This window comes from Elgaria multicarinata, chromosome 1 (assembly GCF_023053635.1).
Source record: "Elgaria multicarinata webbii isolate HBS135686 ecotype San Diego chromosome 1, rElgMul1.1.pri, whole genome shotgun sequence".
In the NCBI taxonomy this organism is placed as follows: Eukaryota; Metazoa; Chordata; class Lepidosauria; order Squamata; family Anguidae; genus Elgaria; species Elgaria multicarinata.
In genome coordinates, this window is record NC_086171.1 from 791,307 (window position 1) to 900,350 (window position 109,044).

At 57.1% G+C, this 109,044-nt stretch overlaps 4 protein-coding genes across 4 annotated transcripts; 3 read left to right on the forward strand and 1 right to left on the reverse strand.

Annotated features, from left to right (window-relative positions):
• Window positions 1-5,726: 5,726 nt before the first annotated feature.
• Window positions 5,727-40,329, forward strand: NOS3 (nitric oxide synthase 3). The gene is made up of 26 exons (XM_063147561.1): window positions 5,727-5,907; window positions 8,775-8,877; window positions 9,323-9,468; window positions 12,490-12,652; window positions 13,793-13,884; window positions 14,078-14,219; window positions 14,875-15,014; window positions 15,762-15,936; window positions 16,536-16,637; window positions 17,122-17,316; window positions 20,005-20,078; window positions 20,897-21,041; window positions 21,394-21,498; window positions 22,693-22,760; window positions 24,715-24,831; window positions 27,491-27,665; window positions 29,237-29,369; window positions 29,841-29,919; window positions 30,561-30,748; window positions 31,815-31,984; window positions 33,083-33,293; window positions 33,649-33,736; window positions 38,447-38,568; window positions 38,667-38,815; window positions 39,291-39,485; window positions 40,201-40,329. Exons 1-26 carry the CDS (start codon window positions 5,792-5,794, stop codon window positions 40,327-40,329), a joined length of 3,522 nt encoding a protein of 1,173 aa, XP_063003631.1. The 5' UTR covers window positions 5,727-5,791.
• Window positions 40,330-41,737: 1,408 nt separating this feature from the next.
• On the reverse strand, window positions 41,738-55,265 carry ATG9B (autophagy related 9B). Its single transcript, XM_063121680.1, has 15 exons — window positions 55,167-55,265; window positions 52,229-52,381; window positions 52,071-52,116; window positions 51,487-51,549; window positions 50,791-50,964; window positions 48,054-48,195; window positions 46,585-47,333; window positions 45,289-45,442; window positions 44,948-45,127; window positions 44,227-44,475; window positions 43,897-44,114; window positions 43,209-43,311; window positions 42,952-43,012; window positions 42,325-42,476; window positions 41,738-41,822 (listed from the first exon to the last, which is right to left on the reverse strand). Exons 2-14 carry the CDS (start codon window positions 52,341-52,343, stop codon window positions 42,355-42,357), a joined length of 2,376 nt encoding a protein of 791 aa, XP_062977750.1. The 5' UTR covers window positions 52,344-52,381; window positions 55,167-55,265; the 3' UTR covers window positions 41,738-41,822; window positions 42,325-42,354.
• A 1,450-nt stretch (window positions 55,266-56,715) lies between these two features.
• Window positions 56,716-72,828, forward strand: ABCB8 (ATP binding cassette subfamily B member 8). Its single transcript, XM_063121690.1, has 16 exons — window positions 56,716-56,945; window positions 59,207-59,519; window positions 59,808-59,957; window positions 60,138-60,232; window positions 60,842-60,947; window positions 61,096-61,257; window positions 61,963-62,048; window positions 62,523-62,620; window positions 63,605-63,710; window positions 63,820-63,853; window positions 64,090-64,226; window positions 64,735-64,829; window positions 65,595-65,728; window positions 66,440-66,587; window positions 70,095-70,345; window positions 72,483-72,828. The coding sequence occupies exons 1-16, from the start codon at window positions 56,830-56,832 to the stop codon at window positions 72,561-72,563; spliced, it is 2,112 nt and encodes a 703-aa protein (XP_062977760.1). The 5' UTR covers window positions 56,716-56,829; the 3' UTR covers window positions 72,564-72,828.
• A 3,134-nt stretch (window positions 72,829-75,962) lies between these two features.
• Window positions 75,963-104,011, forward strand: LOC134395502 (uncharacterized). The gene is made up of 10 exons (XM_063121668.1): window positions 75,963-76,043; window positions 77,812-77,958; window positions 91,317-91,508; window positions 92,634-92,803; window positions 93,734-93,854; window positions 94,830-94,961; window positions 96,169-96,285; window positions 97,775-98,213; window positions 100,177-101,045; window positions 102,464-104,011. Exons 2-10 carry the CDS (start codon window positions 77,859-77,861, stop codon window positions 103,672-103,674), a joined length of 3,351 nt encoding a protein of 1,116 aa, XP_062977738.1. The 5' UTR covers window positions 75,963-76,043; window positions 77,812-77,858; the 3' UTR covers window positions 103,675-104,011.
• Window positions 104,012-109,044: the final 5,033 nt, after the last annotated feature.

Here is a 109,044-nt window from a genome sequence, read left to right on the forward strand (position 1 = left end):
CCACTACTACAACATTCTGGTCCTCCATCTACTAGCCAATACATTGAGCCAGGATGTCACCGCCACAAGCTGTGCCCGCCCTAGAATCCTGCCTCACATCAGAATGTGGAAGAGAAGACTCTGCCATCCCCCATGATCTTGGATTCCCCTCGCCATGCTGGAGATCCCAGTGAATGCTGGGCCTGCCCTCTTCCAGCCAAGAGGGATGGCATCACTCCTGCCCCCAGGACAGGGCTGGCAAAGAGGGATTGTGTGTGTGTGTCCCATCAGGGGGGGGGGGTTCTTGCTGGCCCACAGCCACAGATGGTCAAGGCCCCTGAAACCTCGGGGTGTTCATTATGGGCGGGGTGTTCATTATGGGCGTCTCTCTCCTGCCTCGTTTCTCTTATGTGGATGGTGCCAGGAGGGCGAGGTACCAGGCTCCCCTGCTTGCGGTGGCATCTCCTGTGGTTCGGATTAAAGCCAGAGGCACAGGGAGGGGCCTCGGTCCCTGTGGGAGACCCTCTTGGGGAGCAGCAGCAGCAGCCTCACCACCAGCCTGCAAACACTCTTTCTTTTCTTCTTTTTAAATGCTCTTTTGTGCTGAAGAATTGCTGTCAGGGAATCACTGTCACCTCTCTAACTTCCGGCCCTTCACATCATAGCGGGATGCTCCTAAACACCAAGTCGTGGCCTGGGAGATGGGGCAGCGTCTTGACTTTTTTTTTAGCCTGGGTCTCAGTCCACCTTTCTCTAGGCCACTCAGGGAAGCAGGGGAGTGCGGGACTCTGCCTGTTGAACCTCTGCCTGATTACACCCTGGTACAAGCCACACCACTTTCAACAAGGTTTGTATTACTGTGGCATAATAATAATAATAACAAAAAAAATTATGAGACAAGATACTTCCAACAGCCCGAGAGATGGCAAAGGCTGGCTGTTGACTTTGTGCCTGACAGACAGAACAATGGAGGGAGAGGAAAGAAAGGAATCTAAAATCTCCCCCCCCGCCCCCCCCCCCATGATATACATTTTAAAAACGTTGTTTCCCCATACAATCATTCAAGGGGAAGCTAAAGTACTGGTGTAAACTTTGCTTAGAAGTAAGTTCTGTTCTGGAAAAAGGGGTGGGAAGTTGGGGCTGCAGCTGCTCTTGCCAGGGGTCCCCAATCTTTTTGGACATGTGGGCCCATTTAGGAATGTGAGGAACTGCTGTGGGCACCACCACAAAATGGCTCCCACACAGGATGTGACGAGTCACATAATGGCTGCCACGGGGGCCTGGCTAGTAAAAAAAAATGGTGGTGGGTGGGGTGGGAAATGGTGAGGCTAGAGAGCGGGGCTGAGTTCAGACGACACACTAATCAAAGGGATATGTGTGTGTGTGTGTGTATAATAAGGGGTGGCCATATGAAAAGGAGGACAGGGCTCCTGTATCTTTAACAGTTGCATGGAGAAGGGAATTTCAGCAGGTGTCATTTGTATATATGGAGAACCTGGTGAAATTCCCTTTTCATTACCACAGTTAAAGCTGCAGGAGCTATACTAGAGTGACCAGATTTAAAAGAGGGCAGGGCTCCTGCAGCTTTAAGTGTTGTGATGAAGAGGAAATTTCACCAGGTTCTCCATATATACAAGTGACACCTGCTGAAATTCCCTTTTCAACACACCTGTTAAAGATACAGGAGCCCTGTCCTCCTTTTCATAGGGTCGCCCTAGGAACAGAATGGGAAACAACCGTTGATTAGTGTCTGAACTCAGCCTGGAAGGAGAGAGACAGCAAAGGAGCAAGGGAAGATGGGTGGGGTGGCCTGCTGAGCTGAAGAACTGATCAGCAGCAGGCTCAGGCACCGGGAGGAGAACCCTTTTGCCCCCTAATGTTTTTCCAGGGCTTTTTTTATTGATTAAAAAATAATGTTTTGAAGGGGACAGGGAGTGGAGAACTTCATGGGCGCCGTTGAAGGTATCTGTGAATCCTGCTTTGGGGACCCCCTGCTCGGAACTATCATCCTAGGCAGGTTACTCAGAAGTAAGTCAGGGCTACTGACAGGGATGGACAAGTTTCTGGAGCTACCGCCCCATTTTTATTTTTTTTTACTCAAATATGGGTTGGTTTTTGTTGAATGGGACTTTCTGTCCACCAAGTCAGGATGGAATTACACAGCCTCCATTTGCAGCCCACACCCTTCATTACAAACTGCAGGAGGGGGTCCAATAAACAGCCCTACACACACACACACCCCCACACACCCCTTATTATAATTGAGGCCAAAGATGCTTTCTGGATATCTGAAAAGCTGACTTCCTAGATTGTGACTTTTGGCTATTGCAAATAACAGTATTTTCCCATTATGATGCTCTTGAATTGTTCTATTTACCTCCATTGCTTGTTTGTTTGTGATGTACACCTAAAGAAACAAGTGTGCACCCTGAAACGAAATCATGATTGTCGTTAGGGGGAAGGTAGGATTGCCAACACTGCAATAATACATTTCCTTTTCAAAAACTAGGACAATTCGGTGATTAAAAACAAAACCCTGCTGATTTAAGACCAGAGCTCAGGCCGTGTCGTTTTGGCGAACGCTCCACAAAGCCAGGAAACTGGAAGCTCAGGCTGATGCCTTAACAGGCGAAGCCCCGGGAGCAGCAACGCTGCGCGATGCCGTAAATCGTGCTTGCCGCCGCCTCGCCCTCCCCAGGCACCCCACGCCTTTCCTTGGCCTTTGAGGCCCCAATTCAGAGGGGGGGGGGACGGAGCGTCCGCTGGGCCCAGCGGAGATGCCCCACGTTGGCCTGGCTTTGGGGGCCTCCGAGCCTTGCTGCATCGCCAGAGGAATCCTCCTGCGCGCGTTGACCCAGGTTCGGGCATCAGCCTGAGCTTCCAGCTTCCTGGCTTGGTGGAGTTGAAGTCTTAACTGGGAGCGCGCGCTCGTGTGTTTATGATTGCATGCTTGCTGTGAAGGATTGGGGGGCTTGGGCAGAAGAGCGGGGGGGGCAGTTTCCAGGGCGGGGGGCGCCCGGCTGCTCGTCCGTGGCAGCGAAAGCCGCGCCAGTGCGCTCTCCAGGCGGTGCGCGCAGGAGGAGGCCCCCGGGGCCACGTCTTCTCCAGGCCCAGGAAGGCGGGCCGCGAGGGCCGCCCTCCGCTCTCCCTCCGGCTGCCTTCGCCCAGCCCGGGCCTCTGCCCCCAGGGCTCCATCCTGGCGCCCCCCGGGAGCCCCCTCTTTCCGCGGCCTTCCCCGCCACCATCTCCCTCCCGCCTCCACGGCCCCTCTTGCGCCCTCCAAAGGGCTCCGTTCCCCCGCCCCTGCCGCATGGCGCCGGTGGGCCCGGATCCGCCCACCACCACACGTGAAGAGCCAGGGCAGGGCAGGGCAGCCGGCGTCGCGGGGCCCGAAAGGCGGCGCGAGAGGGACCCCCAGGCGGGTAGCGGCCGTTGGGCGAGCGGCGGGCAGCGGCCCTCGGGTGCGTGGTCCAGCTGGCTGGCTGGCTGGCTGGCGGAGGGCGCTTCCCCCCACCCACTCCGCGCGCCCAGGACCCCTCGGTGAAGAGGCCCGAGGAGCGGCGCCAACTGCGAAGGCGGAATCCCAGGGCGGCGGCTGAGTGTCGTGAGCAGCCAGGCCCTGGTTCCCGTGAAAGGTCAGGGCCAGAGGGGCGGGTGGGCAGGCCGGCAGGCCTTCGCCCTCGTCCTCGTCCTCAGGCTGGGGGAGACAGAGGACAGGACCACGACGACGACGAGGCCGCACGGGTGTAATCCACAGGGTGCCCCCCTCCTAAAAACCGGCCCATGGAAGCCTCACCGGCGCAGTGCTGCTTGCTGACAGCCGCCCCAGAGGTTTCAGGGCTTCGGTCACACCCAAAACGTGCTCAGGCTGAGCGCCGAGGGGCCCCTGCCAGCCACGGGGGCCCAGTAGGCTCCAGCCGTTGGCACAAGCCGTCATTCATGCTAGTAGCCACAGCAGCTGGGGCGTGCAGCCAGAAAACCGCCCCTGCTCCATGTTTCCAGTGGGCAGGAAGCACGGCGCAGGTGGCAAAGCCGCCAGCACCCAGGGCGACGGTTCGGGATGCGGAAAACGGTCCAGAGGGTAGAGGGGGGGCACCTTCCGTTGCCACTCAGGCCAGGCTGCCCGCAGAGGTGGCGATGCCGGGGCAGAGGAGTCAATCGCTCCCCCCCCTGCCCCCCGCCCGGCATCTCCAACCGGCTTGGCTTTCCTGCCCCTCCCTAAAGTTCCGCTTATATCTCAGCCAGCAATGCACCGCCCCCCCCCCCCCGCTGTCCCACCCCACACAGTGCCTGCCCCCCTTCCGTCCCTGTGCGTTGCCTTCAGCACTTCATGTGGCTCCTCCCAAGGCTGAGGAAGGAAACGAGAGCCGAAAGCAAAGGTGTGGTTTCCCGTCTCCGACACTCTCCCTGGGAAAAACAGGCGGCCGGCCCAAGGCGAGTGGGACTGGAGAGGGGGCTTCCAAGGCGCAGACCCTCCCCGTGTCCTGCAGATGCCACGTATGCGCTACCCTGGCTTCCCGTGTCCTGCACACCTCAGGCTCTCTCTTCTCCCAGATGCACACGTGAAATGGCCTGGGGATCCCCCCTGCTCCCCTTTCGCCAGGCTGTTTTCGTTGTATTTTATTTTGGACGTAAAATCAAACATAAACAAGATATGCCACAAACACATTCCCTAAAAACGCAAAACATAAAGCAGGGCCAAAGCCTTATTTGAGATTTGAAGTTTTTAAAATGTAGCTTAAAAATTTCGTATTACTTGTAGCAAGAGACAGCAAACCCCATACGGTGATATATTTTCCTGATACTTTTTAGTTAAAAGAAATTAACCGAGAACTGCTATTCTTACATAAAGGTACTGTTCTGTTGATTGAGTTGGCCTCTCATCCCCACGTCCTGGTGGAACCCACTGATTGATAATGACCCACACGGATGGGAGCAGGAGGCAATGGGCCCGTGAGCTCCCAAAGCGAAGGCCAGCCTGGGTGGGAGGCGGCCCCCCTCAGCCTGCTGCTCTTTCGGAGCAGGGTCCTGTGCCTTTGTTGGGGGTCCCACGGGGCCCAGGAGCTGGTCTGAAGGGCTGCAACACGCCTCATCAGTGCAATCATTGGGGGCTGCCCTGAGTCTCGAAAGGAAGAGCAGGACGGCAGGGTAGGAATGAATGTCAGGATGGGCTTAGGCCAGGCCAGGCCAGGAGGAGGAGGAGGAGGCAATTTCAGCACAGACCGGGCTGGGGAGCAGAAGGGTGCCTCACTCGGCCCACTTCTGGTGGAAAAACCTGGAAGCCTTTGGGCTGGGTTCCCCTCATCCCTCCCAAGTCTGATAGGGGAAAAACAGACGCGTGAGGCCAGGATTCAAAACCAAGCCATCGTTTCTTCCCCCACTGCCCCCGTCGCCACCCCCTGCCCCCATTTTGCCTTTACCTTCTCAAAAAAGACACCTCCCCCTTCCTTCGCCATGCCTGGAAATTCTGTGTCTCCTCTGGCATCCTAGCTTTGGACAGGATCTGATGCACCTCTCCCCGCCGCCCCCATCCCACGGAAAAGGCCGCCTCGCTCTGTTCTGGCTTTGGTGCGAGCCCGGCCCCTGCGCCTGCCACCACCCACAGGGCCCTGCTGCCACCGATCCCAATGGTGGCTCCATCTCCCGATGGTGCACTGAACGGACGGACGGGGCAGGCAAAGTCATCATTCCAGCCCCCCGCCCGCCCCCCTTCCTTTTCTGATTTCTTTTCTCGGCAGGCAGGAAGAAAGGCTAATTCCTGGCACGGCATAGCTCCAGAGCCACACACGGCCAGGACGCGCGGCGCTGAGCCATGGGGAACTTGCAGGGGGGCCTTTCCGCACCCCACATTCGTGTGCGTGGCGGCAACCTGTGCTCTCGGCAGCGGGCGTCGACATCAGAAGAAGGTGACTCCACCAACAAGAGCAGGTGAGAGCAAGAAGTGTGTGTGTGTGTGTGTGTGTGTGTGTGTGTACGGAGCTGCATTCCAGAGCCCAGGAGTATTGGCAGCCAATGGAAACCAAACCCAGGCAAGGAAACACACACAGAGAGACAGGACTTTTTCTCTCTGAATAGTGGACAGCCCACCCAGTCCCCAGCTGCTGCTGAACATCATGGTTTCAAAAGCAGCTTCTGGCGCGGCTTGGGCTGTTCTTTGAGACACGTCAGGTGAGAGGCCGGCTGGGCAACTCCGCGGAGCTCCCTCCGGGGTTTCTGGATGGCGTCTTGCGTTGGCCTCGGCACAGGCGCTCCGGATGGCCCAGGTGGCCGTCTGTGGTCTCGAAATTAGCCAGGGGCAAATTTGGGGAAAGGTTTTAAAACGGCAGAAGTGCCCAGTTCAATTCTAAAATAGTTTTCCTGAAAGTATTCCCTGGAATAGTTGGGCTTCACCGGGATCCTTTCAGCGGTGGATACATCTGGCAGAGGGACCTTAGCGGAGGGCGTCCTTTGCCCGTATCAGGGCCCAAGTTCAATACCTGGCATCTTCAATGAGAAGGATCCGGTAGCAGGTGAGGGAGACAGACCCCTCCGTGCCTGAGACCCTGGAGAGTCCTGGGCACGATGGACAGAGTCCGGCCTGGGAGAAGGCAGCATGCTGGGCCTTGTCGGGCAGGGAGTTCAACAGCAGAGGAACCGTTCAAGGTTGGCTCTTTTCTGCCCACTTCTTGGCACACCCAAGGGGCTGCAAGTGCTGCCTAGCTGGGCTTTGCTACCCGCAGCCTGACCGGATCCCTCTTATTTTGGGTAGGTAAGGAATTTCCTCTCACATCAGCATGACCGGAGACACCTGGCTTGTTTCCGGGTGGCTTGGCTCACTTGCTGGACCCATCTGGAGCTGCTCGCTCCATGAGCTCTTCATGCAGCACTCTGGCTTGCTATTTAGCTAATAACAACAACAACAACAACAACCAATAATAATATATATATATATTTATTATCCACCTCTCCCTCTGGATCAAGGCGGGGAACAACATTATATACAATATGATACACAGAACTAGTTAAAAGAGCATACAAAACCAATACAATATTAAAATAACTATCACAACATATTAAAATTCTTAGATTTAAAATTACACTTGGATCTGCTCTTCAAAATCATTCCAAAATCATTCAAAATCATTCCAAAATCCATGCAGTATAACACCGCTATTAGGGCCAACTCAAAGATCACCCAAATTGGGCAGCTATACCTAATAGTTAGAGAAGATGAGTCCTCTGAGAATGAAGGCCCAGTTCCAGGAGACGTGTACGACCCTCTTCCTACAGTGCAGACTCCTGCCGTTGAAGAGCTGAATCTGCTATTCTCCCAGTCAGGCAAAACCCAAAGGCAGCCATGTTGGCCATCAGGACAATTCCAAGGAAGGAGTTACACAAGGTTATCCTCACGATAAGTGATAGAGCTAAGTGGTAGTCTGAGTGGTAGTCCTTCTTTTCTTCATGGGCATGCACCGTGGTCTGGATTGTGCATGTTGTGCTGTGAGGGATGTGCAGTCTTGCCTAGGGAAGGGGCTAGACTAGATGGCCTTTGGGAGCCTTCTAACACTGTACTTCGTTGACAGCCAGGGGGTGGCAAAGCACCCAGGAAAGCCCAGGTGCTGGTGGTGGTGGGTCAGACCTTGCAGTGCCACCAGTATGCATACCCTACCCATCAAAGCTGTGTGGGTAGGGGTGGGTAGGGGTGCAGAGGAAGGGAGGGGGCCTTGTGACGGGAGTCAGGTTTGCAATTCCTTTATCTGCCATCCTGTCGCTGCCTTTTTCTGTCCTGTGAAAGGCCTGCGCAGTCCCCCCCCCCCCCCCCGCACAAAAGACCCGCATTTACGAGTTTGGGCCCCGCTTTCTTCCTGGGCTGGAGGTATCTATGTTCATTTTCAGCTTACCATTTTAAACTCTTCCTTCCATATAGGCTTTATTATTTCTAAATGGTAGAATTAACTTTCTATTTAATTGTTTTGTTTTCGTTCATGTTGTTTTACTCATGTTGTTTTGCTGTTTACAAAACTTGGGACTTTGGATTGAAAGAAGAACAAGACTTTCCGCTTCACACACGGTTAGGCGTCAGTCCCCCCCTCCCCTTTTGGCCTCCCCCTTTGGGAATGGTGGCGCTGCGGCTCTCCTGGGCCTTAAGTCCAGGCTGCCCCCCCCATTCGCCCAGTTCTTGCCCTTTGGTGGCCTCTGGGAAGCCAGGAGGAAATCCCCCCCCCCCCGTCCTGGCTCTCCACCCGGCCCCCCTGTTTCCTCCTCATGCTCCACCACCATCACCCGTTTCTGAAATGTGTAGTGTTGTAGCTCCTCCGCTTCCTTACTGGATCCTTTTTCTAGCGCCCCCCACCCCCTGCAGGGATTCTGAGCCCCAGGCAGGGCCCTAGAAGCCCCCCACCCCCTGCAGGGATTCTGAGCCCCAGGCAGGGCCCTAGAAGCCCCCCCTCCCAGCAGCTGTCTCTCAGCCCCTCCCTCTCCCCCTTTTCCTAGCCTCCAGGAAGGACTCGCTGGAGCTCAACCTGTTTGTAGTTACAGAGTGTCATCTGATGTAATAATAATAAAAAAGGAGAAGGCCTCTGAGCGTGTGTAGAGTGCTTTTACTCCCCCAGGTTGTCATCGGAGCCATGCCCAGCCCCCTGGAAATCGGAGGCAGCAGGGGCCTCCATGCGGGCTTGAGCCTCCTTGGCCTTGCCATGGTGCCCCTTGCTTTGGGACATGGGGGGCTGGAAGGCCGCTGCCCGGGGGCAGGGCAGGGGCAGGCAGGGGCCCGTTTCTGGCTTCCTGGGCTGAACTGCCTTTGACGTTTTCTCCAGCTGCCCAGCTGACCTCCCCATCGAGGCCCCCAAATACTCTCGGATCAAGAACTGGCAGACGGGCAGCATCCTGTACGACACCCTCAGTGCTCAAGCTGTGCAGGTGAGGGAGGGGCTGGGTTGGGGCAGGGCCACGCGTGGGCCGTGGCGGCGGTCACCCCTTGGCCTCGTCCCTGTTCACTCCGTGGGCGGAAGGCTGGCCGGGGCGGCCGGGGCTGCTCCCCTGGGCCAGCGGTTGAAGTCCCTCAGCGGGCGATTTAGGCCTCAGCCCATTACAAGCCCAGGATTCAGGGCTGAGCCGCTGCAGCCACGCACGCGCGCGCCCTTGCAGGCCGGGAGACCTCCGGAGCTCTGCCTTCTGTTCCCGGGTCTGGCGCTAGACGCCCCTTTGGCCCAGCTGCTCCGGGCTCGCAGGGCATGTCGGAAGGCCGCCTTTGTGACTGGGCAGGGGAGTCAGCGGGGCGGCTCGGGAGGCAAGAGCCCTGGCGACGGGGAGGCTGTGAGATTCGCCTGCAGCCCCGTGCCCCCTCCCCTCTCTCCGCTTGCAGGACGTGCCGTGCAGCGTGAAGCGCTGCATGGGCTCCATCATGTTCCCCAAGCAGCTGTGTGCAGCTTCTGAAGGCCCCCGCCCCAAGGAGGTGCTGCTCCCCTTGGCCCAGGACTTCATCAACCTGTACTACAGCTCCATGAAGCGGTGAGTATCGGAGGAGGAGGAGGAGGAGGAGGAGGAGGAGGAGGAGGAGGAGGAGGAGGCTCTTCAGGCTGGCAGTCAGGACTCCGGCATTCCTCCCCCGCCCCCCCGAGAACAGCAGCTGAGTGAGTGGGGGACAATTGAGAGGCTGTTCAGCAGTGGGGGGCGCTCAGTTACGCGGCCGCCTCCACCGCCAGGAAGAAGCTCCTGCTTCATGCTGGAGAAGAGTTTTTCTGAACCATGCTCTCTTCTGATTAAGCAGCGCAGAAGGGTCTTGGCCATGGGGAGGGGCGCTACTGAGCTCTCGCTTCTGGCCAGGCCTCCCCAGCACTGGCAGGCCCACTTGGCGTGGGAGGGCAGCCCCCCGCCTCTGCCCGGAGGAGGAACCGGGGACCCAGCCGGGCTGCAGCCCGCTGCCTGGTCACTGTGGCCTCCGCCCAACTCCGGGCTCCTTAGAGAACCACCCTGCTCGTTCGCATGCCTGCTTATCCAGTCGAGAGCTCCTTGTCCCGGATGAAGGGAGTCCGAGGGCGATTATCTCTGGGATTAGTCACTGGGCAAACAGTGCCGCCCAGACCCTGCTTGCTCACCGACTCGCGTTGCAAGTGTGTGGATCCACCCTCCCCACGGCTGTGTTTTGCCAGCAGGACCAGGCCGCATCTTTGGACAGCTTACTCCCAAGTTGCCCCTTGCCTGAGACGGAAAGTGTAAATGAAGCCCCTCTTGTTAATTAATATGGGGGCCGTTAATTAATATGGGGTCGACCAGGAAGAGAGGTAGCCAGCGGTGAAATCCTGTGCAAGACTCCGTTGAATCAAAGGCACCCTTTTGGCAATGCTTCTCCACTTGTTGGCCCTTGTGCAGGAGAAGTGCCCGGTATGGACTGGGCGCTACGGTGGCTCTCTCTGCCTCTCACGTGGCCACCCTGAAATCTGCCAGCTGAGGAAGCCACCTCATCCCAGCTCCTGGCAGGGCGGCCTCTGGCCCGGAGCAAAGGCTTTGGGTAGCGTGAACCTTTTACCCCGCCCCCTCCTGATCTGTTTTTACTCATATAAGCTCTTTTGTTCTCTGCAGGGTTGGTAACTTAGCGCATGTTATCAGAGGGCTTTTCCTCTCTGAGCCGTTTCTTCCTGTCCCTTTAGAAGTCTCTGATGTCATGAACGATCTTTCTCTGCCCCCTCCTCCCCTTGCAAAAACATTCTGAGCACTCCTAAAAACTTTTATCTCCCACAGAATGGAAACTTGTGTGCGTTGTTCACAGTAGGGAGTATTGCGATGGTCACCCAGCCCGGATTGCGTGAACCTGGCAGCAAAATCCACCTCTTTTAAGGCCATGTGTGTTGCTTTCAGTGAAGGGTAGGGAGACCAGCCTCTTGAACTTTCAAAGAAGAAGAAGAAGAAGAAGAAGAAGAAGAAGAAGAAGAAGAAGAAGAAGAAGAAGAAGAAGATTCACGGTGACTTACAAAGGAATTAAAACAGGCAAAATGTCGTCAGCTACAACAATTATCCATTAAAACACAACCAGTCCATAAAGCAACAAACAACCCAACTTCCACAATTATTATTATAAAGTCTAGCTTTTCAATGATAAAAAGCGGACATCAGAAAAGCCCCGTGCAGCTGACTCAGACCCAAAGCCTCCCTCGCCCTGCTTCCTAGGGTTCGTAGGGGCCAGTCAGACACCTTTGGGAAGACCACAAGCATCAGCCGTTGCCCACGGCCTGTTTCCCAGCAAGGGCCATTGAGAGCCAAGCTGCCTTTGATCCGGGAGGTGGCAGGAAAGAACACGAGATCATAAGAAGAGCCCTGAGGCTGGATCACACTGAGGGTCCATCTAGTCAGCATTCTGTTCACACGGTGGCCAGGCAGCTGTAGACCAGGAACCCACAAGCAGGGACCCTCCTCCTCCTCCTGGAGTTTATCCAACCCCTTTTTCAAGCCATCCAAATTGGTGGCCATCACTACATCTTGTGGTAGTGAGTTCCATAATTTGACTATGCGCTGTGTGAAGAACTACTTCCTTTTATCTGTCCTGAATCGCCCACCCATCAGCTGCATGGGATTGACCCCACTGGGTTCTAGTATTATGGGAGAGGGAGAAAAATGTCTTCCTCCCTACTTTATCCAGACCACACATAATTTGTATGCCACTATCCTGTCTCCCCTCACTCACCTTTCTGCAGATGTTTTAACCTTCCCTCATAGAGGAGTTGCTCCAGCCCCTAGATCGATTCAGTTTCCCCTTTCTGCACTTTTTCCAACTCTACAACATTCTTTTTTTTATGTGTATTGACCAGAACTGTACCCAGTATTCTAAGTGTGGTTGCACCATAGGTTTGTAGAAGGGGACTATGACCTTGGCAGTTTGATGATCGATTCTTTTCATAATTATGCAGCATAACATGAAATTTTCCTTTTTCACAACAGCCATGAGCGGGGTTGGCGTTTTCATTGATCTGTCCACCACGACCCCAAGATCTCTTTCTCGGCCAGTCACTGCTAGCTCACATCCCTTCAGCTTATATATGACGCTGGGATTTTTTTGCCCCAACATGCTGCCTCACCTTCCACTTGCTGACATTGAACCGCATCTGCCATTTGGACGCCCTCTCTCCCAGCTTGGAGAGATGCCTTTGGAGCTCTTCACAATCCCCTTGTGTTTTAACCACCTTAAATAATTTGGTGTCATCGGCCAACTTGGCCGCTTCACTGCTCAGTCCTAATTCCAGATTGTTTATGAAAAAGGTTGAGCAGCCTTAGTCCCCAATGCCGATCCCACTATTAACTTCCCTCCATCGGGAGAATTGACCGTTCGTTCCTCCTCTCGGCTTTCTGTTCTTTTACTAGTTACTGATCCATAAGAGGACCTCTCCTCTGCTTCCATGACTGCTCAGTTTGTTCAGGAGTCTTTGGTGAGGGACTTTGTCAAAAGCCTTTTGGAAGTCCAAGTGACCCATGTCCACCGGACCACGCCTGTCTGGATCATGTTTGTCTGTTGCATCTGACCAAGCCGTTTCTCCCCAGCTTGGACTCCCAGGCCCATGTGCAACGCCTTCAGGAAGTGGAGCGCCGGATTGCAGAGACTGGGACCTACCAGCTGCTGGAGGCTGAGCTGATCTTTGGAGCCAAGCACGCCTGGCGCAATGCGGCACGCTGCCTGGGCCGAATCCAGTGGAACAAGCTGCAGGTGCATAAGTGGAACTGAGGCAGGCCCTATGTCTCGTGCACTGGCCTAGGGCTCAGAGAGCCCCACATCATGACTGTGGGTTGCTAGTGGGACTTGTTCAGCCTTTCTTCCCTCTCGGCATCCCTTCCTGCCCCTCCGCCCATAGGTCCTGAAAGCAGCTGGTTCCCCATTGCTGTCTAGTCTCCCTGGTCCCTGTGCCTTTCGTGTCCCCTTATGGTGTTTGCATTTGTGTTGTACCCCGCCTCGATCCAGAGGGAGAGGCAGGTAACAATTTTTTATTTAGCTCCCTACCTTTACTTCAGCTACTTAAAGAATCAAATCCAGTGTGAAAACAGAAATAACTTTTATTTAACAAGGAGCAAGTTCACGGATGTTATTAAGCTTGTCATTTGGTTTAGCACTTGGTTGTTACAATAACTATATCATGTATCCTTGCCTACTCCACCCTCTACAGTCAACTCTAACTCCTCCTTCTCCCTCTTATTCCCAAAACAATAAAATGATCTAACCTCTTCAGCAGACGAACCCTGACTCTCTCTCACTCCCAACTGTCAACTAATAACTCACTGCCATTCCCCTTCACACACTTGAACCCAACAACCAATCAGCATTCACTCCCAACGTTCCATCCACTCCCTCCCCCTCCCAACAGAATTAACCACTTACAGTCTTACCATATGAAGTCCAAACAGCATTTACATCACAGATAAATAGCATAAAGCAGTGAAACATCACAACTACCAAGCCTGCTGCCCCATGACCATGATTTTAAAAATAAGTTAAAATGAATAAGGAACTAGTGCTGTGTTTTGGGGTACCCAAATCATTCACCCACATGTCCAGTAGAGTGTCTTCTACAAGATGGCACTGAATAAAGAAAACTGAGTACAGAAAGCTTTGGGTTGGACTGGACTCGCTTGGTCGGGCAGGACTGTCAAAGTTTCGCAGAAATAAGAAATTGGGAACAAGTAACCAACTTCCCCATTGTGAGGGACGAGGCTTTCGCCACGGAGGGGGTGTGCGTAGCAGAAGACACGGGTGGAGCTGGGAGAAGGAGGCGGCAAAGAGACCCAGCAGGGAGCAGTCCCTGGCAGCCGCATTTGGCCTTTGACCTTGTGGCCCTTCCCTCTCCCCTTTTAGGTGTTCGATGCGCGAGACTGCACAAGCACCCAGGAAATGTTCACGTCTGTGTGCACCCACATCAATTATGCAACCAACCGCGGCAACCTCCGGTGAGTGCTGCCCTGCCCTGCCTCCCAGCACCCCTCCGTCCTTACGGCAGGCAGCTGGGATGTCCTGAGCAGGCGGGTCTCCGGGGGGGCTGCTGCAGCGGCATGCTGGTGGGAGAGCTCCTCCCCCCCCCCACGCTCGCCAGTCCTGCACTGGTTTTTCAGGCCCAGGCTCTGGCCTTTTTCCTTCTGGCAGGTCAGCCATCACCATCTTCCCGAACCGGATTGCAGGCCGCGGCGACTTCCGCATCTGGAACCAACAGCTGATCCGCTATGCTGGCTACAAGCAGGCGGACGGCACCATCCTGGGTGACCCGGCCAACGTAGATATCACAGAGGTGAGAAGCAGCCTGCGTGCCGGGGCCACGCGAGCCTTGGAGCGAAGCCTGTGGTTTGTGGCTTAAGGACAAGCACAGCCCTGTGGCCCTTTCTGCCTGGCATGACCTGGTGGCTCATACATTGACACTAGCTTTTTCAGACCTCCATTCCCAGGCCGGCTCCAAGCCCCAAGCTGTGGGGAAAGGGAAGGGACGCTGAAGGCTCCTCTCTACCCCACCCCAAGCTGCCCGCCCCCCCTCCCTCCCACTCTAAAGAGAAGTGTTCAGCCACCTCAAAGCAGCGTGGCGTAGCCAGAGGCACCCAGGAGGCCTTTCTTCCGAGAAAGGACAGCCCTCTGTGGGGGTCCGCAGGTCACCCTTAGGCTGCACCAGCCCCCCTGCAAGGCCCTCTTGTCTTAGGCCACGCGGCCCCATGAAGGATCCACCCACAATTGGGGGGGGGCGCTTTAAGGGCTCTTCGCTGGTGATTCTGCAAGAGCAGGTTAAGACACACACACACACACACACACACACACACCCCGGTGGATGCCTCTCTGGGCAGAATAAGGCTTGCTAGGGGATGTCCCACCTGCAAGGTGATCTCCTGCCCAATTTTCACCCCCTAGTTGGGGTCTCTCCCCCACTCATCTGTTTCTCCCCCCCCTCCCTTGCCCAGGTCTGTATTCAGTACGGCTGGCAGCCCCCTTATGGGCGCTTCGACGTGCTCCCCCTGCTGCTGCAGGCCCCTGATGAGGACCCCGAAGTTTTCCCCCTGCCCCCGGAACTGGTCCTGGAGGTGCCCATCAGCCACCCCACGTGAGTGCACAGCGCCGGGTGAAGCTGGGGTGCGGGGCTGGGCTGGATGCGACCCTGCCCTGCTCTGCTGGGGGCCCTCGCCGGGCTTGCCGAGCGCCGGCTGCCCTGCACGCTGCGTCCTCCTGCCTGGTCCCTTCTGCAGGGCAGCAGAAACCCCGAGGCCGAGACTACGCGGCTGGCAGGCCCTGCGAGCAGCGGAGAGGAAGGGGGCAGGCGGGCAGGCAGGCAGGCAGGCAGGCAGGCAGGCAGGCAGGAAGGCAGGCAGGCGGTCCTCCTGGACCCCGCAGAAGCGCCCAGACGCTCCCAGGGAGGCGAGGCGATGGGGACGGCCCCCTGCCCTGCCTGGCGTTTGTGGCATTTCTCGGTGGGGGAGAGGATTAACAGGGTCGGCACGGGGCGGGGGCGGTCCTCATGGGATAGGCCTGACCCATGGGCAGCCCGTTCCAGAAGCAGGGCTCCGTGGGAAGCAGGGTTTGAAAGCAGGGAGGAAATCCGGGCTCCTGTTAGTCGTGGGAGGAAGCCTGGTGTGGTGAGAGGCCTGGTCCGTCTGCCCAGTCGGCCCACGGGCCCATCGAGGCCGCCTGGCCGGAGCTCCCCCGCCAGGGGTCTCTGGACGCGGAAGAGGCTTCCAGGGCCTGAGCCAGGGACTCTGGCCTGCCAGGCAGGTGCTCAGCCACCAGGCTTTGGACCCGGCCTGCTCTGTCCTCGCCCTCTCGTTCACCACTTGCATTCCCGTTGCTGCTGCAGGCTGAAATGCTTTGAGGAGTTGAAGCTGCGCTGGTATGCACTGCCCGCAGTTTCTGGCTTGATGCTGGAGATTGGGGGGCTGGAGTTCCCAGCGGCCCCCTTTAGTGGCTGGTACGTGGGCTGTGAGATCGGCATGAGGAACTTCTGCGACACCCACCGCTACAACTTGCTGCAGGTAGAGATCTGCCCCAATGGGCCCTTCCCCGCTGTGGGGGCCCTGATGCCAAGGGACGCCACGCCACACTGGGGGCCCCCTTCTCTCAGGGCTGCCGGAGTCCCCGGCCCCCCTCCCGCCAGTCCAGCCCCCCCAGGACTTCTGTGGGGTGCCTTGGCCCAGTCCCCAAACTGCTCTGCCTTCAGCTGTGTGCAATGGAAAACAGGCACCCGACAGATTGAATGACTGAACAGGTGCCAACGAGCCCTTTTCTCTTGCCTCTGAAGGCTGCATGAACGGATGCATGGCAGAAGCTCAGGCCTGAACCTTTTCCCGGTGCTGTGCTCCTCCCTGAAGTCGCAGTGCTGGAGAGCCAGCCCTTGTCCATGTGCAGAAGGCCTTCTCTCCAAGCAGACCCCACCAGTGGAGGAAGCCTTGCGCCAGGCTGAGCCTCAATGCAGCCTCCCAGCCTCCCCAGCCCCACTGCAGGGTGGGCCCCGGGGCCTTCTGCGTGGGAGCGTGGCCCCTCCTGATCTTCTTCAGTTTCCTCCACCCCTCACCCCCCAGGACTTACTGTGCAGTCAGAATAGGGGGGTTTCTGCCACTTGCATGTCTCGCAGGAGGTGGCCGAGCGCATGGGCCTGGATACCAAGACTACCTTGTCCCTCTGGAAGGACAAGGCGGCGGTGGAGATCAACCTGGCTGTCCTGCACAGTTTCCAGGTGGGGATACGGTGGTGGTGGGGGGCAGCGGAGTGCGACAGTGATGGTGACCACAGGAGGAGGAGGAGGAGGAGTGCATGCTGGGAGTTCCGTCAGCCCCCTGGAGTCCCCTGCTAGGATGGGGGGCACCTCAAGCAGACCCTGTGGGGCCATGGGGGCTGTCCTCTCCAGAGCTGCCGCTTCCTCCTTGCCGCATGCGCACTCACAAGGCATCTCTTGCAGGGTGGGGGTGGGGGAGGAGTTGATTTGGCCCACCTCTTTAGCCTCCCCCCCCCCACCCGTGGTGGTCTTGAACAGGCTCACTCAACCAGAGAGGTTTCCAAAACTTGGCAGAAGGGTGGTGGGCCCTCCTCCTCCTCCTCCCCCGGCTCACCCCCAGGCTTACGGGTGAGTTGGGAGCTCACTCCCGTGGGCCTGGGAGAAGCATCTCTGCCTCCTCCTCCTCTCCTCTGCCTCCTCCTCCTCCTCCTCACCCCCTTCCCAGCTTGCCAAAGTGACCATTGTGGACCACCACGCTGTGTCGGAGTCCTTCATAAAGCACCTGGAGAACGAGCAGCGGATGCGAGGAGGCTGCCCGGCCGACTGGGTCTGGCTCGTGCCCCCCATCTCCGGCAGCCTCTCGCCCACCTTCCACCAGGAGTTAGTGAACTACCAGCTCTCCCCTTGCTTCCGGTACCAGGTACGTCCCCCGCCGGCCAAAGGCGCCGATGGCAGGGGCTGGTGGGCGAGTCGGGAGTGGCGGCGCCCTGCCTCGGCCCCCTCCTGCTCCTGGGCTGCTCCTCCCTCCGCGCTGCGGGTGCCGTTGCCACGCTTCCTTCACTCACGCTTTGCAGGCCACCCACCCAGCGCTGCCGCCCTCCGGTCGTGGCCATCCCTGGTGTCACCCCTGTGGTTCTCCTGCCTTTTCTCGGGCCCCGGAAAGTCCGGCTTCTTCAGGAGAACCGAAGCGTGGCGCCATCTCCAGGCATCTAGATACCCTGAGCGCGGCTCTCCTGCCCTTTTAAAAGGGAGGGGGCGGGGGGGGGGGGCTTTGACATGGGAAGGGAGAAGAAGATGATGATGATGATGATGATTTATTGCATTTTTATACCGCCCAACAGCCAAAGCTCCGTGGGTGGTTCACATCGCATCTCAGCATACATTCATGCTCACCTTTGCGATGAGTGCTGTTTTATTTCCCTATTTTTTTTAAAAAAAAATGTTTTAATTCGTGCTGGAATGCTTTTATGGCTATATTTTCCTTGGAATATTACACACACACACACCCAAAAGATGAAGGAAAGCCATTTCTTGTTGCTGCCATTTTAGCAAGATAGTTAATGGCAGTGAGAAGTTCTTTAAGGAAAAAGATCAATTAAAAATAGTATTATAACGTTATAGTACTACAACATCCTTTTCTTTACGTGGTATATCACACACACACACACACACACACATATGTATACATACATACACATATTAAAATACGTTAGAGCCAGGAAAGCATTTTAGTGCCAACTTAAAATCATCGTGGATCTTTTAAACAGGGTGATAAAGTGATGTCCGCTGCAAAGGTTATTGTGAATAGGTGCAACTTGCACAACATCTTGATATAGGCGGCTTTACAGTATCGTGCAAAGTATTCCCCCCCCCCTTCCCACTCAGTGTTTCCACAAACTGGCCGCCGTTATCCAAAGTGGAGTGGAGTGATAATTTCATTTCTTCAGGAATTGTTGTTGCTATCGGTCTCTGGGATTCTGCCACTCCCTGTAGCTGGTCTGTACCTTGTGGGGCAGTTCAGGGGTCCCTTTGCGGGGCTCCCCCGAGTCTAATCGCCCCCCTCCCCCAGCTGCTTAATCAGATTCACATTCTTCAAGCATGCACGCACACACACACACACACGTCCAGCCGTCTTGGGCAATGGTTAGAAATAGTCCAAATCCCATGGGAAGGTAGGACCTTTATTAGGCCAACTGAAAGATCACAAAATAGCGAGCAAGCTTTTGAGTTCTCCAGATCTCTTCATCAGGTTAGAATGGCAAACAAATAAAAAAAGCCAGGGCAGGGTGTGTGTGTCTGCGAGCGAAGCTGAGTGGTGTTGAGCCCATCAGGGTGGTGCTTAGTCACTGTCTCAAAGGTGGAGAGGGCGGGGGCGGGGGCAGGCGTTGCCCTGAGGCTGCCCCGGGTGCTGCGAGGGTCTCAGGGTGCAACTACTGGGGGTGGTGGTGGGGCAGAAGCCAGCAGGCGCCCAGCTGTTACACAGCACGGCCTCCATCCACCGGCAAAGCTGCCACGTCCCCCGGTCGGTGGGAAAGGGACACAGAGAGAAACCAGGCAGGTTTTATAGGAACAGAGCTGGAGATTCAGGCCAGATGGTATATCAAGTTAAAAAAGAAAAGAGAAGTCAGTATTAGCCAAATACAGTAGCTGTCCCTAGCAGCTGGAAGGGACATTTCCTCAGAGAACGAAGTCCCAGCTTCGGCCCTCTGGTATAAAATCCTCTTCCTCTAGTGTAGGGTCCTGCTGCTGAATGGCTACATCTCCTCTCCTGTTTGCCCCCGAAGGCAATGTTTACAAAAAACAGGACCTTTGGGGGCAAATAGCAGCCACACGGGTGGGGAGGGGGGCATGTTCGGGATCTGGTCCCTGCTTTCTCGAAGCGTGAAGCATGCGTGTGTGTGTGTGTGTGTGCGCCTGCCAAGGGTGCAGTAGACCCTTCCAGGCAGAGTGAGCTCCTTAGTTTAAGGTTATCCAGAGGGAGGGGCGGGTAAGAAATAAAATTATTATTATTATTATTATTATTATTATTATTATTATTATTATTATTATTAATTCCCCCCCCCCCCCCGAAATTCTGACACGCTTGCACTCAAGGGCATTTTATTTATTTATTTATTTATTTATTACATTTCTATACTGCCAATAGCCGGAGCTCTCTGGGCGGTTCACAAAAGAACACAAAAGAACATTTTAAAGAACAGAGCATTTCTGAGCATGTGCAAAGTATGTTTCCTTTCTGCTGAGTAACTACACGCAACCTCCACGCTGCACGCGTAGGCTGAGAGAGAGCTTGTGTGTGTGTGGGGGTCCTAGTGCAGATGTTCAGGCAGGCTTGAGCTCCCTATACTGCGCCTCTCCTGTATGTTGTGCAGACTTCTACTGTTACTTTCTACTGTTAGTTTTTCCCTACCCTGTGCCTGCTTACCCTTCCCTGTACCTGTTGGCATTCTCTTCCCCTCCTTATTGTTTTACTATGATTTTATTAGATTGTAAGCCTATGCGGCAGAGTCTTGCTATTTACTGTTTTACTCTGTACAGCACCATGTACATTGATGGTGCTATATAAATAAATAATAATAATAATAATAATAATCTGCTGTCCCCACAGAATGACCCATGGAAATCCTACATTCCCAAAGGCACCACAATCACCCGAAAGAAGACCTTCAAGGAGATTGCAAAGTAGGTCTTTGTGGGGTGGGGGTGGGAAGGGGCCTCCTCTGAGAGGGATGGGGGGCAAGTGGGTGGGGCAGGTGGGTGGGGGGCTGCTGCTGCTTCAAAAGGATTGATCAGGTGACTTGAATGCCAGGTGTGCGGTTTGGGAATTCTGTTCAGAGGCCTGGATGCTGCCTGCTGACTTGAGAGCTGGGGGGGGGGGGCGGAGGCAGGAGGCACATTCGCCCCTCCTTCCCTCTGGAGCAGTGGAGGAGCATCGGGCCAAGAGGTGAGGGGGCGCGCCATCCCTAGCCCTGCTCTGCAACACACGGTCCAGGAGTCCTGCTGTTATCAAGTGGGGGCAGAGCGCGAGGGCGCCTCTTCGGCCGCCCCAATGACCTTAAACAGATAGCCCGTGGATTCATGGAGGGATGGAACTTCCTTCTTCAGAGGCAGTTTACCTCTAATTGGCAGAAGCTGGCAGGGTGTCAGCGTGTGGGTGGGGAGGGGGCAGCAGGACAAATAAGGGGAAAGCCTTTTGTGTGCTGGCTGCTGCTGTTGGCCTCTAATGTGGTCCTGCATGACTGTTCCGGGCTTTGATCACCAACAGCCTGCCCAAAACTGGGTTGAATGGGCATCTCGGAGCGGCTTCCAGCCTGTCAGGTTCCGGGAGATGGTGCCAAGAAAGCTGGGCAGAGTCCTGGTACTTGCTGGACCTCCCTAGCTGGGGATGGTGGGCTCTTGGGACAAGATTCCCCAGGGGAGGGGAAGAGGGTGGGTTCGGCGCTTCTGCATCTTCCGCCCGTCTCTCTTCCCCCACCCCCACCCCCACCCCCCTTCTGCAGTGCGGTCAAGATTTCGGCCAAGCTGATGGGCCATGTGATGGCGCGGCGTGTCAAGGCCACGATCCTGTATGCCTCCGAGACTGGGAAATCCCGGTCTTATGCCTTGAACTTGAACCAGCTCTTGAAGTGTGCCTTTGCGCCCAAGGTGCGCCCAAGGTGGTGATGGGAAAGGGTGACTCCCCTCGTCTAGGACTCTGCGGAGGGGGGGGAGGAGCCTGTCGACCTCCACTCATAACGCCCACAGGGCCCATCATGTGAGGCAGGCATGGTGGGCCCCAGTGACAGGCGTGTCATCGCTGCACTTTCCGTTTCGAGGCAAAGATTCCCTGGGGTGGGGCGGAAGCGCAGGATGCCAGTTAAAATGGCAGCAGCGAGTGGGCCTTTGCTGCTGGGCGCAGGTTGCCCTGGGGCTGCTCCCTGGGTGGAGCGAAGGGCCCGAGCGTTTGCTTTTGAGGTGCACCCACGAGACCCCTGTCCCAGCGCTGCTTTCCCCACAGGTGATGTGCATGGATGAGTACGATGTGGTCTCCCTGGAGCACGAGACCTTTGTCCTGGTAGTGACGAGCACATTTGGCAATGGAGACCCCCCTGAGAATGGAGAGGTATGGGTGTGCTCTGTGTGTGTGTGTGTGAGAGAGAGGGGGTGCCCTTCTCCCTCTCCTCTCCTCTTGAAACATCAGAGAAGGGTGCCCCCCCACTCCATGGAGTTGGAGCCCCCCACGAAGCAACGTAAAGCAGCCTCTGTATACTAAATGCGGCATATAGGCTGGTGCTGGAATAAGGGACCCAATAAATGCAGCCCCCAAACCTCCACGCTGCACGCACTGAGGGTTGATCTGAAAATACGCACACAGGTATGAACTGATCCGCTCTCTCTTCATACTATTATCTCGTTGGTTTAAGCGGACGTGTAATTTCGGGGCTGTTTGATTGGGACAATTTTGCTTCTGCAGTTTGCAGATGACCGAGTTGGTTCCTACAGTCAAATGTGGGCAGTTCCAGCTTGGAAATTATTGCTTTAAACGTTATTTATAGCTCTGAAGTGCCCTGTTAGGTTTTGTTCAATTTCTACTGTAAGTTTCTATACAAATTAGATTCTGCTTGTGTGTATAATCCCACCAAATCCCTTAGTGAGCCCAACTGGGGATGTGCCAAGGCCATCGCTCCGTCTCTGAGCATCTGCAAAGAGCCCTTCTCTCACGGCCAAGTAACCAGAGACATCCCTTCCCTCACCAGGCTCGGAGGGGGAGGGGGCATAGCTTCCAGCAGGATCGAGCCCTTAGCAGGGCAGGGGGGTAAAGCGCCTAGCAGGACTGAGCCCCACCACCTCTTTCCGTAGCTGCTGGAATTGAGTTCTCCTTGGCTAGGGTGACCCTATGGAAAGGAGGACCGGGCTCCTGTATCTTTACCAGTTGCATAGAAAAGGGAATTACAGCAGGTGTCATTTGTATATATGGAGAACCCGGTGGAATTCCCTCTTGGAATTCCAAGATGGACTCGATGGCCTTGTAGGCCCCTTCCAACTCTGCTATTCTTTGATTCGATGATTCATCACCACAGTTAAAGCTGCAGGAGCTATACTAGAGTGGCCAGATACAAAAGAGGGCAGGGCTCCTGCAGCTTTAACTGTTGTGATGAAGAGGGAATTTCACCAGGTTCCCCATATATACAAAAGAGACCTGCTGAAATTCCCTTTTCAATACAACTGTTAAAGATACAGGAGCCCGGTCCTCCTTTTCATAGGGTCACCCTATCCTTGGCTCCCTATCTGTCTATTTTTGTTTCTTTCTTCCCAGACCTTTGCCAAGGCCCTGATGGAGATGTCGTGTCCTTATCTAGGGGCCACCGAGCCAGAGCTACAAAAGTAAGTCCCACGACACTCGTGCCGCCTCCTCCTCTTCCTCCTCCTCCTCCTCTTCCTCCTCCTCCTCCCTGGAACTGAGTCCTTGTTTTCATCTTCTCTCCCTTGAGTTCTTCCTCTGGCAATTTATTCAAAGGCTGCAACCTGCAGACTGGGTGGGTTGTGTGTGTTTTGCAGGCGCGTTCCCATCCTTCCATCATGTGAGAAGGGATGACACCAGAACAAAGGCCTTTGAACAGACTGTCGGGTGTTGAACCTACTGATTGGTTGAATAAAGTGCATTTAGGCCTCAGTAACGGTGCCTCACTGAGAATCCTGATGGAAGTGGGCAGGGGGGGGGGGGCATTCTTCCGTGCAAGAGGGAAAAAGTACCTTGGGAATTTAAGCTGCACACTTACTTGGAAGTAAGCCCGATTGAACCCAGTGATGCTTGCTTGCTTCAGAGAAAACATGCATGGGATTGCACTGTAAATCCCCCAACGCCACCCTCCCACGTTTTGACAAAAGGCCCCTGCGTTCACTCCCTGGAATCTCCGTTGTTCAAATGGTGACCTTCTTTTCTGCTGCTTCAAGGCTCCACCTTGACTTCTAACCTTATTTTAAGGGTCCTCCGGGACACTGCCCTTACGTTTGACCTTACTGGAAGGCCGAAGGGTTGTCCGGATATTGGGGTCGCCCTCAGCCTTCACCCAATAGCAGCTGCTCTGACCTGTCCTCCCCCAAGTACCAGCGTGCGGTTCAGGACATTCTGCCCAGGGGAATGTGCATCCCTTACCTTCATGTCTACCCTAGTTATTGTCATATTATTATTATTATTATTATTATTATTATTATTATTATTATTATTATTATTATTATTATTATTTTATATAGCACCATCATAACCTACATTGCTAATTAATTTTAGCTCCACATAGTGCCAGTGGCAAGGTGGCTGTGATGATGGGCACGTGGGCTGGATGAGGTCAGCCACGTCCAGTGGCCAAAGGAGTATCTCCGATAAAAGTCAGGCAGGTTGTCACAGCCGTCGTCCTTAGAGTCATCCTTCCTAAACACCCTGCCTGCCTGCTGTTCCCGAGTTGAACCTCCACCCCAAAGGCCCATAAGTTGATTGTGCCTTGGCTCCAGGAAGAACCCTTTGGGCCCCAGCTCCAAATAATCCATGGACAGTGTGGAGGAACAAATGCCTTTTAAAAACCTCTTTTCGTCTCTCAGTGCTTGAGACTGACGTTTGCTCTGATCGCAAATAGATGCTTTCTGGCTGCAGGTGTGCTGGAGGTCTGCCTTACGTCATTTTGGGGTAACCCACCACCCCTGACTGTGTAGCCTCTGATTGCTGCATGTCTTTGGGTGGGTGGGTTGAGCAGTGAGTCTGGGAAGCCCCCTCCCTCCACACACACCCTCCCAACAAGGTAGGAAGAGGTGCTTCAGGCCCACTTCCCCCCTGAATTCCTCCTCATGGGTTATTCCCAAATTACCTGGGGTGAAACAGCACTTCCTCCTGCAGGTGAAGGGCCAGGCCTTTCGCACTGGGGCGCTGACACAGTCCCAAGCCGTGCTTGGCTCGAGGGGCGTTCCTTGGCCATGGCAGGGTGGGGCCCGGGGGTGCAGTTCGGCAGAAAGGGTTCCCCTTCAGGCGGTTATTCTGACTCTGCACATAGGGAAGAGACAGTGCTCTGTGCCCCCAGATCTGATGGAAAACATGATATTAAACCAGCAGGCTGCTCTGTGGAGCTGTGGCCATTGCCCTGGGCCTGCCCCCGACCTCTCATAAGGACACCGGAAGAGCCGTGCTGGATGAGACCCAGAGGCCTCCCTCGTGCAGCATTCGGTTCCCAGAGTAGCCCAGGGGAAGCCCACCAAGAGCAGCCCCCCAACCCACACACCCGGGTTCCCCAGCAACTGGTGTTCACAAACACACTCACGGCTCCCTCTCTCCCCCCCACCCCACCCTCAGGAGCTACAAGATGCGCTTCAACAGTATCTCACAATCTGACCCCTTCGTGGCTACATGGAGGAAGAAGCGCAGAGAGTCCAGCAACACGGACAGCGCTGGAGCCCTGGGGACGCTTCGGTAAGGGGCGGCGGAGGCGGAGGGAAGAGGGAGCTGTTCCCACGTGCCCTCCCTAGATGGATTCCTGCATTGAGCGGGGGGTTGGACTCGATGGCCTCGTAGGCCCCTTCCAACTCTGCTATTCTATCATTCTGTGAGCCCAAGAAGGTGCAGGCTCCAGTGTGCTCGCGTTGAGAGACTTTTGAACATTGGTGGTAGTGCGTCTCGGCAGAAGTGATCCAGTCACACACACACACACACGTGTCCAGTTGACAGAATCAAAATTATACACAATGATTTATTTATTTGTTTGTTTATTTACATTTATATACCGCCCCACAGCCGAAGCTCTCTGGGCGGTTCACAAAAGCTAAAAACAGTAAACATTAAAAATATGCAAAATTTAAAAACCATCAGAAACATAAAAACAACAGTATAAAAACAGCAGCATCCATTCCATTAAAAAACAAATTTAGCGTTCAATACCTTTAAATGCCTGGGAGAAGAGGAAAGTCTTGACCTGGCGCCTGAAAGGTAACAATGTTGGCGCCAGGCGAGCCTCATCAGGGAGAGATCATTCCACAGTCGGGGGGCCACCACTGAGAAGGCCCTCTCCCTTGTTGCCATCCTCTGAGCTTCCCTCGGAGTCGGCACTCGGAGGAGGACCTTAGATGTTGAGTGCAGTGTACGGGTAGGTTCATGTCGGGAGAGGCGTTCCATCAGGTATTGTGGTCCCAAGCCATGTAGGGCTTTATAGGTTAAAACCAGCACTTCGAATTGGGCTCGGAAACGTATAGGCAGCCAATGCAAGCAGGCCAGAATCGGCGTTATATGCTCAAACCTCCCTGCACCAGCTATCAATCTGGCTGCCGCATTTTGTACAAGCTGCATCTTCTGAACCGTGTTCAAAGGCTGCCCCATGTAGAGGGCATTGCAGTAATCTCATTTGGAGGTTACCAGAGTATGGACAACTGAAGCTAGGTTATCCCTGTCCAGATAGGGGCGTAGCTGGGCCACCAACCGGAATTAGTAGAAAGCACTCTGTGCCACCGAGGCCACCTGAGCCTCAAGAGACAGAGATGGTTCTAGGAGAACCCCCAAGCTATGAACCTGCTCCTTCAGGGGCAGTGCAACCCCATCCAGAACCGGTTGAACACCCACCATCTGGCCAGAAGAACCACCCACCAGCAGCATCTCAGTCTTGTCTGGATTGAGCTTCAGTTTATTAGCCCTCATCCAGTCCATTGTCGCGGCCAGGCACCGGTTCAGCACATCCACAGCCACACCTGATGAAGACTCTGGGGATTTAAACGTTTGGCAAAAAGGCCCTTGTAAGAACTCTACAATGAATTCATTCAGTTCACGAATTACAAACACACCGGGACAAATTAAGCAGAGGTAGCAAAAGGCAAATTAGAGGATGCCAACATCTGTGATGCTTCCGAGTCCACTTGGTGGACAAGCTCAGGGCTGTGGGGCACGAAGGGCTCAGTGGTGGGGTGGCACAGAGCGTCCCGGTCAGCCTGGGCTGGACTGTGGCTCTGAGGACGTTGCAGAGTTTGGGGCTCAGCAAGTTGGGGCCCCCGTGCTGCTGGGAGAGTGCAAAGGGGAGAAAGAGAAAGGTTTGGGGGCCTGGATGCAAGAGCGAGGAGAAGCAAAGAGCTCCTGGGCTTGTCTCGATCAGCGGCTGGCCGGCGGGCCAAGGCTGGCCTCTGCGCCCTTCCTAACAGTGCCAGCCGCCTCCTTGGACTGGGCTGCCTTGAGAAGAGAAGGGTAGCCTGGAGAAGGCTGAGGGGGGAGACATGACAGCGCTCTTCAAGGACTTGAAAGGTTGCCGCACAGAGGAGGGCCAGGATCTCTTCTCCATCACCCCAGGGTGCAGGACACGGAATAACGGGCTCAAGTGACAGGAAGCCAGATTCCGGCTGGACATCAGGAAAAACTTCCTGACTGTTAGAGCAGTACGACAATGGAATCGGTTGCCTGGTGAGGTTGTGGGCTCTCCCACGTTAGAGGCCTTCAAAATGCAGCTGGACAGCCACCTGTCAGGGATGCTTTAAGGTGGATTCCTGTATTGAGCAGGGGGTTGGACTCGATGGCCTTGTAGGCCCCTTCCAACTCTATGATTCTGCCCAGAGCTAAACCCGGCTGGACAGAGCAGTGCTCAGGCTCCCCTAATCTTAAACGATTTGTGCCAAAATGGCAGGCAGCTGACATCCCCCAAGGTTTTCTAACCACAGGAGGGCTAGCGTTGAACTGGCCCATGGAAATCAATACAGTCTCGACTCGCTTTATGGGCTGGAGGTCCAGGCTGACAGGCAGTGTTACCTTTTAAAAATGGCCTTGTTTATTGGATGGCGACCTCCCCTGAGTCCTTAGGATGGAGTCGGTTTGAAAACTCCAATGAATGCCCTGGCCCCAGTTACCTAAAACGGGAAGGAAAAGTGCCTCTGCACGTCATCAATGGGCGGGACGGTGCGGCGCTGCTGCCCCCTGGAGTCCAAAGCTTCCCAGCCCGGCTGGCGTGTGGCACCCTTCTCGCCTGGGTTGGGCGTGCCGCAGCCAGCGCTGGGCCCTGGGAATTCGGCCTTCCCTACCTGTGCTGAGCTTCTGGAGTCCCAGGCAGAGGAGGGGCTGGTGCCGCTGTCCCCCCCCCCACTCACCCGGCCCTTCTTTGCAGGTTCTCCGTCTTTGGCCTGGGCTCCCGGGCCTACCCGCACTTTTGCGCCTTCGCCCACGCCGTGGACACGCGCCTGGAGGAGCTGGGCGGCGAGCGGATCCTCCCCATGGGTGAGGGGGACGAGCTCTGCGGCCAGGAGGAGTCGTTCCGCACCTGGGCCAAGAGTGTCTTCAAGGTTGTGTGCCGGGGTGGGCAGCGGGATTGCGTGTGGGGCAAGTGGCATGGGTGGCTGCCCCCCTGGCCTTGTGGGGCGTTGGGCCGGCCCTGCAGGGTCAGAGCAGGGCCCGTGGAGCAGGGCCTCCACCCCGCCTCCTCCTCCTCCTCCGCTGCCTGAAGCATCGCCGGGGCCCTTCGTTTACTCCCCAGTTCTCACCACGACCCCTTTGGGATTGTGGCTGTGGTGATACCAGGAGTTCCCAGAGAAACGCGTCCTTTTGTGGTGTCTGGAAGCTGGCCGCCCTTCCTGTCAGCACACGGATTCCCCTGGGCTGCTCCCTCCCTGACTGGCTGCACACAGGTGGATCTTGGCCCATTCGCCTGCCACCATCACTCAGCAGCCTTGCCCAAAGGGGCCCTCTGGCTTGTCCATTCCTTCCGAAATCAAGTCCAGCCTGACTTAAATCCGCAAATAACCCCGGATGACGCAGACGCACCTGCGCTTGTCGAACTCCACCGAGGGCGCCACGCGCCACCCTTTGCTCGTGGAGCAGGAACTCCTTGTGCCCAGCTGTGGTGCAGCTTCTCAGAGCCCCCCCTCATGCCCTCAGGGGGCAGCGGGGGCTCCGTGGCCGGGGTGGAGGCGGGGGGGGGGCAGCAGCTGTTGCTCTCTGGCTTTTGGGGGAATAAAAACCTGATCTGGGGGCAGGTTGGAGTTGGAGGGAGCTGTGGTGAAATGGGGGCCCCCTTGGCCTCCGCATCCTTCAAATGACGGATGGCAGCACCTCCAACTGGAGGGTCCAGTCTCTCCCCACCCGCCCCCCTTGCTCTACGTGCCAAGTAGCAGCTTTGGGGGCTCAATTCAGGTCAGGGAAAGGGTTAAGCCCTCCCCCCCAAATGCCCCCCCACCCCCGGTCACTCTTTAGCCAAAGAGATGCTGGGCTCCCTTGTCACATCTACGTGTTGCCTGTAAAGTCTTACCCGGGCGAGATCTGTTTAGAACATGAACCCTGCAGTCTCACGGCTGTTGGTAGCTGAGCGCCCACCCTAGACGGCTGCATCGGAACATGGCATCTGGCGGGTGGGGGGACAGGAGGGGGGCAGAGGGACTGGTGTGAAGGGAGCCGGAGGGGCGTACAGAACTGCCACAGGCCCCTTCTTCCGAAACGCCACCCCCCCCTTGCTTTTTGGCTTCAGCAGGGCATGCAGGGCGCTGCCGCCCCCTGGAGGCACGACTGGGAAGGGCACACAGGGCTTGCCAACGGGGTGGTGGTGGTGGTGCTGGACAGACGGCAGCGTGGTGGTGGTGGTGGTGACGGTGGGGTGGGGGGAGAGGGGTCCACTCCAGCTGGTTCGGACGTCCATGCGTTGTCTGTCTGCATGGAAGGCAGGCCTTCTGTTCCTGCCAGTTCACAGCAGTGGCGTGTCTCCACCCTCCAGAAACAAGTCCGTGTGGACAGCTGGCTCTTCTGGCGTGGCCCCTGCTGCGTGGCTGGCCTCCAGAGAGGGCCCGGCCAGTGCGCCTCCGTTCTGATCTTGGCTTCCTCCTCCTCCTCCTCTTCCTCCTCTTCCCCCCCCCCCCCCGGCCAGGCTGCCTGCATCACTTTCTGCGTGGAGTCCCCGCCGGAGGCCGCCGCCGCCGATGTCTTCAGCAGCCGCTGCAGCTGGAAGCGCAGCAGGCACCGCCTGGCCGCCTCCTCTGGCACCTTTGACCTGCTGGCAGGTAGGGGGGAGAAAGGGAGGAGGGAGGCTGAGGTGGGGGGGCACTGGGCCAGGCCAGGCCGCCCCTCTGGAACTGCTGTGCAGTTGGGCCGCCCTTCCCAGTCCAGCACCCCTCCCCTCCAGCTGCCCCAGAGAAGCAGCCCACCCCACCCCAGCTGTGGGCTCTGCCTCTCCCAGGGCCCCTCTGGTCAGGGCCTCCAAGGAGGAGGCGGGGGGCGGTGCTTGGAGCCAGGACATCCAGGCTTTTCCTTTCAGGGGCGCACGATGAGGGAGACGTGCTCTGCGCATCCCCAGAGGCCCTTCTCACGCCTCCAGTGGCACATGAGCCCCGGCGCTGAGAGTTGCCTCCTGGCTCAGGGAAGCCCCGGCTTCCGTGTTGCCCCACCTCTCCCCGTGGACAAAGCAAAGCGTGACAGGGACCCCCCTTCCTCGCCGCCACTGAACCTGTCATTTTGGGGGGGGGCACCATCAGGTTTGACCCGCGTGCACAAGCGGAAGGTGGTTCCGTGCCACATCCTCTCTGTCAAGAACCTGCAGAGCCCAGAATCCAGGTGAGAAGTCCGGAAGGGAATGTCGGCCCTCTCCGGAGGGAAGGAGGGAGGGAATCTGCCTAGCCCCCCCACCCCCACCGTCACGCTGCATCCACGGAAGCCGGCCAGGACGCACTGGCCAGTCCTGACGGTGCCCCAGGGCCCTTGGTTGTTATAGGGTCAGGGGTCCCTGAGGGTCCTGGCTGGGAGAAGGAAGGGACCCCCGACCCTTGCAGGAGGCCGCTGACAGGTAGCCGGTCAGAGGTCAGCAAAGAAGGGTGACAGAAGCTCTCTTGCCAGCCTGGATGGCAAGAAGAAATCCCCCCTCCTTCCCCGTTCCTGTATGGCGAGCGGCAGCTCGGATGTCTGGACGAGGAGGTGGCTGCTCGAACCATCTGGAATGGGCCTGGCTCAGCTCAGCGGCAGGCAGGGCGGTCCGGCCATCTGCGCCCAGCAGATCAGGAACGCCTGAGCGGCCTACGCGAGCGAAAGGCCGGCGCTTTGGGCTTCCCCTTGTGCGCCTCTCGCACACCCTTGGCCGGATTTGGGGTGTGTGTTGGGGGGAAGGCTGGTACGAGGCCGCGCCGTCTTGCTCCACAGCCCCTAGTGGGGCCTGACCGCCCTCTTCCTCCTCCTCCTCCTCCTCTTCCTCCTCCACACAGCCGGGCCACCATCCTTGTCCAGCTGCAGACGGGCGATCAGCCGGAGCTGCTGTACCAGCCGGGTGACCACGTGGGCATCTTCCCCGCCAACAGGAGGGAGCTGGTGGAGGCGCTGCTGGAGCGCGTGGAGGACCCCCCGCCTGCTGGGGAGTCGGTTGCCGTGGAGACCCTGGAGAGCGGGGCAGACGGTGGGTGTCTCCGGCCGCGGCTTCGCGGGCCGGCGGGTGCCCTCTGGGCTGCCCTCTGGGGTGGCGCCTGCAGCAGGGCCAGTTGGGGTGAGGGTGCCCCTTGCGTGCTGGGCAGGGGTGGGCCCCCTGGGGGCCATGGCTCTACGCTGGGCTAAGGTTGGGGGTGGCCCGTGGATGAGCCGGAGCCCTTCCCGTGCCCCTGGCTCAGCAGGCGGCATCTGAGTCAGGGGCCATCTGAGAGGAGCCCCTTCACGTAAAAGGTCCCCCGGACCAGAGAGGCTTGAGATAAAATGGCTTCGTGAAGACTTTGGGAGTTTATTTATTTATTTATTAGTTGCATTTTTATACCGCCCAATAGCCGAAGCATTCAGGGAGATTCACAAAAATTAAAACCAAAGTATAAAACAAACAGTAGAAAAACATGATATGAAATACAATATATGGAACGCTTCACGAATTTGCGTGTCATTAAACCACCTACCCTCCACCAAAAGAGATTGCTGCCCACTGCAAGGGGGGGGCAGGTTAACCTTTCACTTCTCACAGGCTGTGACCCCCGCCTCAAAGCAGTGTGCGCCTTCCCCAGCCGCAAGGCCTTGAGAGTAAGCTCCTGTCAAGGAAGGCCCCCGCCCCCCCGGCCTGCTGATTTTGGGCCTGGGGCTCCTCCCTGCTTTCACCCAAAGGAATGTGTCTGGGGCGGGAGGGGGGAGAAGAGGGACCCTCACCCAGTGAACCGTCTCTGAGCCATGTCAGTGGTCATTGGCAGGCTCCCCCCCACACACACACCTGGAGCCCAATTTTCCTGACCTGGAGATGAGGGAGAGGAGTAGACAGCTGGGGGTGGTTGGGGGGGGGGCAGGTGAGGGCACTTGTGGGCTGATTTCCCATCATTTGAGAGGCTCAAAGTGAGACCCCCACACCCCTTCACAGAGGGGTGCTGGATGAGAGTCCTTGGGGCTGCAGGAGAGCTCCCCCCTTTTCTCCTGGCGGCAGGGAGGGGGCGGCGTGGAGGTGTGAGCGCTGCTCAGCTCCCTCCCCTCCCTCCCTCCCTCCCTCCTCTTGCCAGGCACGAAACGCTTGTGGGTCCCCGTTCACCGCTTGCCCCCCTGCACGCTGCGCCAGGCCCTCACCTTCTTCCTGGACATCACGACGCCCCCCAGCCCCCAGCTGCTTCAGCTCCTGGCCACGCTGGCGGAAGACCCCGCCCACAAGGAGAAGCTGCACCGACTCAGCCAGGTGGGTCTGGCTTTGGTGGATGGGGCCCGGGGGTCAGGTGTGGGGAGAGGCACGCTGTATTCCCCCTACTGAGGAGGGTCCGGGGCCTGGGGTTTATGTGCACCGCACACACCCTGCTTGGGGGCTTAGTCTGCCTTCCGCACCCCAAGTCTGTCCTCTTCGGAGGAGCGTTAGGGAGGGGCAGAGGCCAGATGGAAACCGATGGGAAAGGGGTGTGTGTGTCCCATTTTAAGCCCCTGGCAAAGGCAGATGTCTTAAAACTCCCGACCCCCACGTGCGTCTCTTCAAACCCAGGTCCACCCCTGGCTCAGCCTCCTGCATCCACAGTGGCCAAGGAGATGCCGCAGGGAATCCCGCAGGCAGGCGGGGGGGGGGCAAGGGAGGCCCCCTTTGGAAGCCTCCGTGGCCTCTGAACTTGAGAGCCCCTGTGGCCAGCAGGCTTCCCCTGCGTTGCCCCCTTGTCTGATCCCGGAAGAACGTGACGTCCTGCTGCGAGGAGTGGCGCGTTCCCAGCGCTGGTGTTGCACGTGGGCTTCCCGTCCATCTGAACGCGCCCTCGAGTGAACTCTAGTTTTCTCCCAGCGGTTTCCCCAGACGCGGCACATGGCGAATGCTCCGCTTGGAGCTTCCTCTGCCAGGCCGAAAAGCCACGTCACATCTCGGGCTTTACAAGACTGGTGCGCTTCGCTTTGGTGTCTCTGGAGCCTCCACAGTTCCGGGCCCTTTCCTTAAAAGGTGGCGTCCAGAATAGGGTGCTGGTCTGCGCGCGCACGGGAGGCAAGGCCAGGGGAACAGAAGCCCAGTCTGCAAACCACAAGACGGGGCTTCATAGTCACGTTAGACGTGGAAAGGCAGCAGCGGGCTCAACTCGGAAGGCGAGAGCTGGGGGTGGGGGGTGGGGGGCCGTGGTCGAAAGGAAGGCCGGAAGGTTGCCGGCCTCCTCCGCGCTGCCCAGAGCTCCTTTCCTGCGGCTCGGGACGTGCTTGGAGGCGCTCTCTGGGGCGTGGTGTCAGCAGCAGGTGCCGCCGCCACCGCCCCCACCCACGCACCCCGGTCCGGCGCATCCTTGCCCTCACCTGGTTCCTCCGCCGCCTCCAGGATTCCCTTCTGTACGAGGAGTGGAAGTGGTTCCGCTGCCCCACGACGGTGGAGGTGCTGGAGGAATTCCCCTCGGTGCCCTTGCCTGCCTCCTTCCTCCTCACCCAGCTGCCCTTGCTCCAGGCCCGCTACTACTCCATCAGCTCCTCCCCGGATGCCCACCCGGGGCAGATGCACCTGACGGTCGCCGTGCTCAACTACCACAGCCAGGGTGAGAGCGGGGGCCCCGCCTGTGGAGGGGGGTGGGGGTGCCGCAGCCTCTGCGGCAGGAGGGGCTGGAGCGCCGGGGGGGGGGCTGTTAGCGGCTCAGGAGGGCAGAGCAGGGGTTACGGATGGCTGCCAGGTGTTTGGGGAGGGGGAACCAGGGCCTGAAGCCCTGTGGGTGGCAGCACTCTGCTGGGGGGGGGGGGTTGGGGGGGGCTGGAGAACCGGGGCCCCCACAGGGCTGGGCTGAGTCCAGCATCCTGTAGAAAATGGAGCAGGGAAGAAAGCCAGTCTGCGGGGGCTGCTGCTACCGCCGTCGCTGCTACCGCTCACGCGGCCGCCTTCTCCATTTTGCCCCACAGATGGGAAGGGCCCCCTGCACTACGGCGTCTGTTCAGCCTGGCTTTCCCAGCTGTCGCCAGGAGAGATGGTGCCTGCGTTTGTGCGAGGGTAAGAGCAGCCTGTCTGGGGAGGGAGGGAGGGAGGGAGCGGCCCCCTTTGGGGGGTTTGATACCGGGTTTGATCCGGCCTTGGAGCTGTTTCCGTGAGGAAGGCAGAGGGGAAGAAACGCCCCCCCCGGGGGGCCTTCTTGACCAGGGGCCACAGGACGTCCCAGGAAGCCAGTGATCCAGTGGGGGGGAAGAAAAAGAAAAAGGAAATATTTGGGGCATAAAAGCCAGCGTGGCGTAGTGGCTAAGGTGTTGGGCTGGGAGTCGGGAGGTCCAGGTTCTAGTCCCCACTCGGCCATGGAAGCCCACTGGGTGACTTTGGGCCACTCAGACTCTCAGCCAAGCCTACCTCACAGGGTTGTTGTGAGGATAACATGGAGAGGAGGAGGAGGATTATGTACACTGCCTTGGGTTCCTTGGAGGGAAAAGGGCTGGATATAAATGTAATAAATATTTCTGCTTCTTAAGATCCCGTGAGGTGTGTGGGGGTGTTGCTTCTTCATTAAATGGAAAATAGGGGCAAAATGCCCCCCCCCCCCCCGGTTTACCAAAGGCCTCTGCCTAGATCTGCCCTTCGGGTTTGGGGCTGGGGGCGCCCGCTGCGTGCTTCACCTGGGACGTCAGTTGCTGGTCTCAGGCCTCCCCCCCCACCGTTTGCTTTGTTCAAAATGCCTGGGTTTGGCTGCACCCAGCAGGCGTTGCCCAGAACAGGCGAGGGAGGGCCCCTTCGTGACAGAGGCGGCCGTGGCTGCCCAGTGCTCCGCCGAAGAGCTTGGGGGGGCTTCTGCAGCTTGGCTGGGGATCCTGGGCACCCCTGGGTGGGCGCCTTGGGCCAGCTGCTTTTTGCCCTGCAGCTCTTAAAGGCATACGAGTCGGAACGGAAGGAACGGCCCTGGTGTGCTGGAGGAAGCCTCTGACCCACACCAGCCCTGGGATGGGGGACGACGGATCCAGGGTTTCATAGCCGTAGAGTTTGTGTGGGACTGTCAGTAGCTCAGGTGTGGACCTTTAATTGGGGTGGGTGGGGTGCAGAGCGCCGTTTGGCCTCCCTCCGGAGTCAAACTGCCAGGGCCCATACTGGGGTGGGGGGGTGGGGAACATGTTTTCTCCCTCGCCCATAATACTAGAAGCACGCAGGGTCTTTATCCCGTGAAGATGATTGGTGGGAGATTCTGGACAGATAAAAGGAAGGACTTCTCCACGCGTGGAATTTGCGACTCCCAAGACATCGCGATGGCCACCAGTTTGGAAGGCTTTAGAAGGGGGGTTAGGCAGAATCCGGGAGGTGAAGGCGACCCGTGGCTACTTGTCCTGATGACTGTGCGCTGCCTCAGGATCAGAGCCAGCATGGCTGTGTGCACCAGCTGCTGGGGAACATGCTGGGGAACATGGGTGGGAGGGTGCTGTTGCATTTGGCATCCTGCTTGTGAGTTCCCAGTCAACAGCTGGTCGGCTGGGCTAGTCAGGCCCTTGGTCTGATCCAGCAGGGCCCGTGCGCATGTTCGTCGGTTGCACTGGCCAGAATGCGCGGTGTCTCTTATCAGTGGCCCTGATCGGTCTTCCAGCCGGCGCAGGTGCAAGGGTGCCCCTCCTTCCCCGTTTCGCACGGGCGCCTCCTTCTTCCCGCTCTGCTCCTTAGCTCAGCCGCAGCGTAAAGAAGGCAGGAGGGGCGGGACGGTGGCCACTGACCATTCCGACCTGGCCCAGGGCCAGATATGGTCTTAAATTGTAGCCGCTGTGCCAGACGACGTCAGGGCCCTGGAAAGGGACCAGGAAAGGGGCAGGGAAGCAGGTGCCCCCAGCCACTCACCCTTTTAGAGTATTTTTCTGCCCATGCACAGTGGTGCAAGAGATGGGTGGGCCGTTTCCGATTCCTTTGTAAGACTGAGGGCGTCTTGTGTATGTGGGCCTGAGAGCAGCAGCAGCACTCAGGCCCTCAGTGCAAACAAAAGCCCAAGGACTCCAGTGGAGACGGTGGGTGGGTGTTTTTCTTCTCCTTCAGAATCCACGTGTGTCTCGGTCGTACTTCCACGTTCACCGTCTCAGATAGGCACCCATCCTTTTAAAAAAGTTTTTTAAAACTGCTGTGTCTGCCTGGCCTGTGTGGGTGGGTGTCGCAATGAATGCAGGGCCTGCCCTCGCCTGGCAGTTTTTAAGATGATTCTTCAAGCTGCTTTGCTTGTCTGAGTGAGGGTGCGCTGGCGCGGCAACGAATTCTTTTAACTCCTCCGCCTCCATGGCGATGTTTTGTTTTGAAATCCCTGCTTGTGGGTTCTGCAGGCCGGCCTTTCTCTCCCTTTAACGCAAAACAAAACTTGTGTACGCTGCTGCATTCCTGGGTATTTTTGCTTTCCTGGTTGCGGGGGCTGCTGCGTCTGGCAGCGCTTTTATTTTTAAACCACTTTGGCGGACCATTTATTTATTATTATTGCTGTTCTTGCTGCCATTATCTTTCATTTTGCTTTAAAAATCTATTTTAAGGTGTTTTGTTCTGTTTTTATTTCATTTTATCTTGTACGCCGCTCAGAAATTTTGAATGGGGAGCGGAGTATAAATATTGTAAATAAAGAAGTAAACCAGTCATCTTTGCTGAGCTGGCCTTGCATGTCCTCAGCCTTCCTGTTTCTCTGTGGGCCTTCCTGGTCTCTGTGGCTTGAGAGCGTTTGCGTGGGGCTCCCAGGATGTGGCCCTCGTTGGCCACCATCCTCTTGCGCTGTGCACTGGGTGGAGGACAGGGACGGCTGTCGGAGGCAGAGGCGGCAGCCATGCGCCTCCTCCCAATCAAGGCCCATTGGTTCTCTCACTCATTTGTGCTTTGCTTAAGCATTCTTGGTGCTTGCAAGGCAGGCGGCCGAGGAACAAAGCAGACGCCGTTGCCTCTGGCGACCGGCCCTCGTCCGTGCAAAGCGGCTGCCTTGTTGGTTTGTGCTCTTTGTGTGTCTCTAAAGATGTGTAGCTTGCTGTTTCATTTGGCAGAGATGTGCTACATATATGTGCGTTCGTGTGTGTGTCCCCTTGGGGATTTGGGTCATGGGTGGTGCAAAGGAATAGTGCTGTGTAGGCCCTTCCCTATGTATGCTGAAGTTACCAAAGCTAGATGAAGAGCAGTGCATGATGGGATCTGTAGTCACTAGAAGAGGACCAATGCATCTTGTAGTCTTGGCAAGAGTGATGGATGATGTTCTTATGGATGGCTTTAAAAGGGGGTTGGATCAATTCCCGGAGGAGAAGGCTACCCATGGCTACGAGCCCTGGTGGCTAAGTGCTAGTGTCATTGTCAGAGGCAGTACGACTGTGTGCACCAGTTGCTGGGGAACATGGGTGAGAGGGTGCTGTTGCACCATGTCCTGCTTTGTGGGTCCCTGATTGACAGCTGCCTGGCCGCTGTGTGAACGGAGTGCTGGGCTGGATGGACCCTTGGTCTGATCCAGCCTCAGGGCTCTTATAATAATAATAATAATAATAATAATAATAATTTGTTTGTTACCCGCCTCTCCCTCAAGGTGGGGTACAACACAAATAAAAACACCATAAAATACATAAAACTAATTCCAACGTTTAAAACTTCTGATGTTGGGAAGTGTAATTGTGGCTCAGAGCCACGTTTTCGTAACCTGCCGTCCGTGAGCAAATCCGGGGGCGCGTGTGATGGCAGCTGTTCTTCCCGGTCCTGGAAATGTTGTGGCAAGAGTTGCATTTTACACCTCCCGGTAGAGAGACCTTCTTTACAGCCAGAGCGGACCTGGGCGCACAAGCCCTTGGCGGTGCCCGTCATTAAATGGCCTGATAGTCCCTGGTCGGGGCCCTGGCTGGGCCTGGTTGTAGCTGGATGGCATCGGGAGCTTCGCATACGCTGTTCGGTTCTTGTTGGAGAGAGAAGACGAAAAACTCCAACATCCCTAGTAGGGCAATCAGTAACTTTATTAGGCCGACTGAAAGGTGGTATCGCCACGCTATCTGAAAGGGCCCAGAAATTGGGCGTTACAAAAAGCAGGTTTTGGGAACAGAGGCGGCCGAGCGCTGCCTCGAGATGGATGCCAGAGGAAAGGTCGTCTGGGACTTCATTAGCGGAGAGTTCGTCCTTTCCAAGTACTGTGCAAAGCTGCCCAGTTTTGTGTCAATTTGACTGGTGGTTTTTGGGTGGTTTTTGACCCTTCGTGCCGTTATCTCCAACCTGACTAAATCTGCATCCAAACCCTTGTCCTTCTTTGCTGGTCCTTGAGTGCTGAGCTTCTTCAGGATCCCGAAGGAGCCCCCCACCCCGGGGTGCAAGGGTCGTACAGCCCAGAAGCTTGGGGTGCTCATTCTCCCTCTCCGCTCAGGACTTAATAATTAAAATGAAGCCGTGGCGTTTATCCCCCTCTCAAGGTTGAATAAAGTTGCTTTGTCACACGGCCCTGCCCCCAAAGGCTGCAATCCCTAAACTCACTTACAGGGGACTATTTGCCACAGAGGTTGACCTCCGAGGAGACGTGTTTAGGGTCGTGCTGTGCTTCACCTTGTCCAGAGCGTGGGCCTGGTGTGACTGCAGGAGTGGCGGAGAGGGCTTTGAGGGAAGCGGGTGGGGGGCCAGCAGGAGGCAGAGGGCTGCCAGGTCCCCCGCCAAGCGCAGGCGAGAGAGCGCCCTTCCTTGCCCCACTTCAACTCGCCCGGAAGCTGCTGCCCCCTTCCTTGCGACCCACAAACTGAAGAACTTCTCCGCCCGACACAGCGCCCCGACCTTCCAGCTGCCGCAGGACCCCACGGCCCCCTGCATCTTGGTGGGGCCCGGCACCGGCATTGCCCCCTTCCGCAGCTTTTGGCAACAACGTGCGCATGACATGGAGGCCAAAGGTGGGTCAGGGCGGGACGGGGGGCGGGGGGCGCGCTGCAGGAGTGGGGCTGCCCCTGACGGCCCCGGCCCCCCTACCCACCGCCCTCTGCTCTTCCAGGCCTCCCTCTCAGCGAGATGGCGCTGGTCTTCGGCTGCCGCAGCTCCCGCCACGACCACATCTACAAGGAGGAGATCCAGGAGGCCCAGGAGAAGGGGGCCCTGAGCCACGTCCTCACCGGCTTCTCCCGCGACCCGGATTACACCAAGGTAACGCAGCCGGGGGCGGGCCTTCAAGGGAACGGCACTGTGCAGTGGCTGGACAGCAGGCTCCCCAAAAGCAAGGGCGGCCAGAATCCCGGCCTCTTGGCCGGCTCTCGAAGCAAGAGCTTTGAAGGGCTTTGGCAGAGGACACATTTGTGCCTCCGCTGTGCTTGACGGTCAAGGCTTCCTGCCCGGCCCCTCCAGGTTCCCACACATTTGTGGGGAGCCTAAGCATTGCTTGATTTCTGAAAGGAGAGGGGCCGGGCAGTTCAGAGCCACATATCCCCAGCTGGGTGAGGGCAGGCTGCAGTGGGCAACGAGAGGCTGGGGGGGGACGACACAGAACCGGGGTTGTGGGGCCGAGCCTTGGACTTCAGAGCCGGCTCTAGGGCTAAAGCCCAGCTCCGACTAAGGCCCAGCAGGAGTTGCCAGCCGGACGCCCCCTCTCTTCGCTCCCCCTCCCCTCCCCCCCCCCCCGCAGACCTACGTCCAGGACTTGCTGAGGATGCAACTGGCAGCCTACGTCTTCGAGGCCCTGTGCCGGCGGGAGGGACACATGTACGTGTGTGGCGATGTCACCATGGCGACTGGAGTCCTGCAGACGGTCCAGCAAATCTTGGCCAAAGAAGGGAAGATGACCCTGGCCGAGGCCGGAGACACCATCACCGAACTGCGGGTAAGGGTGTGGCGGGGTAGCCCGTGGGGCTTGGCAAGGGTGGGGCCAAGCTACAGCTCGTGTCCATGGGGCAGGATATGGGCCACCCCTGTGACGTCGTCGGCAGCTGAACCGGACCACTACTCCCTGGGCTCTCCAGCTGCGGCCGGGGTCCCCACATGCAGCAGAGGAGAACAGGCTGGACCGCTCCCGGCAGCACGGAGGGGCACGGCTTTGCAGTGCTGCCTTGTGTAAGGAAAAGCTCCCGCCTTGCAGGTGTTTCTCCCTTCACCCAAGAGGGCTTTACCAAATAGCCTCCTTGGCACCTAAAGCTTCCGTGCTCCGGTCAACTGCAGCCCCTCCTCCAGCAGGCCCAGGCCAGGGAGGCTCTGACCGTTCCGTTGGTCCTGAAAAATCAAGAGGTGTCGGACAGGGCGAGCTGTGGCCTCCCCCCCCCCCTTTAAACACCTGCAGTGAGACGGAAGGAATTCCGAGGGCCTCCCTGGATCTCTGCCTGCTTTCTGGCCCTTTCTCCCCCACTGGCTGCAGGCCTTGGGCGACGTCTGCCCCCCTCACACTGCCATTGACTGCAGGGAGACTCCTCTTCTTCCTCTGGGGTGGTGGTGGGTTTCCTGGACAGGGCATCAACTAACGCAGGTGGGTCCCCCCCCCCCCGGTCAAGAAATAGCTGCTGGCTCAGGCCCAAGCCAGCCCCTCCCTCTTTCTCCCGCTGTAGGACCAGAATCGCTACCATGAGGACATCTTTGGCCTGACGTTCCGCACGCAAGAGGTGGCGTCTCGCATCCGCAGCCAGTCGTTCTCCCAGCAAAAGAGGAAGAGCAACCTGCTGATCTCGGACTCCTGAGCAGCCGCCGTTTCTGCCCTCCCTTCTCAGGGGTGACGGGGTGGGGTGGGGTGGGGGGGCAATAAAGCCTTTCATTTTCACTTGGATGCTTCTCACGCTGTGCCTCGAAGTAGGAGGCTGGCTCTCCTTCCCCTCTGTATTGGGGGGGGGGCGTGGGAGGGCACGCAAGCCAGCAGCCTCCCCTAGGACCACAGGAGCTGCCTCACAGAGTCAAGAGCTTCCGTCTGCCTGGCCCAGGGCTGTTGACACAGACCGGCAGCAGCAATGGCCCTCCTTCCCTCCCGGGTTTCAGGCAGGATGCTTTCCCAGCCCTGTCCAGAGATGCTGCTGGGGTTCGAACCAGGCACCCAAGTAGAGAGAGCGCATGACCTCCCCTGGGGCCAGTCAGGGAGCATGGAAGGGGGGCGGCCAGAGCCATGCTTTATCTCGGGAGTGGGCAGACTTCAGGTCTGTGGGATCTGCCGTGTGTGTGTGTGTGTGTGCTCTATAACACACAGTTCTCAGCCCAGGAATTTGTTCAGCGTCCCAAAACGGGTTGAAGCTCTCTGCCTTCCCCACTCCAGCAGCAGGGTTTAGGGCAGGGGGCCAAGACGTGCTGCTGCTGCTGCCGCCACCCCTGGAGAAAAGGGAGCCGGATGTCCTTCGCTCACCGACCACAAGTTACCTGGCAATCCAGGGGCAGGTTTAGCCCTGCCGTCTGCCTGCCTCCGTTTTAAGGGAATTTCACCCAGAGCCAATGAAGCCGGCGTGTCGCCCACAGTCCGAATGGGAAGGAGCCTCCCTGTCTCAGTCCAGTCATTTTAGCAAATGGGGATAAAGCAACTGGTGTAGAAATTGCTGCCCCCCCCCAACACTTTTGGCCCAGGACTACATCATCCCCTCTCCCCCCTGCCCCCCGGCGTTCCAACGAAATGCACAGGAATCAGGACGACTTCGCTAGACGCGTCTGTAAACATTTATTGTCCCAGAACTGTCCTGAGGTGGGAGCACCAAGACAGGCAAGGCCAGCGCCCCACCACCCCCCGCCCACCTGCCCAGGTGCTGCCAGTGCCTGGCCCAGCGCAGGTGGCGCCCCTGTCAGAGCAGAGGGAAGGATGGAGAAGCAACGGAGAAAGCAGGCAGCAACCGAGGGCTCCCCAGCTGCCCCAGGGATGGGGGGGGGGGTTTAGGGCGCTGGGCCCCCCAGCTTCCTCCCCAAGCCATTCCCTATTGACCACAGGAATCCTATAAATACGAGTAGCACCGTGCAGGGCCTGATCCAGCCCGTAGCTTATTCACCCCCGAGAAGGGCAACACACCCAAAGTGAGCAGGGAGGCTCCCGCAACACTGACGAGGCCACTGGGCGCAGCAAAGTCCACAGCCAGGGCAGGGGCCCCTGCGATCCACGCCTGCTCCGCCGGGGGACACCGTCCACCTCTGCGAGCCACGTGCCCGTGGCGGGAGGGGGGTCCCAGAGAGCTGCTGCCCCGGCAGCCTTCAGCTGCCCAGGAACCTGCAAGGAGAAAGACCAGGTTGGGTCAGGAGCAACGTCTCGTTCATTCAGGCAAACTCCGCCCCCAGGCTCAGAATGCCAGCCAATAATGGAAAGCCAAGACGGGACGGCTCCTGGAGAAGGCCGGCAGGCTGCAACCCTCCGGGACGGGCGCCTCCTGATGTCCCCGTGGGGAGGGGGTGGGTGTCAAGGGAAAGAATGGCAGGCCGTGGGGGGGGAGAGGGGGGCCTGCGGGTACGGAAAGCTGCTGTGAGGGTTAGGGTTAGGGGAGGAGCTGCGAACGCCTCACAGTGCCTACGGCCCCTCTTGGCTTCACTCCATTTGCATACACGCCTTTGGGTCAAAAACCACTCAAACGGGACAGGAGACCGGGGTGGCAAAGGGGCCTCCGTGCCCCCCCCCCGGAACAGCAGCTCCCTGCTGGAATTGCCCCCCCCCCTCCCAGCACCCAGTTCAGGGCAAACCTGCGCAGCCAGGGGAGAGGAGCCCGTGGGACACTCACGCCAAGAAGGCAGGGAAGCGCCGCAGAGGGTTAGCTCTTCTCCCACTGCAGTGGCTGCTGGGCCTGAGGACCCCCCTCTTCTTGCTGCTCCTCTTCTTCCCAGCCCCCGAGGCCTCCATCCTGGCTGCGCGTGTGCAAAGGCCTTGTGGATGCTGCGTGGAGGTGCGAGCAGGGTCAGACACGGCGCCGTCCTCATGCCCGTCCTCGCACCCCCCACACCTCCTAGAGGTTGGCAGGAAACGCTCCGGCGTTCACCCTGCCCCGGCCGGCCTTGCAGGCCAAGCGCCCAACTCTGAGAAGGGAGAGGCAGGCGCTGCTGCTACTTCTGGAACGGGGTCTGGCTGCCACATGAGGGGCTTGGGTGGGGCAGTAAACGGATTCTACCCCCCCCCCCGCCCCCCGTTCCAAGAATAACAGAGGGGAGAAGCCTCTGTCAGGGGGAAGGAAGGAAGGGGTCTCGGGCAAAAAGCTCTGCCTCTCACAGCCGGGGTGGGGGTGGGGATCCCCCGGCAGGGACACTTTGCGAGTGCCACCCAGGGGTGGTAGTTTCAGGGCCCAGGGAATGGAAGAGGGTCCTGGGCAGGGCAGCCCCCCCACCCCTCCACCCCCACCCTCCCCAGCTCTGACCTGCTTGTGCTGAAGGCTGCAAGGGAGTGCAGGGGGGCGCTTGCTGCTGCTGCTGGTGAAGCTGAAAGGGAAGGAGAGAGAAGGAGGGTGTCGAGAGGCGGGGCGGGGGCAAGGCCAGGGATCCCCCCTCCCCCGACGCCGGTGTGCCAAAGCGCGCTGGACAGAAAGGCGCCGACCAGGGGACCTCCCCTCCCCCCTGGAGGCAGAGATGGCGCTCTGCTGGCGCAGCTCCTGCCCAACCCCGGGTGACCGCTCACCTCATGCATGTAAATGGCGTGCAGGCTCATCTCGGCCGAAGCGAACTCGGACAGCACGACGGAGCGGGTCAGGGGCGCCTGCCGCCTCTCACGGGGAGCAACGCTGCCAAGCAAGGAGAGGCCGGAAACAGGCGCGTCAGGCAGAAACACCCCCTCCCCGCCGTGGCAAGCACGGACTCCGAGGCCCCCCACCCCCTGGTTGCAAAGGCGGGAGGCCCCCCGTTTGGATGCCCGGCAGCATCTCCAGACAGGGCGAGGAAAGAATCCTGCCTGAAGCCCTGGAGGGAGAGCGGATGCTGCCAGTTCGTGATGGCTCTAGTGGGCTAGATGGAGCCAAGGGGCTCTGAGGCAGCCTCCACTGTCCCTCCGCTTGCCCAGCCCTTCTTCAGCCCAAGCCACAGAGCCCTGCCCCCACGGCGCTCCTTCCCACCCACTGCCAGGCGCCAGCAACCGGCGGCAGCAGTGACGGCCCTCCTTTGCACTTGGGGGGGGGGTGTCCTGGGCTCTTCGCTTCCGGCTGCAGGCGCTGGAGACCAGGTCAGAGCGCAGGTGCCCCCCTGCCCCGCATGACCCAGCCGAGCCCTTCTTGCAGGCTCGCAGGCTTGAACCCCCTCCGCCAGCCGCGTCCTTTTCTGCCCCGGAGCCCCACGTGACCCCCGGCTGCCTTGCCAAACGCCACGCGCCTTACCTGTCCCCCAGGAGGGTGCTGTCGCTGCGGTACACGGAATCCTCGCCCAGGGGGCAGCCGCGCCGGGGCAGCTGCGAGCAGGAGAGCGAGGCCAAGATGCTGGCGGCTGCGCTGGCTGTGCTGCCGGGCTGGGTGAAGGGCCGTCGCGGGGCCAGGGGCGCCAGGCTTCCGGCTGCCAGGACGGGATGAGCCAAGACGCTGGCCAGAAGGGCGTCCGGCTGCGGAGGCGGGAGGGAGGGAGGCGTTAGGGAGAGCCACGGAGCGCCCGCGAGGGGGAAAGGGAGCCCCCCTCCGCCCTCCCCCCTGCCGGGAGCGAGCCCCCATACTCACCACGGTGCTGGGCCCCTCATCGGAGAGGAAGGAGGCCCCTAAGGGGGCCTCGGCCAGGAGGCGCTGGGCAGGGGGGGCGTGGGCCGCATCCTGCTGCACCTTCTCCTTCAGATGCCCGATGAAGAGCGAGCTCTCGGGGGGCGGCTGCCAGCGGGGGTTGGTGATGGCGAAGTGGACGAGGGACAGCTCCGTCTTGCCGTTCTCCGCCTGCTGGTAGACGGAGGCCTCCGTCCGACCCTGCGACAACCACTGCAGGGGGGAAGCCCGGGAGAAGAGGGGGGCTGCATTTCGGGTGGTTCCTCCGGGACCCCCCTCCCCCGGCTCCCCATACGTTTGCAAGGGGAAGGAGCGCAGGAGCAAAACCAAGCAAAGGAAGAGGCTGACACGGCTCCGTTCCCTAACAGCCCAGGGGGCCAGAAGGGGCCGTTGGGTGGTGGCTTTCTGGCTGCCCTGTGGAAGCCCTGCTCAGCCTCCGTTCCCCCACCTGTAACACGGGATGGCGAGGTGAGGACCCTCGAGGCAAGGATTGTCACTCCACACCGACCTAATTCCTTCCCTGAACAGGGGGCCTGAGCTCCAGGCACGCCCACCCCAAAGGCAGGCCACTGCCCCTCAGCGCAGCCCGCGAAGGCGGGGCAGCTGTGGGCATCTATCGCAGCTGCACACACTGCAACACCACGATCAAGCGAGTTCCGGCGCACCCCCGGCACACCTCCGGTACCTGTGGGTTGCCGTGGTTGCGGATGTCAAGCTGGGCGAAGGAGCAGATGTCCCCGACACCCACCACCTCGACGGAGAAGTTGCGGAAGAAGTCGATGATGTCCAGGGCTCTGGCGCGCAGGGCGAAGATGAGCAGGAAGGGCGTCACGATGGGGCTCAGGAGCTCCTCCAAGATGAAGACCTGGGGCCAAAAGAGGCCGTCAGCGCGGGCTGGGGACGGGGGCCCCACCCTGGGGGCCTCGGGTGGAGCCAGACGCTCAGGCGTGCGGCCTGCAGCGCAGTCCCACCGGCGGGAGGGGGTGTTGCCTGCGAGGCCCTCCCCCCCCTCCGCCCGCTACTCACGGCCTTGTACTGGAAGAGCTGGGACATCTCTTCCCGCGTCTCCGACTTGTGGGCGTTGCCCTGCCAGTGGTCAGGGATGTAGTGGATATGGGCCAAGACGCACTGCAAGAGCTGCTCCGGGCACCAGACCAGGTGTTCATCAGGGATGAATGACCTGTGAGGGGAGAGCCAGGGGGTCGGCCGGGGGCAGCGAGGGGGGCACCAACACCCCCCAGCCCCTCCGCACAGCAAGGCAGAGGGGGAGACACGAGGTGCCAGCAACGCCTGGCCGAAAGGACCCCACACGCTTCGGGGACTACGGGTTGACCAAACGCTTCCGGTGAGAACGGTGGTCTTGCCCGACGTGGGCCTTTGCAGGGAGCCCTCCGACTTGCTGGACATTGACTGCGGCTGGCTAGGAATGACGTTAATGGGCCCCATCCTACTCCTTCTCCGTGTTCAAAAGCAGAGTCGACGGGCTCGAGTCCGGGTCTCCGGATGCAGTTTTGAGCTTTCAAATGCCCCTGAGCACCTCCCCCCACCCGGGGTCCGAAGCGGTGGGTTGTTTAAGAGTCCTTGGGGAAGCCGGATGATCTTAGGGCACAAAGAAGAGGCCTTGGTCTCTCCTGTAAAACCCAAACCCCACCCGCACCTCCAAGACTAAGCCAGCCTGCCCCAGCCGGACGGCCTCCAGACCAGAACTCCCAGAACCCCCAGCTGAGCTAGCTCCAGGGATCCGCAGGGCTGAGGTGGGGCAAGGCTGCGCTGAACAGATTCAGTGTGGCAGCTTTTGCGAAGCGGCCTCTGCTTCAGCTGCAGCAAGGCTAATCCTCCGGGAGCAGGTCGATAGATAGATAGATAGATAGGGGTACAGAGGAAGGAAGGAAGGAAGGAGGAAAGTCCTCAACAGTGGGGCCAACAGGCCATAAAATGCACGAGGCGCAGTAGATCTACGGCACTTTTACGCAAAGCCCAGACGGATGTGAGATATGAACAGAGTGACCCATTCACAAGGCAACCTTTAACACCTGCAGCAGAAAAGAAACCCGCCATCCAAATGAAGTCCAAGCTGGAGAGAAGCCAATTTCCTGGCCAGTTCTAGCTCCCTTCGTGTGAAGCTCCCTTCGCAACTGCTTCGTGGGAGGCTTTCGGGTCGGCCTCGGCACCAGCGTGCTGGGACGCCATGTCGGGCTTCGAGGCTTGTTAGGGCCTCCTCCCTGCAGTGGCTGGGGGGCCTGGCAGCGATTCCACCGAAGCCTCCGTGGCCTCAATGGCCCTTTGCGGGGCTGAGAGCGAGAGAGGCGCGTCCGCACCTACCTGGCCACCGTCACGATGAGCCCCAGGAGGGTGATGGCGGTCAGGATGTGCTGCACCGTGAGCACGTCCTCGTCGTAGACGGTGAGGGCGATGAGCACGGCCAGGATGGAGCCGGCGAAGAAGCCGACGTTCTTGGCCAGCAGGGTGAGCAGGGGGCTGGTGAAGGAGTTCATGTACTTGGAGGCCGGCTTGTAGCCGCGGCTCAGGCGGGCCTGCAGCTCGTGGTCCAGCTCGTTGAAGTGGCGCAGGTAGAGGCGGCCGTAGAGGGACCAGCGCCGGGCCCCCAGGCTGCCCGGCTCCCGCTTGAGCACCTCCGTGTAGCTGAAGAAGGCGTACAGCACCTGCCACACCAGGATGAAGGGGCACAGCAGCAGGTTGGCCAGCCCCAGCAGCAGCATGCTGCGCCCCAGCCGGCGGGCCAGCTCCAGGCGCGCCCCCGCCCGCTTGTACTGGGGCTGCAGGTTCCACTTGCCCTGGAAGAGGGAGCCGGGCCCCCAGAAGAAGAGCAGCTCCAGGTTGTACTTGAGGCCCTGCGTCAGGAAGACCGCCTCGCCCAGCAGGGGCAGCTGGAAGCGGACGGGCAGCAGCGACTTGTTCACCATGGCCACCAGGTAGTTCTTGAAGCGCAGGATGCGGTGGTGGATGTCCAGCTCCGACAGCTCCCGCTTGTGCACGCACATCTGCTGCTCGCGCTGCAGGGAGATCAGCCGGGCCTGCACCTCCTGCCAGCTGCAGTTGCACAGCTCCTCCTGGGCGGGCGGGGGGGGGCAGAGGGGGAGGCGGTGAGGCGGCGGGCGGGTGGGCGGGGGCTCCTCCGCCTGGCCCAGAGATGCCAGGCGCCCCAGGCCACCGGCTTCTGCTCCCAGGGCCTGGCTCTGTCTGGCTGCCGTCAGCTCAGAAACCTCCAGGCTGCAAGAGCCGCCCCCCTCTCCCCGATTCAAGCCCGATTCCTTGCTCAGCTGCCCCTGTCCAAGCCCCGCCTCCAAGAAAGAGCCAAGATGCCCACTCATCAGTCTCCCCCCCACCCCCCAGCACACCCACTGAGCCACACAGTCTGGGACGTGCAAGGAGGGAGCAAGGCCTCTGCAGAACGGGGGGCCTCCAGGGGGCTGAGCCTCATGCCCCATGTGGGCAGGCACATTCCCCCCTCTGACCCACACGTCTGGCTTAATTCGCCTGCTTTTTATTGATAAGAGGGACGCCTCTCTTGAGTAAGGAGCAGGTGAATAGAATTTATGGCAAGCAAGTAATTTGGGGGAACTGAGGATCAGGGCTGGGCCAGCACCCTAGCAAAGTGTGGCAGGTGGGGCTGGGATGCCAGCCAAAAGGAGCGCAGGGTGAAGGCAGGCTGTGGCGGCAAGGGAGGCTGCCTGCCCAGGAACATGGGACGGGGCGGGGGTGTTGCACCAGGCCAAACTGTCCCACCCACCACCCTGGGCCCCGGCCCAGCCTGCCCTTGGCTCACTCACCGAGGGGATCTTGAGGGCTTTGGTGTAAAAGGCACGGATCTCCCAGTAGCCCAGGAGGCTGCAGAGGACCTTGACCAAGCGGTAGAGCCAGAAGGTGGCAGCCATCACCAGGAGGAAGATGATCCAGCCACTGGCCCGGATCCTGGGAGTGGGGGGAGAGAGAGAGAGAGAGAGAGAGAGAGAGAGGCAGCGTCAGCCCCCCTCCCTCTCCAGGCGGTGGCGGCGGCAGGTCACCCAGGACACCCTCGGGGTCATGTTTTGCAGGACGGTTGTGCAACGGAGACTCCAAGGGCTGCGTCCGTCTCTGGTTACACACAAACACAGCCAGGCATCTGCTCAGAAGGCAGCCATGGCTGGGGAGGAACCCAGCCCCCAGCTGACCGCGAGGGAAGCTGGGCCACCCCTGTGAAGTGGCCAGAAGTGCAGCTGTCCCAAGGAGATCTGAACTCCCCCGTGGTCCTGGCGGCTGTGCCGCCCACAGCTGCGGAGGGCTTGCTCTAGCGCTGCGGAGGGCGCGCCGGACTTCTGCCCCCACAGCTTGCGCTGCGTCAGGGCTGCTTGGTACAGGAACAGAGGATCAGCCTCTGCTCCAATTTCTGGGTCTTTTAAGAACACACACACCCAGCCCTAAACCTCGTACGACTGACCTATACGTATATCTCGTGGCAATTCAAACCTGTCAAAGCACATCAAAGGCACTTGGAATAGAAATCCGATTAATTCACTGAAAACCAGAGAAAAACCCAAACTTGATCCTGAAGAAAACAGGTCTCGTCACGGGACCCTGAAGCCTAAGAGAATCGTAGAATCATATCATAGAATAGTAGATAGATAAGATTTTGATAACGCTTTATCGTTTCGACCAGCGGTTACAACAAGCGTAGTAAAAAGAATGGTAAAACAAATAACACATTCTGCAAGGTCAGAAATGTATGATCTGGGCTGGAAGAGCGAAGTCGGCCAAAGCCAAACGGAGACTCTCACTATTGCAGGGAAACAAAAAGTGTTTTCTTTCTGAATCGGACCAGCTAGACTTTTTCTCAAGAAAACAATCTAAATATTTAGAATGAATTTGGGAATAGACAGGGCAGTAGAACAGACAATGAGGCAGATCCTCCACTTTGCCACTGCGGCAAGGGCAGAGCCTCGAGGCAGAAGGAATTTTATTAAAACACCCTTTTAGCACTGATGTTTTCATTTGTTGCATCTTTAATTGTGCAAGGGCTGATCGAAGACGAGGATTAGAAATTAGAGTCAGGTAAGCATTTACATTCAAATTTAAGACTAGTCTCTGTAAACCAAGGTGCTATCTTATTACTTGAAACTGCACAGAGACCCATTTGATAGATACACTGTAGACCCTCTCCTTAAAGAGTTGGAAGGGGCCTCCAAGGTCATCAAGTCCAACCCCCTGCTTAGTGCAGGAATCCACCTGAAAGCTTCTGTAAACCGCCCAGAGAGCCCTGGCTATGGGAGCAGTATATAAGTCAAATAAATAAATAAATAAATAAATAAATAAATAATCCCTGACAGATGGCTGTCTGGCTGCCTCTTGAATGCCTCTAGTGTGGGAGCGCCCACCACCTCCCTAGGTCATGGCTTCCGTTGTCGTACTGCTCTAACAGTCAGGAAGTTTTTCCTGATGTCCAGCCGGAATCTGGCTTCCTGTCATTTGAGCCCATGATTCCGCATCCTGCACTCTGCGATGAACGAGAAGAGATCCTGGCCCTCCTCTGCATGACAACCTTTCAAGACCTTCTTCACCCAATGGCATCTGCCACAGATGGTGGACAGGCAACCCATCAGGTGGACAGGGTGGGAAAGCCCCCCCCATTACACCCCCCCCCAAATCATACTCTCTTCCCATTGCTACAGAGGACCAAGCAGCCCTGTGACAGAAAGCCCTCCTGCGTGGGATACTGCTCATCTTGGCTTCATAAAAGGGCGTTTGGGGAGAACAGCTGTTAGACCTGATAAGCTCAACAGGACCTCCACGTTCAGGGGCAAGATACTACTGGCCACTGCATGCTGGGGACAACCAAGAGGGAGAGTGGCTGGCCCCCTGTCCGGCTTCTGGGTCCCCTGAGAACTTCTGCTTTGCCCAGCACTGCTGTGAGTGGAGGCCTGGGTGGACCGTGGGGCGGATCCAGCCAGGCCGCTCTGGGGTGTTGAAGGATCTTCCCCTGTTCTCCTTCACACAAGGCAAACCCCAAGGCCAGGAAGCCGCAAGGAGCCCTTCCTCCCAAGGGGGAAGACGAGACAGTGCCTTCGGCCAGGAAGCCACGGGGGCAGCACCGTCCCCTGTCCCTGCTGTCCTGCCGATGCCACAGACATGGGATTAAACTCTTTGCTGATTCACCCGGAATAGCTGCCCCCCTCCCCCCACCCCCAGGGCAAGCACAGGCACAGATAAGAGCCCCACTATCGTCCTGTCCCATCCCGTTTATTCTCTGGGTGTTCGGGAGCAAACAATCCACTTCAAGTGGCCTTAGGTGGATCACACACAGTCATAAGGACATCCGAAGAGCCCTGAGGACGGATCAGACCCAAGGGGCCATCTGGTCCAGCGCTCTGTTCACACAGTGGCCAGGCAGCCGTCGGCCAGGGACCAACAAAGCAGGGCCTGAGGTCCGTTTCTTTCCCCCCGCCCCCATATCTCACTTGGAAGTCAAAGAGCACAAAGCAGCCAGCCTGGACGAGGACCGAGTGCAGCAGCCGGGCTTCTCTCCCCGCTCACCTCTGGGCGCACTGTGGCGTGGGCAGGATGGCATCGGGCAGCGTCACCTTGTTCCTATCGGGCACAAGGCTCCCCCCCTGGTGAGTGTGATTGACAGGCCTGTTGGCAAATAGCACGTCGTACTCCACGCAGCACAGCAAGAAGGTGGTGAACGTGACCACAAACAGGAACTGCCTGGGGAAAGAGCGCCAGGGGGTCAAAGGGCCCCGGCCAGGTCCAGCCCTCCAGCAGGAACCCAGCGGCATCCCCGATGGCGACTCCAGAGGGGCACGATTGGAGGAGCCAGCCCCTTCCCTCGCTCCGGGGGCCCCTCGCCCTCCCTCCGCCAGGCTCCAGACCTTCTGCCCAGGCCCCTGCAGAGAACTCCTAGGGCAGCAGTGAGCCAGAGGCCAAGCACCCTCTCCCCTCATCCAAGACCCAAAGCCGGGCCTCCCTGTCCATACACACAACCTTTTGCACGTGGAGGGGAGCGCCCCCCTCCTCCCCAGCCCATGGGGGAAGGGAGAACCGGAGAACAGCCCTGGCTTCCTCCTCCCCCCACCTCCAGGGAGAGAAATGTGAACAGGACGAGAGCGGCTGTTCCCCAGGGGCCAGGTCTCCTCCGAAGGCAGCCGGCTGACCCCCACGGCCCTTCAGCGAAAGGGGAGGCCGACCGTTTGCAGGCCCAGAGGGACAGAGCAGTCTCTGGCTACTTACACCAGCTCAAAGACGTCAGAGAGCATCATGCAGGCAAAGCCGTTCTTCTGGTGGAAATGGTAGATGTAGGGAGGCCGTCAAGGAAGAAAATGGCCACAACTCCGCCGAAGCACCTTGGAGCCCCTGCCTGCCCCGGATGCCATGGTTCTGCCCGGGGAAACGCAGCCCCCTGGCGCCCCGACACAAAGCCCCCCCCACTGCCTGCCTCCAAGAGGGGGGGGGGCTTCAGCCATTCCTCAGCCACGCAGCCCCAGCTTGCGCAGGAAGCGGCCAGCATGCTGGGTGGCCCATCTCTGCAGCATAGGGCAAACAGCATTCTGCTCATGTGCAGAGATGCTCCTAAGTGGTCGCCTGGAAATGCCTGGCGGCTGACGCCCGCCCGCTCTCTCTCTCTCTGTCTGTCTCTCTCTCAACCAGTCCCTCTGCAGAAGTTTCCCAACTCCCCCCACACATGCCAAAGAGCTCTCAACTCAAAGCGGTTTCCCAAGGGAATGGCTTGAAAAGGGCTCCTGCTGACGGCTGCCTTTCATCCCAGCCCCGCCAGCGTGGGCTTCCCGAGACCCTTTGCCAACACCATGAAGGATATTTTGGTGAAGAAGTTGTCCAAGTTCTTGATGTGATGCCAGGAATCTGGGAAGGGAGAAAGGGACAGCTTGGCTGCAAGCCCCCCTCCCACCCACTCCCCCGTTCCCGCTCTGTGACCCGCCCACTTTGGAGGCCCCAGATCCCAGCACCCAGGTACCTTTCAGCCCCTCGGTGACGTGGACCAGCAGCTCCTCCTCGTCCTCAGGGGGAGAGTCGTCCTCATAGCCTGGCAGGCGATGGTAGTCACCATAATGCTCCTCACTCACAGCCATGGCAGACGCTGGGCTGCCCCACTCCGCGGGGACCCTGCCTGGCCAAGGGAGGCAGAAGCAGATGAAGCCCCACGGCACCCAACAGGGACCCCCTCCTGCAGAGCCGGCCCAGGACCCCACGGGAGGCAAACACAGCCCACAGCCCCATGCAGCGGCTGCTGCCACCCCGGTCCAATTGCCCAGCTGCCCCCTTAGAGCTCAGGACGTTGGGGGAGGGTCCTGCGCGGCACAGCCGGGCTCCCCGAAGCCAAAGCCCCCTCCCCTCTCATAGACGCCCCCTGCCTTTTAGGGTGGAAGGAGGCCTGGCACAGCCCCGACAGGAAGCGCTTCAGGCCCAGCTGCCGGGCTCCTGCCTGGCATTTCCTGCCACTCACTGAGTCAGGAAGGGGCAGTTGCCTGGGTGACATTCCAGCTGGCCACAGGCCTGACTCAGGAGCACCAGGCAGGCCTCCGAGGCCAGGAAGAACCCTGCGGGCCAAGCGTGAGCTGAGCAGGCAGCCTCCCCAAAGGGACTTTGTGGAAGGAGGGGACAGGGAGGAAGCGCGCAGTGCTCTTGCTCCCAGGATCCGGCAGCGGCTCCTCCGGCGGATCAACCCAGGCAAACCAGGAGAGAGAGAGAGAGAGAGAGAGAACGGGGGAGGGGGGTGCTGGGAGCTCCAGGGAAGCGTCACGCAAGTGAGGGCAGCAGGGCAGAGCCCCCAACACCCCCCCCCCGGGCCAGACTCTGCTGCGCCCTTCCGAAGAGTCCAGGCTGCCACGCGGAGGCCTGAGCCTTCGACCCAGGACCCAGCCCCCCAGGGTTGGGTGCTCTTCGCTGGCAGGAGTCCTCCGGCGCCCCAGGCAGGCGTGGAAGCGCGCTTCCCATTGGCTGCTGCCTCCTGCGTGGAACGCCTGAACTCTCCCACCAAGCTACGGTGGGAGCAAGAAGAGGCCGGAGCCCGCTCCAAGCCATCCGGACGGTGCCAAGAGCCAGGACTCGCCCATCACGGAGCCGGGCCGGGCGGTACAGGGCCTGCATAGCCGCTCCAGGGCTCCAGCTAGCCCTGCTGAGTCAGCTCTGGCCAGCTGCGACTTCGTGGCTTAGAGAGACTTCGGGATACTCAAGCAGAGAGGAGGAGGAGGAGGAGGAGGAGGAGGAGGCGGGCCTCTCACCAGGCACCAGAGCGGTGCTCTGCTCAGCACGTCCTCCAGGCCCTTCCTTTTAACCTGGGGAGGGGCGGCAGCAGCAGCGGTGGGGGATCAGGATCTATAGCCAAAACAACAAAGTGTCTTTTGGCACCTTAAAGACTGGGCACCTTTATTCTGGCATAAGCGTTCCACCAAAAGTTGTGCCAGAACCATTTTGCTAGTCTTTATGGTGCCACACGAGACCCTTTGTGGTTTCTGCGGCCAGAGACGGACTGGATACAGAGCACGTAACTTACTATGGAGCCGTCTGGCGTCTCCCCCCGCCCTGCCCCCCCTTCCATCAGCCCTCCTAGACTCCCCGCCTCCCCTCCCCTCCCTGCCAGCATCCCTGCCGGCCCCTCTTTACCGCCGCTGCTGGGGTCAGCTGCCGAAGGGATGTGTCTTGGGAGCTCCCGCCAGGGTGGCTGGAAGCGCCGTGACCTGCCCCTGTTGATGTCCCAGTGGGGGAGGATGCCGGCAAACAGCCCCGCCCCACATCTCCAGAGGCCTGAGTCACGGGAGACGGGTCAGGTCAGAGGCAGGGCTGAGAGCGCAGCAGCCACCCACAGGCAGGCAGGCAGGGTTCACCCTGGGGCAGGCGGGGTTCACCCTGGGGCAGGCAGGCGGCCAAGCCGGACCAGAAGGAGAAGCGGCCGGCTGAGGCCAGAGCTCCAAACCAGCTAAGCCACACAACCCCTCCCAAGGCCCAGCTGAGCCAGGTGGGGGCGAGGGACATGCGTCACACCGCCCCGCCTCCCGTCCCATCATGTGCCCGTAGCTCCTCCCGTCCCAGCATATGGAAGGGGGCAGCCACCAGGCGCAAGCTAAAAATACTCCGGGCAGCAAGCTTATAAACAGCCCAAGCGGGGTAAACATGCCAGGCGCCTGGTGGAGAGCCAGCTGGAGGAGGCCGAAGGAAGCCTCAGGTCACGGCTGCCGCTCCCCCCCAGCCGCTCTGCATCACCACTACCCAGTACTGCCTTGCCTCCTGGGGCAGTCCCCCAGCCGTAGAGTAGCTCCCGCCTGTGGCCAAAGAACACCCACCTCCTACGGCCTCCTTGAGCAGGACGGCCCCATCCAATGTGGACAAAACAGGGGGAGAAGCAGCCACAGGTCCTACCGCCAACCCCCTCCCCCCAGACAGATGGGAGGTGGGGAGGGAACCCTCCCCCCACCCCCACCAGCTGCCACGGAGCCTGAAGTGGGATCCTGCAGCAGGGGCCACCCTCCACTTTAAGCTGCCTCTGGGCACCCGAAACCCACCCGTTTGGGAGGGAGGTGAAGGGCCGAGCAGCTGGGTGCCAACATGCAGCGACCAGCAAATGATGGAAAGTGGCTCTTCTGGGGCGAGGGGTGGGGTGGGAGGAGAGAGCCGAGGATGGCCGGGGCCGAGAGCCAGCTGGGCCCTGGGGCGCAGGCATCTGGGGAACCCAAACGGCAAGGCAGCCAATGGGCACCGCTGGAGTCCCCAGGGCTTGGCAGAGCTCCTCCGCAACTGGGAGGGCCAGGGAGGAGAGCTGCCATCCAGGCAGACCTGGGAAACTGGGCCCGGCCAGGCCCCCCTCACAGAGCCCGGAGCAGAGGTTCGCGCGGCGCTGGCTCTGCCTCTAGCCTGCTGGGCCATCCCTTCCTTCCGTGCTCCCTGCCACAAACTACCTGCAGGATGGCGATCGAGGCACGGCTGACGGAAGGAATCCGCTCAGACCAGTTTCTCTCCCCACACTTGCTGGCAGGCCAGGGAGCAGCAGAGGGCCTCCCCGGATCAGCCGGCTGCTGGTGCCGGCTGTGTTGTCATCCCTGGAGCGGCTGTCAGCCTACAGTCCTCGCCCAAAGCTCTACCGGGGCTGCCGAGTCGTTTCCCAAGGTTGTCCCAGGGGCCGGCGCGGGCTCCCTGCCAGCGGTTTTGCAATGTGCCCAGAGCAACTCCCACAAAACCAAGAGAAGACAGCTCCTCCGCAGCCAAGAGGCCTTCCTCAGGACGGTGTTTATGTCGGTAGCAGCGTTGCTTCTGGGAAACGGTGGAACAGGCGGTTTCACAACACAAAGCCTCGCTTCCAGCTCTGTCTGCGGGGGCCGCCTCACTCTGCATGCGCAGCGATTCCCACGCACCCCCCCACCCCTTGATAAAGTGCAAATATGCGTGAGGCAATCAGGCGAAACACAGCTGGCTGTCACAGCACAGCAGCGAGATCGGGAGCGACGCAGCTTCACACCAGGCCGCCTACCGCCACGGGACGGGCGCCCTGCGGGCAAGGCACTTGCGGGGGGCCTGTTGCCCGGCCTGTGGGAGCCACATGGTTCACAGCAACACTCCCGGCCAGCCGGCCGCCACAGGGCAAGACGCCACACGCGAAGGGAGGGATGGTGCCACCAGGAGAGAGCCCGCGAAAGACAGCTCGTGGGGCGAAATCCAACGCTCTCCAAGGAAACGTAGTGTGAGAGGGTGCCACGGATGCTGTGCAAATCTTCTGCAGCCGGGTCCAAGAGGCGTCAGCTGCGGTTGCGTCCGCACATGTCGGCCTGACTCAAGGCAGGAACAGGCGGCGCGTCCTGCGATCAGCCGCGCATCAGGGGCCCGAGGCCATCCGAGAGCAGCTCAAGAAGGAGCGGGATCCTCGCACGGCTCCGGCCGACACGGCGGCGTATCGGCAACCACCTCTGGTTTGGTGCGGCATGGAGGCCCGTCTCAACGAGGCCCTGCTGCTGCAGCGCGGATCCAGATCAGAGGCCTGCGCAGGGCCATGTGCTCCGGGCCCAATCCCACATGGCGCCACGGTGCTTGCTGACCCGGCGCAGAGGTCAGTGGCGCGATGCGGTGCGGTCCGGCATGGTGCGGCTCTGGGGGCCGAGGAGACCTGTGGGTGCGCTTCCAGGGGTGTGTGTGTGGGGGCGTGTGTGAGGGGCCCCCCTCTGGGCCAACGGGGCCCGGCCCGGCTTCGCACTGGGGGCGGGGGATGGGGTGCTCAGGGGCTCAGCGCCACCTGCGTCCTCCTGGCTCCGAGCTGGGTCGAGGGCCCGATCCTGCGTGCGTGCATGCGTGCGTGCGGGGGGGGGAGGCTCGGTGCGAGGACGGGGGGAGGAAGGAGGGGGTCCGCGGCTGGGCCGGGCCGGGCTGGCTCCCTCCGTGCGAGGCTCGCTCTCCTTCGCTCTCTCTCGCTCGCTCGCTCGCTCTCCCCCCGCCCCTTCCTGGCCACGCCCCCTCCGCGCGCGGGGCATTGTGGGCGGCCGTCGTCGGTTCCAACATGGCGGCGGGGCCGTAGCGGGCTGAAGGGTTGCCTTGAGGAGGGGGAGAGCGAGCGCGGGATCGCCGCCCCTCGTCATGTTGGCGCGGCTGCTGCTGCTGCGGCCGGGGCTGGGCGGAGGGCGAGGCTGCTGCTGCGGCCCTTTGCCCCGGGCGGCCAGGAACCGGCCCCCGCAGGCCTTGCTCGTTGCCAGGTAACCGTCGCCCTCGCGGGGCACGCCGGGAACATGGTTTTCGTCCTCATGCTGAACTCCACCCCCCCCGCGCGACGCATCATGGTCGCTGTAGTCCACGCGCGGAGCAGGCTGGGAGCCGGGTCCTTGGCCAGCGGCCTTAGTCTGGCGCCTCCTGCGCGGAGCCTGCTGGGAAGGGGAGTCCGCCGGCCTGGGCGGGGTCTGCGCGTGCGCGCTCCGGCGCGGGGAGGGCTCTGGGAAGTGCGGCCCCTGAGCCGGCTGCCCCTGGGATCTCGCGCGTGCCCAGGAAGGGGGAGACGCGGGTCCTCTGCGCGTGTGGGAAGGGGGCGATGCTCGGGGGGCCCCACTTAGGCCGTGCGCCTGCGGGGGTCCATCCAGGCCAGGGCCCAGCCGCCTGCGGGGCCCCTCTCTGGGCCCGTGGGCGAGCAGGCGCTTCGCTCAGCCGAAGAGCATCAGACGGGCCCTGAGGCTGGACCGGGCCCAAGTGGGCCCCTCTCGGCCAGTGGGCAGCCCTCGGCCAGGGACGAACAGAGCAGGACACTGCCGCAACGGCACCCTCACGCCCATGTTCCCCAGCAACGGGTGCACACAGGCTGACTGCCTCGAGTAGTGGAAGTAGCACACAGCCATCCGGGCTAGCGGCCACTGATCGCCTCCTCCTCCAGGAATTGATCCAGCCCCCTTTTCAAGCCATCCCAATGGGTGGCCACCACTACAACCTGTGGCAGTGAGTTCCATAGTTCAACCATGCGCTGTGTGAATAAGTCCTCCTTTTATCTGTCCTGGATCTCCCACCAATCAGCTTCATGGGATACGACCCCGTTGGGTTCCAGTATTTTGAGAGAGGGAGAAAAACCCCTCCCCAGCCACATTCTCCACACCAGGCATAAGTTTGTCCACCTCTGTCATGTCTTCCCTGAGCCTCCTTTTTTCCAAGCTAAACAATCCCAGCTGTTGTCACCTTCCCTCCTAGGGGAGATGCTCCAGCCCCTTCATCATTTGAGTTGCCCTTTTCTGCACTTTTTCATTAGGTTGTGCATCCAGGGCATTAAAAAACATATTTTATTGAATAGTCATAAAGGACATATTTTGTATTCATTTATTTATTAAATACTGTAGATGCTGCTGCCCTGCTCCACATTCCGCTTGCCTGACTGCAGGAGGGCCGTTGCAGGTGGTGGTGGTGGTGGGGGGAATGAGAAGACGCTCCTCAAGCCCCAGCATGGGTGGGGCTTTGTGGTGACACTGGCCGGAGGGGGGCTTAGGAGGCAGTATTAGCCTTCAGGGTGGGTGGGGCTTCTCCTGGCCTCTTTGAAGCGCGGCTCCTGGCAGACAGGCCCCCAGCAGAGTGATTTCTTTTCACTCCTGCTGCTGGGAGCAATGGTGGTCTCTCCGAGGCAGTGGTTCTTCAGCATGGCGGTGGAGAAGCTGGAGGGCCGTTTTTGCTGTGTGCAGATCTCCCTCTGGATGTTTATTCAAGGGCTCCCTCAATTCCGTGCTTATTGCTTGAGACATTAGGGTGTGTCTGGGCCCACCCTTGCACATGCCTGTGTTGCTCAGTGCCTGCTTAGCGATGTGGCCCCTGCGAGGAATCTTCCCCTCCTCCCACCCCAGGAGGTGGCGTCGGGCCCTGCCTCTCTCTCTCTCCCCCCCTGCATAGAATCAGAACAGCAGAGTCGGAAGGGGCCTACAAGGCCATCGAGTCCAACCCCCTGCTCAATGCAGGAATCCACCCTAAAGCATCCCTGACAGAGGGCTGTCCGGCTGCCTCTGGAAGGCCTCTAGGGTGGGAGAGCCCACCACCTCCCTAGGTCACTGGTTCCATTGTCGGATTGCTCTAACAAGAAATTTCCTCGAAGAGCTTTCCATAGAGACGCTCATCCATCCCGCAAGCCCTTGTTGCCTCTGGGGGGGGGGGTGGTTTCTTTTTCTTTCCTTTAAATCATTTCTAATCTCCTATTTGGGACGTGGTTTTTACTTGCTGCTGTCAGTTTGATTTATTGCGATGAGGACAATGGTTTAATGTTTTACTGTTTTTAATTTTGCAAGAAAAGTGGGGCAAAATAATAAATGAAATTACACCTGACTGCTGGAGAGAAGGATTCGAAAACCTTCCTCCTCACCACAGTTCTCTGCTTTTACACGGCCGTGATGCTGCCGGGGGTGGGGTGGGGTGTTCCTTGGGGCTGGAGGGCCACGCTTTCCTGCCAGGGGCCGTGTGCCGGCCCTCCCCTGCTGCCCTTTTCCTCCTCTCCTCGCAGGTCCTCGGGCAGCCATGCCAGGCTCTCCTGCTTGCTCCGGGCTCCCAGCCACCTGGCCAAGTTCTCCCCGGCGGTGCTGCTGCTCCTGCCCCGCTGCAGCCTCCTCCCACTGGGCCGGGTTGCCGCCCTGTTGGCAGGCCCGGCGTTGGTGGGACTGGGGACCGGCTTCTGCCGCCAAGTCTTCTGCCAGGAGGCCCGGAAGGTTGAGGTGGTCTGCATCCCCCCGCCCGAGGAGAAGGAGCCCGACTTCGACTGGGCCCTGTTCTGGAAGTTCCTGCGTCCACAGATGCTGGCGCTGGCAGCGGCAGTCCTGGTGAGAGCCCCCTCCCCTCCTCCTGCAGTCGTGTCCCTTGCAAATGATGGGGAGGAGTGGAGCGAATACAACATATCCAGGGGCGTGGGGGTGTGCGCGCGCACCCATGCTCAGGCAGGCAAGCGCACCTGCGCAAAGATGGGCAAAGTCGGAAGGGCTGTAATGTGGGAAGGTTAAAAGAACCCCAGGTGGGAACGAAGCAACGTGCTGTTTCTGAACCCAGCTGGCCTCCTTCGCCCACCCCCCGAGTGCTGCTCCCTTTTGAGCGGTCCGTCTGTCTCCCTCCAGTTTGCACTGGGAGCCGCACTCCTCAACGTTCAGATCCCGTTGCTCCTGGGCAAGATGGTGAACGTGGTGGCGCAGCATATGCGTGTGGGGGACTACCTGCGTGTGGTGCGTGAACCTGCCATGCGCCTCTTGGGCATCTATGGCCTCCAGGTTGGTGTGTGCTTTGCAGGGGGGGGGGGAAGGCTCTCATTCTGGGCACCTGTTTAGCCCAGGATCAGAATGGAGGTGGGGTCTGCTGGGTGAAGTGGGGGAGGGATGCTCTGTCCTGGAGGAGGGATGGGGATGGGGCGCGTGGCTGGCGGGCCTGTCTGATGGCCTGTCTTTCTCCAGGGGTTGATGACCTTTGGATACATCCTGCTGCTCTCGTGGATTGGGGAGAAAGTGGCTAACCATATGCGCAAGGAGCTTTTTGCCTCCTTTCTCAGGTAACTCACCTGGGAGTGGCAGCGAGCAAAGGAGGAAGCCGCATCCCTATGCTTACCTGGGGTGTGCCTTGCTGCAGTCGAAGGGGGAAACAGTGGAAGGACTTGAAAGAGGTCCTAGTGTGCGTGGGGGGGGGGAGGGGAGATGAGTTGTCCGCAGTAGAAGCGGAGGCACTCTAAAGAACCACAACTGTGAGCTCTCTGCTTTTCTGCCAGCTACGAGAGTACCCTAAACCATCAACTTATTCAACCGACACTGCAGTAAATTTAGTTAATCTACAAAAGTGTACGTCAGGCTTTGCCTGTTGAGAAATGGGGTCCAGGGGAATTTGCAAGGCAAGCAACATGGTGGGAAACATATCTCCCCTTCCCACATTTCTAGATGCTGTAAAAATAGCTGTTCTTGGTGGCAGGACCGCCTCCCTCTTGACAAGCCAGCTGTTGGGGAGGAGAGAGGGGGGCTGTTGCCCCGGGGGGGGGCTGCATTTTGCCTTCCGAGCTACAGGCTCACTGGCGTCGAAACCGGCTGTCCAGGGAGAGGCTGGCTGGTCCAGCCGAGGACTGCGAGTGGCAATAGTAACAGCCCGTCTTGCCATCCTCTTCCCACCAAAGGCAGGAAGTGGCCTTCTTTGACGCAAACCAGACGGGGCAGCTGGTGAATCGCCTGACAGCAGACATCCAGGAATTCAAGTCCTCCTTCAAGCTGGTCATCTCTCAGGTGGGGCCCTGGCTGGTTGAAGGCTGCGTGTTGGAGGGAGAGTGCTTGTTTTCAGGCGAGACTGCTGTGGGGCCGGGGGGTGGGGGGCAGCCCCTTCCCACTCCTGAACAGTGAGCATCTTTCTCTCTCCCTCTCTCTCCTGCTCCAGGGCCTACGCAGCCTCACCCAGACAGTGGGCTGCTTTGTGTCTCTCTACATGATCTCGCCCAAGTTGACAGGGCTGCTGGTGGTGGTGATGCCATTCCTGGTGGGAATCGGGGCCTTCATCGGCACCTCCCTGCGCAAGCTTTCACGCAAAGCCCAAGAACAAGTAAGTGAGCCCTGTGCCCTGAATTCTGCAATCCGGATAAATTCCACAGGTGCGTCCTTAGGAGACGTTTGGTTTTGGCGGGGTGGGGCAGCGTGACATGGGGCGCTGAAGCCCCACGCATGATTCTAGGTCTGCAGGTGAATGTCTTCATTCTCCATAGCAGCTAACCAGGTAGATTTTGCTCTACCAAGTGACTTCCTCGGTTCACTCCTGCCCACGGTTCTGAGGGGATGAACTGCAGTGGACTGACCGGCTGATTTCCTTTTCCTCCTCCAAGGACCCCCAGGGTTGCATTTCATGGGTGGGGGGATCCCAACAGGAGAGAGTTCTGACTTCCCCGGGTCAGCAAATCCTTCCCTTCTCCAAGGGTCATAACATGCTCTGCCTCCCCCCCCCCCCCGGCCTCCGCATTACCATTTTCCTTCCTTTAATAAACAAAACGAAAACCACAGTGTCTTTTTTTTGTTATTTACTGTGGCTTTTCAGTCCAGCGCATCTGTCTGGAGCTGATGCTCCATGTTGGCTCAGGCAGCTACAACACTCAGTCAGCCCTGTGGTGATGGAGTGATTGATAGTTGGTATTTCTGGCAGTTCTATGCTGCCTTACCTGCTAAAAAGCCATCAAGGTGGCGTGCAATACTTTAAGACCATAAAACGAGAGTGTTAAAAGTGGTAAAAACGTTGCAACTCCTCTTGTGGGTGTAGGTGGCCAAGGCCACGGCCGTGGCAGAAGAGGCTCTGGGCAACGTCCGGACAGTGCGGGCCTTTGCCATGGAAACCAAAGAGATCCAGTGAGTACCCCAGAGGGGCGCTCCGGGGTCCTCCCTCTTCGGGGGGATGTTGCCGTCTCCCGCGTGGCCACTTCCTCCACGTGCCCAGCGTAGGACCGCCCCAGAGGGACCCCCTCACTGCCCCAAGGGGTGTCGAGCCGCTGGTTGCTTCCTTTGCACGAAGGGACCCTTGGCGTGTGTAGGGGCGTAGTTCTCCCCCATGGTGCACTCTTCGTTCTCGGGTCTTCCCCTGCCTTGGCTGTCTAATGTGGATGATCAGTCCTTTGGGCAGGGCTCCTCTGCCTCTCGTTTGCACACCATGGAATGCAACGCTAGCGCTGAAGAGGTCAGCCTTTCCCAGATGTGTTGGACCCAGTATGGCTGGCTGGTGGATGCTGGGAGTCGTAGTCCAACACATCCGGAGGTCACCAGGCTGGGGAACGCTGAAATAAGTGTTGTAGCTGACCACCTGCTCTCCTCCTCTTTTCCTCGCAGACAATATTCAGCTGAGGTTGATCACTCCAGCCACCTCAACATGAGCCTGGGGGTGGGCATTGCCGTCTTCCAGGGGCTCTCCAACGTGGCCCTGAACTGTGAGTGAAAGCCCTTGGAGCTATGCTGGCTCCTGGGGAGCCTCTTTCTCCCTGCCTCCCACCCGGGAACCGCCTCCCCCCTTCTGTCTGCGGGCTCTGTAATTATTTGCTGTGTTTTTAAACTGCCCAATAGCCAAAGTTCTGTAGGTGCTGTACAATGCGTTAAAACAAAGAATAAAAACAGCGCGGCATACAACCGGGACAAACCAGCTGCAAAGAACAAAGCCGGGCCAGCACATAAAGCCACATTAAAACTAGTGGCAGAGGAAAGCGCCGTACCTGGGCGTACGGATGCCGGCCCTTCCGGAGGGGGCCTGGCTGTCCAGTTGCCTTGGACTTGGCGGTAGGCCCCACGTGGAGGCGGCTTCCTCTGGCCTGGCGTCCCGTGGTGCTGTTGGAACGGAGACCTCCGGGGAGCACAGCTGACGGCCCCAACCGCGTACAGCGCTGGTCGCTGCGGAGCCCTCTTCAGCAAGAAGCCCAGGAACTAGGAGCGGAGCCGGCCATGAGCCATGTGTGGCCAGCAAGACGTTCCGACGGGCGATGTCAATTGGCAGAGAGGCAGCTGAGGGGAACCTGCCTCCTGGACACCCCGGGCTGTTGCCTGGGTGGCTCAGGGTGGCCTTCAGAGGCTCTGAGCCCAGCCTGCCGGTGGCTCTAGCGGGTGTCCATTTTGGAAGCCAGCATCTGCGGCCTCAGCCCTTCCTCTCGCTTTGCACGTGTTTCTGGCATTTGTGCTTTGGCTTCAGACGCGCTCAGCACCTGCTTAAGACCCCAGGGGTGGCGGGGGTGTGTGCTAAATGAACGGTTGCCCTGTCCTCTCTGGGGAGCGTGTGATTGCTGGGAGGGGGCGCGCTTTAGCCTGAGAATGTTCTGCCCTGTACAGTACATACAAGCAGTACATAGAGGCTCCAGCCCTCGTTTTCACAAGGTTTCCCTGACGCGCCCCCACCTCTCATTCTGCCACCTTGTTTTCTCCCCCAGGTATTGTGCTGGGCACCATTTTTGTCGGTGGCTCCCTCATGGCTGGGTCAGAGATGACACCGGGAGACCTCATGTCCTTCTTGGTTTCCTCACAGACCGTGCAAAGGTAGGGCCCCAGGAGCCTCCCCCCTCCCCTCCCCTCCCCTCCCCTCCCCTCCCCAGTGGCTGATCCCAGAGCCCTCGCCCTGACTGACTCTCTGCTCGTGTTTCTCTAGGTCTTTGGCCAGCATGTCTATCCTGTTTGGGCAGGTACGTGCGGTGGGCGGTGGGGTGGGGCTCCTTCTTCCCTCCACGATAACAAACTGGGCGAAGGGATGTCAAAGGTCTGTTGAGCCTGGAGCAGGAGTTCTGGGGGATGAGGCCGAGGTGGGGCGAGGTGTCCTCCGGCACGTGAGCCTGGAGGACCAGCGCCCGTCTTTTGCAGGGGCGGGACTGGGCTTTCCGGGAGACTCTTCTCACAGCCGGTGGCGGTTGACCCCCTCCAGGTGCTGCGGGGCATGAGCGCTGGGGCCCGTGTCTTTGAGTTCATGACTCCCTCGCCAGACACCCCTGTATGCGAGAGAGAGGAGCTTGCCTGCAGCCTGCTAAGTGGCCGCATTGAATTCCAGGACGTCTGCTTCAGGTGAGGCCCTGCGGCTGGCGGAAGGGGTGATGGCATTGTCCCTGCGTTATCCAGCTCATTGCTGCAGCCGTTGAAACTCCTGGCTTGCTATATTTTTCCCGATGAAGGGGAGCTGCTCTGGATGGTGCACCCTTCGCCAGAGAGGAAGTGCCACAGCCGTGCGGAAGGGCGCTCTCTGCACGCAGTGCAGCCCCGGCCCGTTTTGCTCTGCTTCCTGCCCACGCCATAGAATCATAGAATCGCAGAGCTGGAAGGGGCCTACAAGGCCATCGAGTCCAAACCCCCGCTCAATGCAGGAATCCACCCTAAAGCATCCCTGACAGAGGGCTGTCCATCTGAGGGTCCCTCTGGGTTGCCCTGATAAAGCCTTCCTACGATGGCTCGTGCCCCAGGCCTCGCCCCCACTCCGGATCCTTAAACACTAGCGGGCAAAATGAGCCAGTCTCTGGGCTAGCCAGGCTGTAGGGCAGGGCCTCCCCAAGGCCTGACCTCTTCCTTCTGCTGCCAGTTACCCCACACGGCCGGGCTACCAGGTGCTGCGAGACTTCAGCCTCACCATCCCCGCTAACAAGACGGTGGCTATCGTGGGACAGTCTGGTGGAGGTAAGTCTCTCTCTCTCTCTTTCTCCCTCTCGGCTTTGACTCCGCAGGGTCTTCAAAGTGTTGGGACCTCCCCACCTGGTCTGGTGCAGCAGCATGCATCTGAGCATGACCAGCGGCACGCGTCTGCGTATCTCAGCCTGCTGAGTCCTGAAACAGTGCGGCTGCTGCAGGCAGTCTAAAATGAAGTTGACTATTTGGGCAGATAATCATAGTGTTATTGGGAAGTGCTTTAGGCATGAATTGATTTAGCCAGTTCCAGGTCCTCATAGAATCATAGAATAGTAGAGTTGGAAGGGGCCTACAAGGCCATCGAGTCCAACCCTGTGCTCAGTGCAGTAATCCACCCTAAAGCATCCCTGACAGAGGGTTGTCCAGCTGCCTCTTGAAGGCCTCTAGGGTGGGAGAGCCCACCACCTCCCTAGGTCATTGGTTCCATTGTCGTACCGCTCTAACAGTCAGGAAGTTCTTCCTTCTGTCCAGCCGGAATCTGGCTTCCTTTAACTTGAGCCCGTTACTCCGCGTCCTGCACTCTGGGAGGATCGAGCAGAAATCCTGGCCCTCCTCTGTGTGACAACCTCTGAAGTATTTGAAGTATTTGAAGAGGGAAGCACTCCTGGGCCTCCCGCTGCCCCCTGCCCTTCTCCACCCACCACCCCTTTGCGTCGCTTGTGAACGTGACGTGTGTCCGGCCTGCGCTTCCGCCTGCGCAGGCCGGCGTGCTGAAGGAGCGCCCTCTGCTCCCCTTGGCTTCTCTCGCCTGCACAGGGAAGTCCACGGTGGCAGCCCTCTTGGAGCGGTTCTACGAGCCCACGAAGGGGGCGATATTCCTGGACGGGCGCGATATCTGCACTCTGGACTCCACTTGGCTCCGTGGGGAGATACTTGGCTTCATTAACCAGGTGAGGAGAAGGGGAGTCAAGGACGGGACGAGATCAAGCAGTTGCCTGCAGAAGGCTGAAACAGGTGGGGCTGTTTAGGGGACTTAAAAAAAGGTGCCGGGGGTGGAGAGACAGAAGGGGGGTGTGCAATTCTGAATGGCGAGAGGACGTGTCGCTCTCTTCTGCCTAAAGCGCTAGAACAACGTGGTCCAGTGAAACTGATTAGTAGCAGGTGCAGAACTGAAAAAAAGGAAGATATTCTTGGGGGGGGGGGAACGTGCAGTTGACACCTTGAATTAACTGGTGCAGATGGTTGGTCTATCTGTGACTATTTGCTGCGAAAGCTGGAAAAGGACACCCACCCACCCCGCTCAGCAGCAGTGGACACACACACACCCTGGTAACGGGGGTGCTGGGAATGGCTCCCCTCTCTCCCGCCTGCTGCTTGTGGACTCTCGGGACCCACCGGGTTGTTGATGCTCATCAGAGACGGAGCGTTGGGCCACGTCAGCTGTTGGTCTCATCCACCAGCAAGGCAGTGCTGGTGTTCTTATGGCCGATGTTTCAGGCCAGCATGAGAACAAGAGTTTGCTTCCCCTGGGAGAGGAATGAAGGGGCTGCAGGGTTGGTGAGCCGGCAGCAACAGCCATGGCGGGAGCTACTTCCCTTGCCTTCGATCTCCTTCCCGGCTCTGAAGCTCCCCCCCTGCTCCTTCTCCTCCCCCCACACCAGGAACCGGTGCTGTTCAGCACAACCATCATGGAGAACATCCGCTTCGGCAAGCCCTGTGCCTCCGATGCTGAGATCTACGCTGCTGCTCGCCTGGCCAATGCTGATGAGTTTATCCGCAGCTTTCCCGATGGCTACAACACCGTCGTGGGTGAGTTAGGGTGGAGCAGGGGCACGTGCCTCTGGGTGGGCCCCCGGGGCGATAAGGAAGTGTCCTCGGAGTCAGAGCAGAGACTCCGTTTCAGCCTCCTTGAAAAACCCAGTCGCCTCCCGTGGTCTGTGCCCCCACCCGCCCCGCCCCTCCTTTCCCTGGAACTCCGGTGCGCCAGTTCTCCCACAGTCATGGCAGAAGGTCGGTTTTGCACTGCTTTATCCTTCGCATCTGTTTATCAACCCCGGATATGTTTTTTTTAGGTGTAGCTGATAGCTCAAAGTTGTATTTAGGTGTACGTTGTCTTTGTGTATACGGTCTGCTGTACGTTTTTATGGTTTTAAATTTTGTATATTGTTTTTAATGTTTTAATATTTTGTAAAATGCCCAGAGAGCTTCACCTGTGGGGCGGTATAGAAATAATGCAATGTTTTTTTGAAAATTCAATAATTTTATATTGCAACATTATTTATAAACCTTCTAACTTGCATCCTCAGGATAACAAGAGATCTGGAGCTATTTTGTGCAAGTTATGTTCATCCAAATAATACATGTAAATTTTTGGCTGCCGAATTTAAGAGTTTCCTGTGCCTCTTGGCCATGAGTGTTTCTTACGATGCTACAATATGCTATAAGGCAGCGTTCTCCCAACCTGGTGCCCTCTGTCTGTTTTGGGCTACAGCTCCCAGGCGGCACTTTCACGGCCGTTGACTGTACTGGTTGGGGCTGATCACACTTGAATTCCAAAACCTCTGGAAGGCACCAGGAAAAGCCCTGGGAAAAAATGGAAGAAAAGTTCCCTCCACGAAAAATTGGATTATGAAGTACTTTCATAATTAAAAAGTTTAAGACAAGATGTTCATACGTTGCTACCGTTCCTTTACTCCCGCAAAATGATTTCTAAAAGCTATGTAATAGCAAGACTTATATGGGAAGACTAGAGATGTAGACGTTCAGAAAATGTAAACCAGTACCTCACGTGAGGTACTGGTTCCTCTCTATTCGGCCCTGGTTAAGCCTCATCTAGAGTATTGCGTCTGATCAAATTTGCAGATGATCAAATTTGCAGATGACACCAAATTGGGTGGGATAGCGAATACCCTGGAAGACAGAAACAAACTTCAAAGTGATCTTGATAGGCTGGAGTGCTGGGCTGAAAACAACAGAATGAAATTTAATAGGGATAAATGCCAAGTTCTACATTTAGGGAATAGAAACCAAATGCAGAGTTACAAGATGGGGGACACTTGGCTCAGCAATACTACAAATGAGAAAGATCTTGGAATTGTTGTCGATCACAAGCTGAATATGAGCCAACAGTGCGATATGGCTGCAAGAAAGGCAAATGCTATTTTGGGCTGCATTAATAGAAGTATAGCTTCCAAATCACGGGAGGTACTGGTTCCTCTCTATTCGGCCCTGGTTAGGCCTCATCTAGAGTATTGCGTCCAGTTCTGGGCTCCACAATTCAAGAAGGACGCAGACAAGCTGGAGCGTGTTCAGAAGAGGGCAACCAGGATGATCAGAGGTCTAGAAACAAAGCCCTATGAAGAGAGACTGAAAGAACTGGGCATGTTTAGCCTGGAGAAGAGAAGATTGAGGGGAGACATGATAGCACTCTTCAAATACTTAAAAGGTTGTCACACAGAGGAGGGCCAGGATCTCTTCTCGATCCTCCCAGAGTGCAGGACACGGAATAACGGGCTCAAGTTAAAGGAAGCCAGATTCCGGCTGGACATCAGGAAAAACTTCCTGACTGTTAGAGCAGTGCGACAGTGGAATCAGCTACCTAGGGAGGTTGTGGGCTCTCCCACACTAGAGGCATTCAAGAGGCAGCTGGACAACCATCTGTCAGGGATGCTTTAGGGTGGATTCCTGCATTGAGCAGGGGGTTGGACTCGATGGCCTTGTAGGCCCCTTCCAACTCTGCTATTCTATGATTCTATGATTCTATCAGAAAAAACTTCCTGACTGTTAGAGCAGTATGACAATGGAATCAGTTACCTAGGGAGGTTGTGGGCTCTCCCACACTAGAGGCCTTCAAGAGGGGCAGCTGGACAACCATCTGTCAGGGATGCTTTAGGGTGGATTCCTGCATTGAGCAGGGGATTGGACTCAATGGCCTTGTAGGCCCCTTCCAACTTTGCTATTCTATGATTCTATGATTCTGTGTTAGAGACACCCTCTCTGTAGGGTCCCAAGCACTGCCGTTTCGTCTATTCCTTATTAAAATCAGTGCTGTAGCGAATCTTTTACTTAGAGTCAGAGATGCTCCACATCGTGCCTCAGTTTCCCAACATGTGACTGGAGTCACCCACCATATTGAAACATGGTGATAGATGCTGCATCAGTCAGTGCCATGCCGTTTTAAAATTCAGCTTGAGCACCATTTTTGGTGCAAAGGCAGGAATTAACTAAATGAATAAATAACACATGTGAGAGAAACACTGTAGGTTTCTCTCCTGCCGCTGGACGCCACATGTGATGGAATAACGGTGTGTGTTATTCCACCTATGTTTCTTTTTTTAAACACACACACACACACGGATAGCGAGGCTTGAGTCTATGGAACCCACTGCCCACAGTTTTTAATAATGTTCTAAATTAGGCATCACCATTATAAAAACTTTAACCACTGCCACCAAAATAAGTCCGGTGTACCTAAAAGAAACTCAGCTTGGCCCCTGTGGTGTAGGCATGGGATTGATGCCACCACTAGGGACCACCTTTCATAATGAACAAAAATGAAGATGTTCGCGGTGAAATATTTACAACAGGGAATGAAACATCATTCTTGTTATTGAGTTTATATGCGTTGAGATTGCTAAAATTAAATATGCTTGGTTTTCATTCCTAATAGGTGAAGGAGTCCTTCCCCAACTAGATCAGGTCTCAATTGCTTTTCCTTCAGACCAGATTTCCCTACTCTCCAAACCTAAGCAGTCCCTTATAAACAGGAACAAATACTGAGCGTTAATCTTCCTCTGCCTCCAGTTCTTCCTGCTTTTGGCTTCTGGGATGATCCAGATGTTTCAGGGACAATTTACTGAAGTTTCTCCTGTTCAGACTTCTAGTAGTAACCTAAAATGTATTATTAAACTATGTTTGCTCATACAATTATCATGTTAGGTATATTAAATGTAAAAGTACAGCTTAATCAGACAACTGTTGCAAATTTACATTTTTACTTTTAAATATCTGCTCTCCCCCCACCCACCCCAAAAAACTAGGGGGGAGAAGTGTCTTTTTCCATGGCTTTGAAATGTTGCATCTCCAGCACTGGGTTGAGGAAGGCTGATGTATGCTGAAGAGGGGACACCCTAATTCAAGGAGCAGGGGGTTGGACTCGATGGCCTTTTAAGCCCCTTCCAAGTCTACTATTCTATGATTCTATGAGAGCAGGTGCGTCAACGGGCAACTCCATTAGCTCCTGGCTGGCCTGTCTCACCTCTTCCTGTGGAATGAGTTGCCTCCCCCTCTCCTGACCTCTGTGCCCTCTCCTCCCAGGTGAACGTGGAGTGACCTTGTCTGGAGGACAGAAGCAACGGGTGGCCATCGCCCGGGCCCTCATCAAGAATCCCAAGGTGCTGATCTTGGACGAGGCCACGAGTGCGCTGGACGCCGAGTCTGAGCACGTGGTGCAAGAAGCATTGGACCGGGCGGTGGCTGGCCGCACTGTGCTGGTCATTGCCCACCGCCTCAGCACCGTGAAGGATGCCAACCTCATCGTGGTGCTGTCAAAGGGGCGTGTGGCAGAGGTGAGGAAGAGAGGATGGAGGGGAGACATGAGAGCACTCTTCAAATACCTAAAAGGTTGTCACACAGAGGAGGGCCAGGATCTCTTCTCGATCCTCCCAGCGTGCAGGACACGGAATAACGGGCTCAAGTGACAGGAAGCCAGATTCCGGCTGGACATCAGGAAAAACTTCCTGACTGTTAGAGCAGTACGACAATGGAACCAGTTCCCTAGGGAGGTTGTGGGCTCTCCCACACTAGAGGCCTTCAAGAGGCAGCTGGACAAGCATCTGTCAGGGATGCCTTAGGGTGGATTCCTGCATTGAGCAGGGGGTTGGACTCGATGGCCTTGTAGGCCCCTTCCAGCTCTGCTATTCTAGGATTTCTCTGAAGGTGCAGTCTTGGGACACACACACACACCATGCAACAGAGCGGATAGAAAATACAGTTAAGATGAAGTCCAGGGAAGAGCAGAGTGGGGCTGCAAGCGGGGGCTTGGTCCACAGGGGGGCTCTGAGAGGGGTGGAGTGCAGGTGAAGCTGTCATTTCGAGGAGAGAACAGAACAGCCACAAGCTCTGGCCCCCTCTCTCCACAGGCCGGGGCAAGGGAGCCTCCCTGCCTGAACCCCCTTGGCTGCCCCACATGTATTGTTTGTTTTGAGTTACTTCTACCCCACTTACTAGGGCAAGCCCTCAGAAGGCAGCTCATAGTAAACTGAAATTTAAAAAAGCTCAGCAGAAGGAGCTCTAAAAATTGCTTGGTGATTAAGGTTTAAACAGAAGAAAAGTTCTGTACCTGATAAAGACGTAAAGTGATGAAATGGCAGATGAGACTCAAGGCAAAGAAATTCAACCCATTTATAAGTAAACAGAGCCCAAATGTTCTGGCTTCAGGTATGCAAACACAACCTGGGAAAAACAGTTGCCACTAATTTTCTCCTGCCATTGCTATAGAAGTCGTACGTACAAAAGAGCCGTTCCACTGCTGTTTCAGTCATCAGCCAGTCCTGGGCTCTCCGGGATCATGGTTAACCAGCCAACGGATGTTGTGGCTGAGCATGGTGGAAGTTCCAGTCCAGCGCCTCTGAAGGGCACCAGGTTGGGGAAGGCTGCCCGGCATCTTCTGGGAGCAGGCCCCAGGCACTCCTGGGGCCTTGCCGGCTTCCCTCTCCACTGGGCTTACAGATTTCGCCCTCTGCTGGTTTCACGGCCCTTTCTGATGCCTGGATCTCATCAGGCAGGGCTCCTGCCACTTCACTCCTGCTCCAGACCTTTGGCCAGGCTGGCCTAGGACTTTCTCCTTTCACAGGCAGCAGATGGGGACGGACGGACCGTTCCCAGTCCTGCTAATTGAATGTTACCCTTGATCAGCAGATGGGTGTAGATAGATATACATAGATGGCTACAAAAAGTAAGAAATTGCCCAGAGGGAAGCCAAAAGGTTGTTACCAAATGCAAGATGTACATACAGATGGTCTGCAACTGCTATATATATTGCTTTTGGGCTTTAAAAAGGGCCCCCGTGACAGTTTGACAACCAATAAAAAGAGTGCATTGAAATGAGCCAGAATTAAATGAACAGATCCACAACAGGCAAGATTAAAATGAACAAAAAAACCTTGGTTGAATGAAAGATTCTTGCCCACCCATCTAAAAGACATCGGTTGGAAGACGGCCAGTCTAAACTCCCTTTTCCTTTTGAAGTCCCTTGTAGGACTGCAGGATCCATGCAGCTGTTTTTGTCTCTGGGTTTTTTGAGAAACATTTTTGAGGAGTCAGAAGTAGAGTCAGGACAGATGAAAGGACTTCTTCACAGTGCAGAGTTAAAACTCTGGAATTCCTACCACAGGAGGTGGTGACTGCCACTAGTTTGGATGGCTTTAAAGGGGATTAAATTCATGGCAGAGGCGATCAGTGGCGCTTGTCCTGATGACTGTAGGCTTCCTCCGGTGACGTCACAACGCTGTCCTCCATTTGCGGGACGCTGCTGTCACAGTTGGGCCCTCTGTGGGTGTTTCCCACAGGAGCTGTGTGGCCACTGTGGAAATAGACTGCTGGACTAGGTAGACCCTTGGCCTGTTCCAGCATGGCTCTTCTTCCTTTCTGAAGTACTGGTCTGACTCTTGCATCATGATATTCACATTTCTTCTGTCCTTCCAGGCTGGAACACATGCTGAGCTGCTGCGGAAGGGTGGGATCTACGCAGAGCTGATCCGGCGCCAAACCAAGGACGGCGCCTGAAGTGGGGAGACCTGCCTAATGGCCAGAGAGGAAGTGCTGCTCCCCCGGCCATCCCCTCCTTTGAGTGGGGAGCCTCAGTCTGAATTCGGATGCAGCCCCGCCGGAGTTGGCTTGTATGGGGCAGGGAACAAGACCCAGGGCCCGTTGCCCTGGTGTCTGGAGTTGCGAAGTTCTCCTGCTCAAAATCTGCCTGAGTCCCAACAGTGAAGAGAGCTTTATCTCATTTTAACTTGTGTTTTTTTCAAATACACTGTTTTGTATTTGGCTGGAGTGTCGTGTTGGCTTTATAGTTTAGCCCTGAAGCTTCAGTATTGGGGGGCGGGGGATATTGCTGGATGGTAGAGAGTCATCGAACGCGACAGGGCTGGCTTGTGTCGTTACGGCCACATTTCTATCATTGTCACAGTACTTGCTTAACAACAAAGTAAGAAACAACTAAATTGTCAATGCGATAAAATAAAAGCCGAGTATAAAAGGAGGCAGGTCCATTTAAAAAAGGAGCAAGAAAGGCCAATGCTATTTTGGGCTGCATTAATAGAAGTATAGCTTCCAAATCACGGGAGGTACTGGTTCCTCTCTATTCGGCCCTGGTTAGGCTTCATCTAGAGTATTGTGTCCAGTTCTGGGCTCCACACTTCAAGAAGGACGCAGACAAGCTGGAGGGGGTTCAGAGGAGGGCAACCAGGATGATCAGGGGTCTGGAAACAAAGCCCTATGAAGAGAGACTGAAAGAACTGGGCATGTTTAGCCTGGAGAAGAGAAGATTGAGGGGAGACATGATAGCGCTCTTCAAATACTTGAAAGGTTGTCCCACAGAGGAGGGCCAGGATCTCTTCTCGACCCTCCCAGAGTGCAGGACACAGAATAACGGGCTCAAGTTAAAGGAAGCCAGATTCCAGCTGGACATCAGGAAAAACTTCCTGACTGTTAGAGCAGTGCGACAATGGAATCAGTTACCTAGGGAGGTGGTGGGCTCTCCCACACTAGAGGCCTTCAAGAGGCAGCTGGGCAACCATCTGTCAGGGATGCTTTAGGGTGGATTCCTGCATGGAGCAGGGGGTTGGACTCGATGGCCTTGTAGGCCTCTTCCAACTCTGCTATTCTATGACTCTATGGAAGTCCAAATGCCTCCCAGAACAGAAACATCTTACTTGATTCAGCCAAAAATGCTCCCAGACTAATAACAAACAAGGCAGAGACCCTACAATTCAGGCTTACAGTCTCAAAGGACACACACACACACACACACACACACACACACACACACACACACACACACACACACGGGGCGTGGAGGGAAGAGGAAAACAAGTGACCTCAGGCACCAGTTCTGAATGATTCCAAGTTCCTAAAATAACCACCTGGGATGGAACCAGTTCAGGGAGGCGGTGGCAAAGGCAGCCAATTTCCTAGCAAGAGACACTAAAGTGGGCCGCTTTTCTTGTCTCTGCCTGCTGTACTTCACCAGGTGTCAGAAGGTCACGAAAGAAAAGGCCCCCCAAGCGAGGGTGTTGCGTCATTTAGGCACAGAGAGGGCCATAAACGAGGCCACCCATGCCTCTTCCACCCGCAGGATGGGAGGGGAGCGTCCCCTCAGCCTGTGGGGGAGGCTGCCGTCCTGGGGGCATCCTGGGCCCAAGCTGTTTAAAGGTAACAACCAGCACCTTTAATTGTGCCCAGAAAGTAACTGGATGGAAAGGAGAGAGCTCCGTCTCCCCTCCGTACGGATGACAACGCGCACACACACACACATGTTCCTGGTCCGTTCTTCTCCACAGTTCCACGTATTATGGGGGGACAAAATTGACAGAGGATCAATTGCAGCTATTAAAAAACACACCGAAGCTGAGAAGATGTCTGCAAAATGACTAGACTACTGTAACACGCTCTGTGTGGGGCTACCCATGTGTGTGGTTTGGAAGCTGCAGCTAGTGCAGAACGCCAGCGCGAGGGCGCTCGTGGGGACACCTAGCTCTGCCCGCATAAAACCTGTGTTAAAAGAACTGCACTGGCTGCCTGTTAACTAGTGAGTGACGTACAAAGTTATGTTATCCTATAAAGCCCTGAACAACTTGGGACCAGAATACCTAGCAGACCGTCTTCCTTTATATACACCCAGACAGCAGTTACGGTTTTCAGAGGAGGTCCCGCTGGCCACTCCAAAGTGAACAGAATGATGCCAGGAAGAGCTTGGCAGCAGAGCCTTCTCTGTGGCGGCCCCCACCCTCTGGGAAACCCTCCCTTGTGCCTTTTGGGAGGCGGAAACCGTAATAGCTTTTAAACGCCTCCTGAAAACGGACCTATTCACACAGGCTTTCCTTGGACTGTATAATTTATCTGATTTTATATTGCACTCTTAGCTTTTAACGTTTAAAATTTATTAACTGAATTTATACGGTTTTAATTGTGCACTGCCCGGAGAGCCTCGGTTATCGGGCGGTATAAAAATGTAATAAATAAAAAGTTCACGGGCCCAAAGCACTCCAGTCAGTTGGCAACTGCTTGGAACGAAACTTCATGCGCTTGGTGGAGTTTTGAGAAACCTGGGTGGTGGTGGTGGTGGTGGTGAGGGGTGGGCTGCACACCTGTGTAGCTGTCTTGCTTTGGGGTGGACGAAGTGAAGCCCTGAGAGCTGCCAAAGGATCAAAGAAGGCCACTCTCCTCCCCCCACCCCCACCCCCGGGGCCACTTTCTGGAGATGTTCTTCCAGTAAGGGCTGCTGCCACCAGTGGGAAACGCGCCCCTCACCCACCCGGACCCCCGCCCAAGGGCCAGCCCGGCCGGCAGGGTGATCCAGCGGGTGCCAACGGGGGCGTCGTCGGGTCCCCTCGGCCTGCTGGGGCCTGGACTGCGCGGGGGGGGGGGGGAGAGGAGGAGGGGGGGCAACCTGTGGCCCTCTTTGGCCCACAATGCCCATCAGCCACAGCCAGCCCAAACCCCTGGGGGCAACAACTCCCCCCCTCCCCCGTCTAGATTTTCCGCTTCAGACACACAGCTCTGGAGCTGCGCTGCCCCTCCCCCCGCCTTGACCAGCCCCCCCCTCGAAAGGCCGCCTGGAGCGAAGGGGGGGTCGGGCAAGGGCCTCTCTGCCCCCGCACCCCCCCCCGGGTGGCCCCAGGCGCAGCGCCGGAGCCCCCTTGGCGCCCCCCCTCCCACCACCACCAGGCCACGTCCTGCTTGGGGGCGGGGGGGGGAAGGGCCGTCTCCTCTCTCTCTCTCCCCCCCCCGCAACGACTCCTCTTCCTCCTCTGCGGGCGGCAGCGGACTACGACTCCCAGGGTGCTCCGCGGCTGGCGCGGGCCGGGCGGGCCTTAAAGCGACCGCGGAGCGTGACTCTGACCCCTCCCTCCCCCCCCCCCGCCCGGGGGAGCGAAGGGAGACGCCGCCGACGGACCGACCGACCGACCCAGCGACGCTCCGTGGAGCGGGGCCTGCGCAGCGGTGGGGGGGCCGCTCGCCATCCCCCCTCCCCGCCCGGAGGTGGGTGAGTGAGCGAGCGAGCGAGTCCCCCTCCCCCTTCTGCCCCTGCAAACTCCCCCCCGTCCCCCCGCCCCTGTTCTGGGGGTGCAGTCCTGCCACACCCCCACCCGAGGGAGAAGGGGGGGAGGCGGAGGGGGGCCCCGAGCGCCGTCAAGCTGTAGCAACTGCACACAATGGGAAGGGGCCGCAGAGGGAGGGGGGACGCAGGCCCCTCCCCTCCCCTCCCCCCCATGAAGGTTCGGGAGTCAGCCAGCGGAGAGGGTCGCTCTGGGTCGAGGCAGAGCTTCTCCCCCCCATGACCCCCCTTCCTCCCCCCCCCGTTCATTGCCCGGCTGGCTCCAGACAAAGGGACGCCGCGATCCCTGCAGGGTCACCGCCGCTGCCATGAGTGTGGAGGGGGGGAGGAGCGGGCAGGGCCCGGGTGCGGGTGGGGGTGGAGTGCGTGGGGGGGACCCCAGGGCTTGCAGGGCAGGGCGGGGAGGGCAGGCAGCAGCAGCCCCCCCCCGCGCCGTCTGGGCACCCGAGCCACGGAGGGAGGGAGGGAGGGGGGAGGGGGAGAGGGCGACCCTGTCACGAGGCAGCCCGTGACAGCCGTGTGGATGTGAGCAGGGAGGGGCGGCGGCGGCGGCTTCCGTGGCACCAATCCGCCCCCCCCCCCCGCACACGGCAGCGGTGCTGGGAGGGGGGGTCCCTCCGGAAGCCTCCTGCAGCCGGGCTTGCGCCTTACACCAACCCCGGCACCCCCCTCCCCGAGGTCAGCGGAGGGATTGTGCTGACCCCCCCCCCGACCCCAGCCAACGACGCGACAACCCCAAACAGGTCTCGGTGGCTTCCGCGCGCGTGCCCGCCTCCCCGCCCGGGCTGCTGGAGGGGCAGCGTTCACACGCGCCAGCGCCCCCCACCCAGCCACCCCACCCCCCAGTACCCTTTTCCCTGTGTGCTTAGAGGTCGCGGTTTCCTAACCAAAAGTAGTGATTCTGGATGATTGAGACGCAGGTAGCCGAACACTGGCAGTGGAAGCTCCGCTTTGCCCACATGGAGGAAATCGCAGCCTCTCCCGGAGCTGCCTTGGACACGCTCCGCAGCAACGGAGCCCGGTTTGACTCCCAATCCTATCTCAGCCAGCCGGGAGCCTCCCCGGTCGACACGCTTGTTGCATGCCGAAAGCTGCAACAGGTGAAGAGGCGGGTGGGTGGGGGTTTGCGATCTGGAGCTGCCCCCCCCCCCACCAAGGCCCTCTGGCTAGCCCAGACTCTGCGGCCAGGAGCGCCCTGCCCAGAGCAGCTTCCTGGCAGCCCAGGTCTCCAGCTTTAGCTGGGCCCGTGGAGGCCAGGAGTTCAAGGGGCCTTCGTGGCGCACGCCCAAGTTCACGCCGTCACGCGGATTTGTGTATCAGTTGCGTTGGGTTGTTTGTGCCTCAGAGTCTGCGTTGCTCCTTGTGGGTTTGTAACCAGAAGCGGATCCCTGTTCTGAATGAATTATTCTGGAATCAAAGGGTCTGTTTCTGTGCCCCCGCTCCTGGACGCCTCCCAGCATGCTCGGCCGCTGACCCCTGGCGTCTGTGGAGGGACACCTGATCCCTTTGGTGGGACGTGAAGGAAAGAGCAGGCGGATGGATGGCTTCCACACCCCCGTTGCCCCAAAGGCCTCCGAACGGACCGGCCATTGCCTCCGTTGGCCCGTGGCTTCCTCTTCCAAGCCAGGATGTGATTTGAACCTCGGTTGCAAGTTGCGGGGTGCTGATTGCTGGGCCTGCTTGATGTTGCAGGTGCTTTGGGGCTGCTGACATCCGTTTCCCGCTGGAGGTGCTGCAGGATGGCGGAAGGGGTTCAGGCGCGGAAGGACGCCACTCCGGGGAATTGCAAGCCGGCTGCCCCGCAGGGTGAGGGCCTCCCCTTTTCTCCCCCTGTAAAGAGTGAGTGTTAACAGGATAGAATATGGGGTGGGCGGGCGGATAAAGGATGCTGAGGAGCCGGGGGAGTCTCCTGCATGACCCTGAAGCCCTCCGTTGGTTTGAGATACCCTTTATTAACACGCTTAGGTGAGGAAAGTGGGTGTTCTGCACACAGGTGTTCTGGGTGCCCAAATAGGTACAGGGTGGGGCTACGAGTGCGTCAGGTGCTGGGGGATATTTCAGAGCCCTATGAAGAGAGACTGAAAGAACTGGGCCTGTTTAGCCTGGAGAAGAGAAGATGGAGGGGAGTGCGCTGGACGCCGAGTCTGAGCACGTGGTGCAAGAAGCATTGGACCGGGCGGTGGCTGGCCGCACTGTGCTGGTCATTGCCCACCGCCTCAGCACCGTGAAGGATGCCAACCTCATCGTGGTGCTGTCAAAGGGGCGTGTGGCAGAGGTGAGGAAGAGAGGATGGAGGGGAGACATGAGAGCACTCTTCAAAGACTGGAAAGGTTGTCACTCAGAGGAGGGCCAGGATCTCTTCTCGATCCTCCCAGCGTGCAGGACACGGAATAACGGGCTCAAGTTAAAGGAAGCCAGATTCCAGCTGGTCATCAGGAAAAACTTCCTGACTGTTAGAGCAGTACGACAATGGAATCAGTTACCTAGGGAGGTTGTGGGCTCTCCCACACTAGAGGCCTTCAAGAGGCAGCTGGACAAGCATCTGTCAGGGATGCTTTAGGGTGGATTCCTGCATGGAGCAGTGGGTTGAACTCATGGCCTTGTAGGCCTCTTCCAACTCTGCTAGTCTATGATTCTATGATCCTCTTTGCCTTGTTCCATTTGCTTCCACTTTTATTTTTTCACCCCTCTTCATTCAGCGTTGTACTTTATTTCTTGTAAAAAGGATGCATCTGTGTGAATGTAACCGAAAAAGGGAGGTCATACTTGTGTGGAATGTTTTGACGCAATTTCCCTCGAGATTTCCAGGGGTGGGGGTGGGCTTGCACTATTTCTTTTCCTCCTGTATCTTGAGCAGGATGAAATCCCGATTCTATTGTCCTTCAGCTGGGGCTGGAACTGAATTGCAGCAAGGCCCACGGTTTGACATAGCCTGGGATTGACTCCCTGCCCAGCAGGTTTACAAAATACTTAATATAAACTGCTAGCGGTTGCTTCACACATCAGCGCTGTTCAGGCGTTCATCCGGTGATCGTGGGCATTGGTGGGGTGGGGTTGCACAGCACAGGGTCTCTTCATCGGTTTGGGTGAAAGATGTGGGGGTGGGGGAGACCCGTGGGTGCTGCCCCACTCTCAGTAGAGGCAGCCTCTGCCTTTGCAGGCCCGTGGCTGAGGAGCCTGGGCGCGGGAGGGTGGCTGTTGCACTCCGGTGCTGCTTGGGGGCTTCCCTGGGGCATCTGGAGAGCCACTGCGGGGGCAGAGTGCTAGGCCAGAGAGGCCTTTGGCTTGATCCCCAGCGCTCTTCTTCTTTTCCTTCTCTACACAGACACGCAGGGGCGCTGCGCTTCTGTAACACTCCCTTTGCCCACACTGTCCCACTGCCTTTTTAAGTATAGCGGTTAAGAGTGTTAGACCAGGAGTAGGGAGGCCTGGGTTCAAATCTCTGGTCAGCCATGGAAGCTCAGAGGCCGACCTTGGGCCAGGCTTTCCCTCTCTGTCTAACCTACCTCACAGGGCTGTTGGGAAGATAAAGTGGGAGGGACTGTGTAGGTTGCCTGTTCTGCTCCTTGGAGAAAAGGTGGGATATAAACACAAGTGTGTCTTCTCCTGAGGTATTTTGGTAGATATTTATTAAACTGGTACTTAAATTTAGGGCCGGCTTCTTTGACAAGTGGACCTTTTGGGGCTTCTTTATGTGTGGGCTGATAAAGCGATGAAGCATGAAGGTATTAAACTAAGCACACAGGTGAGTGAAGCACTTGTGTGAGGGTGAGATTAGTGCTGTCCGTTTATTTAATTGATTTAAATCATCATTAATGTATTAATCATCACATGAAGGCGAACAAGGGCACAGCAAAAGAGCTCAGTCCCAGGAGGTGATTCCTGTCAAATGTACAGTTCAGGAGCAAAGTCCTACCGGAGAAAATCGTGCAGAAACTGGCAGTTCTTGCAGCTCTGCCCTAGCAGGGAAGCTTGAACAGCCGCAGAAGCCCTCCACCTGAACCAGACACTTGGACTAAATCCAGGTTTGGAAACCGGCCCCAAACCACTCACTGATCCGTAACTCTTCATCGCCAAGGCCCACCGTGCAAGCCTGCCTAGCAGGGAAGTCTGTTTACGAACAAAACATGTAGGCTTAGTTTTCCCTTCTAGCTCGGGGTAGGCTCAGTTTTAGGTCTTTAAGCGCGGCTCGTAAGCCAAAGTTTAGGTGTAGATTTCAGTTCAGGCTGAGGATTCCGCTTTTACTTCACTTCTAAACCCTAGTTGTAAAACCAGAGTGTAAGTTTAGAAAGTGCACGTTGGTGAACTGCAGCCTGACATTCCAGGATGGGCTCTGACTGTATCCTCTCCCCGCCCTGATGAAAATCTCCAATCCCGGAGGGCTCAACTGACCTACATTTCCATTCACTGGAGTCTAATGAGGCCCAGTGCTTGAGCCACACCCCTGCTTGTGTTTTAAAGTGATGCCCTCCTAATCTAATTGGCTGCTGCAATAAATGGATTAAGGGACCCAGGGCTATAAAAGCGGAATAGGCGTGTGAGGCAGCCCACTCTGTGAGTGTGAAGGGGGAGCCTCAGCTGATGAAGCATCTCCGCCCCAGTGACAAAGCCTCAAGGTAACGGATTAAGCACATAGGTGAGTTCAGGACCTGTGTGAATTTAGCAACCCATCCCCCATTTCTGGTAAGTATTTCAGCTTCCCAGATAACCAAACCAAAGAAAGAAAAATAGCTCTGGATGGCTGTAGAAAGCCAGCAGAGGTATTGTGGAAGCTGACCTGTGCATTGCCCTGAGTGTCACATTTATGACTATCTATCACCGTAAAGGTGGTGAGTAAGGGCGGACATGATAGACACGTATAAAATTATGTGTAATATGTATAATTTCTCTCTCATAGTACTAGAACTTGTGGTCATCCTAGTGATGGAAGGTTTGGGACGGATGAAAGGAATTGCTTCTTCACACAACAGAGTTAAACTACGGCAGCCCATCCCCCACCTGAAGCCCTTCAGATGTTTTGGACTTCAACTCCCATCAGCCCCAGTCAGTATGGCCAATGGTCATGAATGCTGGAAGTTGTAGTCCAAAACATCTGGAGAGCTCCAGGTTGGCAAAGGCTGAACTGTGGAATTCATCTTGAATTCCACTTCAGAGAAGGGCCAGGATCTCTTCTCCATCATCCCAGAGTGCAGGACACGAAATAACGGGCTCAAGTTAAAGGAAGCCAGATTCCAGCTGGACATCAGGAAAAACTTCCTGACTGTTAGAGCAGTACGACAATGGAATCAGTTACCTAGGGAGGTTGTGGGCTCTCCCACACTCGAGGCCTTCGAGAGGCAGCTGGACAACCCTCTGTCAGGGATGCTTTCGGGTGGATTCCTGCACTGAGCAGGGGGTTGGACTCCATGGCCTTATAGGCCCCTTCCAACTCTGCTATTCTATGATTCTATGTAGTGAAGGCCGCCAACTTGGACATCTTTAAAAGAGGATTAAATAAATTCATGGAGGAGAAGGTGATACAGGACTAGCAGCCAAGATGGCTGTGTTTTACCTCGAATATTGGGGGCAGTGTGCCTGCATGTACACCAGTTGCTAGGATTATGGGCAGGAGCGGGCTCATGTTCTGATTGGACACGGGGGGAGCAAAATGCTGGGTGCATGAACTTTTCGTCTAACCTAGCCAGGTTCGTCTTAGGTTCTTACAAACCGTATAACTTTGCTACTGAACTTTTAAACTCTGGAAATTGTTTTTATTTGAGAATTGTGCTGGTTTACGTGATAATTACAAAGCACATGATAGCTAAATGTGAAAATCTGTATCCTCAGTTTTAAAGAAGTGCACATTTTAAACTGAATATTTGGTAGTTCTTTGATACTATGACTGCTTTGCTGTTATACTTCAAAGCAAGAAGAAACAAGTGTTGTGTTTTTGCTCTGTCAAATATCAGAGGCTATTCTTACCAATTCCTTTCTTAATTGGGGCAGGGTGACCCTATGAAAAAGAGGACAGGGCTCCTGTATCTTTAACAGTTGTGTTAATCATGTTTTTATACTGTTGTTTTATACTTTGAATCGTTTAAATTTGTGTATGCATACAAAGGACACCTGCTGAAATTCCCTTTTCTATACAACTGTTAAAGATACAGGAGCCCAGTCCTCCTTTTCATATTGGTCACCTTAAACCAACGAGTAGCGTAAGATCTTGCCCCACTCTTTCAGTGCAGGCGTGGGGGCCTCCTGGGATTCAGATTAAGGTTACTGATGAGGAGCAAAGAACCAGGGTGTAGTGGACAGGATGGATGCTTGGATGTGCCCCAATCCTCTCAGTATCTGAAAGGTATGAAAGGAGGATTGACGTGTGCAGAAGCCATCTTTCTTAGGCTGGGCTTGAGCAGGAGACCCCAGTCGGCCTAGGGTGAGCCTTGCTCCATTGCCTACGCTGAGGCAGGGCTTGGGCGCCGGGCCTGTGGCCATGGCCACTGCATTCTCCTCTCCTGCGGCTTGGGGTAGCCACTGAGTAGCCCTGGCCTCCTCCCTTGGGGTGATGGCATCTGAAGGGAAACGTCCTTACCCTGGGGGGCAATGGAGCCAGGGCCCCCGGTCCTCCACCCCATTGTAGCTGCCTGGCTTCTTTGAGACAGGGACCTGTTCTAGCCAGGCCGGAGTGCCACTGGGAATATTCAATCTGACTATACATGGGAGCTTGTCCATTTCATGGATTGGGAAGATATGTGGCTCAAAGCCACCAAGTCAGCCTTAAGGCTGAATTGGGATATGGACACAAACTTTTCCGTCCTCCCAGATCAGCAGTCGGAAGGGAAGAGTTTCCTCTGGCACCTTGATCCCTTCATCGGTTGCAGCAAGGGGCAGTGGCTCACGGAGGAGTGAAATGGCCGTTTCCAATTCAGTGCCAGGGCGGAGCTTTTGCATCTTCTGCCTGCATCCAAGTGAGGGCATTTTGTATGTTCAGCTCTGAGCTGCAGAATGATGCAAATAACTTTTCAGTAAGTTCCATAGTTTTATCATCTCTCTCTCTCCCCCCCCCCCCCCGGGCTGTGTGCATTTCACTCCTGCATTATTATTATTATTATTATTATTATTATTATTATTATTATTATTATTATTAATTTATATAGCACCATCAGCGGCTGAAATGCCCTTGGGGCAACCACAGTGCTCCTGGTTTTTTGCCAGCTTGGGAGAACTCGATGCTCCCAGGTGCTTAATTTCTAAACTGAGAGGCTGCCAGGAGCAGGCCTGGAAGCCCTCGCCCTCCTCAAGGCTCCTTGCCCTGCCACTTTCTTTGACGAGGCACTCAAAGTGGTGAACAGACAAAACCAGCAATCTTTAGATCTAGCTTAAAACTTAAATCAATAAAGAAGAACAATAATAAGGACAGCAGTTCACCACAAGGGCTAAAAAAGAACCCCCCAGGGCTGTGTCTACACTGAAGCTGGCGCGTTCTTGACGCATTTCCACGCTGCCTAAAAGGCTGCCGGCCTCCTGGTTGCCGGCTGGCCTGGCTTCATGGGTCCAGAACATCTGACGTCCTGCCTCGAGTCATTGCTGGAGCAGCAGCAGATGGCAGGAGGCCACCCTTCAGTTGTACGTCACACGTTCAGGACTGAGAACACCACCCTGGGCAGTGCCTGGCCGGGCAGTGCGGGCAGCAGCGGGTCCTTCCTGCCTCGCCATCTAACGTGCCACCAGAGGGGACATCCAGCTACCCATGGAGGATGCAGGTGACCTGTGGGCCCTTCCGGAGGAGGTTCCCGGCACCCCTTCGGTCAACTGTCAGTGCCTCCTTTGATGAAGGTTTGAGGATCAGAGATTGTAGGGTATCTTTTCCTTTTAGTCTATTTTATTTTATTTTTGCATTTGCCTCCTCTTACAATACTGAACTTTAGAGCCTCTAGCATGGTGGCCTCTTCCCTGTGGAACTCCCTGCCCCTGGAAGTCAGGCAGGCGCCATCACTAGGCTGCTTCCGGCGCCTCCTGAAAGCAACTCTGTTCCAGGAAGCCTTCCTCAGCCACTGTTTTTATTGGTCCTTATTACATTTCTATACCGCCCAATAGCTGTAGCTCTCTTGGCGGTTCACAAAAATCAAAAACATTCAAAGTATAAAACAACAGTATAAAACCATAATATAAAATACACTATAAAAGCTCAAGCAGATAAAACTTCCTGACTGTTAGAGCAGTGCGACAGTGGAATCAGCTACCTAGGGAGGTGGTGGGCTCTCCCACACTAGAGGCCTTCAAGAGGCAGCTGGACGACCACCTGTCAGGGATGCTTTAGGGTGGATTCCTGCATTGAGCAGGGGGTTGGACTCGATGGCCTTGGAGGCCCCTTCCGGCTCTGCTATTCTGTGATTCTATGAAAGGGCTCGCCCGAATCCCTGAACCCGAGAGCTGCAGCCTAAAAGCCCCCATGCGGCCCAAAAGCCACACGCCCGCCTCAGCTGCCACCTTGCCTAGAGGGCGTCTCTGCTGCTGCCGCCGCCCACGTTCAGCTGACTCTCCTGCTGCTGCTGCTGCTGCTGCAACATTGCCAGGAAAAGCCGTGTGGATGCCTGACTCCCCCAGCGCCTCCTTCCTGCTCCTTGAATTGGAATTGCTGCTTCTAGCAGATGGGATAGATGGGATAGAAGTGGGAGCAAGGGGGTGTCAAGGTGAGCATCTCCTCCCCACCCCACCCAGATTTCCTGAGCATCACCTCTGCTGCTGTCTCAGCCTCCTTTGTACGGCTGTATCCAAAAGGTGTTTCTGAGGTTTGCAACATCATGAAAATCCAGAGGAGGAAGAAAGAGAGAGAGGGATGGGACTGGGAGGGAAGGAAGGAAGGAAGAAGGGGGCCCGGCTTCAAACTCGGCCGTGAACTCTAGGATTGTGGGGACCCGCTAACCCATAATGTTTAGCTCAAACCACTTAACCGCTGCGGCTTCGCATGTCGCCTGAACAGGGTCAGTCTAAGGCCAGATGCGCCGCGTTGTTTAGGAACTACATGAAGACTTATCAGTGGGAAAGTTGATTTAAATCCGTGTTTTTCATTGGCCTTTCCCCCCCTTGCTGGCTGTTGCTCTTCCTCTGCGGCAGCGTCTTCCTCCGCGGTCACCTGGGCTTTGCAACACTGAAATGTCGCCCTGGGGAAGCGCCCTGGGTGGATGGGGGGGCCATTCTCCTGCTTCAGATCCGCGCCCGGGCGATGGTTTGCTGCTGCTGCTATGGCGCAGCTCTCACGAAGCGGAAGGGCGCTCAGTGTGCTGCACCCGTGCGTGTGTGCACGACGGCTGGATTGGGAGGTGCGTGGGACGCCTGTGGATCCCCTCTCAGGTCCTTCCAGGAGCCCTTTCATTTGTTGGAGGAGGAGGACTTTGTGATGTGCTCTCACAGCGTCTGCCCGGGGCAAAGAGGGTGGGATGGGGAGGCGAAGGACGAAGACGCGACGCCCTGCCCAGGAGGAAGACCTTGGCCGCGTTGTTGGGTGTGTTCACACGTTCAAAAGCGCTTCCCTCGGCTCTCACGGAGGAGGACGGAGGGAGGAGTGAGTCACGGCGCTCGAGGCTCTGAGCACCTCCCCGCCTTGCTGCTTGTCTTGGGGTACTTGCCCGAAGGGACGTGCGGTGACTCACCCAGCGCAAGGACTGACGCCACCGACGCTTTCACACGCTCCAGTGAATGAGCCGTGACTCCTTCGGCTCCACCAGGGACTTTCCCTCCAGCTGAAGCAGGAAGGAGAAGACCATCGCCCTGCCGCTTGCATGTTCCTCCCTCGGCTGATCAGCCGAGCCCCAAAGGGAAAGAGGTTTGGCAGGGACTTAAACGGCACGGCTGCCGCAGATCCTGAAGGCGCAAGGCCTCCTTGCCGGGAGCAGCTGTCCTCCGAGGGCAAAGGGGCGCCTCCCCTGGGGGCAAGCTGAGCCCCGTCCCGGAGCGTGGCGCCAATTCACACCTGCCCGTCCATCGCTGGCAGACTGCAGATCAAGGGATTGGTTTGACTACGTGAAACAGCCGTCGCGGTTGCCCTGCGACGGAGAGCTTTCGGGATCACCTGGACGAGGCACTTCTTAGTGGAGGCGGCAGATGTATTTAGCTTTATATCATCATCATCATCGTCATCATCATCTTGTTTTGTAATACTAAGATATTTTATTTGCTGATCGCTTTGGGCACTGTTGTGTGGAAAGGTGGAATATAACTTCATATAACGAGAGTGATGAGTGGGAGCAGGACAAGAACTGCAGTGTGCAGCAGTGGCTGTGAAAAAGGCAAATTCCATGTGGCAGAGGAGCGTTAGGAAAAGGAACTGAGAATAAAACTGCCCCAAGTTCACGCTGCCCTGATACGGTGCGACCACACCTGGAATACCGTTCTGGTCACCACAATTCGTAAAGGACGGTGTAGAGCTGGAAAAGGTGCAGAAAAGAGCAACCAAGCTGGTCAAGTTGCTGGAGCAACTCCCCTGTGAGGGAAGGTTACAACGCCTGCAGCTGGCCCTCCTCCTAATGTTTGTCTTAAATCCGCCTCCGTTCTTCCGTCCTCCCTTGCAGAAGGAGGCTGTTCCCAACCTAACTTCTGAGAAAAGAGAATTGCCATTGTGAGAGATTGACACACATACTGCCATCACCACCACCACCACTTTTGCAACCTGCTCATCTGCCTCTTTTACAACTACCTGGATGTGACTCAGGCTGCTAGAGGCCAGGTAACACCTTCTGGAGCTACGTGGGAAGGAAGGAAATTGTGCCCACTCTTCCTCCTCCCTCCTCCTCTTCCTCCTCCTCTTTGGCACTGAGATCTCCCCAGCCATGCAGGTGGGTTGAGCTCGTTTGAAGAGCGGAGGGAGCCAGGCAGATGCCATCAGGGTAAGCCAGCATTCGCCAGCCACTGCGTCTCCTTTCCTGTCCTGGATACTGTATTCACCCCTAGCTCGGGGACAGCTGCATTCCAGCCAAGAGTTGGGGGCGGTTCTGAAGTAGTCTGATGGAGCTGGGTGGTGAGGGGCGAGAGCGAGAGAGAGATCTGAGGCTCTGTTTGTCCTCCATTGATGATGTTATCAGGAGTCAGGCAGAAATTCCTCCGGCTGGCACTTGGGGTTCATTTGAGATCCAAGAGGATTCTTCCAAATCTGGTGGCAAATGGGCATCAGTGCCCCAAACAGCTTGGGGCCAGGTTATCTGAAGGGTTGCCTCCTCCCATATGTACTTGCATGGAGCCTGAGATCATCCACAGGGGTCCCTTCTCCAATCTCCAGGAGTCCCTGGCAAAGGGAAGTGAGGTGAGTGGCTACCAGGAAGAGGGCCACCCTTTTCTCCTAGGGCACCCAGGCTTTCAAATGACCTCCCTAGAGAGGTTTGCCTGGCGCCCACGTTGTGCTCCTTTCAGTGTCAGGTGAAGACCGTTTTGTTTTCCAGCATTTTAGCATTCAAGGCTTTTGGCTCTGCTGTTTTAAATCTGTATTTTAAATCTCTGCATTGCTGCTAGGATTTATTCTGGTTGTGCTTTTATATTGTAGTTTAAGCTTTTGTATTTTATATTGCTTTATGCTGTACTTTGAGGTTTTAATTTTTGTGAACCACCCAGAGAGCTTTGGCTATTGGGCAGTATAGAAATGAAATAAATAAAAATGATAACAAATAAGTCATCACATTGGGGCAAAAATAAACCACCCAACTTCAAGGGTGGATTCCTGCCTTGAGCAGGGGGTTGGACTCGATGGCCTTGTAGGCCCCTTCTAACTCTGCTATTCTGTGATTCTATAACCTAATGGGATCTGAGCTGGCAGTGACCGAACAAGAAAGAGATCTTGGGGTTTATTTTATTTATTTATTTATTTATTACATTTTTATACCACCTAATAGCCGAAGCTCTCTGGGCGGTTCACAAAAATTAAAACCATAATAAAACAACCAACAGTCTAAAAACACAAATACAAAAAGCACAACCAGGATAAAACCACGCAGCAAAAATTGATAGACAGAGTTGTGGTGGACAGATCCATGACAATGTCCACCCTGTGTGCGGCCATTGTAAAGAAGGCAAACTCCATGCTAGGCACTATAAGAAAAGGCATTGAGAATAAAACGGCCGGTGTCCTACTGCCCTTATACAGATCTAGGGCGCGACCAACACTTGGAATACTGTGTGTACCGTTCTGGTCACCACACCTAAAAAAGGATATTATGGAGCTGGAAAAGGATGGCCAAAACGATCAAGGGGCCGGAGCAACCCCCCTGTGTGGAACGGTGACAGTGGCTGGGGTCTCCTTAGCTGAGAAGTAAAGGTGCGTAGGGGGAGACACGCCAGAGGTGTGCAGAAGAGCTGTCACTGTTAGGAAGTTTCTCCGAACGTTAAGCCGGACTCTGCCTCCCTGCCGTTTCCACCGGCTGCCCTCTGGAGCAACGGAGGACGGGTCGGCTCCGTCTTCTGCCCGGCAGCCTTTCTGATACTTACAGACCCCTCTCAGGTCTCCCCGGAACCTTCCCTCCTCCAGGCTAAACCCGTCCTCAGAGGACGTTGTTTGCTCTTCTCTGGCCTTGCCGTCGGCAGCTGCCCTTTACCACCTGCTACGCTCCACATGGAAAGACAATTTGGGGGGTGCAAAATCCCAACGGCCTGAGCTAGGTCCTTGCTGGCCGTCGTGTGGCCTCCTGCCAAAGGTGTGGGGGTTTTGCAGTGTGGTGCACGGCTTTCCCACAGATGCCTCTGCGGGCATTTCCCCAGAAAACAAATCCCCGAGAGCTGACTCAGAAGAGGCACTTGGTGCCGGGCTGGGCTGCCTGAGCTCTCTCCCCGTCCGGATGCTTCCTTTCCCGCCAGCCGGCTGCCGCCTTGAGGGCTGGCTCTTGCCGAGGTGCTCATCCCAGGGATGACTTGGGGGGGGGGGTGTGGCAGCCACCCGGTGCCAGAGGGAGCCTTCATCGCACCTGTCATCGCCAGCCGCTTGGGCTTCTCATGTGCAAAAGATGTGTGAATCAGCCCTGAGTCGGGGGTGCTTCAAGGCCCTGCGCAGGACGCCTCTTGCGGCCCACTTTTGAACATCAACACAGCTTCTGCCTCTTCTCCTTCCCCCCCACCCCACCCCCGTTCTCCATCTGCTTACTGTCATCCTTTGGGTGGGGGCTCCTTGCTGTCTTCTGGTGCAATCTTGTGATAGTCACATGGCCCTGACAATGGTAGAGCCTGGTTTGGGGAACAGGTTGATCTTTGTTCGGCTGTGGTGTCGGGATGGAGCAGTCTGCAGCCCCCACAGATGGGTTGGAGTCTTGCAGGCTTTGGGGGGGGGCATTCTAGGGGGAGAATTCAGAACACTTTAAAGGGGGCTCATCGCTTCAGGCCTCAGCTCAGGCTTTCCTTTCTTCCTTGGCCCTTGCACCCGTCTTTCCAGGCCTCGGCTCCCCTTATGGAAGCGCTTTGGCCTGCCTGGATGAACAAATGTTTACTGCAGGGTTTGTGGTTTCATTTTGTACAGTAGAGTCGGGATTTGCAAACTCTAAAAAAAATACGTCAACGAATGAGAGCACGTCAGGTCCCTATGGTGTGGCATGGAAGGCATTCATCATCCTCGTAGCCCTGGTTGGTTGTAGCGCAGGGGTTGGCCATGTGGTGCCTTCTCAATGGTTTGGACTGCAGCTCCCATCAGCCCCAGCCAGCATGTCCAGTGGTCAGGGATCACGGGACTGGCAGTCCAACATCCTCTTGAGTCTGCCCAGTGGGATGCAGGTTCAGGTGCTCCTCTTCAACATGCAGAAGAGAAGATTGAGGGGAGACCAAATGCCCCAGAAATGCCTCCCAGAAATGTTCCCCTCTATTCGGCCCTGGTTAGGCCTCATCTAGAGTATTGCGTCCAGTTCTGGGCTCCACAATTCAAGAAGGACGCAGACAAGCTGGAGCGTGTTCAGAGGAGGGCAACCAGGATGATCAGGGGCCTGGAAACCTTGATAGGGCCTGGAAGTCCTATGAAGAGAGACTGAAAGAACTGGGCATGTTTAGCCTGGAGAAGAGAAGATTGAGGGGAGACATGATAGCGCTCTTCAAATACTTGAAAGGTTGTCCCACAGGAAGCCAGATTCCAGCTGGACATCAGGAAAAACTTCCTGACTGTTAGAGCAGAACGACAATGGAACCAGTTACCTAGGGAGGTTGTGGGCTCTCCTGCACTAGAGGCCTTCAAGGGGCAGCTGGGCAACCCTCTATCAGGGATGCTTTAGGGTGGATTCCTGCACTGAGCAGGGGGTTGGACTCCATGACCTTAGAGACCCCTTCCAGCTCTACGATTCTAGGATTAATCGTTCTGGGCAGGGATGGTTTGGTCTTCATCCTGCTGCTGCCTCAAGGCCACAATAGCCACAGGAACATAAGACGCAGCTGCGCATGCGGAAAGTGCCCAGGGTCAATCCCTGGAGTCCCCAGTTTAAAGGATGGGAGGGGGCAGTGATAAGGAACACGCTCACCTCTTGCTGCCACTTAGAGTAGACAGCGCTGGGAGAGAAGGACAAATACTCTGACCCGGCCTAAGCGAGCTTCCGGTGTTCCTGAGGGGAGAGGGAGCTGGGGTTTTCGGAGCTGGGGGAGGGAAAGCACCCGGTCTCCTTTCTGTCTCTTACGGAGCTTATTACCCTCGGTGCTGGAGGAGCACAAATTGCAAAGGAAAAATAGATTTTTTGAACATATTCCTGGGCTGGCTGGGCATTGCTCTGAGGGGATCATAGGCCTTCTCTTCTTTTCAAAAAGGCTGCATTAGTATTTATGTGCATAAGCACCATCTGCTAAAATGCTTTGACTTCTTTAAAGCATTTCTAAAATTGCTGCTAGCGTGTGTGTGTGTGGAGTTTGGTGTTTGTATATTGCTCGTTGTCTGTACGGGGCTGGCTAGTCTTAGGGAAACCGTCGTGGCACAGGCCTACACCGCAGGGCTGTTGTGAGAGTTTCATTTACTGCGTTCCGTGTATTACAAACCCGCCTTGTGTAAAAGTTGTCATGCTCCACAGGCAGCTCTTGTTGCAGGGCTGCAGCCTCCACGCCGCCGTCGGCTGGGGAAAGGTCCGGTGGTGCAGCTGGCGGAGTCGGGATCTGGACTCGCAGGGGTCCCGGAAAGTTCCTTCCTTTCCCATTCAAAGGAAGCAGCAGCTCCGGAACTGCGGGTGGGCTCAGACCACGGAGGTCGGCCCTCCTCTCATTTTCTTTCTCTCCAGCAGGCTCCACTAAAGCAGGGAGCGCCTCCAACCTGGAACAGGAGGGGGACGGAGGGGAGGAGGAGGAAGAGGAGGAGCCCGGCTGTGGCATGGAGGAAGACGTCTACATCTGGGAACTGGCCGGGGAGAGAGGGGCTGCCGTCCCAGATCCTCCTGTCCTGGATGAGGCCAGCAACGACACTGCCAGCAGCTCAGGTACAGAGCTTCTGGACGGCCTGCCTTGGGCTTGCAGTTTGGAAATGTGCTGAATGGGGGGCAGGGAGAGAGAGCCGGCCGGCGTTTACCAGCTGGGAGAGGAGCTACACAGGGTGCTCCACGTGCCCGGGCTCCTCTGGGCCCGGAACAGTCCCCGTCCCCTACTCCTCTGGGCCCGGAACAGTCCCCCTCCCCTACTCCTCTGGGCCCCGAATAGTCCCCGTCCCCTACTCCTCTGGGCCCCGAATAGTCCCCGTCCCTTACTCCTCTGGGCCCCGAATAGTCCCCGTCCCTTACTCCTCTGGGCCCGGAACAGTCCCCGTCCCTTACTCCTCTGGGCCCGGAACAGTCCCCGTCCCCTACTCCTCTGGGCCCCGAATAGTCCCCGTCCCTTACTCCTCTGGGCCCGGAACAGTCCCCGTCCCCTACTCCTCTGGGCCCCGAATAGTCCCCGTCCCCTACTCCTCTGGGCCCGGAACAGTCCCCCTCCCCTACTCCTCTGGGCCCGGAACAGTCCCCGTCCCCTACTCCTCTGGGCCCCGAATAGTCCCCGTCCCTTACTCCTCTGGGCCCGGAACAGTCCCCGTCCCTTACTCCTCTGGGCCTGGCTCCCGCACCAGGCCAGCCTCGCGTTCCGACCCCTCCGCGGTCCTGCAGCCCCACTGCCGTTGCAGCTTGCGTGTCCCCAGCTCTTCCCAGCACTGCTCTGGCGCTGGATGCAGCTTGCAGCCCCTTGGAGGCGGGGATTGCAGTCCTTGGCCCCTGGAGCCGCTCCTGGCTGGCGCTAGAGGCAGACGTGCGCCAGCAGCAGCAGTGGGGGTGGGGAGGGGGCGTCTGGTGAGAAAAGCTGCTGCAGCCCATCTCAGCCAGGGCTGCCCAAGAGGCAGCCCGTGGGCGGGGTGCCCCCCCTTGTCCAGTAGTGTATGTGGGGGGCAGCCTTTGTCTGGGGCAAAGGGGGAGGGCAAGAAGAAGGCGCGTGGGGCCATGCAGAGGCCGTTGTGGGGCGGGGGGCAGAATTCTTCCCTGCACTGGCATCACAGAAGGCGCCGTGAAAGGAAGCGTCCTTGTCCTGCGTTGATCCAAACTGAAGCCCCCCCCCCCCGCCCATCCCCCCTTGTCCTCTAGGCTGCGAAGGCACCGATGGGACCGGTGCTGCTGCTCCTCCTCCTCCTCTTCCACGGGGCCCTTCGGAGCCACCTGGCGCCTGGCAGGGACTGTGCACCTGGCTGTGCTGGCGCCAGCGAGTCTTGGAGCACCTGGAGCAGGAAGCCGACAGCCACTCCAGGATTGCTCAGGTGAGAAACGGAGCAGCAGGTGGGGGGGATGCGGCCGCCAGTGAGGGTGGGGGGGCCTTCAGCCGCCTCGTGAGCCAGGCCCTGCCCTGGCGCTTCTCTGCGGAGGGGGAAGGAACCTCTGCACCTGTTCACCGGATCAGCTCTCCCAGGCTGAAGGAGGGGGTGAGCCGAGCGTCCCTGGCCGGGCTCAGCTCCCTCCAGCTGTGACTCCGTGCGGGAAGACGGCAGCAGCCGGGGGCTGAAGAGAGCTCAGGACAAACTGCTGGGTCCTGAGGCCGATGGAGGGGCCACGAGAGTAAGCTGAACCTTGCTATCAGGGGTGCAGGTCCAATCCTGCCCACCTGGGTTCCCAGCAGGCCACGCTCTCCTCTCCCCTCCCCGCCCCCCCAGACACCAATCGTAGGTGTTTTCCCAGCTTTTATGCTGAAAGGTTCAAATGCTTCCCCTAAGGCTGGGTTCAGGGGGAGGCAACTGGTGGCCAGCCGGCCGGCCAGACCGCAGCGCAGCCGGCGCGAGGGCTTCCCGTTCAAGCACGAAGGGGGGCTGCTGAAGGGCATTGTCCCTCTTGCGCTCCGGCGTCCCCACTGACTGTGCGAGGGGGCTGGGGCAGACGACCTGCACCCCCTGCGGCTTCGCCTGTCTTCTCCCCCAGAACTCTCAGTGGTTGGGCTGCTGCTTGTGTGATGAAGGGGCTGCTCCTGGGGGCCCGGCGTGGCGCCAGCAGCCCCCCACGCCCCCACGTCCCTGCTTGAGCGCTGCGGAGGTGTTGCTGTTTGGGGCTGGAGGGGGCCGTTCCAAGTCCCACCCCGCCTGCCCACCTACTGCCCCTCCGGAAGGCGACAGTGAGGGGGAGGGAGGCCAGGCCCAGCCCCACCCCAGCCTCCTCCGTGGCTGCTCCAGGCGCTGAGTGGGATGTGGCTCACCTTTCAGGTGACGTTTGAGGACGTGGCTGTCTATTTCTCACCAGAGGAGTGGGCGGAGCTGACGGCGTGGCAGAAGCAGCTGTACTGGGGAGTGATGAAGGAGAGCCATGACCTGGTTGCCTCGCTTGGTGAGCGTCCTCTTCGCAGCCCAGGGGGTGGGATGGGATGGGGACGGCCTTTCGGTCCCCTTCAGCCCCATCAGTCAGCTGTGCAGCACAGCAGGAGACACGCGGTCACTGGCCAGAGGGGCCCCAGGACCCCCCCCCCCCCCGGGGCAGGCAAGGCTGCCGTGGCCTCCCCTTCCCCGGCCATGGTCAAGCATCCGGTTCTGTCCAGCCCCTCTTCTCCCGGCCGGAAGCTTTGCTCTCCGCCTGGGTCTGCAGCCTTGCCTCTCTTGCGCCTTCCCAGATTCACCTTTGGGCTCCAGCCCCTCCCTGCTGCTCCTTCGCCCCCTCCTTTGCTCGGTCCGTGGGCTGCCTCTTCCTCCTCGCAGGGATTCCCTGCCACACAGTGGGCCGGTCGTGGCCCTGGATCAGGAGGCTTTTGAGGGATCAGGCAAATTCCAGGAGGCGGCAGCAGCAGCTCCCAGCCATGGATAGGCCTCTGCCCTGTGGACTTTGTCTAATCAGCCATGCCAAGGAGGGGGAGCCCCCGCGCCCAGGGCCGTGTGCCTCCGAAGCCAGTTGCTGGCAGGTGTGGGGGCCAGCCCTAAAGCCGGGCCGCGGCCGCCACGTTCTGCTTGGAGCCTCCGGCAGCGCAGACAAGGCTCCCCTCCGTGGGCTGTGCAAGACACCAGGCCTGTTGTGGTTGCTGCCGTGGGCGGGATGTGGGCCGTGGCCAGGCGGGTGCAGGGCTGGCTCTTCCCCACCCATGGCTCCCGCTCTGGATGCCTCTTCCGTGTTCTTCTCAAAATGAAATGTCAGCCCTGAAGTTGTCGTCTCCCCCCACCCACCCCCGGGGTGTGTGTGTGTGTCTTGTTTTGCCCCTGCTCCGCCTGCTTGTGCTCAGGGTGGAGAGGTGATGGGGAAAGGGGGGGGCAGCGTCTCCGCACAGGGGTGGTCCGGGGCCTGACTTCCTTTCCGCTTCCCCTCCCTCGCACCCAGCGCCTGTGCAGAGACACCCGTCGGAGGTCCTGGGCCGGATAGAGCGGGGCGAGGCCCCTCCCTCTGAAAGTCCTCTGCAGGAGAAGCGGCCAGAAGCGGCCCCGGCCCCAAGCCCAGGCGAGGCGTGCAGAGGTGGGTTGCGCCTTGAGGAACGAATGTCCCCGGATGAGCTCTGCAAGTTTGGGCAGCTGCTGCCCCTGCTGCAGAGAGGCACCTCCTGCCACCCGGGGGTGGGGGGGGGTCAGGGTCGGGGGCTCAGCACCTGTCCCTGCTGCTGGGCTGGCTGTTGGTAAGAGGCAGTGGCAAGGCCCCCCTCAGCGCTCCCGGTCTCCCTGGATGAGTCACCCCTTCAATGGGCTAAGCGGCGTTCTGGGAGTGTTATCCCAGGGCGCATGAGAACCCGAGGAGTTGCCCTGAGCCAGCAACGTCCTCTGAACATCAGGGGAGACCGGAGCACCCTCCCCTGCCCCTCCCAGCCACACTGAGCCTCAGAAACACGGCCTGCCCCCACCCCCACCCCCACCGCCTGCTCCCCAACTAGGCCCAAGGTCCTCTGAGCTTCGTCTTTGTGGGGGCCTCATGGCATTGCCGTGTTGGCCGGTCTGGCGCGTGGCCGTCTGGGCCTTTGTCCGTCCCCCACGTCTCAGACGGCCGAGGCTGTTCCCGTCCTAGCAAAGGGGTTTCAGCAGCGCTGCTCTGCTCCAAGGCTCGAGGCTGCGCTTGAGCCAGCCAGAAATGCAGGAACCAGCAGAGCCAAGACAGGGCCCACGTGCCGCATCGCAGAAGGGCCAGGCGGGCAAAAAAAGAAGGGAAGCAGAGGCCCCAGCTGCAGCGACGCAGTAGAGGCCAATTCTGTGCCTGTGCTCTGGCTGTAGACCAGTTCAAAACCTCCTTGACTAAGGAATTCTGCCCACTGTGGTTCTCTGGAACCACGGCCCACCTCTAGCCTGAGATTCCTCCGTCCCTTCTGGAAACCGCAACGGCCTCGGTGCCTTGGGGCTCGCCGTGACATTCAAAGCAGCTTGAAAGTGGCTCATGGATGGGGGGGCGGGGGCCAGAGCCCCAGATCCCTCCGGTCTAGAGGGCCTTTTTTTGTCGCTGCCTTACTTGCATAGCTGAAAAATAGGCTCTTGTTCTCTGGGTGGCTGAGGAACGTGTGGCCCCCGCACAAGGGTCTCCTGAAGGAGGAGAAGGGGGGCTCTGGCTCTGTTGGAGCCAAGGGGGTGGGTGGGAAGCTGAGGGTCTCCTTCCCGCTTTCCCTGGTGCTTGAGTGGCACCGGCTACGCACGCCCTCCGGCAGGAGGGGCTACAACTGCTCCCCTCCCTCCCCTCCCCACAGTTTCCGAGGACGACTCACAACTGGAGGTTCAGACAGAGCCAGGAGCGGAGCAGCTGTGCAGCCAAACCCAGCCGGAAGGAAGAGGGGCGGATGCTACCGGCCCCCCCAGCCCCACAGGTGAGTTGCGCTACCGGCTTTTCAGGCGGGGCTCGAGAGGGGGGCTGTCGTGCCCAGCTGGCCGCAGGGGCCTCACGAGGCTGCTCTTGGCTTTGTGCCTGTCCTTCCCTGCCACTTGGGTCCGTGCCAACTGGACCCCGATGGACCCCTGCCTCAAGGGTGCCTCCCTGCCCTCCTTCCTGGGATGCCCTACCACAGTCCCAGGCGGCTCTGAATGGCCCAGAGAGGCAGATCGGCTGGTTTCACTTAGCAGAAGTGGAGGGCCGAGAGCTGGGCAGCCTCGCCTCCCCCAGGGGATTTTAAGCACAGGCTGGGTGGAGCCCTCTTGCAGGTGCTGCAGCACTGGGCTGCTACGCTCTCAGCAGGGGCTGGACAGGATGACCCCCGAGGTCCCTCCCACGTCTTCGAGCTCCCTGTGCATATATTGGGTGGGAGGAAGCCTGGTGGCATGTTTAGCCTGGAGAAGAGAAGATTGAGGGGAGACATGATAGCGCTCTTCAAATACTTAAAAGGTTGTCACAAAGAGGAGGGCCAGGATCTCTTCTCGATCCTCCCAGAGTGCAGGACACGGAATAACGGGCTCAAGTTAAAGGAAGCCAGATTCCGGCTGGACATCAGGAAAAACTTCCTGACTGTTAGAGCAGTACGACAATGGAACCAGTTACCCAGGGAGGTGGTGGGCTCTCCCACACTAGAGGCCTTCAAGAGGCAGCTGGACAACCCTCTGTCAGGGATGCTTTAGGGTGGATTCCTGCACTGAGCAGGGGGTTGGACTCGATGGCCTTGTAGGCCCCTTCCAACTCTGCTATTCTATGATTCTATGATATGAAGCACTCCTTCGGGTGCAAGTTGGGCTGTAATTGGTTTCACTGCTCTGCTACACTGCTTTGGTTGTAATGTTTGTAAGGTATTTGTTGTTTAATGCTGTTTTATTCTGTATTATATGAGTTTCATGTAAACCGCTTGGAAATCCTGGGATGTCCAACAAGTCGCTTAAATAAATCCATAAGGTTTGCCCAGGGCCCCGGCAGGTCTCCGTCTCCTTCCGGAGCGAGCTTGCCCTTGCCCACGGGAGTCGATTGGGGCAATATTTCAACCAGCTTTTCTTGCCAAGGTGCTTGTTCTTGGCCTGTGGTGCTTTGCAGCCTAAAACGAGGTGGTCTGAAGTGGCCCCAACACATGATGGCCAGACGAGCATTTAGGCTGCAGAGTCTGCCGGTGACTGGATGAGCAGGAAAAGGGAAGGCACGGAGGGGGAGCGGGGGCTGCTGCAGGCCTGAGCCCGAGTTTGGAGGTCGGCAGAGGCAGAGCTGGTGCCACAGTGGCCGTATATTCCGCCCCGCTCTCTTGCCTTACTGTTGTTGTTGCCGCCGCCGCCGCCGCCATCAGTTTTGGGTGGGAGCCAGAAGGTCCTGGCTTGGCCTCTCCCCACTCTGCCAGCCCAGGCAGGAGAACGTGACCCTCGTCCTCCTCCTCTGTCCTTCCCCAGCAGACTCCAAGCCCTGCGCCAAGCGTGGAGAGAAGGAGGGGGCTGCCCCGAAGGAGCGCAGAGCTGCCCCCGCCCACGACTGCAAGGACTGTGGCCAGAGTTTCCCCGACCGGGACGCTCTGATCTCCCACGTGCTCCGCGTCCACTTCAGCGAGCGAGCGCTGCCCTGCCCACAGTGCGGGAAATTCTTTGGCAGTCCCAGCACCCTGGCGACCCACCAGAACAGCCACCACCGGGAGCGGGTCTTCACCTGCGTTGACTGCAAGAGCAACTTTGTCTACGAGGAGCAGGAGGCAAATCGGATCCACGCGCAGCTGGCCCTGGGGAAGCTCTTCAAGTGCTTCAACTGCAGCTGCAAGATCGCCCTCCTCATGGACCAGAAGCCGGACACCCTGCAGGCCTCCCCACCCTTCGGGCAGCCGGACGCGGTGTACTACAGGTGAGGAGCCCTGCTGCAGGGAGAGGGACGGGGCACGCTTCGAGGGGGGCTTGTCCCCCAAGGCTTTCGGGTGGATTCCTGCACTGAGCAGGGGGTTGGACTCGATGGCCTTGTAGGTCCCTTCCAACTCTGCTATTCTATGATTCTATGAACCACCACCATGGCAGAACTGGGCACCTGTCACAGACACGCAGGAGGTCCGGTCCTGGTTCCGCCCCTGGCAGCATCTCCAGACAGGGGTGGAGAAACTCCTGCCTGAAACCCTGGGAGCCTTTTGCTGCTGCCAGTCAGTGTCAACAGTCCTGGGCTAGGTGGACCCAGCAGGGCCTGGCTCAGCGTAAGGCCATCCTCCTGACCTTCTCCTTCCCGAGAACGTTGACTTTTGTGTTTGCGTGGAGGCTGCATTGAGCTTCCAGGCCTGCTGCTGCTGTCATTAGATTCCTTCAATGCCATTCTCAAAAGAAACTCAAGGTGTCTTAGGAAAAAGAAATTAAAGCATACAGAATTTTAAACAATTATCTACTCAAGTACTACTGCCCCATCAAACAAATAAAACATCGGTGACAACCGTAACGGATTCCACTAATTCTTCTAGGGCCCATCCGATGCCGGGGAATAGAGCAGTGGTGTCAAACCTGGGGCCCCAATCCACCCCTCTGGAGCTCCCTACACAGCCACGCTCCTTCCATGGAACCACTTATGGCTTTTGCATGGTTCTTTTCCTATTCTAAAAGTTTGAAATACCTTTCCTAAAGGTTAGTTACTGGCAGTAAAATCTTTACACTAAAGCATCCTGGTATTTGGGGGTCTTCAGCCCGGCTCACCACTGGATTCCCCTCCCCCCCCCCAAGAGCTTCTGTGGAATTGAATTTTGCCCTCAGGCTAAAAGAGCTTTGACGCCCCTGGACTACAGGGAAGTCTTAACCTGGTGCTGAAAAGACAGCAATGTTGGCACAAGGTGGGTCTCGCTAGGGAGAGCATCAGGAGACACCACTGAAAAGGCAGGAGGCACCCAGAGGAGGGCCTGAGAGTCCGGTCATCGGGTAGAGGTAGGGTCATAGTGCGAGAGGCACGGCCAGGTGTTGCTGTTCAGAGCCACATCAAGCTTTCTAGGTTAGAACCAGTAGCTTGAATTGGGCCCAGAAATAGAGGGGACCCGTGTGAGCGAGCCAGAATCCATGGTTGCAGCCAGGCACTGCTCTCGTCGCTCCACAGCCTCATCTGCAGAAGGTGAAAAGGAGAAAAAGAGTTCTGTGTCATCAGTAATGCACTCCAAAACTCTGCGAGGCCCCCTCCGACCCCCTCCCCCGAGGGCTGCCTTCCCTTGGGAGTAATGTGTTGGGGGCTGCATGCCCCCTTCCAACTCTGCTATTCTATGAAAAAAAGAGACAGATTCACCGAATGGGAGGAGAAAGAGAGTGCCACGTGCGGAAGGTGGGGCCTCCCTGCCCCCGCTTTCCAGGTGCTTGGACAAACCAGGGTGGGGAGACGCTTTCCTCTCCTGTCTTGAGTTTCCAAGAGGGATCCGGCCGGCCAGTGTGGGAAATGCACGACTGGCCCTTTGTTCCGGCCAGCAGAGGAGGTGTCGAGGCCTTTATGGCTGCAAAATGGGGCGGATCGAGCCTTCTAGTAAGCAAGGGGAGATGGGGTGGGTTTTTTAGTGCTGTCTATTCAAAAGCATAGAAGCCACCATGAGAAGGAAGACAGTCGTGCAATCGACCCATGGCAAAGAGGACAAAAAGGAACAGGCAGGAAGGTTTAGGTTCAACTTTAAAAGCAGCAGCAGCAGCACATGAGACCAACGCTTCTTGGTCGGTCTTCATGGCAAAGATGTCCCTATTGTCCATGAGTTTCTGCGACCAGCAGCACTTGCCTGCTGACTTCCTCATGTAGGGCCGTGGAGCCTCCTGATAATTGCCGCCTTGGTCCTGCCTTCCTGCTGCCTGTTCTTTTCTGTTCGTAGCCGCCAGAAAGCCATGGAGCAGGTCCGGCAGCGGGCGGCGCACTGGACGACCTCGGAGACCAAAGCCTTTGTGGAGCTGTGGGGGGACGACCGAGTCCAGACGTCCCTTTATGACAACTACCGGAACGAAGTGCAGTACAAGCGCCTGTCGGACAAGATGAGGAAAATGGGCTTCCTCCGTAACCTGGAGCAGTGCCGACAGCGAGCCAAGGACCTGAGGCGGGGCTTCAAGGAGATCAAGGACGGCAACCTCCATTCCAACCGCGCCCGCCAGACCATGCCGTTCTTTTCCCTCTTGGACCGCTTCCTGCTGATGAGCCGGGGGCTGGTCATCCCCAAGGTGTGCATCAACCGAGCCAAGCAGAAGGGCCGGAAGAACAGGGGCCGGAGGGAGGAGCCCCACGGCGAGCAGTCGCTTGCGCTCGTGCTGCCCACGGAGGGCCCCGACCCGCGTCAGCTGCATTTCCCAGCCCAGGATTCCTATGTCCATTCACTGGGACTGCCCAGCTACCCGCTCCAGAGGCGCAAGCAAAACCGTTACAGCCAGGGTGCAGGCCTTCCTGACTACCAGCTTCAGCTCCCCGACCAAGACTCATCTGTCCATGCGATGGGGGTTCCCAGCTACCACCTGCAGGGGCAGGATGAAAGCCCCCCCACGCGCACAGTGGGACTAGCGGACTTCTCGCTCAGAGACCAAGATGCCTCCCTTGTCATGGAGTCCTGTCTGGCACCCGGTCACGGCCAGCACCAGGACATGGCGCTGACCCCTATCAATGGGCTGTCCGCTGCCAGCAACCTCTGGACGGAAATCTCCACTCCCGTGCCTGCAGAGCGCCCCACCAACACGGCAGCTCAAGGGGGTGTGCAGAGTAAGTATGACTTCTGCATATTTTGTTTATTTTTATTTATTATATTTTCAGTCCGCCCAATAACCAGTCTACTCTAGGTGGATTGCAAAGAGATAGAAGACTAAAATGTCAAAGAATCGATAAAACAGGCAAAAATCTAGAACTTGATCTCTAAAATGTCTGGGAGAAAAGCCGGGTCTTTGTCTGGTCCTGAAGGGTAACAATGTGGTTGCCAGGCCAACTTCTTTGAAGTTGGTTTCCCCATAAGTGGGGTGCCTTGTCTCTTTTGTAGCCAACCACCTAGCTTTCTTCAGCAGGGGGACCTGGAGGAGGATCTCTGAAGGTGACCTAAGGGTCCGAGCAGGTACATATGGAAGGAGATATTTCTCCAGATACTCTGGTTCCAAGCCATTTAGGGCTTTCAAGGTCAAGACCAACCTTTTGAATTGTGCCTGGAAATGGCCTGGGAGCTGGTGCAGCTGATGAAGCGCTTGCATCACATGACAATACCAGCCCGTCCCAATTAGTAACATAGCAGCTCTGTTTTGACTTAACTGAAGTTTCTGAACTGTCTTCAAAGGTAGCCCCACATGCAGCATATTATAGTAATCCAACTGGGAGGTTACCAGAGTGTGGCTAACTGTTGCCAGACTACCTCTGTGCAGACAGGGTCGCAGCTGATAGATGAAGCTAAGCTGATAGAAGGCACTCCTGGCCACTGAGGCCAGCTGGGTCTCAAGTGGCAACGATGGACCCAGGAAACAAACCCAAGTGGTGTGCCTGATTTTTGGCGGGGAGTGCAACCCCTTCAGGACCGGTTGAACACCACTCAACCAAGCAGGGGAACCACCTACTAACAGCACCTCTGTCTTATCTCGATTGACCTTCAGTTTGTTGGCCCATTACCCTTCTCAGGCACAGAGTCAGGACACCCACCACCTCGTCTGAGGTAAGCGCAAAGGAGAGGTAGAGTTGAGTGTCATTAGCATAGTGATGGCACCTCAGTCCACTTCCCCAGATAACCTCCCCCTGCAGCACGTAGCTGTTAAATAGCATGGGGGGTAAAATTGAGCCCTGTAGAACCTCATGAAGTAATTGCCACGAAATAGAACAATAAATCCCAGCAATGCTTTCAAGAAGCAAACATCCAAGTAGGAATGGAACCACTGTAAAACAGAGTCCCTAAACCCCAAGCTAGGCAGCTGATTGAGAAAAATACTTGTCTCTTTCTTGGCAAAGGCAACCAGGGCAGTTTCTGACCAAAACCAGGCCTAAAGCCAATTGAAATGGAACTAGAAAATCAGCTTCATCCAAGGTTTTATATATTACCCTTCATCATTGGTTCCAGGATGGTTTACAAAAAAGAAGATAAAAGTACATAAATAAAATATTAAAAGCAACATGTTGAACTCTGAAATTGGTCTCTTTCTGCCCACCAGCATGGCATCCAGGAAAGGCTCCAAGTTCATCTGCAAAACGAATGCGAGATCTCCGGTTGCGCCGCAGAAGGCAACGCGCTGCCATGGCACGTGTGTTGCTGGGCGCCAATTACCGCCCAAATGACCGGACAGTGTGGAGTAAGACGCAGAAAACAGACTGGTGGGACAACCTGGTTGCTGGTCAGCTTGACGATGGGGAGTGGATCCGCTATTTCCGCATGTCCCGGGAGGCGGTGCTGGACCTGGTGGAGAAGCTGCGCCCAGTGCTGCAACGGGAAGACACCAACATGCGTGCTGCCATCCCTGTGGACAAACGTGTGGCTCTCACCCTCTGGAAGCTTGCCTCCTCGGACAGCTACAGGTCTGTTGCCAACCAGTTTGGTGTGGGCGTGTCGACCGCATCGGTCATCGTCATGGAGGTGTGTGAAGCCATTCATGACGTGCTGTTGAAGCATGTCGTCCAGCTTGGAGATGCGCAGGCTGTCATGGATGGCTTTGAAAGGGTTGGTTTTCCAAACTGCATTGGGGTGGTGGATGAAACCCACATTCCCATCCTGTGCTCACCCCACGGTGCTTCCGCCTACATCAATGGGAAAGGGTTGGTCTCCATGGTTCTGCAAGCCCTGGTGGACAGTGCGGGACGGTTCATGGATGTGTATGCAGGATGGTCTGGTGGGATGCAGGATTCGGGGTTGCCATGGGGTTCCCCCCTGTTTGAGCGAATGGAGAAAGGTACTTTTGGTCCTCAGATCACCACTGAGATTGAAGGCGTCATCATGAGTCCTGTCCTGCTGGGTGGTCCTGCTTGCCCCCTGAGACCATGGCTTATGAAGCCATACCCAGATGCCTCCAATGGGCCACGGGAACACTTCAATTCACTCTTGAGCAAGTGCCGCATGGCCGTGACCTATGCCTTCGAGAGGCTGAAAGGACGCTGGCGGTGTCTTCTCAAGCGCCTGGATGTGGCAGAGAAAAATGTCCCTCTAGTAATTATTGCGTGCTGTATCCTACACAATATTTGTGAAAGCAGAAGTGAGGCCATGCAGGATGGCTGGGAGGAGGGCATGGACTATGCTGACTTGCCCTCGGCAACCTCAGAGAGTCACTTGGACAGCTTCGGTGACATGGAAGAGATGGGCGAAGGACACAATATCCGGGAAGCTTACTGCGCTTTCTTTGAGAAGAAGCAGGAGGAGGAAGAGGAGCAGTGAGAGGGAAGGAGAAGGCACTCTGTGTGTGTGTGTGTGTGTGTGTGTGTGTGTGCGTGTGAGATAACATCCTTTCCCCCAATGCTGATGTCACTAAGAAGGGTGGGGGGTGGGGGCAGGGGCTGGGGCCAACTCAGGTTACAATCCCCTTCTGTGGTGGTGTTACTTCACATGGAAAAATGACAATGTCCACACCTCGGTGAAGTATACCTTTTACCGGTTGCACTGTTTGACCTTTTATAAACCTTTTATAAAATCTGCATAGTTTGAGGTAGCAAGTTTTCATCCTGAACCTCAATAAATCCTTTTCTTCTTGAAAGGAGTTGACATCCATCTTAAATCTATTGTTGCATGAACCTTTTTTGGCTGCTGTCTGAGAACAGGGCAGTTTCCATTAAGCTGACAGGCTCTTGCCAGGGATTTGGGACATAGCAGCCTATCCTAGCCAGGATATGGAATAACTAGCCAGAGACGGGTACAGAAGAAGAAAAACAGATGAGCTGGAGGGTTAGGGGCCTTGGGACTTGTTCATGTGGGTGCGATGGAAAGAGTGGAGAAATCTCTGCAGTTTTTCAGAAACGTCGACACGCATCATGGGAATACTTGCCCAATTGCTCTGTGCTTCCACTTGCTACCGTGCCTCTTATTTGAATGCGAGAACCTATGTGGGAGACGGATTGGGTGGCGGAGATGCACCTGCAGCCTCCCTACTGTACAGGTGTGGAATCACGACCCCACTGCTGTTCTTGTAGACGATGCCTTCTGTTACTTCAGAGCCATCTAGCTAGGAGCTGGAGTTAAGGCTCACGCGGCCAGCCTCCCTGGGCAGAGGCCTGTCCTTGCACCCAGCATAACCCACGGAACTCTTTCTAGAGCATATGGGGGGAACTAGAGCTAGTGTGGATAAAACTGTTTAAATTTTTTAAGTATTTTAAATTGCAAATGCTGTTACTCTTTTTTTTAAAAAGTTGGATAATATTAAATAACCTCGAGATAAGCATGTTAGCCTGGCAGCTAATCTCTAACTGAAACTTTGACCCTGTTCAGATGACACGCTAAGCCATGGTGGTCAAGCATTTTGAGCTAACGTGTCTTGTGTAGGGCGTTTTCCCTAACCATGGTTCTACATAACTACCTTCATTAACCACATGTTGCAACAGGCTTAGCGGCCTTAACTGTGGCTTCTTGTATCATCTGTAAGGCCCCATGTGGTTAAACCAACGCTAACCTAGAGGACGACTGAAAATGGCCAGGCTGCTCTGTCCGGCCTGCAGGACCTCCGCTGCTGAGATCTGCACAGCAGCTCTGAACGTGCCAGCTACCATTTCAGTTTCTTGCCCGAAATACCCACCCCCACCCCCCTTGCACGGCACGCCAGGATGGATGTATCATGAGGTGGGGAGAGAGCACACAGTTCTTGTGATAGCTGCCGGGAGCCATGGTGGGTCTTGTAGAGGGCACTGACGGGTGCCATAGCCTCAACAGCCAGGAAACGGCTGCCCTGGGCCGTGCGTGCCGCAAGGGATGTGGAACGGACCAGTAGGAGGACTACCAGGATCATCTGAGAGGTGTGTGGTGAGGCAAGCCACGCAGTGGGGCGTGGTTCCGTGGTCATGGGGCAGCAGCGCTAGGCATGGTTAGTGATAACCACATTAGCTGTGGTTAGCATAACCAAGTTACCCAAAGTATCGTCTAACAGGGCCAGTGCCCAAACTAGTTATAACAGTCTTGTGGCACATCAAAGACTCAGCAAATGTATTATGTCATGAGCTTTTGTGTACTTCACTCCATCGGATGCATGGAGCATCTTAGGTTTTTATGCCGGACGTAGGTGGGGATTTTAAAGAGTAAGTTCAGAAAGCAATGAAATTCATAATGTTCCGACAATGACAATCTGCTTTTTAACAGTGATTATTTCCATGCAGCTGTTGCTAATAAGGTACATATCCCGGCACTAACCAATTAGCTCATGTAATGTGATAAAAACCCATTATCCCAATTCAGACCTCTGGTGATAGAATTCATCAGCATGTTTCACTCTAAGTCGTGCTCTGATCTCCCTTTGAAGTTTTATTGCTCCACAATGACCACTTTAAGGTCAGTCACAAAGTGTCCTGGGAGGGCGAAGCGTTCTTCCACTCATGTCTGAATTCCGCTGCTTCTAATGTCAGGTTTTTGTCCATTAATTCTTTCCCACAGGGAGCAGCTACTCTCTGGAAATGGTTTCTCTGCTAAATATGTTGAGTTAAAGGAGGCTTTTCTATGTAAATGAAAAACCATTTTGTCAGATATGAACGGGCATTTCATTTTCACCAGATGAACTTAACCTGCTCTGGGGTGCTTGGTATTGCGCATACGTTACTTTGACCAGCCCACCTACAAGCATTTCATTGTTCTTGGCTGCTTGCTTTTCATGGGCTGGGCCAAGAGAAGCTGAAGACCAAACTGTCCGCTATGCAGGTTCCTAGATTCCCATACTCAACCTCAAAAATTTTATGGCTATTCGTCGTAAGAAAGACTTCCATGGGAATATTTTATATATGTTCCTTCTATAGGTAAAACATAATAATCATGCAAATATATACACAGTGCCGCAAAGAGATGCAAGACTTTCTTATAAGAATGAGCGCAAACAATTCTTTTGTTTAGTTTTAAATTTAAGATGGTTTAGTGTTCAGATTTGTGTAATTTCTTAGAAAATATTTGAAAACTTATCAGTGGGAAGGTTGATTTAAAGAGGCCTCCACCCCCCCCCCCCGGCTTCCTGATTTAAATCATTCCACCCTGACTAGAGCTAAACAGCTGGCAGGACTCCTCTTGCCCGTTGTCTGTTAGTCTGTCCTGTGGGCCTTCTCCTCGATTTCATTTCCTACAGTGATTCCTATCCACCTTTCTACACCCGAGGGCCCTCAAGGCACTTGCAGACCGGCTGAAGGATGCCTCCAAGCATTTGGGACAGGGGGAGAAGAGAGGGCCTGCCCTTGCTCAGTACGAGCCACAGGTCATTCATTGCACATCCAAGATGAACATTTCAGTGTCTCTCAAACAAGAAGTCCTGATAGCAGGGACAGGCAGTGTGCCTGCATACACCAGTTGCTGAGGAACATGGGTTGGGGAGTGCTTTTTGCTTGTGGGTTTCCCATGGGCACTGGTTGGCTGCTGTGTGAACAGTGCGATGGACTCTTGGTCTGATCCATCATGGTTTTTTTGATGGTCTTAAGAACTGCAAACAAGATACTCAAAAAGTAATTTCTACCTCGCCAGCCTGACTGCTTTACCCTGAGCTAAAGAGCCCTTGTAACATTCTTCTTGATCTTCCCAGAGTGCAGGACACAGAATAATGGGCTCAAGTTAAAGGAAGCCAGATTCCGGCTGGACATCAGGAAAAACTTCCTAACTGTTAGAGCAGTGCGACGGTGGAATCAGTTACCTAGGGAGGTTGTGGGCTCTCCCACCCTAGAGGCCTTCAAGAGGCAGCTGGACAACCCTCTGTCAGGGATGCTTTAGGGTGGATTCCTACATTGAGCAGGGGGTTGGACTCGATGGCCTTGTAGGCCCCTTCCAACTCTGCTATTCTATGATTCTATGATCTGAATGGCCAGCCGGGTATTTCTGGGAAGTGTGACAATGGAAACAGTGACCTAGGGAGGTGGTGGGCTCTCCCACACTAGAGGCCTTCAAGAGGCAGCTGGACAACCCTCTGTCAGGGATGCTTTAGGGTGGATTCCTGCATTGAGCAGGGGGTTGGACTCGATGGCCTTGTAGGCCCCTTCCAACTCTGCTATTTTATGATTCTATGAGGCTAAGAAAGCAAGTGACTGTCAGGTTTGGGCTGGGTGGAGAACAGCTGGGTAAGCATCCAACCTTCTCATATCAGTAAGAGGTGGGATGAAAAAGAAAACAGCCGGGTCTCCTGTTGTCTAAAGGGGCAGTTTTGGCAAGTGCAGCTTGCCATGCAGGAACGAGAAAATCCCCACCTAGACTTTTCTTCAAGCTGCAGCTCAGCTATCTTTTGCCCCCTGGCAAGTCCTCAAAACGGTGGGTCTTCTGCATGAGCAGTTACCAAGGATCTCATGTAATTCGGAGTATGTCCCACTGAAATGCGGTGAGGCTTACCTTTGAATAAACATGCCCAAGATTGGGATTTCCGAACTCTTTCTGCTCCATGACAGGTGAGCTTTCTTGTGTCCAAAGCCTTAAGCAAATTGGAACCTGGCTTGGGTTCAAGGCCAGGCTGCACTGTCCTGGCACATCCGGCGCAACAAGAGCTGTGGTAGGCACCTACTGTCTAAGTAGCCAGGGAACATGGGAGATGGGGTGACACCCTCATCTTCTCACCATCCTGTTTCCCTCACTCCTCTCCAGCCCCTTCCTAGTGTTACCACAGATGAACCATCTTGAAGCAACCAGGATGCTTTGTAACGCTCCGGCCTGTTACTTGAGCTCAGAGAGAACAAGGAATAAGGATCTCGGGGCCTGCTCTCCTTCCCTCCCTCCCCCCCAGCCAGGAACGGGCAAAGCTCCAGTTCCTTTGGAACAACCTGCACTTGTAACGTCGGGACAGAACAGCAAAGAAGACTTCTTCACCACTCCCACCGTCTTACCCCTTTGTGGTTTTTAGCGCTCCCCTGCCCACACTCTAAATTTCCTTCAAGGTGCTTGTGACACCTGGTTCACTGGAAGAACATGCTGCATCTGACCAAGGCCCCATCTAGGCCAGCACTCTGTTCTCGCAGAAGCTGAGAATCCCTCGCTGTCAGTTTGTCAGGGGACAGTGCACTAAGCATGAGGGTAGCTGCAACCATTGCGATGGCTACCACTGTAGGTAAGGGGAAAAGAGCCCCTCAACACCAGAGTCTGGGTGGTGTTATATCAGCTCCTTGAAGAGAATTCCAGTAGCAAGAGGCAGTAAGCCTATATACACCAGTTGCTGGGGAACATGGGTAGGAGGGTGCTGTTGTGCCTGTATCCTGCTTGTGGGTTTCCCCATAAAAGGTTGCCACACAGAGGAGGGCCAGGATCTCTTCTCGATCCTCCCAGAGTGCAGGACACGGAATAATGGGCTCAAGTTAAAGGAAGCCAGATTCCAGCTGGACATCAGGAAAAACTTCCTGACTGTTAGAGCAGTACAACAATGGAATCAGTTGCCTGGTGAAGTTGTGGGCTCTCCCACACTAGAGGCCTTCAAGAGGCAGCTGGACAACCATCTGTCAGGGATGCTTTAGGGTGGATTCTTGCATTGAGCAGGGGGTTGGACTCAATGGCCTTGTAGGCCCCTTCCAACTCTGCTATTCTATGATTCATTGGCAGCTGCTTGGCCCCTGTGCTGGACTCTTGGCCTGATCCAGCCTCAGGGCTCTTATATCCTTAACT

Bases quoted from the DNA above. Each gene is read 5' to 3' on its own strand.
- NOS3 (XM_063147561.1), top strand. From the start codon at position 5,792: ATGGGGAACTTGCAGGGGGGCCTTTCCGCACCCCACATTCGTGTGCGT. The intron at 15,937-16,535 runs GTAGAGATCTGC...CATGTCTCGCAG, and splicing joins ACCGCTACAACTTGCTGCAG to GAGGTGGCCGAGCGCATGGG. The intron at 24,832-27,490 runs GTAAGGGGCGGC...CCTTCTTTGCAG, and splicing joins GGAGCCCTGGGGACGCTTCG to GTTCTCCGTCTTTGGCCTGG.
- ATG9B (XM_063121680.1), bottom strand. From the start codon at position 52,343: ATGGCTGTGAGTGAGGAGCATTATGGTGACTACCATCGCCTGCCAGGC. The intron at 48,196-50,790 runs GTGAGCGGGGAG...CCCCACTCCCAG, and splicing joins ACGCCACAGTGCGCCCAGAG to GATCCGGGCCAGTGGCTGGA. The intron at 43,013-43,208 runs GTGAGCGGTCAC...CTTCCCTTTCAG, and splicing joins ACGCCATTTACATGCATGAG to CTTCACCAGCAGCAGCAGCA.
- ABCB8 (XM_063121690.1), top strand. From the start codon at position 56,830: ATGTTGGCGCGGCTGCTGCTGCTGCGGCCGGGGCTGGGCGGAGGGCGA. The intron at 61,258-61,962 runs GTAAGTGAGCCC...TTGTGGGTGTAG, and splicing joins CACGCAAAGCCCAAGAACAA to GTGGCCAAGGCCACGGCCGT. The intron at 70,346-72,482 runs GTGAGGAAGAGA...CTGTCCTTCCAG, and splicing joins CAAAGGGGCGTGTGGCAGAG to GCTGGAACACATGCTGAGCT.
- LOC134395502 (XM_063121668.1), top strand. From the start codon at position 77,859: ATGGCGGAAGGGGTTCAGGCGCGGAAGGACGCCACTCCGGGGAATTGC. The intron at 91,509-92,633 runs GTACAGAGCTTC...CTTGTCCTCTAG, and splicing joins CGACACTGCCAGCAGCTCAG to GCTGCGAAGGCACCGATGGG. The intron at 94,962-96,168 runs GTGGGTTGCGCC...CCCTCCCCACAG, and splicing joins CCCAGGCGAGGCGTGCAGAG to TTTCCGAGGACGACTCACAA.